The sequence below is a fragment of the Adiantum capillus-veneris genome, chromosome 26, assembly GCF_014529385.1.
Source record: "Adiantum capillus-veneris isolate H3 chromosome 26, ASM1452938v2, whole genome shotgun sequence".
NCBI classification, from domain to species: Eukaryota; Viridiplantae; Streptophyta; class Polypodiopsida; order Polypodiales; family Pteridaceae; genus Adiantum; species Adiantum capillus-veneris.
This window is the reverse complement of record NC_140956.1, coordinates 66,133,204-66,277,382: the sequence shown is the minus strand read 5'-3', so window position 1 is coordinate 66,277,382 and position 144,179 is coordinate 66,133,204. Positions and strand designations below refer to the sequence as shown.

The 144,179-nt window shown below is 42.3% G+C and overlaps 2 protein-coding genes across 9 annotated transcripts; both read right to left on the bottom strand.

Annotated features, from left to right (window-relative positions):
* Positions 1–29,096: 29,096 nt before the first annotated feature.
* LOC147423591 (uncharacterized) lies at positions 29,097–30,898 on the bottom strand. The gene has a single exon (XM_086501580.1). The coding sequence runs from the start codon at positions 30,814–30,816 to the stop codon at positions 29,200–29,202; it is 1,617 nt and encodes a 538-aa protein (XP_086357706.1). The 5' UTR covers positions 30,817–30,898; the 3' UTR covers positions 29,097–29,199.
* Positions 30,899–62,058: 31,160 nt separating this feature from the next.
* Positions 62,059–127,058, bottom strand: LOC147423590 (uncharacterized). 8 transcript variants are annotated; one of them, XM_086502326.1, is made up of 6 exons: positions 126,655–127,058; positions 104,968–105,104; positions 104,735–104,823; positions 102,633–103,371; positions 101,540–102,527; positions 62,059–62,346 (listed from the first exon to the last, which is right to left on the bottom strand). In XM_086502326.1, the coding sequence occupies exons 2-5, from the start codon at positions 105,045–105,047 to the stop codon at positions 101,618–101,620; spliced, it is 1,818 nt and encodes a 605-aa protein (XP_086358452.1). In that variant the 5' UTR covers positions 105,048–105,104; positions 126,655–127,058; the 3' UTR covers positions 62,059–62,346; positions 101,540–101,617. The 8 variants fall into 8 exon arrangements, with proteins under 8 accessions (XP_086358452.1, XP_086358448.1, XP_086358447.1 ...); XM_086502322.1 differs by having other exon boundaries at positions 101,540–103,371; positions 126,641–127,057; XM_086502321.1 differs by having other exon boundaries at positions 101,540–103,371; positions 126,655–127,056.
* Positions 127,059–144,179: the final 17,121 nt, after the last annotated feature.

Genomic DNA, 144,179 nt, shown 5'->3' with positions numbered 1-144,179 from the left:
CTCACCTTTAAATAGAGCAGGGAGGGAGGTCGCCGTAACTCGGAATCGCTCTGAACCCCAGGCGCTTGGGAAGATCTCCAATAGAGCAAGTGAAGCCGCCTGCGCGGTGTCATGAGGAGGTAGCCAAAGTAATCACGGCAGGGTTTTACCCAAGGTAGAAAATACTCAAGTGTTGTGACGGGCTAAAACCCGATCATATTACCCATAGGAGGTGGTTTAGCAAAACCTAGGAGGTAAGTGAGCTCGGGCACTCCCTCAAGTGAGGTGGAGTATGTGTATTACTTTCTAGCCATTTCCTTTTCATGCTCCAAAAAAATTCCCATAGAGGAGACTTAAAGAATATTCTAAAGCTCTCTTTTAATAAGAGACAAAAATATCAAGAATTAGTAAATCTTCGTCGTGTGTGTATGTGTGTATTTATCAAAGAGATCAATCCCAACAGGTCCCGATCCAAGGGCTAGGTTTATGTGTGGTCCCCCCCTCTTTTTTAAAAAAGCAAAGAGTAGTAGCAAAATGTGTGTGTGTGTGTGTGTGTGTGTGTGTGTGTGTGTGTGTGTGTGTGTGTGTGTGTCCACCCTTACCCAGGCACCATAACTGATGAGTTTAGTAGGCTCATTAGATATGGGCCTACTTCCTCATAAAAGAATAAGTAATGCAACATCAAACTTGACACGATGCCATTCCTTTTTACTCAGAGCCGCCGTTATGGTGGAAATCAAAACTCTTCATGGAAGCCTTTAGCTTGAAACTTCCTAATAAGGACCCCTGTTTCTTCCAGAGCTGAAAATACGTTAGAGGAAGAGTAGAATTAAATGAAGAATACTTAGAAAGGTATGTAGAGCCATTTTGAACGATCTGTTGCTCTTTTTCATTACAAACTCAGCAGCAGTAAGCTCGATCCCGTTTCCAAAAAAATCTAGTTAAAAAAATCTAGTAGGAAAGTTACCAGCTGAGTAAGTGTCAATATTCAATTCAATGGACAGATAGTTAGTACGTTTAGTGAATCCAACACTATTGATAGTTTCTTGTTCTAAAAAGGTCGGTTCAATTGCTAGGCAAGCAGGATCGATCCAACACCTACTTGGCAAAGTTGGGATTATTGATACTTAATATGTCATCCATAAATCTAAAAGTGTGATTACACTTTATAAGCATAGAGATCCCCTCTGCTTGGGAAGTTTGTCTAATAATCCATTTATATTCAAAATAAAGTAAATAAAGTTTACACATAGCAGGGGAACAAGAGAATCCCATAGGAATTCCACTCGTTTGAGGAAAGCAGTTATTACCAAGTACAATATAGGGGTTCAAAACCCAATAAATGATTATTTGAAACTGAATACTATTCACGTGAAGAGGTGAAGCCTTGCTCACTTTCTTCACCCACCTGGATGACTTAACAAAGGAGATGCCAGAGAACCCTTCTTTGGCTTTATTTGAGAAGGCCAAGTCTACGAGACAATTCAATACATTTATGAGACCATATTCATCTATTAAAGGGATATTTTTGTAGCATTGGGTAATATCAGCTGTATATACTAAATAAATGGCAGATGGAAGGATTAAGAGGACATCAGATGAGTTACCAACTATCCAAAAAGGTTGGATGTCCACTCTTGAGAAGCACCTTACATCTTTTATCTTAATAGCACATATGTTTTCGAGCTCGTCACATATCAAATTGAGTCCTTCGGTGACATGATTCATAATATTGGAAAAAAGGCAATTGGAAGCATCAAGATCCATCAGGAAATTGGAAGCATCAGAGATCCATCAAAATTTACTTTTATGACTTTTAAAAGTTAGAAACAGGATGGGAAGTTTGGTAGTTTCCTCTTGAAATCCTAACTCAGTCATACTTTTGCATGTACTATGGATAATAATATCCAAGTCTTCTTCCATGTAACAGAACTCACTACCTTTTAGTAGATTTTCAATAGCTTCAAAGGAAAGCTTTTTGCAGATGATAGATGTCGTGTTAGATGCTTTATCTAAACCCACAATAAACCATTTTGACTTAAGCTTACGAAACACTAAGGAAAGATCAGTGGTGAGCCAAGTAGATTCAGGATGTATCCACTCATGTCACGGGAGTTGTGAAACCAGACTGGCAAAGATAGCCACCAACGTTTTGTTCAATTCATGTTGAATTGACAACTCCAATTGGAGTTTACTGACCAAGTCAGTCAGACATTTCGTAAGTGCTTTTAAAGCAATATGAGGATTAAATGGTTGAGGAGGTATATGATTGAGGACTTTGGAGTGGAGGCATCTTATAGAGCTATTTGCAATAATAGAAAGATCCATGGTACAAACATGCCTTCCAAGAATTCCAAATTCCATTGTAAACCCATTCCATAAATGACAATCACATGACAAGGGTTTTCCGTTTCCTAAGAAACTCATTAGAGTATACCAGATGTAGTACAGATTTAGTAAATCTCCACCCTATCCCAACTTGGCTTAGTAGATCCAAATTACCAAATGTAGAGAGAAAGAATTTGTTAAATATAAAACAAGGTGAAAAGAATTCTAAAATTTTGTTGGCAAAGACGCAATGAACAAAAATTATGTACCCACTTTCCTCATGAGATATAAGATGCATTATGCCAACCCCATTACACAGTACCTGCATTTACTATTCCAGCAAGTGTTTGAAAGGATACCTTGTGCCTCTCCCTCTAATCATGCTTCTCACTTTCCCTCTCCCACCATAAGACTCGGCACGAGAAGAGGCTGGAGTCAAAAAGGATGTGTACGAAGAAGTGGGGGATATAAGGAGTTGGGTCTTTTAAGAGTAGGGGAATCCTCACCATCCATATTAGGTTTTGGCAAACCTAGGAGATTTTTAATACCAAGATAGTTACCATAAGTAGTCAAAAGAAGCCCGAGTTTTTTTGTAGCCAGTTCTTTGAGAAGAGAGAGCATAAGGGAGCGAAACTAAATAAAAGCGACCTGAGCTAACACAAGTTCCTTGGTCTGGCCTCCAAGCCAAGAGAAAAAAAAGGGAGAGGTAGTGACTCCTGAAGGAGTATCAAGAAACATGAGATCTAAGTTGTTGATGGCATACCATATAGCATGATCAAACCAGATAATGTTTGATTCACAAGAATCCTTAGGGTCAAGAAACCGACAAGCGCATTTGACATAAGGCATGTAAATGTTCCAAATAGACTCAATGTAGTACTCAGAGTTACTTTTGGAGAACTCCATCAAGCCCTTGGTACGCACATACAAGCCAGTATTTGAGCCACATTTCTTTGTATCAAGAAACCGCATAGTGAAAGGAGCTTTAATAAGGTCACCTTTATCAAGAGACTGGACACCTCTTAATACTTTGAGTCGTGCTTCTTTAATTGAAGATGCCAAAAAATTGGCTAGAAAAACCCAAGTCTCAATAGAGATAGGAGCTAAAAAGTCTTTTTGTTGGGCAGGGCCCAAAGGTGATAGTCCACACCAAGTGATTGGATTTCAACTTGTTTGGATGGCAAGAAGGGAAAAGCCCGAGAAACTTTTACCTCTTAATACTTTGAGTCGTGCTTCTTCAATTGAAGATGCCAAAAAATTGGCTAGAAAAACCCAAGTCTCAATAGAGATAGGAGCTAAAAAGTCTTTGTGTTGGGCAGGGCCCAAAGGTGATAGTCCACACCAAGTGATTCGATTTCAACTTGTTTGGATGGCAAGAAGGGAAAAACCCGAGAAACTTTAGGTAATATTCCATTAGCGAGGTCTTGCTAAGAGAACACATTTCTTTCTGAAAGGTTTTGACAGCATCTAGGGCCAAGGGGTCCCTGCAAAATAGACTATTCGATACTGTTTGTATGGAAATGGAAGGAGCTGAAACAAACTCAGGGGTAAGACCACGTAATTTGCATAAGTAATTGGTCAGTTTAGCACCTTCAAAAGAGAATTTGGCTAACTCTCCTTTGTGAGCAAGCGTCAGAGAAGGAATGTTCTCTATGAATTTGGAGAGATCTCATACCACTTCCTTAGAGGTTGACAAGTTGGGCGAGGGTATGGACGCACTTATCAAACGAGATGGTTTGAACCAAGGAGTTGGCTAGATCAATAGAAGCTCCTGCTATTAATTCAGATACTCTTAATTATATTCGGCCATAACCTTGTTTCATAACCAACCATTTAACCATGTACGGCCAAGTTGAGCAGTTTTACAAGGGATCACAACACTAAAACGTCATAGACCATATTTGAGCAAGAATAGCAAGCTTGGTACCAAACCCAGAAGCTCATCACCAATAGGATAACAATTGCGGCTGATTGAAAAACAAACACCAAAGGCCATTGTTTTCCACCCACAAGTAGGTCATCCCTACCATATAGGGTCCATCACCAAGTGTTAAGAAGGACTTTAATCATAAAAAACAATTTACTTAAAAAAGGGGTTTCCAAGGCAACATCCATTCAGTATTGCAAGACAATACCTCCATTCAATGATTACAAAAAACCATGCCTATGAGACAGGACCGTATATATGCTAGGCCGTTTTTTTTTACCCCACAAGTAGGTCAACCCTACCATATAGGGTCCTTCATCGAGCGTTAGGAAGAACCTCAATCATTATTTTTAGCTTTTTAAGGCAACATTCATCCAATATTGCAAGAGGATACAATCTTTCAATGATTAAACAAACCATGCCTATGCAGGACCATATATATGCATCGACCAAAAACTCTACATTTGAAAGGGAATCACAAAACCAAAGCCATAGACACCAAATGGGTGCACTTATTCAAGCTTTTGATTCATCAATAAATTGAAAGAATTTCCTAAAGGTGAGTAAACCATCAGTGTTGTAGACACAACTGGCTCAGTAGAAGTTGCCATTCATGTAACAGTACAGTATATGCATGAAGAATAATACCATAACATCAAGTGAATCACGCCACACAATACAAATAATCATCTATAACTCTTCCATAAATCACTTGAGCTTGAGTTGGAGCAGCCAACTCCACAATAGCCTGCTTCTCCTTGCCTTTTGCTATATAGTCGACTACTTAACATTACACCCTTGTGGACAAAACCCTCACAACCCCAATGTACACAAGTACATGAACGCACACAATACCAATGCTAAGTGACCATGGAACCTCACCTTTATAGTCCATATTCCTTTACAGCAGTGAGGTGGTCCCAGCATCAAGATGAAGATGATACAGTAGCACCGCCCTATTCACAATGGCTGCATTCTTTCATAGCAGTGAGGCGGGTCCAGCTTCAATGGGTAGAAGATACAGCATTTCCATCATGTACAGAGAGAGGGGAAGAGAGAGAGAGAGAGAGAGAGAGAGAGAGAGAGAGAGAGAGAGAGAGAGAGAGAGAGAGAGAGGGGGGGGGGGGGGGGCACGAGAGAGAAGGGGGGAGAAAGAGGGCATTTAGATATCACAGTAGCGCAAACCCGCCAGGGGGGCACAGTGAAATTACGTAAAAGAGGACAAAAGGGACAGAGCAAGGCATCCCACCGCTCCTCCCCATTACCCTAGTTTAGCTACTAAGGGTTAGGTGCCATTTAAGGTACCTCCTAAAAAAGTCACCTATTGAATTTAATACAGGTATTCACCCAAGGTTCCCAAGCCAATTAGTCCCTTGTTAATAATACCACGGGGATAGCAACACTCTATTTCAAGTTGTGTGTGTGTGTGTGTGTGTGTGTGTGTGTGTGTGTGTGTGTGTGTGTGTGTGTGTGTGTGTGTGTGTGTGTGTGTGTGTGTGTGTGTGTGTGTGTGTGTGTGTGAGAGAGAGAGAGAGAGAGAGAGAGAGAGAATGTTTTGGGGCGAAAGGAGAGAGTGAGAGAATTCTTTGGAGAGAGAGAGACAAATTGAATGAGAGAGAAATAAATGGACAACTCAAGTCCTACAAATGATCACCCTACATCGACTAAGCTAACCACATGCCTCATTCCGGATAGTGCTTAAATTGGGTTTTGATACCTCTAACCTAGCGTAAATTGGGTTCTCATAACTAGCTCCTCTACACTAGGTTTCATTGCAAATAGATAGGACCCTGTGCAAGTTGCAAAGAAGGAATGCATCTTTTAGCCCAAACCCTCCCATCCTTGGCATGGATTTCACTACTCAACCATCATTTTCTTGGCCCCCCACCCTCATTCTTGAGGACTCCCCTAAAGTATTCCATCCCCCATCACTAAATCACCAAATACTTTGGATAGAAGCCCCTTTAAATTGTTGTCGTTGGTTTTTTCTTGTACTTTCTAAGCTACAAGTTTTCGATGGCATTGATCAGTTTTTTGCAAGGTAGTCGTCTATGGCCGCGTACGTAGAGATACTATTGGTAGTAGTTCCTCAAATATGTCAAGTTCAACTCCTCATGCCTTCACCAATGAACATGCCCTTAGAGATGCTCAATATGACTAGCCACCAACTTGGCCTAGTAAACCTATTTACTTGCTTCCAACGACACAAACCAAACAACAAGAACAAGACCTAGAAGCATGAGCACTCATGTGTTTATTGAGTGGTCATTTCCTTAGATAGTGAATGTGGGCTCAGCAGTTTCCTTGTGGTTTGTTGCTCTTTGAGCCGCCCTTCATAAGATTAGGAGTCTTCAAAGGTGGGTGTATCCTCTTGTTAAGGAGATGGTTATGAGGTAGAATCACTCAACCTAGAGAAATAGGTCAATAAATTAGATGAAGTAGGCATGCATGAGAATAATCTTGAAAGAACCCCCTTTGTTACCATCACCAGGAGAAAGGCTCCAATGGATCTTCATAAAGATAACAAAAGAGATGGTTTTTTTTCTATACAATTTCCCATGAAAGGTAGCACTGGAGTCCCTTTAAAGCTTGTAATTTGACGAACCGACTCAAAATCGTACCAGTTTGTATCATTGTGTTTGAAGACATTAAAACTATTCGGGATGACTCAATACACACACCCAATGCTATATCTGAGAATCATCACTAGCTTTGGTCCTCCCACCCTAAAGGTATGTGTGGCAGTGTTACCATGTGCTCACACACACTCATTGTTGAACCCTTTGAGCATCCCAACTTCTATTACTAGAATCGTTGGGATCTTTGGAGCATTAATAGAAATATGATTGTATCTATGGAGACAAACTTTGTGTGCCATCTGTGAGAACTATAAAGTTTATGATTTAGGGTTGATATTCAATTCCCACACTATAACAGTCTAAGGGTTACCTTAACTATCTATTAGAATATTTTTTCATTCTTTTTCAGTCTGTGATATTGATAGTGTTTTGATGGAGGTGGTGACCCCCCACAATAGCCAGCATCCCCTCAACAATCGGCTCCCCCACAATAGCCACAACCACCAGAGGAGCCAGCACCATCTGTTCCTACACGCTCTCTAGATAGAAGTTGTTTTGATGTGCAAAGAGCCTTTGTATTCTTTCACCCTTCCTAGAGTGTAGGTTAATGGCAAAGGCCTTAGAGGCTACGGCATCGAGTTTGGTGTGCCTGCTTGTCGTGGTGTCAGGTGGAGGCCCTTCCTTTGATACTCTCTATCACTTTGCAATAGTTTTTTCCCAAGCTAAGAGACATAGTTCCATGAGCACCCTTTTGCATAGAGGAATGTCTACACCCTCGCATGAGAGAGCACACCCTTCTATGGTAGGTGATGTACTACGATGCCATGCTCCACCATTTGGAGGTGCCTACCTACCTTGCCTACTAGCTTTGCATAGAGTTTTTTCTTGGGCTCGGCATGGACTACTACAATAGACGTCTAGGAGGGGATCACAATTTTGGAAGGCTGGGCCAAGAGTAGAGGCTCCTAGGGACAACCAAGTTCATAGGCCATCCAGCTCACCGATGTTGAGTAGAGTCGATGGTTCCTTGAGATTGGATAGGAGGTATGATCCATGGGTGACACACTCACCCACCTCATTGACTGGTTTGCACAACCAAGGGCCCTTATCAGGTACATTCAAGTATCTTTACTTATGAATATTTAGTTGGTAGTGTTGTAGGTAATGTTAAGAAATAAGACGTAGCTAGATAGATAATTGAGTAGATTACTTAATGGAGAGAGACAGATTTATTTACATGAGATTATAGACTAGAGATAGAGAGAGAGAGAGAGAGAGAGAGTACACACGATATACGTGGTTCACCCAATGTGGGCTACGTCCACGGGAAAGCAGCCACTCAATGGCTTTAGTACTTCAAAACAAGAAGTAGTTTACAAAGGGATTATACCCTTAATGGAGCTCCCGCCTTGCTTCACCCTCACCACCTCACACTCACCTTGTTGCATCAACTTCACACTATGAAATGTGTGTAGAAATGGCCTCCTTTTATAGGCCAAAAGGGCTGCCCTCTCTAATGAGAGACAGCCATGTGTAGCCGCCCTTGTGCGAATAAGTCCAAATCGGACCCTGCAATCCGCCCATGTGTGGCCGCCCTTGAGAAGACAAGTCCGCTTTTGAATTCGGCCACCGGCCGTTGACTTCCGACCACCGGCCAACCGACCGGTTGTTTTCCGACCACTTTCCGGCCGCCGTCCAGCCATAATATTCCGGCGAAAAGGAATATTCCAACGAAAAAAGTCTCGGGGGCCTCCGCCCCCGAGGCCTTTAAAGTTGCCCCCGATTCTTGTCCATGAAAATTTTGGTTTCCGGTGAGTGATTTTCCTTCACACACGATGGCTTCTCCTCATAATGGGGGCCTTACAAATGTGCGCTTTTACCACAGGAAATTACAAGGGTAAATCAGGCTCCATACTTAACAATCTCCCACTTGGAGACTGATCTCCAAACCAAACCTGTGACTGCTTTCCATTCTGGCTTCTTATCCTTGAATGCCGATTGAAGATGAGAAAAAGCTCAACTTCTCCTTGTTGACCACCTTTGTAAACATGTCTGCAGGATTTTCACTTGTATGCGCCTTTCCTAGCTTTAGTTGTCCCTCTTCCAAAAGAGTGCGTATGAAGTGATATCTCACCTCAATGTGCTTTGTCCTTAAATGAAAGGCTGAGTTCTTTGCAAGATGGATAGCGCTTTGGCTATCACTGTACAAGACACAATTGTCTTGTTTGAATCCAAGCTCTTCTAAGAATCTGTGAAGCCACAGAATTTCTTTGCTTACCTCCGTCATTGCTACATACTCTGCTTCCGTGGTAGAAAGTGAAACCACTTTCTGCAGCTTTGAAGCCCAGCTTACTGCTGTGCCTCCAACCGTGAATACATAGCCAGTAGTGCTCCTTCGAGTATCTTTGTCACCTGCCATATCTGCATCAGCATACCCTTCTAGAAAAATATCAGTTCCTCCAAAATACAAAGCATTTGTTGTTGTCCCTTTTAGATACCTAAGTATCCACTTCACAGCTTGCCAATGCTCTTTACCTGGGTTGTCCATGAACCTACTCACAACTCCCACTGCATGTGCAATGTCTGGCCTTGTCTAGACCATAGCATACATTAGAGAACCTACCGCTGCAGCATATGGAACTTTAGACATATAGGCTATCTCCGCTTGTGTCTTTGGACACATATCCTTCGTTAGTTTAAAATGACCAGCCAAAGGTGTAGAAACTGGTTTTGCATTTGCATTGCAAACCTTTCTAGTACCTTCTTGATGTAATCTTCTTGAGATAGCTTTATTGTCTTCTTCGTCCTATCCCTTGATATTTTCATACCAAGTATCATCTTTGCAGCACCTAAATCTTTCATTGAAAAAGATTTAGACAGCTCCTCTTTTAGGTCTTTGATGTCTTGCATGTTAGCACTTGCAATCAACATGTCATCAACATACAACATTAGGATGATGAATTTCCCATCTCCCAAATTCTTCGTGTAGACGCAGTGATCGGAGTTGCATCTTGTGAATCCATGATCCAACATCCATCGATCAAACTTCAAGTACCATTGTCTTGATGCTTGCTTTAAACCATACAAGCTCTTCTTTCATCTGCAAACCATTTTCTCCTTACCTTTTACTTCATACCCCTTTGGTTGAAGCATGTAGATTTCCTCCTCTAAGTCGCCGTGAGGGAATGCCGTATTTACATCCATTTGCTCGAGATTTAGATCATGAGCAGCCACAAGGCTTAAGACAAGCCTAATTGAGTTCATTTTTACAACAGGAGAAAATATTTCATTGAAGTCAATACCTTTGTTTTGAGAAAAACCTTTTACCACAAGCCTAGACTTGTACCTTTTCTTCCCACCTTCTTCTTCCTTTAGCTTGTACACCCATTTGTTTTGAAGTGCCCGCTTACCTTTAGGCAACTCAACCAACTCCCATGTTTGGTTGCGATGTAGTGAGTCCATCTCCACTTGCATGCTCTTCGTCCATTCTTCTTTGGATTCATGTTGCATAGCTTCTTCATATGATTCCGGCTCTCCAGAATCTGAGATCAAGAGATGGTTGAAGGAAGGAACAAACCTTTCTGGAGGTCTACTTTCTCTTGTAGATCTTCGGGGAATAGGTTGAGGCTCCTCATTTGGTTGACGTTGTTGCACATTGTCACCGTTTGCAGTCCTTGAGTCTTCACCGTCCTCAAGCTCCATGTACTCATCACCTGTTTCTTTTGTTTGTTTTCTTTCCAAGTAATCTTTGTACATATTTTGTTCGTTAAAAATTACATCCCTACTCCTTAAGATTTTACCATCTTCAGAATTCCATAGGCGATACCCAAAGTCTCCTTCTCCATAGCCAATGAAGAAACACTTTTTGGACTTTGCATCTAACTTTGATCTTAGGCTTCTATCTATGTGCATGAAAGCCTCACACCCAAACACTTTGAGAAATGCATAATTCACCGGTTTACCTGTCCATGCCTCTTCTGGAACTCCCGCATCCAATGCCGTTGAGGGTGACCGATTGATTAAGTACACAGACGTACTTACAGCTTCCGCCCAAAGCTCAAGCAGTAGGCCTGCATGTAGCCACATGCTTCGTGCTCGTTCCATGATTGTCCTATTCATCCTTTCCGAAATCCCATTTTGTTGAGGTGTCCTTGGGGTTGTCCTTTGCCTCCGAATTCCATTGCTAGCACAAAATCTTTCAAAAGCTTGGCTGCAATATTCGCCTCCATTGTCGGATCTGAGGCATTTAACCTTGGTACCTGTTTCATTCTCCACAAAGGCTTTCCACCTTTGAAATATGGAAAATACATCGGATTTATTCTTCATGACATAAACCCATGTTTTTCTAGTCGCATCGTCTATGAATGTTACATAGTACAATGAGCCACCAAGTGATGGTGTACTTGCAGGACCCCAAACTTCAGAATGAACCAACTCAAGTTTTTTATTTTTTCTTTCATTTCCTGATTTTTGAAATTTTACCCTCTTTTGTTTACCATAAACACAATCTTCACAGAACTCTAAGTCCACTTCTTTCAAACCTGGTAGAAGCTTCTTTGTTTGAAGGATTTGCATTCCTTTGGCACTCATATGCCCAAGTCGGTAGTGCCACACCGCACTGTCAACTTCTATAGTTGCTACACAAGCTAAAGGTTGCGTGCTAACAGTACACAAGTAAAGTGTAACGACTTTTTCACCCTTGGCAACCACCAAAGATCCCTTTGAGATCTTCCACCGTTTGTTTCCGAATGCAATGTTGTGACCTTCATCGTCCAATTGTCCTGTAGAGATCAAATTTTTGCGAAGAGAAGGAACATGCCTAACATCTTTAAGCTTCCATTCATTTCCGTTAGCAGTTTTGACAGAAACTGTACCTTTGCCGACAATCTCACAAGCTTCATCATCTCCCAAGTATACATACCCAAAATTACCTTTGGTGTAGTCTTGGAAATGTTGCTTGTGTGGTGTTCGCATGGAATGAAGCCCCGGAATCTACTATCCAAGAATTAGACACATTGTCTAATGAGAGAATTAGAGCATCTTGCTCTACTTTACCTGCCACATTGGCCTCCGATGTTGGCTTGTTGTCTTGAGACTCTGTCTCCTTCTTCTTCTTGGACCAGCAATCCTTCTTGACGTGGCCCTTCTTGCCGCAGTTCCAACATTCAAGAACTGACTTTGTGCGTGACTTGCTCCGCCTTGAGCGATCACGACCCTTTTGGTTTTTGAACCTCTCCTTAAGCCTTCCTCTTGTTTCCACTGATAGTGCAGCACTTGATGATTCTCCTGTGCTTCTCCTTCGCATTTCCTCGCTTAGGAGAACACCCACAACATCATCAAACTTAAGAGTATTTGTGCCAGAGATATAATTACTTACAGCCATCACAAGGCTATCCCAACTATCCGGTAGAGATGATAGTATAAGGAGAGCTCGCACTTCGTCATCGAAATTGATTTTCACTGATCGAAGTTGACTTATGTTTGTGTTAAATTCATTTAGGTGTTCTGCAACTGAACCATTCTCTGCCATCTTTAGATTGAACAAGCGCTTCATAAGAAAAACCTTATTGGATGCCGATGGTTTCTCGTAGAAGTCGTCAAGTGACTTCATCAAGTCCTCCGTGGTCTTCATCTCCGAAACATTGAAGGCCACCGTTGATGCCAAGCTTAACCGGATTGTTCCCAGTGCCTTTCGATCAAGGACAATCCATGCTTCATCTGCCATTGTTGCGGGCTTCTTCGCAAGACCGCCTAGTGGCAAATAGAGGTCCTTCTGGTAGAGATAGTCTTCAATCTGCATCTTCCAATGTTGGTAGTTTTTGCCATTGAACTTCTCAATCTTGAGCTTCCCTTCCTCCGCCATAACTCCCACTCAATTCAAGGAATCCTTTCCTTGAGATAATTTAGCTACGAGCAAACCTTGCTCTGATACCAGTTGTTAGGAAATAAGACGTAGCTAAATAGATAATTGAGTAGATTACTTAATGGAGAGAGACAGATTTATTTACACGAGATTATAGACTAGAAAGAGAGAGAGAGAGAGAGAGAGTACACACGATATACGTGGTTCACCCAATGTGGGCTACGTCCACGGGAAAGCAGCCACTCAATGGCTTTAGTACTTCAAAACAAGAAGTAGTTTACAAAGGGATTATACCCTTAATGGAGCTCCCGCCTTGCTTCACCCTCACCACCTCACACTCACCTTGTTGCATCAACTTCACACTATGAAATGTGTGTAGAAATGGCCTCCTTTTATAGGCCAAAAGGGCTACCCTCTCTAATGAGAGACAGCCATGTGTGGCCGCCCTTGTGCGAATAAGTCCAAATCGGACCCTGCAATCTGCCCATGTGTGGCCGCCCTTGAGAAGACAAGTCCGCTTTTGAATTCGGCCACCGGCCATTGACTTCCGACCACCGGCCAACCGACCGGTTGTTTTCCGACCACTTTTCGGCCGCCGTCCGGCCATAATATTCCGGCGATAAGGAATATTCCAGCGAAAAAAGTCTCGGGGGCCTCCGCACCCGAGGCCTTTAAAGTTGCCCCCGATTCTTGTCCATGAAAATTTTGGTTTCCGGTGAGTGATTTTCCTTCACGCACGATGGCTTCTCCTCATAATGGGGGCCTTACAAATGTGCGCTTTTACCACAGAAAATTACAAGGGTAAATCAGGCTCCGTACTTAACAGGTAACTCCCTTTTTTATGTTTTACTTTTTTAGGCACCGTTACATACTACACCACTTATGCTTACTACAGTTTTCTTTTTGTTTTTTCCCAATCAGGTCACTTTCTCTACACCATCAGTGGAGCCACCTCCATTGACCAAACCATTGACGTTGTTCATCTATGGTTTTAATAATACCAAAATCCTTTTAAGAAAGTTAATCACTATTTATTTTTTTGTGTTTGATGTAGGTTGGCCCCTCTTGGAGCTCCACAGCCGCATAGAGGAGCTCACATGAGAGCTAGACACATTGCAATAGAGGGTTCAAGAGCTAGAGCATGCAGTCAGAGACACTCGAGCGGCCTATGGGGACTCCACCATTGAGTGGAACTTTGGTGCAGCCAAAGTTGGTTGGAGCTAGGAAGTGGGCTATGCAAGGCTATGGGTGTATATAGGTGTAGGGAAAAGTGTTTAAGCATGTGTGGAAGACCTCGGCAAGCAGGTGATAGCAAAGATGTATGCTTGATGCGGTTTTTTAGGCCAAAAGGGCTCCAAAGTGGGACAAGTTGGATGTCAATGCTAGGTGTTTGAAGGGCGAGGTTTTTGCTTTGAAATGTGGTCGTTGAGAAGCTCTAGAGGCCGGTCCGGATGTCTCCTCAAACGAAGTTGCAGTGTGATAGATAGTGAAGTTCAAAGTTGGAGTGCTTTGCAAATCTCCTTTGGATGAGGAAAGTGTCTAAAGTTGATGTGAGTGGATAGGGTTGAAGTGCTCAAGTTGTGGAGCATGCCGGTCCTTTTGGATCATCAATTGGATCTTGGATGGGCAAGATATGGCCAATTGAAAATTTTAGGGAGGCTAATTACGTGGGAGATGGACCGCATTGGTAGACGTCCATCTAGTGGTTTTTTGGCCTTACCAGGGATTCAACAGATGGAGTGCATTATGCAAAGTTGATAGGATTTAATAGCTCGTCAAATAGAGGCACGGTGGCCAAAATATGCTAGGTAGAAGCTGGCGGCAATTGTAAGACAAGAGGGTGCTAGATCTTTTTTTCATGTTTTGTGGCCTCATTTTGTGGACCTCGGAGATTTTAAATGTGGCAAAGGCCAAGCGGATTGAATTCAACAACACAAACCTTGATGGGGGCTTTACAGAGTGTGGATCCAACGTAGGAGCAGCAAATAACCATATCTTAAAGTGGTGGAGAAAAAAGAAATTTTTTTAAAAAATTGGGCATTTTTGGGGCCTTGAGGGGAAAGTGCTCCAAGTGTGCCACGTGGGAGAGACGGTAACCCCATATGCGTAGGCGTGAGGCAGAAGGGTGGGATATAAAGCCTCAAGCGGCACCCTCTTTTCATGTAAGAAGTTGGAGAGAGAGGGGAGCTCTCCTCTCCCATTGGCCATGGCGTTCATTGTGTGGCGCTCTTGGTTGCATGCTGGCAGCCCAAAGCGAGCATGCACGGTGGTTTTTGGAGATCGTTGGGGGCATGAGCAGCCTCACGATGGTGCAGTATATGGTGCTGATTTGGCAAGGGGCCTGATAGGTGTTGTTCACACAGGCCAAAGGCCCCAAAAAAATATTTTGAAGGCAAAGGGGGACCCCTACTAGCACGAGCGCTAGTGCTCAAGGGGGGCCTTCCCGCGGTGAGAGAGAGGAGGGGGGGGGGGGGGGGGGGGGGGGGGGGGTTGGCCACACTACCATTCAAAGGTGAGTTCCCATGCAAAGTTTCCAAGTTGATCGGACAAGTGCTCAAAGTTCCATGACTTGGTAAAAATGGAGAGACAAAGGCTCTATAACAACAACTTTTTTACCATTGGGGTCTTCAAAAGGATGCACCATCAAGAGTGTGGGTAATCTTTTTTGTGTTGAATGAAGCTTGGATTGCCTAATAGTTTGTCTATCCCCCTTTGTCTATCCCCCTACCCCCCTTTCTTTTCTATTGCGTCTCTTTGTATGTGTTGTCGGTGTTGGTGATATGTGTGTCCGCGAATTGTTTTGTGGTGCACAAAACCGACACAAGAGACGGGGGGGGTTTGTTTGTGTGCATCGTCGGTCTATGTGATAGGTCTTGGTGAGTGCGTTGACATGTTGGGTTGTGTGCAAATGGTGGTTTGTTAGTGCATGTGTATCACTCGAAGGTGTTTTACGAGAGGATAGGGGTGTTGTGAATACCTTGGGTTGTAGAGAGGCATTTGTGTGTGTACTGATGGGTGCATTCTCCATTCCCTCTCTGATGAATTTTTTTTTCAAATAAACAAATATAAAATCCTTCTCTGCTCAGCAATAGCAGAATTACGCCGGTGAAGAAGGGAGAGATAAATGCCGTTGTGATGCTACAAACCGACCTCACCCCTTAAACTAAATTTGCTTCTTGCTCCCTTGCACTCCCAACGAGCCCGGCTATAGTGATTTTCATGTAGGTGGATCTCGCCACCGTCATGTGTGCAAGCGGTTGTTCTTGCGGCCCTCTCCTCTCGGCTTTGCAAGGAAAGCTGCCCACAACCATGCCTCGAAGCGCTCCATACCCGAGAGAGAGAGATTAAGATAGAGAGAAAAGAGATAGAAAAACCATGCATAGCTATGCAAAAGCTCATGCAAGGCTACATCCTATCGACTTTTTCCCTCCTCCATAGCTCCTCTTTCCCCTGATCTCGGATACCAGCGTGAGAACCCAGTGAACTGCCATGAGGATTCTCGGCCCTACCACCCTTTATATAGGCCCTTGGTCGTCAGATTTAGAATCCCCTGTCCACACCTAGCAGTTGGCCATTGGCCTGGTCCTCATGACCCCCCTAGGTTTTCCCTTGGCATTGCAAAATAGGGCCTATTCTAATCAATATATGTTGCACAAAGAAAATTCATAAGGGCATCCATATAAAAGTGACATTTGGCTAAGTTCAAATGAGGGGGATGTAGAGAAAGAAAAATGCTCGCATTTTGATTGGTTAGCACTTGATAGATTTGCGAGAGACATTTTTCTTATAGTAGGTCCACTAGATCCCTCCCCCCATCCATTCGAAGAGCAAAGAATTCGTCTCAAACTAGGGGCCCTCCAAAGAGCAAAGCTTCCCTCTCAAACTACAAAGCGATATGGGGCTCCTTTGCCCCTAAGGGATGGGGGGGTCATTATATGTAAAACCTATATATCATATGCAATTCATGACTATTTATAAAACCCCTTATGAAGTTTTCACCAATAAACATGCCCTTTTCCTATTCAATATATTTTAAACAAATTAAAATCATTTTGTTAACACTCTTTTGTATGTGAAAATGTCAAAAATATAGAATAAAATAATCTCTATTGTTGAACCCACATGATAGGCACTCTTTTATTGTAATTATCCCTCCTGTTTTTGAGCCCTTTGCTAAGCAAATTGAGGAAGATAATTTTTTGCCTTTGCCACTCTATGTGAACATCTAGATCATATTGTTTACCTTGATTCTCTAAGATCGATTTGGAGAAATGAGCAAGGAGAGCAGTGCCACTTGCAAGCTACCCTTGATTGGAGAGAGACACCGGGAAAATTGTTGGTGTACACAAAAAGTGGAAAAAACAATGGTTAAAAAAAGTGCATGAAAGTACCATGAGAGCATCGGCCTAAATCTAATGCAACAAAGCATATAACGTAGCCCGTCCCCGTTGACTACGCACACACACACACACACACACACACACACACACACACACACACACACACACACACACACACACACACACAGAGAGAGAGAGAAGAAGAAGAAGAAGAAGAAGAAGGAATTGGCGCACACACGGCTCCACAGACAAGAAAGAGAATGAGTCTCTTTTTGTGAGCTCACTTAAAGACTGTGCTAAGGAGAAGGTTTTGTACCAAGGCTGTAGGATTCATGTTGATAGTGGGTAACTTGAAAAGAATGCATACTTGGAAAAATGATGGTCAGTATGTATGTCGTGTGATGCACCTGCTGGTGTGCAGCAAGTCGAGCTTATTGTGCGAGATGTCATCTTGTGGAACGCACTGACTGCAGGATATGCCCAGCAGAGAAATGTGGTGCACTTGAGAAAGCACAAATAGTGCTTGAGGAGCTTTTTGTTCGAAACAGCGTCTCTTGGAATGAACTGATATTTCAAAAAAAAAATGTGATTTACTATGCCTTGGTTGATATGTATGCCAAATGTGGTACATTTCAGAAAGCACAAAAAGTGCTTGATGAGCTCTTTATCTGGAATGTTTTCTCTTGGAGTGCATTGATTGCGGGATGCGTGCAACAGGAGCAGGCTAAAAAGCTCAAGGCTAATTTCAGTGGATGCAAAGCAAGGGACTCTCTATAGATGCAATCACATACGCATGAATCTTGACTTCTGTACCAAGTCTCTATGATTCATTCTTATATTCATGATAGTGGGTTACTTGAAAAGAATGCATACTTGGAGAAAATGTTGGTCAGTAAGTATGTCAATTGCGGTGTACTTATCAAGTCTTTGACAAAGTTACTGTGCGGAATGTCATCTTGTGGAATGCATTGATTGCAGGATATGCCCAGACAGGGCTAGGAAGCTGTGGAATGTTTCCAGCTAGTGCGTAGCAAGGGCCTATCTCCATACGCAATCACCTATGCGTGCATCTCGAAGGCATGCGCATTGTGGCTCTATGCAAGATGTTGATATAAACACAAAAATTCATGATGATATTGTTAGTCTAAGGCTATTGAAAAGAGATGTTGTGCCAATTTATTTTTAGCCGATGCAAAGCAAGGGCCTCTCTCCAGATGCAATCACCTACGTATGAATTCATATGGCTCTACGCAAGATGATGATGCGGAGCGAGGGCCTCTGTCCATATGCATCTTGAAGGCATGTGACTCTATGCAAGATGTTGATGTGGGCTTAAAAATTTACTTTGATATTATTAGTGAGAGTTGTTGCCAAATATTGTTGTGCTTGGCAATGCCTTGGTCGATATGTATGCCAAATGTGGTGCGCTTTGTAAAGCACAAAAATTTCTTGAAGACCTTCTGTCCAAAATGTCATCTCTTGGAGTGCGTTAGTTGCGGGATATGCACAACAAAAGTAGGGAGCTCCAAGCTGATTTCAGTGGAAGATTCAAAGCGAGGACTTCTCTCTAGGTGCAATCATATACGCATGCATCTTGAAGGCATATGGCTATATGCAAGATACTGATATGGGCATAAAAATTTGTGCTGATATTGTTAGTCAGGGGCTATTGAAGAAGGGTATCATGCTTCAAAATTCCTTGGCTGACATGTTCGCTAAATGTGGTGCACTTAAGAGAGCACAAAAAGTGCTCGAGGAGCTTTCTGTCCAGAGTGTGGACTCTTCGAATGCACTAATTGCCGGATTTTCCACACAAGGGTAGGGCCAAAAAGCTCCAGTCTGTTTTTAGCATATGCAAAGTGAGGGCATCTCTCTAGATGCAATCACCTATGTATGCATCTTGAAAGCATGTGACTCTACGCAAGATGCTAATGTGGGCACAAAAATTCACAATTGTATTGTTAGTTAAAGAGTATTGAATAGATGTCATACTTTGCTCTGCCTCGATCGATATGTATGCCAAACACTCATTGCGAGCCACGCACAACAAGAGTAGGGCCACAAAGCTCTAGGCTGCCTTCAACGAATGCAAAGTGAGAGCCTCTGTCCAGATGAAATCAACTGTGCATGCATCTTGAAGGCATGTGGCTGTGTGCAAGATGTTAATATGGGCTTCAAAATTCACTCTGATATGGTTAGTCTCGGGTTGTTGCAAAAAAATATTGTGGTTTGCAATGCCTTGGTCAATATGTATGCTAAATTTGATGTACTTTAGGGAGCACAAAAAGTGCTTCAGGACTTTGTAATGTCGTCTCTTGGAGTGCATTGATTACGAGATATGCGCAACATGAGGAGGACCAAAAATCTCTAGGCTGTTTTTAGCGGATGCAAAGTGATGGCCTCTCTCTTGATGCAATCACATGCGCGTGCATCTTGAAGGCATGTGGCTCTACGCAAGATGCTGATATGTGCAACAAAATTCACACTGATATTGTGTCAAGAAATGTTGAAAAAGACATCATGCTTGGGAATGCCTTGGTTGACATGTTTGCTAAATGTGGTGCACTTTCAAAATTCTCTTCTCATATTGTTAGTCCGAGGGTTCTTACAAAAAATGTCGTGCTTGGCAATGCCTTGGTCAATATGTATGCCAAATGTTGTGCACTTTAGAAAGCATAGAAAGTGCTTGAGGAGCTTCATGTCCGGAATGTCGTCTCTTGGAGTATATCGATTGCGAGGTATGCACGAGAGGAGCAGGGCAAAAATCTTTAGGTTATTTTCAGCCGATGCAGATTGAGGGCCTCTCTCCTGATGCAATCATGTATGTGTGCATCTTGAAAGCATGTGGCTCTAGGCAAGATGTTGGTATGGGCATAAAAATTCACGCTGATATTGTTACTTAGGGGTTGTTGAAAAATATGTGCTTGGAAATGCCTTAACTGACATGTTTGCTAAATGTGGTGCAATTTAGAGAGCACCTGAACTTCTCAAAAAGCTTCATGTCTAGAGCTAGAATGCACTGATTGCAGGATTTGCCCCAAAGGAGCAGTTTTCGGCAAATGCGAAACGATGGCCTCTTTCTTAATTAGAGGATTTTCTCCACAAGGACAACGCCAAAAACCTCTAGGCTATTTTTAGCAAATGTGAATCGAGGGCTCTTGGAGAAAGATATCGTGCTTGATCGTGATATGTATGCCAGATGGGGCAGCTTGTGTATGTGTATGTGTGTGAGCTTACGGAAGGACAATCCGACATATTCAACCTACCAATGCAAGTAATAGTAGGCATGATAGAAAAAGTAAATGTGGCAGTCGACATGTTGGAAAAAGTCACGGAAGGGATGACGATGACACAACACATACTGGTGGGAAGGTGATGCAACAATGCAAGGGAGGTCTAGCAGTCAATCCATTGCTTCAATGCAAACGACCATAGAAAAGGTACACTTATATTTCGTGTTTTGATTAAAGAATGAATCTATATCATTTTTATTGAAAAGATTTCAGATGAAGGTGACAAGGACTTGTTATGCCCAACAAAGGGACACAGGGAAAATACACAAAGGCATGGCAACGTGGAATGATACATGTCCGTATAAAACATCAGTAATGAGTTCTTCCTTGTACAATTATAGTATTTTTACAATAAAAACTCCCTCCAACACTGGAAGAGAAGCATAAGTCCCCCTCCAACACTGGAGGGGATAAAAGTGGTGGGGGAAGGACACGTTTCCTACGGTATCTTTATAAATGTGGAGAACGGTACCAACTCCATACCATACATATATATGTATGGGTTTTTTTTTTTAAATGGACACAAGTATCGTAAATGTACAAAATGCATCTCGTTTTGTTTTTATTATAATGTGGAAATGTTTACATTCATACATCTTTTCATGCAAAATCTCATTTGTGATACGATGTCATAGAGCTTTTGGCGAAAGCTTCAAAGAGAGATGCCATGGAACCATCATCACGAGCTATGTCATGCGGTAAGATCCACACCACTATTAATATTTTACTTCTTACCATATACATAGTGAAGCAATCAAGGCAAACTAGTTGAAATCTAAGGTGACAACAAGTGAGGGAACGGATGATCTACCTCCCCCAAGGAATCCACTCTTTATAGAAAAGGACATGCTATTTGTGAGGAGAGACGCTTTGAAAACTCCCTATTATAAGATAGTTGTAACCCCCTTCATATATTTATAAGAGCTATAGTGAAAGAAATTATTCTACCCCTTTTTATATATAAAGTTTTGTATAGTTCTTTGAAAACACACCATAGCCAAAAAAAAATTATGTAGGTGTAGTAAAAGTCTCTATTATGTTTTTCCACATTAGTGGGTGTTAATATACCTTGTGGGAGTGTCCTCAAATAAGCCTCAAATAACCCTAACACCATAAGAGAAACAAAAATACTGATGAGGTGAGACTAAATGAATATCGATAAACATGAGATGATTTATATGTAACACCATAAGAGAAACGAAAATACTCATGAGGTGAGACTAAATGAATATCGATAAACATGAGATGATTTATATGAAAAAGGTTTAGGTTTTGTAATGTCGAAAGCTAGCTTTCAAGCCAACTTTAGAGGAAAAAAAAATTGTGCTAACAATGTTGACCTTTGATGAATTTATCGAACTATCCATTTATATATATCAATGGTGATGTGTGCTTTTGATAGAATTCAAAAAAAAAGTTAAATCCATCTCTATCTCTATCTCTATCTCTATCTTTATCTCTTCTCCTGTCCCTTTTCCCCTTCACCCCTTATAAAGTTTAAAATGGAATTTATTTGGGGTATATTTTTAACTTATATGCTTATTTAGTTTTTTTTACGAAACCTCCCTCCCTTGCACTTACACGATACGATAAGTTTTTCATGTGGTAGATCCCCAAGGCTACCTCCCCATCATATGAACCAAGTCTTTGTCTTACTTTTCATACTTCCAAGAAAAACTTGAGACAACTAGACATCCTTCCAATATGTGGTTCTAATTTTGCAAGCAGGTGACATTAGCCAGAATCTACGAAGATGCTCCCAGAGGTCCAAGGCAAAAACAGAATGAGCCGGCACGTGGAGCAAAGACGCAGAGAGTGGAGATGTCAGGCGTCGGCCTGGGTAGAAAGAGAGAGGGAGAGAGAGAGAGAGAGGGCGGGGGGGGGGGGGGGGGGGGGGGGGTCGTTTGATCGTGCAATCCCTGGCTGACAAAAGCATCTGGGGCCGCTTTGTGGGGAGTGTGGTCTGTGGCAGCGCCATCATTGGGTCTCCCAATAGAGGTGCGTGAGTAGGTGATAGGGGCATGCATTGTGTGTATGCAAGCAGCAGCGGAAATAGCCTTTCATATTGTGTGCTTCTCAAAGGCAAGTTCCATATCGTGCTTTTGTACTTTGCTCTGACAGCTCAAAGGAGGAGAGAGAAGGCCATTATGACGCATGGAAGGAAGAGAGAGAGAGAGAGAGAGAGTTGACGTGCGCCGCTGTGAGGAAGCAGTACGAGGTGATGGCGAGGATCAAGGCATGGACTTTCTGCATCGCTGCAAGAATGATGTTGCCGATCGCAAGACCACAGGGTAGGGCGAGGTGGAGCAAGGAGCATGTGCATCGGCTCCAGTCGATAAAAGCTAAGGACTCCTCGTAGCAAATTAATTAATGCATACAAGATAGACCCAGTAGCTGACCAAAACGTCTTTTTTTGGGCTCATTAAGTGGCATCTGCGGAGATGCTCTAGTAACTCTAAGGAGAAAAAAAGGGCGAAGGGGCACGTGGAGAGAGAGAGAGAGAGAGAGAGAGAGAGAGAGAGATTTTAGAGGAGGCGGCAAGGCAAGATGGATTATTTTGTTGAGGAGCATCAGATAGGACGCGATGGTTGGAAGAGCACTACACAGAGACTAGGCAGGCAATGTGCTCTCTCTTGCGTGCTGCTCTGCAAGGGATCTGCAAGTGGACACTCTTTGTCCCTCACGACGATCTGCAACGTGGGGCCCACATGTAGCATGGAGTGCGAGAGTGTATGTAGACTGAATAATACTTTTAGTTCTCTCATGATTGATTGAGAGAACTCTCATCCAACAACACAATAAATTTAACATGACACAATTTTTTAGACTTGAAGACCATGCTTAGATTTGGTCTTCTCAAAGAAAATCAAAAGCAACCTTCCATTTTGGGGTATGCATTAAGCCATAAGAAATCAAAGTCCAAAAAGCAACCCCCCCCTCTCTCTCTCTCTCTCTCTCTCTCTCATCACCACAAAGGTGCACACCTTGCAAGTCCTCCTTTGATCACCATCGTGAGCATATGTTAGCATCAATGCTCCAAAAAAACCTACGTTTAGTTTAATCCCACTACAATATTTAAAATTTACCTCCAATTTACAAAGCAAGCATGAGCTTCAAGCTTCATGCTTGAGGTTGGTTTGTACATTTCTTGGTTGCATTCTAATACAATCACTCACAATTGTGAGTTTTTTTTTCTAATTACCTCCAATTTGTAAATTTGAGTGTGAGAAAGCCTACAAACCCTAGAAATAATTGGTTTAAAGACCTTCAAGTATAGTCAATTTTCCTTCAAAATCCTCCACGTGCAAGTTTTTGAGGAAAAAAATTATTTTGAGCACATGTTAGCAAACCTTTGCACCAAGTGACCTATGTATGAGCCTTACGCATCACCTACCTAACCACAATGATGGCCACATGTCTCACCGTAATAAGTTCCTTTTCCTCACAATATGTTTCACCTCACAAATCTCTTGAGTCATGAGTATCATCGTGAAACGGTCCATAACTTGGCCTTCGGTGGCCTCTCTCTCTCTCTCTCTCTCTCTCTCTCTCTCTCTCTCGCTCTCGTGCACAGAGAAGCTTCTTCTTCTTCTCGTTTTGGACTTTAGCCTTCATTTCTCAATTTTTGACACGTGTAAAGGACACTCTCTCTTCTCTTATAGAATACATATAGATGTGCACAAACATGTTGTATACAATGGTATAGTTGTTCAAGTTAAGGCATCTCAAGTGACTTGCCCAATGTGATCCCAATATTTATTTTGACTTTTAAGTATTTATTTTACTTGTTTGTCAAAGTCTAGGTTGGGCAATTTACTTAAGTGGGTATATATGCAACCCATTACCCCCATTGTATCAAGCATCATCTACTCATTACCAAGGTTGGTTGGTTCGATAGACTCTCGCTCTCTTTCTCTCTCTCTCTCTCTCTCACTCTCATGCATTCTCTCCTTGGTCTCTTCGCGTCTGCATCACCGACTTTGACATGGTAACAGAACCTTGGTAGCACCCATTAAGAGAAGGCACAGAGAACCTCCCTTTGTCAGTGGCATTCATCTTCCTTTACTCTACTCCCTCGTTGTGTTTTGAAATGTCCGCAGAGCGTTGGTATTTTCTTTCCTCATCGCTCTTTCCTTTATCGAAACCTATCATGCTATAGGTAGATTTCAATACGCCATTACCTACAAGGGCCAGTGATGGAGTCTCCCTATGAGACAGGTTGGCCACTCTGCTCGTGGGTGTTTTAAAAGGTTATCGCCATTTGCACTTGACACCCCCCACCACAACCCAAATTGCTACATTTTGGAACGTTGCCTACAGTGGTCTTGATGATGAGGTTCCCCACAGTTGCCCTCCCTTTCCCCTGCGTTCTAGAACGGTCACCGTTTAACGGTGCATCCAGTGAGAGCACCTTGGCGACAATTACCCCACAGTGCACACTAGCCCTTGGTCGACCCTCAACTTTAAGTGCCATGGGGTCCTAACCATGGGATCAATGGCTCTTGTGCAAAATCAATGGCTCTTGCAGATCTTGGCCATCATTGCGTAAAAACTAAACTCGGGATCCCGAGTTTAGTTTTCCGAGTTTAGTTTTTATGTCGAAATCTATTGTTTTGAGTTTAAGTTTATGGAAAAACACGTCTAATTCAAAAAAACACACGTGGGCGTGATGGTTAAGACCTCGAACTCGCAAGCTAGTGGTGAGGGTTCAAATCCCGGCTGGGGAAGCGCGGGCATCCCGAGATTAGGCCCCCCATGGTGGCCGGTAAAAACTAAACTCGGGATCCCGAGATTAGTTTTGAAAAATCTAAACTCGGGATCCTGAGTTTAGTTTTATCATATGGATGGTCCGGATTGATCTTTCACTTGGGACCATTGATCCCATGGTTGGGACCCGTGGCACTTAAAGGGGAGGTTGGTCGACCCAACGTTTTAAAAATTATGAGCCACCTAGAGTCGGCATTATAAGGGCACCAAGGGGGAGAATTGTCAACCACCTTGGTGGCTTGGAAGGGGTAGGGAAAGGTTGTTGACTGACCTTTCCCTGTAATCCATGCGACTCATGGCGATCGGAGGAGGCTAGGAGCCACGGGGAGCATGGATTGCGGGGAAAGGTCAGTCAACAGCCTTTCCCGGACGTCGTTAGGTGACAGTCCTCTACATGAAGGGGCGGCAGTCCTGTGCATGACTCTGTGTTACAGATGGCAGTTACATCGTCAGGTGACAGTCCTCTATATGAAGGGACGGCAATCCTATGCAAGACTCCGTGTTACAGTGGTTGGAGGTCTACAGGTCCAATGCAAGAGCTCCATGGCCTCTGCACATTCCGGAAGTTGAGTTGTCGAACTGTTTGCACATTTCGGCTGCTTGCATGGCTGCCTATGGTTGCTCGATAGAGCTCCAAGATTCTGGGTGCTAATGTGTCAGCCGCTTGTGTCTTTCCTGCTGCTGACAGGTCGGTTTGGTACGACGTTATAATTTTCTTGTTGCATGCTGAGTTGGTGAAGATCTAAAGGCCAAGCCCCAGATTAAGGATGATAATGGAGCCAGGATGGACGGTTGCGATCTGCTGCCCCTCGACCAATGACCTTAACAGAGGGATTTTGGAGCCCTTCCCATAGCACTGTTTGGAGAGCTTTGGTGAAAATCTTGGAAGTTGTGTCTGCCCTTCTGGGAGCATGAAGTTGCGAAGCTATCCTCTCCCTTGCAGAGTTTGTGGAGCAACTTGGAAGTTGTTGCGGACGCCCCTTGCATTGCGAGAAGGAATCTCTAATTTACAAATCTTGCAAGTTTAGTATGGCTCCCCCTTGCTCGAGCACCAGCAACAAATTGAACGGCGATAACTTCGCCCATTGGAACCTGATTATGTGACTCTTGGTTCACGCAGAAAGGCTTATGCGACATAGTCGACGGCTCAAAGCTCCGTCCTACGAGTGATCCCAACAACAAGTACACCTGCCTTCAAGATTACTAGTATCAAAAATCGTGTGTCGATTGGGCTGTGAGTAATACGAAGGCAATGTCGGCGATTGCCAAGTCTCTTACAAATAAAATTTCTCCATCCATTCAGACTTTGAAGGCTGCCAACAATATGTGATTCGCTTGTTAAAATGTTTGATCGGGATTCTACGATGTGTGCAGTCACCCTTCTTGGACAGTTATTTGCCATCAAGTTTTCGTGGGGAAGTTTCATGCAATCATTTCTTATGAAGGCTAAAGTTATTCATGATCAACTATCAGCTATGAAAAGTGCACTAACCATTACTCAATTAGTTGTTTTGGTACTGACAAAATTACCTTAAGGCATCCAAAATGGTGTCAAGGACACTTCGCCTATAAATCATGAAGGAAAAGCTAGAAGTTGATGATCTCGACCCTTTTCTCACTGAGGAGGAAGCCGTGTTAATAACTCAAGACAAATTTCAGATATCTAACAAAGGTGTGGAAGCACTTACTGCTTCGGATTCCAGAAAGAAGACCAATAGGCATTGTTACAATTGTGCAAAGCGTGGTCATTTGTCTAGAGATTGCAGATCCAAAGGCAAAGACAAAGGTTCTACAAAGGAAAAAGGCAAAGGAAAGCATCATGAGGAAAGCAGTGATAATGACTCAAGGAAGGACATTAACAAATCTGCTGGTGTGGTGGAGACTACGTTGACAAGGACTCCTGCCTTCTAGTCAAGTGGAGATTGTTGTCGCCACCAGCTTCACCAAGAGAGAGGCTTGTGAGTGGCAGAGAGGAGCAAGCAGTTCTCCTTATAAATAATTTGGACCCCTGTGTTGGAGTTCAAGTTATCGGTGTTTGAACCCGTGGGTCAAAGTTCAAGGCACATGCATCTAACCAATCAGATGTATCTAAAACACTGTGTATGAGTGCACCAATCCGTTGTTGTTGGTAGGATGTGTTCCAAAATTCATTGTCTATTTTGGACTTGATGTGTTCACAGTTCACGAATGGGGATTCTTGGATGTAATGTGGTCTACAGTTCAATTTTCTAAAAGGCAACCAAGGCTCAAGATGGCATTCTTCTAAGATACAAAGTTGAGTGTAGCTAATCCAAGGTGTATCCAACAAGGAGATGTTGTTGGGTGTCCATGATAGCTTCTTCATCGACTTGGTCTTACCATTATATGTCCACTATGAGCTACAAAGATGGTGTTAAAGTTATGGCAGCTCAATTGAACTACCCAATGTGGTCCCAATATTTATTTTGGCTTTTAGGTGTTTATTTTACTTGTTTGTCAAAGTCTAGGTAGAGCAATTTACTTAGGTGGGGTATACATGCAACCCCTTGCCCCCATTATATCATGCAACAGTTATTCATTGCCCAAGGTGGTTGATTTAGGACTCTCTCTCTCTCTCTCTCTCTCTCTCTCTCTCTCCCCTTGGTCTCTTCGCTTCCATATCATCGACTTTGACAATAGCTTGCCCTTTGCTCAAGTATTGAAGCAATGTTGGCTCCTCTAGTTGTACATAGTACAAGTGAATCTTTAAAAACTACTTTACTATAGCATGTATGCAAACATGTCCTCATTGTTGTGTCCAACTCGATGCACACCTCGTTTGAAGACAACGAACAAACCCTCAATACCTAAAATGCCTATGATTAAACCTATCATGATTTGTGTGGAGGACTATATATAAATATATGGATGATGATACGGAGAAAGAGGGGCTATGGGGAAGGACTTAGGAATATACAAAGGTCGCCCAAAGGAGCTAGCTTGGTTGGTTTAGTCTTTGACCTCCATGATCTGGGTCATGAGTTCAAAGGCGGCCAGGTAACCCTGTTCGCTCATAAGGACGTTTGTATAGCCTCGCACAGGCCAAATCCCACCAACCATACAAAATAACCTATGGAGAGATACTTTTTTCACAAATAAAGTGGAGGGGATAGTTGATATTGAACCATCCATTAAGTTCTAGTTACGTCTAGAACTGAAGACACATTTAAGCAAATACTAGGGTCATCAAGTCAATTTGTATGTTAAGTTGTGCATCATATTCACATTTTATAATATACCAATAATAAAAACAAGGTGATGGCATCCTAAAACAATAAAAATGAGTGTGAAATCAAAGTCATGTAAGGCTCTGAAATGAAGGGACCCATTGACAAGCTAAGAACAAATGAAGATTTCAATTTTTTACATGAAAAGGTAGGTCCAATTAGTATAGGAAACAATAAAATATGATGTATACCTAACTCTCTTCTTCTACAAGGCTTGTGCAATATTTACAAACTATTACAACCAAGCCAACCTAGCATAATCAGTTGTAAGCTTTTTGTGCCCAAATTGCAAGTTTTTATGTACAATGGTTTTGTGCCATGAGTAGTTGAATTTGTTCTTGTTTTTCTACAGAATATCTGAAACGCAACTTCATACACTTGTAGCGACCGTTTCGAACCTTATGCCAAACCGCTTACAGACAATTGCCTCGAAAAGATTAAATACAAATTTTAAGGTTCAAATCTCATGTTTAATATAAAACCAAAACTCACAGACAAAGGTTGCAACTTGCCTTAGAAGATCAAACACAAATTTCAAGAGGTGGATCCACTTTTTGCCTTTGATAATGTTTGAGTAGTCCAAACAAAGTACAGAACTGACATGCTATTAAGCCAAAACTGACAAAAAGTATCTTAAGGCATCATGCACATACCGATCGATGCTTAGGAGCCAAAGATCGATGAGCTGCATATCAATTGGGTTTGTGCCTAGTCCCTAAATTTCTTTGCAACATGGACGTCGAGTAATGTAAGACCTTCTGACAAACCAAAAACAAAAGAAACCAACTCCATCACATTTGTACAGGTTGGGATACAAGTTGTCTTAGTTAACCCCATCAAAACAGCCTTTACAAGAGATCCTCACACAATGCAATGTTTTAGCAGTCTTCAAGACTTGAAGAATACAGCCTTTCTGAAGGACCCTCCATCCACTTATGCCATACCCTGCGCACCTGAACTTTGCCAGGATACAAGAGCGAGACCGCTGGATAAGCTATGTGATTACGGAACGGTATATTTTTCCATGCCATACCTGCTGCCTTACCATTGATGGAAAAAGAGCAACTGCCTTTTTTTTGTGGTTTAAGTTGCACTTGCACAACCACCTCACCTTCCAAAGGATTGACATATTCTGCAACACCTTTTGTACCTGCAAAATCCATACTGTATAACTTCCCGTCGTTCCCCAAAGCCCAGCTTCCACATTCTTCTCCCAAAACCTGCCAACTTGTTTGAAAAAAGTCCAGAGGCATATCTGGTCTATGGATGTAAAACCCGATGCGAAATTTGCTGCAAGGCGTCAATACTGCAATCTCCCATTTGGAAAACGTGTCCTTTGCAACACTGATATATGTGCCGCACCTTGCAAAGCCTGTGAAATGCTTCCTACCATCTGAAGAGATCACAGAATTGTCATCACTATCAATACAATAATTGCTTGCATGGCCGAGAGGATCCCAGCTTAAGTCCGCACGACTCAAAGCCTGCATTCTGTATGTGCTGAAAAGAGTCACCTCTGGAATTATATGGAGGGGCTCAATAAACCGACACAAGATATCTGTGCTTATCATTGCGAAGTTCAATGGAAAAGTTGGTAGTGTTTGTGAAAGCCATCTTGATAGCAAACCCAACACCCATCTTACCCGCTCATCATCAATATCAACAATGGTAGAAGATGATAGCAAGTCCAAGGACCGAGGGATGCACCTATTAAGGATGTCCTCAAGCTCATCTTCTTGTATGGCAGCATCACTGAGTACATATCGTAACGCCGTCCACCGCACCACATGCAAGAAGGTGAAATACTCAGTCAAGGGATGCTCCAAAGAATGCTCAATCACATGCAAAAATGCCGCCTCTGACAAATTTCTGTGTATAAAACGCTCGCGCCTACATTTGGAGAAAAGGTTTTCGGTACTACAACCCAAACGATTCTGCACATACACACGAAACTTGTCCAACAAGTTGCTCATGTTTCTGAGGCCCTTGTACTTCTTTGACAAATGAGCAGGAAAAAGATGGACCCCCAAATTATACGCAGCTACAATGTTTGACACCCACTCCTCATCTTCCGTTTGGCTTCGAAAGGATGTCGTGTGCATGTATGTGATGGCGAGACGTTCCAAGCGTACCAACAAGAAAAACATAGCTGCTTCCACTACCTTCATAGCAGAGAGTATGCCTTGCCAGCTGGTACCTTGCACTACATCTGTGTAGAGGAACTCGACGCAGATGCGCATGGCCTGTGGATCAATTGCGGGCAGATGAATGCGTGCAAGGCGGCTTTCTTCCATGCCTGAATGTATAAGCATGCTCTCTAGCACGGGAGATCTGGCTGCCATTATCATCCTGCAGGCTCCTACTTCAACCTGTTGATCTCCACACACGAACACCATGTCGTGAAAATCTGCATTGTGTAGCATGCGTTCAACGTAGTGCAACACAGAGGACTCATTTGGTTTATTCTCCTTGTACTGATCCCGCCGTCGCGCCATAGCGGAGAGCTCTCGTCTCTTCTCCTCCTCCTCCCTCTCTCTCTCTCTCTCTCTCTCTCTCTCAGGTCATGAACATAAATAATTGTTCGTTTTTATACTTAGAAAGTAGAAATGAAAAGCAGCGCTACCTTTCAAAAACATAAAACAAGGGGTTCCTATTTGTCAAAAGGTAGAGGACAGACCCACCATGACAAGGGGCGGCGGGCCGAGGCCTTCCCCCCTCAGACGAGTGAGTAGTCCGTGCAAAGGCTCTCTGATTATAGTCTCGCTTTTACTTTTGGGACATGCGACTATGGGTGGGTTCAGACTAGGCGGCAGAAGAAAAATGCAGAGGGACGTCGATCCTCCATAGCAAAATTTGATTGGCTGGAGTTGAGGCACTCTTCCGCCGGGCCCTCCATTTTTCTTCCGACCCCCCCCCCCCCCTCTCGGAAGAATTGATGGCCTTTCACAGCCCCCCTTCACTTTTTCACTTTTTCTCCTCCACACTGTTCACACTAGGCGGCGGCACATTTAAGAAGGCTTGTTTCTTCCGCCGGTTCAGTCTGAACCCACCCTATGTCAAGCTTTTGACTATTTTTAGGTATCGAGGGGGTGCGCCATGTAGTGATTAATTCCTTGGCATGTCATTTTTTATGCGCTTTGTTTATCTTGAATTTACAAAGGGTGCAATGCGCATTGTGGATGACAGTTTGCGTAGTTCCAGGTATGAACAACAAAAGAAGAATATGAGTAATGTCGGTGTAGGCGCTTGTGTGTGTGTGTGTGTGTGAGAGAGAGAGAGAGAGAGAGAGAGATTACTCAATCAAAGGCAGTGTCTTCGTCTATTGTAGCCGAGCTTGTTATGCGTTTTTTTTTGTTTATGGCCTACAGATTGAAAGGAGAGATGCCATTACACAAAAGCTGAAGACGTTCAAGTGGGGGGGAAGCCAGTTTGGGAGTTCAAAACTCCTAGATGATGGCTTTCCTACCCCGATAGTCTATCCAATTCCCTTGTTTACGAGCCTCGTGTATCTTCTTGAGCTCGCTTGCTTTAATCTTGAGTTTTTTCGTGGTCAGTTTCTAGGCAATCTAGAGCTTTGAGAAGGTGAGATTGTCTTAGTGACTTTCTCCGCTATTCTTTATCCTTGAATTTGAGGATATAATGCTCAGGTGGCACGTGCCTATGTGTGTCATTGATCCAAGAGACAATCTCGAGCTTGATGTCGATTGGTTGAAGAATGTCATTTGAGTTTGGCAATTGCGTCTTCAAGGGGGTGCACCATGGTGAGTGGAGCCCCCAATCGTGACCTTTAAGCCAAGAGATTCTTGTAGCCGATATTCTTGTAGGGCCTCTTGTACCTCAATGTCAATCTTCTTGTGTGTTGCCTTGTGAGCTTCTTTCTAGACCACGATGACTGTTGCGATGAGGGAGGCTTCAAAATCGTGTGTTTTGACAAGTAGAGCTTGGTTCTCTGCTTCCTTCGTATCCTCTAGCTGGCACAAGTGTTGTTTGAGTTTCTCATTCTCCTCGATGAGTTCTTGAATCTAAGCCTCTAGAGTTGTAATCCTCGCTTCTTAGTGGGCGAAGAGGCTCCTTTGGTGCAGCCACCATAAGGAAGCTCTTGTGTGTGCCAGAGATTAGTGCAGGTCTATCCAAAGAAACCCCTCCCAAATCTTAAAGTGGGTTTCAAAACCCTTGAGAATCAAGTGCTTGATCTGTTCAATCGCGGGCTACCCATTACCTCTTCGAATTGCACCAAGCTTCTTATTGTTTCCTCTTTGAACTGCATGCAAGCTTCTCTGGTGGGTCTATATACCGAGTTTCACGAACTATCAAAGTGTGCCAAGGTATGTCTATTGATTGCACCAAGCATGGTTGTCATGGGGCAAGGTGTCGAAGTCGAAGTTATATGTGGGCTTGATTGCACTAACATGGTTGTGGTGGCACAAGGTGTCGAAGTGGAGGTTGTGTGTGGGCTTGTGCAGGCATGGGCTGAGGCTTAATGCCCCCCCCCCCCCCCCCCCCCAAACCACCAAGGGTAGCCTCTCACCCAAGGGAGACTTGGGAGAGGAAGAGAAAGAGCGCTTGTTGCGCTAGGGTTACATAAATTTTCCACACACACACACACACACACACACACACACACACACACACACACACACACACACACACACACAGAGAGAGAGAGAGAGAGAGATGTAAAACAAGGGAGATTTAGCAATGAGATTAAGGGTTGAAAAATCAATATTGTAGAGTGTTAACGATTGATACCATTTTCAAGTGGTGAAGGAGAGGTATCAATCATTAACAAGAGCTTCCAAGAAGGTGAGAAGATGCTATGTTTCGTGATTATTTTTGAGCTTCCAAGAAGGTGAGAAGATGCTATGTTTCGTGATGATTTTTGATGGGGCCACTCCACTATTAGCATTGAACACCATACTAGAGAGTTTGAGACTTTAGAGCCAATTTGGGAATCACCAATGTCTTAAAAATTTGGCCATATTGCTTCCAAGAAGGTGAGAAGATGCTATGTTTTGTGATGATTTTTTATGGGGTCAATCCGCTATTAGCAAATTTGGGTTTTTCTATCAAGATTGGAGAGCAATTGGGGCATCCAACAAAGTAGACCCAAATCCTCTATGACATATGCTACAATCATGATGGCTTCTTTCTTTGCGAAAGAGCTCTTTTGTGGAATGGGTGCATCACTAAAGAGACAAGTGTTGCCTGAGTACATCTTTGGAGAGGTGTCCCCTACATGTGTAAGAAACTAGGCAACTAGGCTCTACTGGATCCTCCTCCCAACCTCCCTTTATAGGTGGGCTCCTAGCCCCTTGCCCTAGACGGATCCCCTATCCACACTACCTAGCCCGGCCCTTGGCCGTAGTCCTTGCCTAGCCTAGTTCTTAGGGTACAGGACCCGTGTCCTGACATTACTCCCCCCTTAAAGAAGAGTTTTCGTCCTCGAAAACAAAAGTGGGAAACTTCTTCTTAAGAGCACTAATGTTTTCCCAAGTGGCACCTTCTTCAGGTCGGTCTTTCCACTTGATTAAGGCTTGTTGTCGTACATGATGGCATGTACGCAACTCATGATAATCCATAACACGTTCAGGTTCATGCGGTAACGTAGGAGGTTCAATGTAATCGACCAAAACCTGGTGGTCAATGACGTTGTCGTCCCCATGTAACCGCTTTCGTAAACGGCTAACATGAAACACCGGATGAATGCGAGAGTGTGATGGTAGTAGTAGCTTGTAGGCACGATCACCAACTCGCTTGAGTATTTTGAAAGTGCGTTACATGTTCATCCCTAATGAAGGTTATGTGCCAACGTACTCTGTCAGGACACCTGGTAAGTCCTTGACGTATGAAAGTATTGACACAATCTCCAACCCCACCACAAGAGGTGTTCAAAGTCGAAAATTGTACTTAAGCAAATTCTAGAATAGGGAGAAAATCATATATCTAGAAATGCGTTGTGCTAACGTATGCTCTTAGCAGATCCTTTAGCACAAGATTACTCTTTGTAATCTTTGTAATCTGCCTATCCCCTTGGATAACTGACAGTACTGAGGTGTGTTTTCCTCACGGTTTACAGACAGTCGTCCCAGATGACTGGTAAACGGGAAATCACATTAGTGTTTAACATTGGTGAAGAATCAACAATGTCCGAAATAACCATCGTGGTTAACTTGAAAAAATCCACAAACGCCCAAACCGAGTCATGACCTCTATTGGTGATTAGTGGATCCAAAAGTAATCTCATAGAGATAGTGCACATAGAGTACAAAATGCTTCATAAGCAACAATCTGTGGAATATGCATGCCGTTCCAAATCAGCCCTTGCTAAACACTAGGGCCCATAACACCTAGTGGCATGCATTTAGCAAAAACTAACCGAACCTCTATATCCATAATGATGCTTGCCAATACTTATGGCAAATGTGATGCGCCTAGCACGCAATGACAGGAATGTAAATAGTTCGGAAAAGAAACTAAATACTTTAGTTGCAATCTTTTACAATCCTTACTGAAACGTCTGAATCACAATAAGAGGTGAAACATTGATCACTTCTAGATACAGACAATGAAACTTTTTCATTAACAACTTATAGCCTTGCTATATGTAGAAACAACCATCTGTAATGGTGTTTAGCAGTACTTGTACCTTAACAAATCATTATAAGTATCCGACAATTTCTGGCCACGAAATTGCTCCTGATACGTCGTGCTGAAAATGGTCTAGAAAACAGATGTGACCAGCACCTAGGGACTTTGTCGTGACACATAATTGAAATAATGGCACCAGTGTCAGTCCAGAGACTCGTATTCTCCACATGTGGAATATGTCTCATGTAAGGTTGTGTAAAAAAGAACATCCTTTGAGTACAAGATGTACTTGGGTGTGGAGGAACTGCAAAACACTCCGCGACAAGAGAGAGAGAGGGACCCTCATTATCTTGCTCCACACTGGCTAAACCGAACTCCTGGAGTTCCATGTTGTATCCCATGTGACAACATGTGCCAAATTGAACCCTACAAGTAGGTTCGTAACAGCATAAGGAAAAAAAAAGAGATTGGACACTTGGCCCAAAATACTTTGTGCCGACATGCCCTTAGCATGGCTCTGTAACATTCAACCGTACTTATACGTCTTGAAAAACCAAGCAAAGCATACTAAAAATGGAATAATACCAATCAATAGATGCGTGCCTGGAGATTTGAACATAATGTTCACTTACCCGTATTCAAACGGAGAGGAGCACGTCTCCTTCCTGAAAAAACAAACAGCATTGCAGTGGGAACCATGGGTGGCACCCTCGCAATCCAACCCCTTTGGTTAAAATCTACATAGTCAAACCCTTTGGTAAGACCCTTTGTAGAAACTACTCAACTAGTAGGTAACAATAACCAACATAGTTAACCGTGTACATAATGATTGAAATCAACTTGAAAAGTTGAATTTGTCCGCTACTGCGTGGTAGATTGTAGAATTCTTTTCTTGAAAGTCTAGCTAGGAGAGATCAAACTATGATCCTTAATGGAGATCAAACTGTGATCCTTAATGCCTATGGGGTGATGTAACACCCGCCGGGTCTGACCCCAAAAAGTATATCCATAGACACGCCGTAGTGCTATAGTGAGAATGCCAATAGTTGGGTCTTACCCATATCCTGACGTCGGCTCTTAGCCTGTTTGGCTCATAGCCCTTATGCAAAATAGTGTTCAATCAACGAACCGATGAAGACTGATTTGAGTAGCATCTTAGCCACGTGCTAGCTGTGAGTTAGAGCACCTTGGATCAAGCTGACTCACGAGCAGCATATGTATCAAAATCTTCGTAGAAGAGTTTCATTATTCTTGAAAGAAATAAGAAAAAGAGAGAAAATAAGAGCATGTTGGGCCTGAGGAACTTTCCTTAAATTTGTAGAGTGTGTGCCCAGAATGTGTGCTCTTAGACATCTTATGCTTGAATTGCAGCTTATCCTATAAGCACTCCACAATCTGTCTGTATGACCCGCTCATTGAGAGAGGTATCACATCTTGACCTACCTTCCTTGTAGGGGTCGTGATTGTATGAAAATGACTTAGCATTGGCACCTTGCCTGTGAAATAAGTGTTGTTGTATGTTGCCAGCAACCCAAACTAGTAGGGATTGTGTGAGCGAAGATTCCCTAATTTGCTACTTTCCCAAACTTGTGTGCCAATGCCCTTGAATCCAAGTCATTGGGCAGTACCTTGGCACAAGGGAGAAGCCTTGCTTCATGTAAAATTGCCAAAGAACTTTGCTTTGCACAATGACAGTCTCATTGCCAAGCAAAGTGTAAACATGGAAAAAATAAGAAAAACTTAAACTTGGCTAACTTGGTAGTTGTTGCTGCAACCAGGTGTCATGAGATTCCAAAGGAAAAGCTCGTGTAAAGATGGCTCATAGCCAAATCTGCCGTGCGAGAGAAACTTGTCGCATATGGATATACGCCCTCTTGTATCATATACATCCGTCGTATACAAAATGAAATAATCTGTAAACAGTTTGCTAAAGCCTTCCCAAGTTTGTATGCTCATAGCATATTCCAAACGTGGTGAGGCACTATGCAAGATGCATAAATAGAAGCCTTGCTTCACCTAAATCGGGTAGTGCTAATAGCCAACTGATGTGTCTGCCAATAGCATGATAAAAATAATGGACCTTGTTGAGCAATTTCAAGTGAAATTAACCAGTATTGTGTGGCAAGCATCCTATGTCGGCTTGTAGAAACAGTGACAACGAGTCGGCCATGCCGAGAAACTTGCTGCCCTCAACAAATCCAGTAATAGGCCATGCGTGTCACCTTGAGATACTGAAAAACCGGCCCATGACCCTGCCTTTGAAGCAAAAAGTAACTTGTGACGAGCGTGCTCCATTAAGGTACTATGGAGAATCCATGCTTCATATAAGTATGTCTGGCCTCATTGCCAATAAATTTTATTAGCAATGTATGACATAGCAAAAAGAGTCGACCTTGTCGAGCATGCATAAAAAATTGACCGTGTCAAATTATAAACATAATGGAAAAGCAGTAAAACACGTGCAGGTGATGCATCTCGTACCTGCTTGGCATTATGAATGATATCCATGATCATTCATTCCATTGCATCCGAGAGTTACGAAGCACATGTGCAATAAGTACTCCACTTCATGCTGTCAAGGGCCTTGCCCATTTCACAACCAATGTGGTATCATGTGAGAACTGCAATGCTCTTACTTGCCCGTTTTGATTGCCATTGTTCATAACAATCACCACCACTAGCATAAGTGTCTGCATCACCACATAGTGTGGTTAAATGTTGTATAGGTAGAGAAGCCTTGCTTCTCTGCAAGCCCAAACTCAGGGCTCTTGCCAATCGCCTTGAAATCGGCCATGCCGATCAGCGATCCAACCATGCAAAACAACTTTGCACGCATGAGCCGAATTAGCCACCGGCCTTGCCGTTGCATCAAAGATGAAGCTTGGAAATTCGATATGTATAAGTCTGCAAAATAGCATCATATAGGGATTAAGAAAATCCTTGGAAGTATGAAAAGACCAACCTGATGAGCATGGCGTTTGTCCGTGTACGCGACAAACATATCCACCACTCGATCAACAATATCGTCTTTGCCTGGGATCTTTGCCCCTTCGCCAAGCCGAACAACAAGCCTTGCCTAACGAGCATGTTCCGTCAAGTTACTCTATCGGATGCCCCTCATAGGGAGAAGCCATGTAGATTGTCGTGTCCAAGCCGTTAACGTTATGGCCCTGCCAAAACCGTGCATGAGCATGCATACCTTGGAAAAGCCATCTTTGCCTCCCTTCGAGGCTTGCATGCATCCTGGCAAACTGGGCAGGCCTTGGATTCACCGTATAGTCCTCGCCTGGAGATATTTCGAGAGCTCGAATCTCCTCATCAACTTGTAATTTTCTGTACATGATAAAAAATATGGTTTGCCGCTACTCATCCCGGACCTCCAAGGTCGTGGAGCTGCACCCAGAACATGATGTCATAGTTCCATCCTCGGGTTCCATCCTTGGGCTCCTTGTGGGACGGATAGCCTGCTTGTGGGCGGCCCCTTGGGCGTCCCCAATCGGAAATGAAAAGAAAAAAAAAATAATGCAACCCTGGTTATGGCAGCACGCTGCAGGCTGCGCAGGGATTATGGACGGGAGAAACCGACGTGTGATGCTCGGCGGGCTACGGCCCAGTGTCACCAATCGATTGGCGCGATGGCGCGCACCTGTCAAGCCAGCCCTCGTTGCAAACGATGCAGGGTGGAATTCCTTCCCCCCTCGCTGCAAGCAGTCTTGCACACGGGCCGTAACCCTCGACCTCTTTGTCGTTTGCTAAGCGGCCATGCCTGCACAGTTTTGTTGTGGCGTCTTCTTCTCCTCATGCAAGACATGCAAAAGCTCCCCAATCTTGAGGACCACGCCCTCCATATTCGTGAGAGAGAGAGAGAGAGAGAGAGAGAGAGAGAGAGAGAGAGAGAGAGAGAGAGAGAGTGAAGAGAGAGATGCACTCCACCATGCAAGGCCATCTTCCCCCTTCCTCCATATATAGCTCCCCCCTCCACCCCGGGGAGGTCACCTAATAAAAATGTAACCTATCACGTGAGTTCAACAGAAGGGTATTTAAAGTTCTTGAAACTTACAGAAATATATATACAGAAGGGCATTATTTTTTCAAATTTGAAAAAAACTTACAGATTTAAAAAGAAAAGGGTACATTATATTCTTAACAAAATTCCCAGATAAGGGGTTTTACAAACATGTCTTGAACGCACGTGATATGGTAGTTTTACACATAGTGAACCCCCTGAGCCCTCCATCGAGCTCTGATACTAGTGTAAGAAACTAGGCAACTAGGCTCTACTGGATCCTCCTCCCAACCTCCCTTTATAGGTGGGATCCTAGCCCCTTGCCCTAGACGGATCCCCTGTCCACACTGCCTAGCCCGGCCCTTGGCCGTAGTCCTTGCCTAGCCTAGTTCTTAGGGTACAAGACCCGTGTCCTGACCACATGGCTTGTAGGCTTGAACCTTTCCCTCTAAAGATATCTGAATTGATCTTGACTCCACTTTCTTCTTCATTGACTAGGTGAGGATTGGCTTCCACCATATTTATGTTTGCAGGTGATTAGTCTTGCATCTATGGGTAATGTTGGATGCTTTTTTGCATGTATGCACTCTAACTAGGCATGCAAAGGTAGGGTGCAAGCTAAGCCTTCAGCTATGTTAGCAAAAGGAGCAGACTGACAAAGATTAATGAATGGAGCACACACCTAAGGGCTGGCTAAGTGAGTACAAGTCCAAGTAAGTGATCTCTAAGATTTGTGCATTTTTGTGCATAAGTCGGCTAATCCTCCCTCTAATCAAGCAGTAGAGGGTTTCCTTCCATCATGTTTATGTGCAGTTTATGCATCTCAAGTGAACACCCACGGTGGTGGTCCCATTATTTACTATGTCTTTTAGGTATTAATTTTACTTATTTGATACGATTCTGGGTAAGGCAATTTACTAGGGTGGGATGCTTAATGTCCCCAAATTGCTATAGAAGAGGCACCTCTTCCCCCATTGTATAATCATCTAATTCATTTAAGTCGGTTGGTTCAGTAAACTCTTTCTCTCTCTTGCGCATTCTCTCCCTAACTTTGTGCTTTTGCATCATCGACTTTGACATGTTATTAGAGCTTATGCTCTTTGATTGTGAAGGGTGAAGTGTGCACAAAGGAGGAGTCGTCAAAAAAGCCTAGTGTTTGGCAAGTATAGCTATTGGAAACTCGGACACACATTTCAAAGCCACATTTTTAATAACTTGTATCTCATTTTTTTCGGGAACGATGTACATGAGCTATGTAAATTTTGATCCAAGTGCTACACATTTTTGAGATGTAATGTCATATTATGTACAAAGGCCCAGAGTAGCTAGACAATTGCCATTTTTTAAAGCACTGGGTATATAATCCAATAGCTCTAGTCTGAAAAAGATAGAATTCTTTGAAAAAGAAAGGAGCTATGTTGTACGTACTGTCAAGCGTCTTCTAAACTTAACATTTCTCATGTTTGGATAATCTAATTCAAATTCCAAAACATGCATTGTGTTCCTCTTCTCTTGAATTTTCATTCAAGTGTAAGCATTTCAAGTTATGTCATGGTTTGTGACCTCGTGTATGCAAGCTTTATCTTTAGTTTTGAGTGCTTAAATCATTGTTTTATGACATTTTAACTATAGGAGAGTGTTATTGGACCTTAGGACGACATGTTTGAATGATTTTGTTACAATTTTTATGACCTGGTAAATGATAAATCGTGCTTTTTATACCTTGTTGAAAAAGGTACTAGACTTTGCAGACTTGTCCCTTTAGACCTAGTATAGCTTCTCTTAGAGTCTTGTGGCTATCCAAATTCATTTAGTAATTGAAATATTGTGATGATCGAGAGCATTGAGAAAGGACATAGAGAAATTTTTTGATCTTTGAGTGGGTGATTTGCTTAGTGAGCTTGATCTCCTTGTTTGATAGGTTCACTTCTTGAGGTTGACACCCTCAAAGAGTCTCCTTGCCCCATCCAAGTCACTTCTTGTTGGAAATACGATTGCAGGGAAATGCATACAGCATGGAGAAGATGAAGGAAGATCAAGGCACACAACAGAGAATAGTATTTCTTCGTGCATAATGAAAGATAAGTTATCCCTATAGTGATGGGCGTATATACAATACACGGGGGGGGGGGGGGATCTCCTAGTGAGGAAAAAATGCCTCGACAGTCCTAAGTGTGTTTACACACATCACTACCACATGAATATGGTAACAAATACCCCTTGTGAGTGATGTGATGAATGAGAGCTGGCACATAGCATGTAGGGAAGTGACATGCCCTAAAGACATGATCAGACCACAAAGGGGAGTAAGCCCAAAGCTTTGCGGAAATCTTCCAACTTCTGACGAGACAATGCCTTTGTGAAAAGTTCTGCAAGGTTGTCATGTGTTGGCACATAAGCCAAAGTGATCTCTGATGATGAGAGTCTCTCCCTGACATAGTGGTAATACATTTCAATGTGCTTTGTGCGAGCATGAAAACATGGGTTCCTCGCAACTGCCAATGCGCTCTTAAAGTCGGTGTAGATGATGTTGGCAGTGTCTTGTCCAATACCCAAATAATCCATAAGGAGTTTGAGCCATACACACACAAGTGTAGCTGTGAAGACTACCATGTACTCAGCCTCACAACTAGAACTGGCCACAGTAGGTTGCTTCTTGCGCAACCATGATATGTATGAACTATCGAGCATGAAACAAAAACCACTCGTGGACACTTGTGTTTCATAACAAACAGCCCAATCTACGTCCAAAAAAGTATGTAAATCTGGTGACAATGATCCCCCCCTTGGGATAAAACAACCCAAGGGATCCGCTTGACTACCTGCCAATCATTAGACCCTAGGCTATGCATAAATCTGCTAACCTGTTAGACTGCAAAGTGAATATCCGACCTCGTATTGCATACATAAATAAGGCATCCAGCAACAGTTTGGTAAAGAGTGACATCGATAGGATCACCCACGTCCAGTCATGAAGACTCAACTTCAAACCTATTTCCATGGAAGTGGCAATAGGCTTTCAATTCTCAAGTCCAAACTTGCATAGCAATGTCTCTGTGTAATGTGTCTGACACAAGGCGATACCACCATCACACTGCTTAAACTATATGCCGAAGTAATGATGCAACATCCCAATCTTTCATCTTGAAAGTAACATTCAAATCAGCCTTAAATTCAGCAATATGTGTGTCATTCAGTCTGGTGATCAGAAAAACATCCGCATATAGAACAACAATGAGAAGTACATCACCCTCATGCTTCACATACAAAATTCTTTCTGTTGGACTACTATGAAAGCCTCGTTTGACCAAATGAGTGTCAGCTTTCTCATACAAAGCTTTCTTACATTTGCATACTTTATCCTCTTGTCCTTTCTTGACAAAACTGCAAGGCTACATTACATCAAGAAAGTAGTAACAATGTCTAATTGATGTACATCCCAACCAAAATGAGCTGCCAATGCACATAGAAAATGCACAATAGTTAAATGAAAAGTGGGAGCAAAAATATGTGCCTTTCTATTGTGCGTGACCCTTTGCAACAAGTCCAGCCTTATAGCGATCAATCTCACATTAACTACATGTGTCATTTTTTGTAAGTGCATCATATTCTTATTGCATGGCAGCCATCCAATTTTTTGAATTTTGTGCTTCATCAAAAGACAGAGGTTTCTCTATATCACATAAGCTAGAAACAGCCAAAGCGTAACAATATAATGCATAAAATGCATGGGGAGAACCTGAACAAATACAAGTAGAAAAAGGTGTATCCAATTTACTGTCACGCAAAGTATGGACTGGCCATTTTGGCATACCTCTGGCCTGCTCATTCTCAACCCTTTCTACATCAAGTACATCATGGACATCTGCATTAAAAATAGGCTGACCCATAGCAACTTTTGAAACCCCCATAGGCTGTACATTTAACTCATTTGAATTCACATTTAAGTTTCCACCACCAAAAAGAGACAACAAACTGTCATAAACGTCATGTGAGCTTACATTACTATCTCTAGTACATGACAGCAAAGGCCGAATAGAATCTTCCACACTCACATCACATGAAACCAAGATACACTTCATTTGTGGATGGTATAACCTGTAACCTTTGCTCTCAGTACTGTAACCAACAAAAATGCATTTGATATCCTTATCATCCAATTTTATGTGTTGCATTTGTGGCACCAAAGCATAATCCAAACAACCAAAAATGTGCATGTGATCAATAGAAGGCTTTCTATCTTCCCTAGCTTCATATGGAGTCACACAGTACAAAGCTTTTGTAGGACACTTGTTAACTACATAAGTAGCACACATGATGGGCTCAAGGAAAAAAGAATATGGAAAGCTTGACTCTTGACCATACATTATGCCATCTCCGTAAGTGACCTAGTTTTTCTTTCAGCAACACCATTTTGTTGAGGTGTATACGGCACTGTACATTGGTGTTTTATCCCACGACTAGCCAAAAATGCATTAAACTCGTGAGATATATACTCCCCCCCTCAATCTAAACGGGGGGTGCCCATAGTACATTTAGAGACATTTTTAGCCATAGCGAAAATTTTCTTGAAGTGCATGAATAGCAAGGAAAGTGTCCATTTCACCTTCCTCATGCATAATCTTCAACTAAAGCTCTTTACATAACAATGCAATTTTAGCCTCATTGAACTTGCATAAAGACCATCCAGAATATCCCAAGCCTGTTTTGCAAATTTAGCTGAACGAATGTGAAGAGTAATAGTGCACTTCATAGATAACTCAATCAATGCATGAGCCTACGTATCTCTTACATCCCAACAAGCTTGCTTAGTCGTAGGCAAAATAGCTATGGACAGCAGTAACCCTATCACCAAAACCTACAACATCCTCAACATCGTCTGTATCCACAGAACCAGGGCGTACATCAATGCCTTGCACAACATTCCAAATTCCCTTTGACGTAAGGAAATTTTGCATCATGTAAGCCCACATAGGGTAATTGTCCCCATCCAATTTATCCTCATCAGCAAACATCTTGAACACATCTGTGTTGTTGTCATGCATGGTGAATGCCTGCACCTGATGTGAAAACTGCCCGAAATGAGGAGAAACAAAGCAAGACCAACAAGTGCTATACAGTTAAACCCGTAGAAGAGTGTAAGGGACTTGTTTATGCAGAAAATGGCACTGACAAAAACTGTACACAAAAGGACAAAATTGCATGCACAGTACCAACTACATTAGAAATAGAGGTGAAATTAGCCCGAATGGAAAAACTTAGCAGACTGAGCTCTATGAGAAATCCCAAAGTATATGTCAACTTGTTGACGCTCACCAAAGCTGACGAAAATCTGAGAAAGTGAGCATGCATATACTGGCAATTCTGGCGACTAAGCCTGACAAGATGCAACTTGCTCTGATACCAATTGTTCGAAATAGGGTTGCATGGAAACACACACAGCTTGGAGAAGAGGAAGGAAGCTCAAGAGACACAACAAAGAGTAGCATTGGTTAGTGCACAATGAAAGATAAGTTTGTACGGAGCTTCGGCTATGGAGGGTGCCAGTGACAAGAATCCATGAGAGATAAGGTGGCGTCGAGGATGGCGTGCTTGAGCATGTAGAGAAAGAAGTGAGAGATAAAGAGAGAGAGAGAGAAGATCAAATCGACACCTTATAAAATAACGCTATGATTGGATTTGTAAAAAAGCCTTTTACATATATATATAGCTTTAGCCATGCACTTTGCCATGCAAGACTCCATTAAACTGGAGGTATCTCTGCATGCTTTAAAGCATGTTCCCATGGGTAGAGGGCTTGAAAATCCAACAATCACCCCCTTAAGCTCAAACTAGACTCACCACTCTCATGATACTTTGAGTTTTTGGTGTACTCATCAACCGTGAGTTTTAGGTTCTCTCACAACTAGGGGTTGTAGTACACCCATAACCTGGTGCTATGAAAATGAACCCCCCCTCAAACACAGATAGAGTGTAGGTCAAAAAATAGATACCGACAAGTGGAGTTTTTGGTTTACTTCTAAACCTTGGGTTTTGGTTTACTCAATAACCTCATGAGAAGTGGGACAATAGGCTGAGAAAAGATGTTTTTGGGAGGTCTTACCACTTAGGTGTGGTAGTGTCTAACCCATACAATTTGTGTGACATGGCAATTACTGACAATTGATAGGCTAAAACAAAAGCTTTAATGAAACATAAATGATAGTGTTGACCATAAAATCATAAGTCTATGACACTGAAAACGGCAAACCTCACCCACATCCTTGAGGCAAGTCTTCCGTGCATGACAGCCAGTGCTTCATGGATCCAAAATCTCCTCTCCTTTATGTGCCTTGGACACAACTCATATCTAACCTGAGAAATTTTTGAAACAACCTTCAACACATAAAAGGCATGTTGTTTTGGCCAATCTTTGAAGTCTTTTTGTATATTTAGCATAATTTTGAGATGTTTTAGATAATTGGCAGCACTTCTAGGGTGGTACACATAAGCGTCTTGAGATGCTGTGAAAATTGCCAAAGAACTGGTCCTCTACTTATCTTTGCCTTTTCAGATGCTTTGAAAATACTTACTTGCTACACCACCAAGAGGGAGTTTTGATATGCCTTCGTTGACAAATCATTTTGGCTTGAACACCATGAGCTTTTTGAGATGCTCACCGATTGTATTTGTTGTTCTACAAGGCGTTTTGACATGCTAGTAGTCCAACCGCTTTGCACCACTATAACAGGCAGCGTTTCAATATGTTATTTTAGTAAACATTGCAGTTAACTCAGCCAACATGATAGCATGTGAAGATGCCTATCGGAAAGCAGTTCGCTGGCAAGGTTCCCACTACAATCGTTGTTGACGTTTTCAAATGCCTATCAAAATAGTACATGGTGGAAATAGTACATGGTGAAAAACCACAAAGTCAGACCTAGGGTTTTATTTTCATCTGGCCTAAACCCCAAGAGCAAGATGCGAATAAAGTTTCATCACATTTAGCCATTGAGGTACATGGTTCATGATCCATGTTCCTTTGCAATATTGAACCCAGAGTGATACCACCGAAAGGTATAATCATCAAGAGTACAAAGGTCTTTTCAAATTTGAATTTGTACATGAGTAGAGGATTCTACAAGCCAAGATAAGTTCTGTGCAAAAAGTACAATTGCTTGACCAATTCAAGATTTTGGACCAACAAAGTGGCTATAAGCTTATAAACAAGGTGAGTCTTAAGGAGGGACCATCCGAGCAAACACCCAAAATAAAATTGTTGCACTTAAAGTATAAGTTCAAAAACAACCAAAGTGCAAAGGTCTACAAAGATGGTATGGATTGATAATGCATCAAACTATAGGAAAGACCTAGTGTGTTCAAGGACCTAGTGCTTGTTGACTATGGTGGTGATCGATGCTTTGATGATGAGGGAACGATGTATTTATTGGTGAAAAATCCCTATATTGTGGACAAATATGGAATGACAAGCACGAAAGAGAAAGTTGACAGAGAGCCGAAAGATGAAGTACTTAAGTTGGTCAAGCCAAATACCAACCTAAGTTTGCATGTAAACAACGCAAAACGAGTCAACATGGAGAATATCCATGTAATGCTATATGAATATGATAATGGTGAAAAAATGTGATGAACAGTGCGTAGGAGAGTTGTCAAAGCACAAACGGTTGTATTCTTGTTTTTTGCATACATCAAAGGGAGAGACACTCACATTATCATGCTTGACAAGTATGGCCATAGGTACTCAATGATAGACCAAAGAGAAATTAAGAGATATACATATTTTGGAGGCCCACTCCATCAATATTATATCACTCCTAGTATTTTCAGATCTAGTGTCTTGGATAGCATACCATAGACAGGAAGATTGAGTTCAAAAAGATCAAGGCTTGTTGATTCAATGACCCAACATCAGTTTTTAGTGCTAAGACCGATGGGATTCTTGGGTTCTAAGGTTCAATGCATAGGGACAGTGTTCAATGCATGGGGCCAGTAAAGTTCCTAGCACAATATATATATGACAAGAGTTTGAGATACCTTGATGGAAGCAAGTGATGTGTGCTCTCATGAGAAAACTAGAGAAAGAAATTCAACTAGAGTTCCTAGAGGGGTTATGAGGCTAGAGACATCGTCTAGCAAGAGAGCCATGAGTAGAGAGAATGGTTGCAAAAAGATGATGTATGTGACCATCTCACGTAGCTAAATGTGTTTTCAAAAGGTATAATAGATCACAAAGTCCATATGCTCATGTCTCACTCTTCAAATAAGTCTTGAGGATTGAACAGATTGCGGATTTCCAGACTCGGGATGAGGGAATTGGGCTTACATTCAAAGTAATAGCCTTGACGTGGTTCCAATGTGATTTCCCAAACATAGAGCAACTTTTGTATGGCTTCATTGAGGAATCTTTTAAAAGGGGAATCTAACACAATACAGTGTCCCAAATGTACACTTTTAAGAAACAAAAGAATGAGAAATTGAAGGAAGCTTTGCTTTGCTTCAAACAGTATATAGAGAGGTGTCCAACAAGAGAGCTACCACAAGATGAGAGGCTATTAGTTCTCTTCATAGAGGACTTGAGGAATGAAACTCTCAAGAAGGACCTGTACTTGAAAGCATGCACAACATTTGAGCAAGTCACAAGAGAAGCTTTATATCTAGCCGACAACTGTAAGGCCTACAAAGAGGTTACGAAAGACGCAAAGAATGTAACTAGTTGCACCTCTTCTACGATGAATGAATCTATGAAAAAATGGAATGTTCAAACTCCTACCATGCCAAACATTGACCAATTTGTTGATGAAGTGGTAAGGAGAATGAACCATTGCTATAGACAGAACCCAAATGTACGACAACAACCAATGAGGAGGTGTGACATGTGTGGAGGGGATCATCCCACCCCATGGTGCAACACTCAGTCAAGACCAACGATTTTAAATGCACAACATATTTTTAAGTGGTGTGCTATTGAGCAAAAATGGACAAACCACGAGACGAATGAGTGTTTTTATAACAAGAATAATATGAGGAAAAGGCCTTATGGACCTAAGAGAATGCAATCACCATCAAGATACTAGATAGGCCCAAACAACATATCCCAAGGGGGAAACAAACCTCAATCAATGTTGGGATATGAACCTCATTACCTCAAGAGAATCAAGCAATCGTAAGGTACACACAATCGTTAGAAACACTTACAAGTCAGAGAATGCTACCACCAACCTCATACTATGAAGAGCCGATTGTATCTTTTGAGAAAATACGTGAGAGTAACGTGTATGTTGACGAAGGTCATCCTTCTTGGTTAGTACAAATGATGTTGCACAACCATCATATGTTACACAACCAATGAAAAATTATTATATGATGAACGAGAAACACGCTTATATTTGTAGCTAACCAGAATTATAAACCTAGGGGTTATCCTTCTAGAACAGGACAGCGAATGGCGACTCCACAAGCAACCCAATACGCAAGTCAATGCTATGAATGTGGTGGTCATCATTGGGTAAGAAAATGTCCACACAAGGGTGAACATATAAAGATTTTTGGATACTGTGATAAATGTACAATCAATCATGTTTTGCAGGAATGTCCAAAAAATCCGGATAATAAGGGAAAATCAACAATGAATATTATTGGCATTTTTCCATGCTTGAGTGGATCCAAAACTGAGTCCTAGAGAAGGTACCAAAAACAAACCTTTCAAGGAGAAACATAAACTATCGGTTCAAACGGAAATTAAGAGCATATTAGTGAGGACTCAAAGGACATCATGGAAAGCTAAACGAGACAAAATAAAAGCAAAAAGGCTAAAAGAACAAACTACCCTAAAAGATAAGCTACAATAAACTAGAGAGTAGCTAAAACAAGAAAAGAAAAACGGGGAAAAAAACAGAAGGAGCGATGTCATCCAAGACATCATCAAGGGGTTCAGTCGTGGTTGATAAAGCTATAGAACCTTTAGAGGCTCTATTGCAAGATTATGAGGCTAGATTGAAAACCAATCAGACATTGGAATAGCCTATCTGCATCCAAAAATTGAGAAACATAGACTTGAAATGTGAAAAGGATCATAGAGACAACTCAAACTCTAATGGAGTTAGAGAAACAAAATATCCTAAGACAAGAAGTATTAATCTACAAAAGAGACGAGGAAATTGAGCACAAGGAAAGTGAAACAAATGATGAAGCAAAAGTTGGAACAAAAACACCATTGGAAAACAAGATAGTGGCTAATACCACAGATGACTCAAAGTCACAAGTGATGATATTGATCCCTAAAGTGAAATAGCCATGGCCACAAGCCTTATGGGAAATGATAAGGAATGAGAAGGATGGTAGTATGACTTTTAAGTCTGCACCTATCACTGAGATCAGCATGGACCACAAATTTCACCCATGAGATATATAATCTCTATATAGTGATGCAAGGACAGAAGCTTCAGAGGAGCATAAACCTAAAACGTTGAAAACTTTACCATCTTTTAATTGAGAACACACAACAAAATTGGAGCTTAGGATAGTGCCCTTGCAATGGAAGTCAATTCCAAAGATGATGGATACTAATATCCTACATGAACTAATGTCTACTCCTATGCAATGTATGATAACTCTATCTGAGTTGTTACAGATTAGAGAAGTGGGTAAAAATTTAGAAAAGATGGGATTAGAAATTCCTCTTCAAGATATCCCCTTAGGTGATCAAATGGGTAAAATCACACAAGATAAATCAAAGGCAAACTAGTATATGTAAACAAGGTGGGTGGTTATTGTGAAGGAGAAGAAGGGAATACCACCTTGACCGTGGAACATAAAGGGATAAAAATGATTGCAATACTTGATAATGGGGTTAGAGTGGCCATTTCCACCAAAGAAATGTGGGAGAAATGGGGAAGACCTGCTCTCAAGAAAACAAGAATAAAATTACAATCTGCAGATGGTTATGTTGAGAGGCAGTCTCCTTCCTCGTTTATCTTTACACATCATTCTTGTATTGATTACCTATTAGGGTTGTGAGCCCCTAACACTTTGGCAATCCTGTTGTGCGTGTCCTAATGGACATGGGAGCGAATTCCAGTAATCTCAAAGACAATAGTGAGTCGGTTATGCTGCAAAGTTTCTCTTAACCATCGTCATCTCAATCCTGTTGGCTTTGGCCATGCTGAAGAGCAACGAAGTGGGAAAAGGAGAGACTTTGGGATCATCTGCAAGTTCTTGACTATTGACTTCTTGTTTAGATTCTTGGTCGTTTTTGTTGTGGGGCCAAAAAAGGCACAACCTAGAAGAAAAATGTGTTCAGGGTTCTTTTCATTTTCAAGTTTCTGTTAATTTTCATATCCCTGACAGCATGCAAATTGCAGTTTGGAATCTTCAGTTTGTTGTTTGCAGTCTGCAGTTTCAGGCAATGTACAGTCTGCAGTTTGCATTTTGCACTTTGCAGTTCAACTGTTTACATGTTGCAGATTACAATACTTCAATTTGCAGAATGCAGTTTCAGATATTTCAGTTTGCAATACAGTTTAAGAAGTTTCAGGGTTTAAAGAGGTACAAATGCTCTCTATTTTTTTTATGTGTGATTAATGGCAAAGAAGAAGAAGACAAAGTGTGCAATATGTCAAAAGTATGAGAACTACACAAAGGAATGTCCTTACATGTGTAAGCACTGTCAAAAGGAAGATGTATGCGTCAAATACTGTATGCATAAACTCTGCAAGAAATTGTATCGGATTGTCAGATCTTTTCAAGATGCATCAAATCATTAGGAACTATGTGATGCACAAGAGGATTTGGATGATTTTTCTAATCTTCTTGACAAGGCAGAAGACTGGCATGAAGGTCGTGAAGGACAAAGAAGAAAGTCTCGCTCTAGTATGCGTAGGATACAAATGTTACAAGAAGCAATTGAAGGCTTGACAGAGAAGTATGAAGATCAGTTTCAAGAGGAAAGAGAAAGTGATGATGACTAGGGTGTTACAACACCAATGTTCCCCTTGACTGGGAAAAATCGGGTACAATCATGTTTAACTTCTCCAAATGCACTTGTTGTAAGTCCCAAATTAATGAAAGAAGTTCAAGCACAAAGCCAACCTCACGTCAAAGAGACTTGTATCTTTGCAAGAAGAAAACAAGAACTACCCGAAAGAAGAGTTGGGAATTGAGAAGAAGGAAATGCGAGTGGGAGTGAGCCAAAGAAGCCATCAATACCACATACCAACCCATATACCAATCGTGGACATCAATCTTCAAGAGGTTGGAATTCAAGAAGAGATTAGATTACAGTGTACTGAACGGGAAGAGACATATATAGTTGAATACATAATGTGTGTTGATGATGAGGATGATGTGTTGAATCAATTTTTGATGTATCTTGATGAGGATTATCCTGCAAGTGATGGAAGGTATTTGTGTTGATGGAGAAGTGTTTTTTGGAGTTTTGAAGACAGAAAACCAATCTCCAGAAGTGGATATGAGTTATTCAAGTTGTGAAGACAAGGATCTTGAATTTAAGTCCCTAAATTGCCAGTTTTAATACCGAAGGTCCCTAATTTATTGAGTTCCACCATACAGGTCCATGAGCCTGAGATTACTGATTTTCAAAGAAGTTATGTACCTAAATTTTTTGAACTACAAAGTCTTGTTATTTCTGAAGCGGAGATGATCCATAATATTTCTTTGCAGTTGGAGAATGAGAGGTATTCAAATATGGTTGCGGCTAATGAAGCGGTTTCTAAAATCAGTCAACTTCAAGAAGAGAAGGCATCGTTGATGGTGGAGATTTTTCACGTTCGAGCTGAATTTGACTTGCATATTTCTTATTGTTATGCACTTCATGATGCTCTTAAGCAAGTTATTTTGGATAAGGATAATCAAATTGAGTATCTGAATCTTCAACTTACTCAAATCAACTATATGGAGTCTTCTTCAAACCTTGATGTTATGGAAGGTGTCTTGACTGGTGATGTTGTCATCAGTGATCTTTATGATGTTGGTGCTTTTACAAATTCAATCAAGGATATTGAAAGTGCATCCTTTTCCAAGGAAGTTTAGTTTACTGATGGTATTCTTGATGATTTATACCAAGCTTTTGATGTCAATGGTTTTGTTGATGCCGAGGAGATGGTTTTGACTAATGATATGCAAGCCTTTTGCAAGTTCTTGATGATGTTGAAGTGGGTTTTCGTGAAGATGGTTCTATATTTCTATGTGATGTTGTTGATGGAGGAGATGATGTTGATATTCTTATATCTCATTGGTTTTATTTCTTCATGCTTGATGACATAAGAGAAGTTTTTCAGGGAGCAGAAGTCAAAAGTTTTCAGTTTCAGGGAGATATCACTGATTGGAGAGATTTGCAGCTACAAAGAGGATTTCTTTATGTTTCTGAGAAGGGATGTGAGCAAGCCATCTTGGTGGTGTTTTTTATGTGTGAAGAAGTGTTCAACTTCTTAGTTTTAAGCCTTGAATCAGATCAGTTTGATGAAGAACCGGATCAGTTTTAGTGTTTCTTGAATCTGAATTTTCAGGATAATCAATTATTCTTGCATATGGAGTCTAAATCAAGTCTCCCAGTGTTGCATCTACATGCAGAGATATTGGATATGTTCAAGAGGCAGTGTCTAATGGTTGCAAATTTTTCATCCTACCTTGAATCTTTCTTCAATATTTTTGAAGAGAAACCTGAACCTTACCCTAAACTTGAACTTGAACAAAAACCTGAACCTGCTAATGTGTTTAGTACACCATACTAGGCCTTTGATGAAGAAGAGGCTAACAAAGAAAATTTATTGTTGCATAAGAAGTTCACTGAACTAAAAGATTATTTTATACAGCTGAAGTAAAAGGGGGAACAACAGGTCCATGACCAACCTAAAGTAGAGGGTATTGAATGTGAAGTGATACTAATGGATAATGCAGATCAAGAAGTTCAAGAGTAGTTAATTGAAGATACAGTTCCAGTCACACAGGATAGGAGAATGAGGCAGAGCATCAGCATGTTGGGGAGGCATTATTGAACACATCGAGGAAGTGTTGGGTAAGAACATTGAAGAACATACAATGGATGAGGTTGCAGCTGAGATGGAAGTCTTAGGTAAGAACATTAAAGAACATACAATGGATGAGGTTGCAGCTGAGATGGAAGTAAGTATTGGCGCAGGGGAAGAAGTAAAGGAGGAGAATTTGTTTGTGCAAAAACTGAATAATGAACTAAAGTAGCAGTATGATGAACTAAAACAACAGTATGAGGAATTGCAGAAGTAGTTGGAGTAGCAAAAAAAATCATCAACCTAAACAATTGCATACTCAGAGTGATACTGTAATGTTGGATAAAGCTGAAATTGAAGTTCAAGAACAGTTAACAACAGGTGCAATAATAGTTCCAATTGTAGTTGCATATGAAGAAGCAGGTGTTGCAGGTGGACAACAATAGTTTAGAGATTCAATATTGTCTATTGTGGATGAGATACTCAGTGGAGAATATGCTGAGGTTCTAATGAAAGCACCTGAAGATGAGGTGGATGCAGGAACTATTGGAGAGAACAACACAATTACTGACCAGGATGAAGATGCAAAGGAACAGCAAGCTGAACCTGAAGATCAAGTTGATTTTAATCAAGGAATTGTGGGTCCTCAAAACATTGCCCACCGGGTGTGCCAGGTGTTAGTGCCTAATGTGTCAGGGTACTTATCTTTTTGGACTTTAACTAAGGTCGTAGCTTTAAGCCTTAGAGGCATGTTTACACAAGTGCCTAATGCCTAGGTCGTTTTGAATATTCGAATGGTCATATGGCGTGTAGCAATTTTTGAATGTAACCGACATGCATTTTTGGCAGTTCCTTGTAGTCGTACTGGTGTTTTTGCTCTGTAGTTCAATGGTGATGATGAATATACAATGAATTGAGTACTTTCTTATCTTCATTATGGTGTTTCTTCTTCATCTACTCTGCAGTTCTGTGATTAAATGTGCAATCCCTTGCCTCGTTTATCTTTACACTGCATCATTCTTGTATTGATTACATGTTAGGGTTGTGAGCCCCTAACACTAGAGAGACCATTAGAGGATAAGGATTATATCCTAAAACATTTCCCAAGTAATTGTTTGAAACTTTTGGTTGGAATCAGACACTGGCTACTAGGGAATATTTTTTGGTGAGTATTTTGCAGCAACCACTTTTTGTGAATTCAACAACCATATTCCAAAAATATTATTTCCCTCTCTCAACCCTTGATAGTTGAGAATCCGCTCTTTTTTCTTTCTCCCCTCTCTCTCTCATGGATTTCTTTCCTTAGCGAGCACACATACACCAAGGACCAAAACACACCCAAATCATTGAAGGATAACATGTGTAGGATAGAAGACGTCTTGTCGATTGCTAAGGCAGAGTCATAAATAAGTTCTAAAGCATCCACATTGCTAATACATCGAAGAACAAGGGAGCTAGCAACAGAAATAGGTAATGAAGCTAACTCAAGCCCTTCGGAGAGGGATAAGGCATGTAACAAAATATTGAGAGATTAGATTGTATTGACTTAGGGTAAGTGATTTTTTTTCTTTTTGCTTTTCTATTAAGAAAAGGTCTAGTTCTAGGAGGCGGGGCTTTATGTAAAGGGTGGTCCTTTAAGTGTTTCAAAATGCTTTCCTATCTTTTCATGTTTCAGAGGGTCATGGATGACCCTCATACAAGCAGTCAGCTTGTCTTTAATGTGAACCTGAAAAATCAGTTAGAACTAGGGTAAGTAAGCATGGATTAACGTGCAACCCCAAAAATTGGAATAGTCAAAAAACCATAATAGCCATGAGCACGAATCCGACCTATAGTCTAAGATAGACCACCTAACACCAGTCAGCCTAAATAGGAATTATACGTAGTGGGTCCATCAACGCCTTATAGATCAACAAATTTATGAAGCCAGTGTCCTAGTTTTCTAGCTTTTTGGGAGAACCTTGTGTTTCAGACGTGTGTGTTGTTGTTTTTAAACTTATACTTATACACAAAAGAACTTAACATTTCAAAAGAGAGTTTGCTTTAGACAGGGCAAAGATTAGCACAAAAATGACTCAGTCTTTGATTCCTTTTTTACATCATAGAGAGAATGAAGTATCATTCTACTGTTTTGTACATAAGATAGCCAAGAAAAACTGATTCTAAGGTGAATGAGGATAGGTTCATCAGTGACGAAACAATAGCTAAGCCAAAAAGATCCTAAGTAAAGATAAAGTCCTCACATGTATGCATATAAACAAAACAACAGGTTCATAATCCTTGAATACATTTCACAGGTGTCAATGAACCCTATCAGTTGTTATCCATGTCATAACACCTTTTTTTGACTATACATTCCATCCATATAGTGTTAAAAAGAGGCAAGTAACCATTCTTAGCAGAAATGGTATGAAGCTACCATAGTTTTGAGATTAGAAGACCATTACCTCTCCAAATCCTTAGCGAGTACACATACACCAAGGACAAAAACACACCAAAATCATTGAAGGATAGCATGTGTAGGAAAGAAGACTTCTTGTCGATTGCTAGGGCAGAGTCATAAATAAGTTATGAAGCATCCACATTGCTAATACATCAAAGAACAAGGGAGCTAGCAACAGAAATAGGTTATGAAGCTAACTCAGACCCTTCGAAGAGGGATAAGGCATGTAACAAAAGATTGAGAGATTAGATTGTATTTACTTAGGGGGTAAGTGATCTTTTTTCTTTTTGCTTTTCTTTCAAGAAAAGGTCTAGTTCTAGGAGGCGGGGCTTTATGTAAAGGGAGGTCCTTTGAGTGTTGCAAAATGCTTTCCATTATCTTTTCATGTTTCAGAGGGTCATGGATGACCCTCATACAAGCAATCAGCTTGTCTTTAATGTGAACCTGAAAAATCAGTTAGAACCAAGGTAAGCGAGCATGGATGAACCCGCAACCCCAAAAATCGGAATAGTCAAAAGACCATAATCGCCGTGAGCATGAATCCGACCTATAGTCTAAGATGAACCACCTAATACTAGTCAATCTAAATAGGAATTACACACAGTGGGTCCATCGAAGCCCTATAAATCAACAAATTTCTAAAGCCAGTGTCTTGGTTTTCTAGCTTCCTGGGAGAACCTTGTGTTTAAGATGTGTGTGTTGCTATTTTTAAACTTATACTTAAACACAAAAGAACTTAACATTTCAAAAGACAGTTGGCTTTAGACAAAGGGCAAAGATAAGCACAAAAATGACTCAATCTTTGATTCATTTTTTACATCATAGAGAGAATGAACTATCATTCTACTGTTTTGTACATGCGATAGCCAAGAAAAACTGATTCTAAGATGAAAGAGGATAGGTTCATCAGTGATGAAATGATAGCTAAGCCAAAAAGATCCTAAGTAAAGATAAAGTCCTCACCAGTATCCATATAAACAAAACAAAGGGTTCATAAGCCTTGAATACATTTCACAGGTGTCAATGAACTCATACTTAACACCTTTTTAACTATACCTACCATCCATATAGTGTTAAAAATAGGCAAGTAACCATCCTTAAGAGAAATGGTATGAAGCTACCATAGTTTTGCGATTAGAAGACCATTACCCTTCCAGATCAGCTGTAAAGTATTTAAAGTGTGTTCTTTTATATATTTTAACACTAGGTTGGTAATGGGACACTTTTATGTCCTGTTAAGTGACCATTTTACTTGAATTATGTCAAGAGTTTCAAAATGGATTTTGAGGTGCTATCTATCTAGAAAGTTGTCTCATGAGCTAAAAAAAACTTGACATTTTTTTGGAATATCAATTCCATCTTTAACCTTGTCCTTGCACAGCATTTCACAACCTAAACTGTGTGAAAAAACGGGTCCTGTTTTTGGCTTTTTTCAACTTTTTTGCAACTATACCACTCTAGAATTCATCTTTGTGAGGTCTATAATGATAGAGAACTATCTTTAGTAGTCCTCAACATGTCCTGATGCTTCTAGGGAGAAATAAATATTAAAGTTATAAGTTATGACCAAATTACAAAAATTGTCAAATCCTGTTTTTTAGCCAATTTTAGCTCTTTTATGATTTTTTTGGTGGCTTTCATGATATCCAAATGTAGTTTTGATTTTCTATGTCCCATATTGTAACATAAAGCTAATATTCCTTGAGTTTTTGGGCACCTAATACCCTATTTTTCATAGTACACAACGATGGTTGGTTTTTTCTATTATAGAAGAAAACAAAACATTCTAGTATATCAAGTATAGCTTTTTCAATATTGCTAGTTTCTTGTGACAACTATATGCATTTTGTAGGTAGTAACCATATCTAGTCATAAGGATCAAATTTGGCTAGATATTCAATAGTTTCTATGGGATTCTACAACTCATAATGTTGAACCCAGTTTTTTCATGTTTGCTGTATTTAGCACTTCATCTTTGTCCCCAAGATTCCCCTTGGTAAGAGATGTATTATTCTTTTGACATGCTCCATGGCTCCTTATGAACCTAAAGGACAATAGGGAACTAAGAAAACATGCATATATTATTTGTATTCAGTGTGGCTATAGAAACTTTGATGATAGGTTTGCAGAATGGTAAAAATTCAACTTTTTTGTACCTATTTCTTTTGGCAAAACAAAAAATAGTGAGTGAGAAGCAATCATATGTTCTGATCACCAACCCATTGAAGTTAACAAGGGAATTTATCCCAAGTCCTACAAAAATCCCTAATCTTATTTTTATACAAAAAAACGTAAGAAATGACTATTTTGATGAAAATGTACTGATCCATCAACTTTGGAGGCTTGGTGTGACCAAAAGATGAGAAATTTTACAAGTCTCTTATTTTCTCTATGTGTAGTAGGCCTTGAACTATAACCTCATGAAAGGATTTTACAAAATGAGTGGATCTACTATGGTTTTGGAGGTTTTTTTCAAAACCCTGAAAGGACACTTTTATGTCCTGTTAGGTTACCAACCTAGTGTTAAAAAAAATTAAGTTGTGATCAAAACGCCACACCCCTTCTGATCCAAGTGAGATCCTTTAATATTAGGTATTGAAGGTATTAAGGTTAGCAATCACCCATATTTTTTAACGTAATTATATATATTAATTAATTTAAGTAATGAACAAAACACCATCACCCCTTCTGATCCAAGTGTTTTACCCATTTTTCTTTCAAAGAACTGAGGAAATGAAGCCTTTTTGTCAAAACACTTACGATTTACAGTTGGTTTTGTAAAAAAGAATTAAATCTAAGATTTTACACGTATCATTAGCAGGATTCTCAACCAACTAGTATCCACAAGATGATTTGTAAACTAGTCGTGTCTGAGTAATCAGTATATACCCAAGTCAAAACCTTACCTGACAATCTCAACTAATCAATACCGTATCATTACTGAATCACAATATTTATAAACCAATACATTTAACAAATGCGGGGGTTCCCCAATCAGTACAAAAAGCATCCAGTAGCCCTTAGTAATAGAAACCATCAAAATTTCTTATTGTGCTTAGTCTAGAGAAACCAGTAGTCCAAAAAAATCCAATAGTACAAAAACTCCAAAAGACAAAAGCAATCGATCTCATTTCCTTGATTTTGTATCCTATCCATCCTAGGTTTGATCAATGCAAACCTTAGAGTGCAATATAACTCAATAGTTGAAATTTATAAACTATCAATGTTTAGAGTTCAATCCATCCTAGTCAAAAATACGCAACACTAGCCAGGTTTAATAGTATGCATAACATGAGAAAATGTTTGTCAGTAAACAGGTAAAACATCATTAATAACACCCTAAGGCAGTAAATGATCCAAGAAAACCCAAATTAAATCTATCATAGGGTAGAGTATGTCAAAGCTCAAAGGTAGCATAAATTTAGTTTCAAAAAGTGACAATTTTTACCCAAATACTTTCACTATAGAAAGCTTCCTAACCGCCTATATGCGAGGCCTATTAGATCAAAAATTGACCAAAATAACTCAAAATTTTACAAAAAGCAACCCAATATATCTACATCCTTGTCTAATGTAAAGTTTTTTATGAAAGATAAGCTAAAGCCGAGGAGTAGTATACATTTGCTAAAATTTCAACGAAAAAGTGCCCACTGGGACGGAGTACACATTTGCTCAATCAATCCCAATGGTTTCTTCTACCATGAAAATGAAAAAACAAGCAAACTTGGTTTCTGCAGACACATGAGATTACTAATAAAACATCATTAGAGCAGTTTTGAAACACTCATCAGAGAAATTGTAATTCCACATTTCTCAAACCCATAAGGCATCATCAAAAAACAAAAAAGAGAGAAATTAAGGGGAAATTTTTAATCATTAACAGTGTGGCACCAACCTGAGAAGTATTGTTTTATTTGACTAGCTCCATAGTGAAAAGCTTTACGAAGGGAGACCCAGCCACCCCACCCAAAATAGCTTGCAGTGAACCAATGTAATCGACAGACCACACACTCAACTCTCTTTCTGAGACACACCACGCATATCAAGGCTAAGTGAGGGGAAGATCTTCCCTCACCTTTGTTTAAATAATTGAAGGTGGATAACAGTCAAGCTAGAGACGCACAAGGATTCCCTCAAGATCCGCTTACAAGATCGACCTGAAGTCCAAGTATGCAGCTATACTATCAGGATTTAATGGCGAAGGGCATAGGGAGGAAAAACAACGAAGAAACAGAAAAAACAATAATAAGCAATAGGCAAGGTAAGAGTCTACAGAAGAGGCCATCACGCTCAATAGGGGCGAAACGCATTAATCGCTTTGTGCCTGAATACGCCACGGCTCATTAGCCCTTTGAAAAGAGGTTTAAGGGTATGTTTCTACTAGAAGAACACAATTTCCCGACCAAAGTGAGTGTAGGGGTAGGTTCCCACATGTGCACACTAACTCCCATCAATATAATCAAGATCTAGCTCAGTTTTCTTCAACAAGATCCTAATGGTGTAAGATCACCTTGGGGGTTCTTCCAAGGGATAGGAGAGGGGTAACTCCTCAATCATCTAAAGAAATTGGTGTGGGGGGGGGGGGGGGGGGGGGGGGGGGGGGGCGGGAAGAAATTTGACCAAAGAGCATTATTTGAGCAGGTGTAGTGCAAGGGGATCAGCCCAATAGGAGAGCTATAGATTGAACATATCAAGCGGAGTGCCCTTTAATGGATCAGGTCAAGTCATATTTAGTAATGGGGTTTCCAAGTATATGGTATGTCATTATTAAGCCACAAATACCAGTGACATGTGTGTTCGTGCGCACGCTCGCGTGAATGTGTGTGTGCGCAAAAAGACGTTCAAGGACAATCATCTCCTAACTTTCAATAAGAGAATGAGAGAAACTCTCAATGTTGATTTGTTAGTGAGATGCTAAAAGAACGTCAACCAACATGCAAGAAGATGAAGTGGAGATTAAAGGAGAGAGGAGACAAAGCATCAGCAAAGCATAAATACCTCGTGAATGACCCAACACAATTTTGTTAAGGTGAACGTAAATAGCATGAATACAAAGTCAATTTACATTAATTTGGTGCTAATCATGGTAATTTCGTAATATGGTTGGAAATGAGGGTACCTCTTCTAGTGGAATTTTGGGCACACGTGTCTATGTAGGCCATGTGTCATTGGGAGATTAGCATCGGATATGTGCAATGTGAGTGCATTAGCACTTGGTTTTGGTTGTCATTAATTGACACCGTTTTTTTTGGAAATGCCATTTTCATGCTTTTCTTATGCCAAAATCTTTCAAATTTCTATCTAGGGGGCCTCATCCACAAAAATGTTACTATAACCTATGAGTTCAAAATAAGGGGTTTTACGATGGTCTAAATTTTCAAAATTACATTTACAGAAGAATGTTTAATTGCATTTTCTTTCCCCTTCTGCATGCAAACTCTATGCAGTGAGCGTTACATGCTAGTACATAAATTTGTGAAGTCTAATCATTTAGGGCACTAACATCAATGTGCATGCTGATTTTCATGTGTAAACACTCTAATTATAGTGCGTGTATGCACAAGCAATAGTGTGTCTATGCAAAATGTTTTTGTGCAATTTTGTGCTTGCAATTGGGGGTGCATGTGAACACATTATTGTGCAAATGCAATGGATCAATTAACTCATGTATGATTAAGGTGATGACATGCATAGATTTAATTTTATGATTAATAATACTGATCTTGAGTATTTGTTAAGACAAAAAAGGGTGTAATTTTGGGTAGAAGTTGAGCATTTATTTTAGAGCCATTTACGCTGGTCAGTTTCCAGAAATTTTGACTACCTGTGTTAAATAATTTTTTTTGTAGACAATTTGAACAAAGTTCGTGAAATTTTGTGCAACCTTGAGTGAGCAGTTACATACATGAATTTACCAAAAAAAAAATGGCTGATTCAAGTAAGTTTTTGCCGATCATGGGCAAAAAAAAAGAGACTTCTAGGCTTTTCGGGGTTTTTTAAGACACAAAACAAAAAGAAATGGACCCACGTTCCCACAATTTTTGTCTTTTTCTCCTTCCTTTTTGGGTTTTAATTCTATTCTTTTAATTGTTTGTCCTTCCTTATTTTTTGTGTTTTTTTCAATTTCTTGATTTATATTATCTTGAAAAACACTTTTTCCCTCTCTCTCTCTCTCTCTCTCTCTCTCTCTCTCTCTCTCCTTCCTTTGTCTCCTCTTTCATTTTATTTTCCTTTTTTCTATGATTCTTTTTTGTCTTTTTTATTTTCAAAAAAAGAAAGAAAAGGTCTCCTTTGTTTTATGGTTCCTATTCATTTTCATTTTTTTCAAACTTTGGCTCTTATAATGATCTAGATGGGAAGAGCTTTGCCGTGTTACCTATATTGTCAACCGTTATTGATTTTCTGAAGCTCCAAATGAGCCATAAAAACCAAAGAAAAGTTTGCCCCGGATCGAAAAATGCCATAAATTTGCCAAAATTAGCCCAAAAAAATCTGAAAATTCCGGCAGAAAACCAGTAGCAACATGATTTAAGACACAACTGCATTGCCTGATTCAAGAAAGTGAAGGTAACATTAACTCTGTTCATCTTAATTTCCCAAGAAGAAGTCTACCACAGCCTTGCCCACTTCCACCATTCACAGACAAAATTAGAATAACAAAACAAATGTCTAGCTGTAGGAAAATCCAAGAAGAATTTGAACTTAAAAGAGCACTGGGCACACCAAATTGAGCTAAATACATTAGACCACCAAGAGACGTCGCCTTTCTGTGATTTTCAAAATTAATTACATCTGTGACTCTGTCTTGAATAAATGTCTGCTACAAACAATTGGTAAAAGTACATAGCTCTATAAGTCCACCAATTGAGTGTCGAGTTGGGGAAAGCCCAATCTCTGAACCTGTCTTGTTCATTAGTGCCAGGAGAGGGCTCCAAGCTGTATACGTGTGTGCAGAGCTGATTCCAGGCAATTCTGAATCCTTACTGCAATTTGAACTATCTTTAAGCTGTCAAAAAAGTTTTTAAAGATCTGTAAAACCTGGCACCCTTTAACTTTAAAACTCCAGACTTATCCTCTTTAAACAAAGTACAGACGTTTCCTCCATTCCAAACAAGTGGCTGCCTCGCTACTTCCTCTACGTAAGGTGGGTGTTGAATCAAAACAAGGCACAAATCCCTCCAAATCTGCCACAAGCAGCACATAAAGGGTGACAAATGAGATGTATCCAGAGGAGGATGAATCAGATGGTCGGGCGCCAAGCTCCCGCACTATCCCTGGACGCACACAAAGGAGAGGCACATGAAAAGCTTTGTGGCTCAGCCCCACGAAACAATCCACGTACGATGAGATCGGCCATGAATGGCTTCAAACGCATAATAGTCAGGCGAGCAAAGATCTTATACACAAAAGACTTGAGAGTGATCAAACTCCACTGTCGGAGGGATGATACATCTCCACCTTTCCGAACACACAGTGTGGCAGGCATCTCCCTTGTGTCAAAAATGTGTTGTAAGCCAGAAAGCATAAGGGAACTAATACATCACAAAACTGCAAGAAAAAAACGCTGAGTCAACCCATCCTCTCCGAGACAAGATGCACCATCAAGACCAACCACTACATTACGCATCTCCCACGAAGTGAAAGGGGCCAGCAAGTATGACACAACCTCTATAACCACATGCTGAACATGTGACCAAACCTCCTCTCTGCCATGCAAAATATCATCAGTCAGCTATCTGCAGTAAACAAATGCTCAAAATAATATAAAGCCGTAACAAACTGCTAACGTGTCGACCTACTGAAGAACGGAGCTACCGACCGAGGGGCCTAAACCCTAGAAGAAGCAGAAGCAGAAGCAACAGATTTCCGAAAATTGCGAAGCTGGCTGATGACGTGGCAGATTTCCAAAAATCACACTGGCCGATGACGTGGCATGCTATACGGATTTCCGCGTTTTGCGTTGACTGCTGACGTGGCAGGCTGTACGGATTTCTGTGATTTACCCTGGCAGCTTTTTGGCTTTGCTTTTGGACCAGATGCTTTTGAGTTTGAAGGTTTTTTACTGTAATTGCTTTTTAGGCCAAGGGCCTTTACATATGAGGTTAGGGCTCAATTCTCTGGGATGCTTCCTGGAGAAGGTGCAAAGTCTGGAGTACCGGCTTGTACTGTGTTGAAGCAATATAAAGATATATCGAAAGGGGCGCCAAAATTTGGGGCCAATACTCTCTGGGGTAGAATTCTGCCACTCTGTGTCGCATGCCGTCTCTAGTGTCGTCTCTCTCTTTTTCAGTTCAGTTATTATTGAAGTGCTAAAAGTTTGTCAGTTTGTTCTTTTCTATTGGCACGTGGTGCCCGTCTTGTGACAGAAGCTATGTCACGGACCTCATCAAGATCTGTGTGTAGCTTGTTTGCAAAATCTCGGAAGGCCCTAATATAAGTCCCCTTGGGATGCTCCCTGAAATGTACAAATAAATCCTTATTCATCCTATTTTTGCCTTGGATATTCATGTCGATACCGAAGCATGATAGGCAAATTGGGATTAAGGATGTGACTAACAGTCTCTCTGGTGTCAAACCTCATCTCCTACAAACTCCTGGAGTTACCAGCAGGTGCATCCCAAATGATCATGTAACTCTCGCTCTTTGTGGAACAGAGCTCGTCGCCTCTCTGCAGATGTCTGTCGACAAGCCTGAGCAGACGTAGTGATGCATGTTTGTAACAATGTCAGACTTTGTAAATAATTAATTTATTTACGAGAAAATAGTTATCTATTTAGTTGTGTGCACATCGGAATAGAACTAGTAGTTCTAGGGCTTCAAGTGCGCCCAAACTTGGGCCAGAGCACCTCAGGGAGACCCTAGCAAAAAATACCTTGAAGCCCTAGTGATTAGGAAATTAGGTTTCAATAAAGGGATAAATAGTAGCCTCAGATTTCAGGCTCAAAAAAATACGCGCATCAGTGCGAGCACAGGAATGAGATGGGGTCCTTAGAACAGTAACCCTAAGGCCTGAATTAATTTTACGACCTTAAGATAAGTCAATTAAATTATTTTAAATGCTTTGTGCTGGACCAAATGGCTGGACAAGTGCGAACAGGTAATGCCAGAGCATTGTTGGTACGACATTGTGCCGGGGAGCAGCTAACATTTCACTAGTAGCATCTGTGTGTGCAGTTGTCACTTAATTTGCACATTTTATTAATAGCTTAGGGACTTTTAAAATGTGAAAGTTGAATGTTTTTTAAGTTTTTAAGTGTGTGTGCCACTTGGCACACTTACCAATGCAAACTGACTCTCTCAGTCTCATTCTCACCCTCCCTCATTCTCTAGCGCCCCCTCTTCTTGCTGGCTATTTAGGAGCAACCCCTCCCCCTCTTCACTGGTTGGCATTGCACCTACTCACCAAAAGTGAGCGTGCTCTACGCACCGGAGCTCTCCATTGAAGCTAGAGAATCAGCCCTTGTGGTGTATGTGGAGTCTTCGAGCTCCCATCACCTAGAACAAGGTCTCTCTTGATCATAGGCTGCTGTGGGGGAAGATTCATCGCGAAAAAGTAAGAAGGAAACTCTCTTTCTTTCACGCCTGGGTGAATTTCAGCAAAGCACTCATAGAATCTAGTTCTTCTCTACCTACACTACGCATACACAAAGTTTAGTGCGATTCCATCGCGAAAAAGATCTCTATTTCGGCATTAGAATGTGCTCAGGTAACATTTTCAGGTTATGTGCAAAAAATTACAGCAAGCATGCGTGAGTGCATTTTGCGTGTTTCTCCCTTGTTTTTATTTTGCAGGAATGATTATGCATAAAGGGACACAGTTAGCGGAAGGTAGTCTCTCATTTTCAAGAGCTTCTGTTGAGTTTTGTGGAAGATAAGACTCTCGCTTCTGAGAGCTTCCCAAAATCTCATAGCAGAGGGAAAATTCTCTCAGAACTCAGAGAGTAGTTTTCTCGCTCTCTCAGTCATAAGCAGAAAAGAAAGAATAGAGGGCGGGCTTTTGCCCCGTTCCTGTGCTTGTAAAGATTCTCCCTTAGTAATAAAGAAAAGATATTCTCTTTATGTGGGGGGACCAGCCCATCTTCTAGTCCCCAATGAAGTGTCAAGCTCTCTCTCTCTCTCTCTCTCTCTCTCTCTCTCTCTCTCTCTCTCTCTCTCAAATTCTCTTGAGTATTTGAAGTGCAATTAAAAAGTCGGTTTACGCTTCCGTATTTTTGTGACAATGTTCCAAATGGGTCGTTGGATCCAAAGTGACCAAACATCCCGACAACAGAACATCCTGTAACACCAAGTCAAGAATGCGTGATCCTTGTCTAGGCATAGAGAAAGTCTCAAATCTTAAATTGCAAAGAAATTGAAGCATGATCAAAGAGCACTGTAGCAAACCAAACCGTAATTGTCCCACCATGAGATAATAACCATGTGCCACTATAAAATCTATTTAGTCCCTCCAGTAAGGGACACGGCTAAACTGCAATGATTGCGGAGTGGGAGTCGAGGATAGGATATGCTAGACATCTATAGCAGAAACCACAAAAAGAAATCTGTCCCAAGCATCTCTTACATGGTGCAACAAATAGCAGAGAAGGCCGCTGAACTACGCACCAATCCTCAGAGGAAATACAATAGTTGAAAACACCTCCAACAATCCACATTCAAGTAGGCAATATATTCACCTACTGCCAAAACGAAGCTCTCTCCTAAACGAAAGCGGAGGCATAGATGGACATCACACCTACCAAGGAGTCATCAATCTCTAGAGTAATCCACATCACTCTTACCATGTACCAATGTACCATGGTCACAATCACAATGCAACCAACGGGGTCCCACAGAAATGCATGAAATGCATGCACCACTTCTAGAATATTGTTGGCCTATCGTAGTTTCCCAAAATGTATGAAAATTCCCATGTAAAAACTTGCCATATCTAATGTAGTTGTCCATACATAGCTTGTGCTCCTACACAAGAAGTATATCACCATCTCAATCTACACGAGAGCGCAAATCTTTGCAAAGCAAATTCTATGTTGGACTACCAATGCTAGAATGATGCAATCCCTTGACATTCCAAGTAGCAATATGCAAATCCATGTGATAAACAATGAGGAACGTGAAACCTCGCAGACATACATCAATTGTGTCAATGTTGAGGCCTTGATTCCTAGCCGAAGATGTGGAACAAGAGCTAATGGAAGAGCATCCTCATCACGTGGTAGAGGTCAGACACGCTGTTCTGGAGCAAAGGAGCAAGAAGCTTTAAACTAAGAGCCATAGTTTGAAGAGCATCGTAGTGTGCTAACTACTACCGACTCGGACCATACTCGCTTAGTGCGAGGGACCGGGGTGGTATGTCCCACAAATAGAACCAGCCGTAAGCATCAATTGTCCTCTGTATGTAGACAATGTATGGCCCCTCATACTCTGTGCAAGGCTGTCAATAAGAATGCATAATGGAATGCAACATGCCCAAGTCTGGATACCGTGCAGAATATAGCAACGAGCAAAATCCATGATGGAAGCCTCTGTTCAAGTCTTCGTGCAAGCAAAAGATAGGGAGGAGGAGACCATGGGACTCTGCCTGTTACCTAGTAGAGAGTGCGCCTTTTGCACACGTCACAAAATTTACACCCAACCAATCAAGGACCTGTGACATCAGATTATGCTCGGCTCGAGAGAGCTACCAAGCTCCTAAAGCACTAGCTATGAAGGATCGAGGATCATGAGGAGGTGGTGGGGGACACAAAAGCATAGTTACAAGGAATGGCCATTTTCAGGTCCCCGTTCCCATCCCAATTTCCCGTTCCGTGTTTCAAACGTGAGTATCCGAAACAAGAAATGGCATTTCATGCATTTGTCGTTCCCTGTTCCGATTTCCTGTTCCGGGTAACTATGCACAACAGAGGTGAAGTGGATGAGGAGGCGGTTGGATTGGGGTAGATGGCAGATGCTGGTGGTGTTGGAGCATCACTGGGTAAAGGTTGAAGGGGAAGAGACGCTGTTGAGGATGGCAAAGATGGAAAGTCAGTCTCCATAGCTAAATGTGAGGCAACAATTGTGGTGGTGTAATAGACTTGGACATCCCAAGCCCAAGATCTATTGCAACACACACGAGAGAAACTAAAACAACTGACAAAACTGAGAGAGAGAGAGAGAGAGAGAGAGAGAGAGAGAGAGAGAGAGAGAGAGAGAGAGAGAGACGGCACGGCATGGCAGAGTTCTGCGTCCAGAAGAACTGGCCCCAAAGACTGGCGCCCCTTCTTGGTATTTCTTTATCTATTATTATGCTTCAACGAGTACAATGTCCGAGGGTCCGCTCTCTCCGTAGTGCTCCCAAGCAAATCTGCTAGACAAGCGGCCCTGGCAACTCTTATAAAGGCCCAAAAGTCTAAAATCATCTGGTAACCAAAAGCTAGCGCCTTCTTGGGCTGTCCGTACAGGATGCCACGTCAACATGTCGGCTCGATTTGCGGCGCAAATCATGATCGTCTGTACAACTTGCCACACCATCAGTTCGTTGTGCAAAGTTTAGATTCTACTTTATTTTTAAGGTTTTAGGCCCTTCAATTGAGAGTACAATAAGTTGGGACGCCTTTTGGGTTAGGTTTTTAAACATAACCCCTTCTGGGCCACTCGACAGAACTCTGTAAGTTGGTTAAACATCTTTTGCATATTTGCTAGGACTTTGGCCTCTCCTTCCGTCCTTTAGGCCCTGCCACGTCATCCCTTCATGACATACCCCCCGCTTCAAAAAAATGTAATCACCCTTGATCACACATGCAAAACAAATATAGGACAAAAACTAGTTCGACAAACACTAACTCTAAGTACCGACGTACTAGACCACATATCCCCGTTGAGATCTTAGATGAGAATCGTAATCATTGTAACTTATTTAGCAATCACACCGATATTGCGTTGATCTCTGACAGATGTGTTGATTGTATAAATCTCGTTACTATCAATATCCACATCACCACGTGAACAAGACAGAAATGCTATAGTCGTTTCATCTTTCAAACATGCACTCAAGACATACACATGAGAGAGCACATGTAACAGATTCATTTTAGGAATTCTCATTTTAAAGTACTGCTTTACATAGCGTCATTCAATAGAATTTTGTCAACTCCTCAATATCTTGAAATCTCAAAAAGATATCGGTGACTTTATTCCATCCAGGTAACTTGTGACAAAGGAACGTAGTAACTCCCCTCTTGTGCAATCCGCACTGCACCAGATTCAATCGGCTCATTCGTCGGTAACTCTTGAAATAGTCGGTGCTAAACCAAAAGCTCCAAGGTAAATCTGCAAAATCTAAGGAGTATCTGCCAGGTCCTCCTCCTCCATCCACTCGCCATCCAAAGCCGGATATTTCCTGAACTTGACTAAATACCAACGTGTCAACTTACCTCTCCCTTTCCTTTCCTTGTGAGCCCGGACCTGTTCGGGATCTCTGTTGTCTCTTCCACTTCGGGTTCTGTGTCAACGCGCACTTCACCTTTGAAAGGTCTCAATAGACTCACATGAAATGCATTGTGAATCTTTCAAGTATCTAGTAACTTCAATTGAATGATACATCATTGGCCTTATCTTGAATCTAGAAAGGGCCGCCATAGTATCGCATACTCGGGTTTGAAAAAAGCCGCTCCTTACCTTCCGTTTTTGTGTGTGCCTTCTCAAACCATAAGGTGGTACACTTTTTGTGGTTAAAACCAGAGTAGGAATGCTTGTGCTTTTTAGCACTTGCAAACCTTAGAAATTTTAAATGTGGGGAATATTGAGGGGTTTGAGGGACAATAATGAAGATGAGAGGGAACGTGGCCCGACTATCATGCCACCAGTGCCACGAGAGAGAGAGAGAGAGAGAGAGAGAGAGAGAGAGAGAGAGAGAGAGAGAGAGAGAGAGAGAGAGACTTTGTACAAGCTCGAAGAAGAAGGCGATTCCTATGTACGAAAGCATCATGGCTGTTGAGAAGCATGCTACCTGATATAGTAGGCGCTGAGGTGCACAGAACAGTCATTACACAAAGCCATTACACAAAGTTGCATGTGTATTTGATGAAGAGCAAGATTTTGACTCTGTCTATTTGGTGAACAACAAGACCTTGAGGTCTATTCGGTGAGCAGCACAGAAGACAAGGTTTAGGGCTGAGTACATTCCACTGTCATGGGAAAGAAGAGCATTACGCCGGCAAGTACGTGGCTCATTCTCTTGAGCTCATTCTGTGACTTTGCGGTGAAGCAAGTCGTTGGCATGCCCCCAAAATTAAATACCCACGCCAAGCAAAGTTTTGTTGCAATGGAGTTCCATCACGAACATGGCCTTAGCCTCGTTGGTGAGAGTCCACAACAACTGAGCGACAACGTGCATGAAGGCATGTGGCTCGCCATGTTCGAAGAGCCCCACAGAGGAAGTCCAAAGGTACATAATTAAACATTCAAGCCAGAGCATTATGAGGCATCCATGCTGTAGCACCATAAGCTATACCTCGTTGAGGGTGTTTCTTGTTCATCCTCTTCTGATAGTTCCGACAATTCTTCATCCTCTGATTCTAGTAAGAAGGACAGAAAGAGCAGAAAAGTTAAACGAAGAAAGAGTCAAAGACCGGCAAGAACAAGAAGAAGGCTAAGAAGAGCAGATCCCACCAAAGATCTCGGCAATCTTCAGACAATTCTAAGGACTCATCTTCTTCTGAGAGCTCGGACTCCAATGAGCAGATGTTTTACTCTAAGAGGAAGCACTTCTACATAGCCAATCAATATGACTTCCTCGAGCACAAGAGCAAGAAGGCCAAAGATTTCAAGGAGGATGGACAAGCATTAAAGTTCGATACTTTTCACGCTTTCGAGACACTCATAAGGCCCTCGCCTTTATTCAACATTTCAACATAGCTTATTCTAGAGAGCGCTATTCAAAGCACTCCACGGTCTCGTGCGAGGGTAGCAACTTATTTGAAGGGGAATGCGCAAACATGGTGATCCACTCTTCTGCTACGAAAGGAAGCACCGACAAAGTGGCTGCAATTCAAGCGGCTCTTCACTTCCTTTTGGCTCACTCGGGAGTATGAACGTGATGTGATTACTGCTTGGAATCATCTTCGGATGACCAAGGAAGACATATACCTAGATGAATCCAAGAGAAGCCCAGATTCACCCTTGAAGGAAAGTGCAAGGTACCCATGGTAGTCACCCACAAGACAATATAACCATCAGCTCCATCATGCATAGTATTGACTAAATACCACACTAACGTCGTCAGTGCCCAATAGTGGGTGTAGAACTAGGTACTAACATATGACAGCACACACCACACGCACACGCACATGAGCATACATCAATACAAAGTTCAGCGTACTGAGTTTCTGTCATGACTCCGGAGATCAAGGGCAGACTCAGCCATAATGAAGCCTAGCACTAAGCATTAAATTGAAAAAATTAGCACAAAAATGAGGTAGTTGATAGGGCATACGCATCACAAAAGATAAAAAGAATTAGCACAATATCAACCGGTCGTAACTCGGAGGAAAACACTTTCGATATCTACTGCCAAAGATTATGGGATACATTTCTACCGGCCTCTTGATCACCTTTACGCAGCAAATCGAGCGATTTTGTTGTGGTCTACCCAAAGAGATATGCGACTACTGCTTATTGCACAAGTCTGACTCCATACAACAACTGATGAGACATGCTAAGCAAGGGTTTGCTATGCAAGGGTACTCTTACGTATCCCATTGATCAACTTTTGACTACAAGGACCGGACAAAATTCGAATAATGGTAACAGAAGAAGAGAGAAGCTTCAGAAAAAGAAAGATACACATCCCCAATTGACAGAGGAACAACGATTTGAGTATCAAATAATGTTTTGAATGTGGAGAACATGGACATGTGTCAGCAGGGTGCCCACATAAGACACCGAGGGGGCAACCAGAAGAAAAACTAGAGAGTTCCAGAGCAACCGAAGAGCGCGGAAGAAAAGGAAAGACGAAAGCACGACTGGTACCAGACTGTGTGGGAACCGACCCTGATCAAATGGATGAAAGTACAGAACTTTGCAAAGCATGGGGCAAACTGCGAGACCAAGAAGCCCTATTCTTCTTTGATGGAGGAGCCAAGGCAAACTTTATTTCTCCAAAATTGGCGGCTCTACTTGGAATTACGCCCGAGGAAATGAGGCCACAAGCCGAGGCTGTTCTAGCGGCACCCGGGCGCGATGTTGCCATTACACTTGTCATTGGCAAACTTCGTTTGCATTGTCAGGGGTATATAGGGTATGAGGACTTTTACATCATACCTTTGGAAGGGTGTGGCGTCCTTGTAGGAAACCCTTGGTTCCATAAGAACAGCGTCGTGGTTTATTATAAGGCAAGGAAAGACATCTTGAAGAATGAGAAGGGCCCAAAGATTGTACTCAATGTAAAATTGAAGTGCGAGTCCGTCCCACTTGTATCGGCTTCGACCGTTTTTAAATTTATGAAATCCAGTCTTTTTGTTTACTTGATCTTCTTGAAAGAACTGAATGATGAACAAAGGTCAAATATGTTTGATCTTGAAAAGGAACGACAAGAATTTCTATATGCGTAGACTGACAGTTTCTCTGAAGGCCTACCAGGTGAGTTAGCTCCTTCAACTCCTGAAGATCACACGATTGATTTGATTCCCGATAGTACACCATTGAACCGGCAACCTTACCGAGTTAGTCAAGACCAAAATGAAGAAATAATGAACCAGGTAAAAGAACTTTTTAAAAAGAGTCTCTTCCAACCTAGCACTTCACCTTTTTGTTCGTCGGTATCGTTGGTACTAAAGAAAGATGGATCTTGGAGAATGTGCATTGACTATAGAGCTCACAATAAAATCACCATCACGAATGGATTTCCTACTCGACGGACTTCAAGGGTCCACTTGTTTCAACAGAATTGATATGAAGAGTAAATATCATTAGATTCGAATGGCTCCTGGAGACATCTGCAAGACAGCTTTCAGGACGACTTTTGATTTGTACAAACATTTGGTGATGCCATTTGGCCTTATGAATGCTCTGGCTACATTCAACCGCATGATGGATAGGATTTTCAGAGAGTACAGAGCATTTGTGAGCACTTTCTTTGACGACCATCATCTTCTCCAAGAGTAAGGCAGAGCACAGACACCACCTGTTAAAGGTTTTCCAGGCATTGCAAAAACATAAATTGGTTGTAAACGCGAAAAAGAGCGAGTTCTTCTTGCCAGAGATACACTTTTTGGGACACATCGTCGGACCCCGCCACCATTCGTGATTGGCCCGATATGAAGGAGTACCACATGACAGACAGTACGGATTTTTGGTTTTTGTGCTAACAAGGATTTTTGGTTTTTGTGCTAACAATGCTGACGTGGTAGAATGTACGGACTTCCGCGTTTTACTGCTGATGTGGCCTCGCTATACGAATTTCCGCAATTGGCACTGGTGCTTTTGACAGCTTTTGGAAGACCAGTTGCTTTTGGGATTGAATTGCTTTTGAGTTTCATGCTTTTGGGGCTCTACTTTTAGCATCCCTTGTAATCTTCATAAGTGACCCAAAGGGGCTCACTTCTCAGGGCATCTCGAAGCAGAGTCTGAGAGCGAGAACACGCGGGAAGTTGTACTTTGCTCACAGATTAATATAAAAGAAATATCGAAAGGGGCGCTAGTCTTTGGGGCCAATCTCTATTGTGTCGCGACACAATCTAGACTTGGGGTGTCCAAGTTTGTTACAGTGGTATCAGAGGGAGGCCAATTTCTCTTCTATTGGGAAATCCGATTCCTTTTCTCGTGACGCCTATGGATTTCGAAAAGAAGTAAGTGACCTCTTCTCCAACCGCTGAGACGGAAGGAGGCAACACAGGCGACTTAGCAGAAGATGAGTACGGGCCACCTCGGCCTACACAGTATGAACTCATGGAGATACAACGTCGATAGCAAGTTGACAAGTGCACAAAGCCGATGCTTCAGTTTGCCAAAGATCCCCAATTTGCAAAATTTTGACCCAACAGTCGATGGCTGAAGTGCATACCCACTGGCAGAAAGCCACCGAACCACCAATCAAACCGTCAATCAAGAAACCTCCTTTTCCAACAATGTTCACTGAACAAGAACTCCATGATGTGGTCCAGACCCAAATTAGTCAGCTTCTCGACACGAAGAAGCCATCGAAGGAGCAATTGAAGAAGCGCAAGAAGGGACTGACTACCTCGGTTACTTGGGCCGTCAATCTTCTTTTGCATCCGCAAGAAAGCAGAACAAGCTCTTTCTCTTCCGACTCGAGTGAGGAGGACAAAAAGGGCAAGAAGCGAAGCAAAGCTTTAGAAAGAACAAGAAAAAGGCAAAGAAGATCAGATTTCGACCAGTTTTGATAGTTCTACAGAGGAGCCATCCTCTGAGAGTTCGTTGGACTCCGACGATCACATGTTTTATGCGAAGAAGAAGCAGTTTTACAGAGTCGGCCAATACGATTTCCTCGAAGATAAGAGCACGAAGAAAAAAGAATTTAAAGAGGGTAGACAATCAATAAAATTTGAATTCTTTTCTAGATTTCGAGATGCTCCAAGGGATTTGGCCTTCATTCAACAGTTTGACATAGCCTTCTCTGGAGGGCATTACTAAAAGCACTCCAAGATCAGGAGAGCTAAGGGTGATGCTTTGGACGCATATTGCGAGAGGTTTTGGGATTCTTTTCTACCGACCTCTTCGTTAAGAAGGTCACCTTTAAAGAACAGATTGAGCGGTTTTGCAACACACTCCCTACAGAGATTAGAGATTACTGCCTTGAACAAAAGTCTGAGTCTATTCAACAACTAATGGGTCATGCGAAACATGGATTCTTGATACATTCGGAGAATTTGACCTACCCCACTGATGGAGTTTTGACTCAGAAGACCAGACAGACCTCGCACAATGAAAATAGAAAGAAATCGAAGCCCCAGGAAAAGAAAGATACACGACCCCGATTGACTCTTAGAGAGAGGGGTAACTATCTCAAAGAGGGGAAGTGTTTTGGTTGCGAAGAACAAGGGCACATCTCCACAAAGTGCCCAAAAAATGCACAACGAGGACAAACTAAAGACAAGCCAAAGAGTTCTAGAGCAACGTAGGAACGTGGAAGAAAAGGCAAGATGAAAGCAAGGACTTGTACCGAATTGCATAGGAACCGACCCAAGCCAGATACATGAAAGTACAGAACTTTGCCGAGCATGGGACAAAGTGAAAGATTAGGAAGCCCTTATCTTTTTCGATGGAGAAGTCAAGACCAACTTCATTTCACCTGAATTGGCGGCACGGCTTGAGATTACATCCAACGGGATGGGGCCACTGGCAAATGTAGTTCTAGCCGCGTCTGGACGGGATGTAGCCATTACGTCTATCACTGGCAAACTTCGTTTGCATTGTCAAGGTATTTAGGGCACGAGGACTTTTACATCATGTCTTTGGAAGAGTGTGACGTCCTCCTAGGAGATGAAGCACAATAAGGGAAAGCCGAAGGAGAACAAGACTTCTCAAAGTATGTTGCTAAATTGGCTTTATCTGACAAAAAAATAATTCTAAATGAATTATTGGAATTTTAAGTGAGAGGGTTTTTGTAACTGGAGACATCCGAGTACAGAGTATTCCTAGTGCGTCATTCAGAGTAATGACGGGAGCACTGTGAATGGGAATATCTGAAAGGCCACCAAGAACGGGTACTTCTGATGCGTCACATCGGATGGGTGACAGGGAGCATCGGGAAGAAGTATCCGACCATCCGGGAACGGACATCTCTGATGCGTCATAGGATGGGTGACATAGAGCATCGTGAAGGAGATTGTACCGTAAGTTCGGTAGGAAAGGACTAGGTGATGGGTATTCCTGATGCGTCACAAGGTGGGTGACGGGTGCATCGGAAAGGGGATATCCATAGTTGAGAGGAAATCCGAACTGGAAAGAGGAATACGCGTAAAGACGCAAGCACAAGAATAAAGATGGGTTCAAAGAGCTTTGGTAAAAAGCAAGACGAGAAGCGGATGTTTTTCCGCGAGAGAATGCTTGGGAATATGTCCGGGGACGCCTGGAAGGAATAAGTGCAAGCATTGGAATAAGTTTATAAGGTTTAAACTGAGTTTAAACAGATTCACACCGGCCAGTCAATTTTAAGTGAACAGACTAACTTTTAATAAGTTTATTAAGTGACCGGCCGCCCACTTAATAAGTGGGCAGCCAAGTACTAAAATTGCTGCAGGACGTTCTCTTAAAAGCAAAAAAGGCCAGCGCCTCCTAAATCTGCAAGAAAGGCCAGCACCCACTATTCTGGTAAAAAAGCAGTCGACCCTCCCTATTCTGGCCGACCTGCAGGGCTTATAAAACAGCCAGCGCTCTCATCTCTGGGGAGGTAGAACTTGCAGGAGAAGAGCAGAAACCAGCCAGCCAGCGCTCATACTTTCTGCAGGCCAGAACCCGCAAAAGAAGAATCCCACGCTGCCCTCTCTCATGCAGAGCACTCTTGACGCCGGCACTCGGCTGCCGAAGGAATTCTCACACTTGTACCCTGCTGTCCTGAAAATTCAGCAAGCTTTTATTGCGAAGAAAGTGTCCCAGAAGAGATCTATCGCGACAGAAAAACCTTCTCCACCTCCAAGAGGTGACAGGTAATGAATTTCAGCATTGTCTGCGATGAAGTCCTTGTGTTTTAATGATGCAGGACTGATGCTCGAGTTCCCGGTAAGGGAAGTGTATCACCGAGTTCCCAGCAAAGGGAAGTGATAGACTCCTGGCAAGGGAAGTAAATTGGTGATAAGGAGTTATCACCTGAGTTCCCGGTAAGGGAAGTGAATGATTGAATTCCCGGCAAGGGAAGTGATCTCCCCGAAAGGGAAGTGATCTGATGACATAGTTCCCAGCAAGGGAAGTGAACGGATGAATGAGTTTGAAAGGTAATGATTTTCAGCTTTGATTATGATAAGAATCTTGTGTTTTAGTGCTGCAAGAATCATAAGTAAGGAGCTTGTCTCCTAAGTTCCCGAAGGGGAAAGACATGAGTTCCCGTAAGGGAAAGACAAAAGTTCCCATAAGGGAAAGATATGAGTTTCCCGCAAGGGAAGGTAACGAGTTCCCGCGAGGGAAAGTGATGAGTTCCCGGTAAGGGAAGTGATAAGATGAGAAGGAGTTCTCTCCTAAGTTCCCGGAAAGGGGAAGTGATTAGTTCCCGGTAAGGGAAGGAATGACCATCGAGTCAGAGATTTAGAACGAAGGGGTTTTCTCCAGTTCTTGTGCTTGTAAAAAGATTCTCCCTACTAAAGAATTCTCTTTAAGGGGGGGGGGGGGGGGGGGGGGGACCAGCCCATCTTTTGGTCCCCAGTACTGTGTCGATCTTCTCACTCTCTTATCTCTCTATTTATTTCTCTCTATATATCCTTTGGCTTCAGTATTAAGTGATAAATCCTATTTATCCGAATGTATTCTATATTGTTATGCACTCCCGTTTGTGACAAAGTACCTCTCAAACTCCTCAGAACCCGCAGAACGGAAAGAACGGTAAGAATGGTAACTCTTCTAACCAATCTTCCTCTAGTCTCTCAGAAAAGAACTCACACAATGAATCTAAGGGCTAAACCTAAGCTCACTCCAAATGAAAAAACAACACAAGGAATTTTAGGAGGATAAATCACGTCAGAAGAACAAAGCATTATTCTAAGGAAGGTCGATGTTATCATTGTCACATCAAGGGTCACATAAAAAGAACATGTCCTAAGATTGAATCTAACAAATCTAAAGAACCCACAGAACCCACATCCTCTGTTAATGCCATAAATGAGAACACGAGTGTCACCCAAGTTTCTCATGATCCTCTCATTGATGAGTCTCTCATTAAGTGTTATGGTCATGTGAAGGGTCGGCGTATTGTCATATTGTTTGATCGAAGCAGTATGCATGATGTGATTAATGACTCTCTTGTCGAAAGAGCCCGCTTGGAGATTAGCAAGCATCTCCTTTCGAGGTGTCGGGCTTCGCTCCCAGTATGGACTCTCTCATTACACGAAAGTGCCTTGATGTGTTATTCATGGTTCAACAAGTGTCCTTCCGCAGAAAATTTGTAGTATCACCTCTTTCAAGATGTGATATGCTTTTAGGCATTCGATCATTTCGTGAGCATAACCCTCTCACTGATTGGGCAGCCAATATTCACTTTCAACGCCAAAAGTGACTCTCCCATTGTCATTCATGGGCAGGAAGTTTTTCATTCTTCATCTCTCATTTCTAATGTGCAGGCGAAGATTGAAAAGAATCAGGAGAAGGAGACTCTCTCCGTTTTTTCTTCTTCCAAGCACGACACATATGTTTTGCATGATAAAGATGTGATTCTTCACAATGATGATGATTTGCAGGATAAAGATGTGATTGTTCACAAGGATGATGGTTTGGTTGATGCTTTTTCTAATGAAGCTAACCTCATTGCAGATTCGATCTATTACGAAGAACCGATCTTGGCTCTCGAGTCAAGTATGTGTATGCGCATGATTAGTCAGTATGCATTGTTCGAGTGTTTCATTCCTGACGGTTTCCTGTATTTTAGTCACCGTCTTTATGTGTTTCCTTTTCATAGGCATGTCATATTGTACGATGAACACGATTCACTCCTGAATGAGCACAGATGTATGCGGATTACTCATGAAAAGATGAAATATTTGCATTCAAGGAATTCACATTCCATGTCTCTTCCTTGGCATGACACAGTATCCGAAAGACCACAAGAAGGATTGACCATCAAGCATTCGTATTTCCATTGTGATTTGCCACAATTGATAGATTTAGATCTGAAAGCCAAGTTTCAATTCCAATTTTTGCGTGTGTTTGATGAACGGTTTGGCACTCCGTGTCTTTGTCCATCTCCATTGCATGCACGGTCTTTAAAGAAGACTAGTATTTTTCCAGTCACTCTACATTGGAATGGGTATGTTCATGTTTTTGTGTTGGAAATGGTTTCAGGACGTTTCCTCCTGGGAGATTCTTGAAGAAGGTGGATCCACGACTATAGCCGAAGTTGGAGCTTTGACGCAGCCACAGATAACTTTGTGCCGCTATCGGCACAGCCCAAAGAAGCAAGCATTGCGGACCTTTATCAAGTTCAAGTATCGCACGACCCACACATCAGAGTGGGCCGGCGAAGAGTCCTTCCTAGGATTCCAGACGCTGTTGGCGATCTCCCTCGACGCCATACAGTTCAGTACCATACCTCACTTGTAAAAAGTGCCCCTGGAACTAGGTGAGAGCCAAGAGGAGCATGGAGCTGCACCAGCCTTTGAAAGATACGCACCTTAGCACTGTCGAAGATGGAGTCCTCGAGTGGATGGTGAGGGGATAGCGAGATGTAAGGTGAAGCGGAAGTGAATGTTGAACTTTGCTCAAGATGAGTGCTCCGAACTGTTGCTCAAGGGTTCCTTTTACTTATGGAAGGGAGAGCCTTCCGTTTCTTTAGTGAAAAGAGTGCAAATGGTCTCAAACAAAGTGAATGACACTGTGAATGAAGGTACTGAGACTGAGAGAGAGAGAGAGAGAGAAGAGAATACCACACTAGAATGTTGTCAAACCCTCCTCCAAGGGCCCCACTCTCTATGGCGAGAGAAGTCTATGCTATTGATTGCACAAATCTGGTACAATGGTCTAGATGCAATGGACTTGCCGACGATGTCGAAGACATTGATGACGACGACGAGACGGGCTGAATTCTGAAAACGCTAGGGGGCTGAATTCTGAAAATCTACTAACTGCTGAATTCTGACACGAGGACGGCGATGGCGACGACGATGCGCTGAAAACGCAGATGCTGAAATCTGCGAATAGCGGACTGAAACTAAAACGCTGGCTGATCTGATCATGCGGTAAGGATCTGTTGCAGGGAGATGAGATCTGCGAGGTTTAGGGCTGCTATTGCGGAGTCTAAGTGCTGAAAATAGAAAACGCTGATGCTAGGGCTGATTCTGTCGCCGGGAATTTGCAAACCGCTAGAATGATCTGCAACTTGCAAAAACGCCAGGCTGGTTCTGTGATCTTCTAACGGCAGGGCTGATCTGCTGGTGAAAAACGCCAAGGTCTTTATGGCTAGAAATCGCTAGGTGATCCTGTCGGTCTTGTTGAGAAGGTGCATTGTAAGTTGGTGGACTTCTGCTGCCTCTTCTGCCAGAAACTAGCGCTAGGTTTCTTTTATAGAGCTTAGCAAATTTGCCCTACCCAATTTCCCAACAAAGTCACTTATTAATAATAAGTGAAAAATGGCTAAAATAGGGAAAATGGGTTCTTTGCACCATAAAATGCTCATGATGGCTACTGACTGTAATGTTGATAATCATGTTGTCTACAACCAGAGGATATGCAACTACTCTAAGTGCCTGGACATGCACGGCCTGCACACACGCTCACAAAGGTGCCAGAACACTTCCTAAGCTGACCTGAACCTTGGACCTGAAGTAGCTTGTTCACATGCACGTAGGCTTAGATGTCACAAACTGGTGACGTGGCTGCCCTGTACACACACACACCTGGGAAAGCAGAAAAATTATGCATTGCTGACGTGGCAGGCAACCTACGGACTGGCCCGAAAAATGCGGCGCAATTTGCAAGGCTGATGACGTGGCAGGCAACTTACGGATTTCCCCTGCTTTATTCTACACAAAGGCTGAAGATTTCCTACGTTGGCAGCTTTTTGGAGGTTGTTTTAATTCCCCAAGAGAGCTTGTGAGAGAGCCTTGCTTTATTTTTGAAAGCTTTGATTTACAGCTTTTGGGGCTCTGCTTTTGGCATCCCTTGTGATCTCTTTTCAAGTGTAGTTGGGTTCCCACTTCTCAGAGCATCTGGACGCAGAGTCTGAGAGTGAGACCCAACCACTCAGTGTACTTTGTGCAACAGATTAATACAAAAAGAAATACCGAAAGGGATGCCAATCTATGGGGCCAATATCTCTAGGCACGGAACTCCGTCAGGCCGTGTCGAATCAATTGTGAACTGTGAACTATTTTGAAGTGAATTCCAGTCGTGTCGCGGTAGAATATTAACTTAGAGTTTCCAAGTCTGTTACATTAGATGTGCACGTGACATCCCCTTCTTTTCAAAGTGAGGTACTGGTATGGAATTGTATGGCGTCGAGGGAGAGCGCCAACAGCGTCTAGAATCCTGGGATGGACTCTTTGCCAGCCCACTCTGATGCGTGGGTCATGCGATACTTGAACTTCATACAGGTCTGAAATGCTTGCTTCTTTGGGCCGGGCCGAAAGCGACACAAAGGGATCTGTGGCTGCTTCAATAGTCCAATTGTGTCTATGGATGTAGGTCCACCTTCAAGAATCTCCGAGGAGGAAAATTCTTGAAACCGATTCCAACACAAAAACATGAACGTACCCATTCCACGTAGAGTGATTGGAAAAAGACTGGTCTTCCGAAAGGACTGTGCATGCAATGTAGATGAACAAAGTGACTAAGTGCCAAGCCATTCACCAAACACACGCAAAAAAATGGGGTCGAAACTTGACTTTCTGATCTAAATCAATCAACTGTGGCAAATCACAACAGAAACGCCGATGCTTGATTGACAATCTTTCTTGTGCTCTTTCTAAGACTATGTCATGCCAAGGAAGAGACATCGAATGTGAATTCCTTGAATGCACACTTTTGTTCATTTTCAGAGAATTCCGCATACATTCGTGCTCATTCATGAGTGAATCATGTGCATCGTACAATACGGCATGCCGGTGGAAGTGAACACATAAAGACAATGACGAAAATACAAGAAACCGTCACGAATGAAATACTCGAACAATGCTTGCTAACTAATCATGCGAACACAATAGTTCCTGATGGGGTTCTTTGAACCTCGGCTCGAGAGCCAAGATCGGTTCTTCGTGATTAAATCGTATCTGCAATGAGGTTAGCTTCACTAGAAAAAGCATCATCTAAACCATCATCCTTGTGAACAATCACATCTTTATCATGCAAAACATCATCCTTGTGAATAATCACATATGTATCATGCAAAACATGTGTGTCGTGCTTTGGAGAACAAAAGATTGAGAGAGTCTCCTCCTCCTTTTCCTTTTCAAGCTTCGCCTGCACATTAGAAATGAGAGGTGAAGAATGAACAACTTCCTCCCCACAAATGATAATGGGAGTCACTTTTGGCATTGAAAGTGAGAGTATTAGCTGTCCAATCAATAAGAGGGTTATGCTCAGGAAACCATCGAATGCCTAGAATCATATCACATCCTGAAAGAGGAGACTACAAATTTTCTGCGGAAGGACGCTTGTCGAACAGTGAATAACACATCAAGGCATTCTCGTGTAATGAGAGAGTCCATACCGTGAGCGAAGCCCAACACCAATCACATCATGCATACTACCAGAATCAAACAAAACCACCATGTGTTGACCATTCACATGACCATAACACTTCATTTGAGACTCATCAACGAGAGGATCATGAGAAACTTGGGACACACTAGTGTTCTCATTTATGGCATTAACAAAGGATGTGAGTTCTTTAGATTCATTAGATTCATTCTTAGGACATGTCTTCTTAATGTGACCCTTGATGTGATAACATCTACCTTCATTAGCATAAATCACTTGTTCTACTGCCGTTATGTATCCTCCTATGATTTGTAATGTGCAACGGAAGTGAATGTTGAACTTTGCTCAAGATGAGTGCTCCGAACTGTGCTAAAGGTTTCCTTTTACTTACGGAAGGAAGAGCCTTCCATTCCTTTAGTGAGAGAGTGTAGATGATCACAAACAAAGTGGTAAACACTGTGAATGAAGGTACTAAGACTGAGAGATAGGGAGAGAAGAGTACGACACAGGAATGTTCTCAAACTCTCCTCCGAAAGCCCCACTCTCTATGGCGAGAGCGGTCTACTTTTGATTACACAAAACTCTACAATGCAATGGACTTGCCGATGATGTCGACGACGATGAGGACGACGACGAGACGGGCTGAAATCTAAAAACGCTAATGGCTGAAATCTGCAAATCTTGTAACTGTTGAATTTTGACTCTATGCCGATGACAATGTCGATGGCGACAATGAGGAGCTGAAAACGCAGATGCTGAAATCTACGGACTGAAACTGCAAACTTCGATGGATCTGACCGTGCAACGAGGATCTGCTGCGGGAAGGTGAGATCTGAGTGGTTCGGGACTTCTACTTCGGTGTGCCTATGCTGAAAACTGAAAACGCCGATGCTTCTGATGATCTTGTCGCGATGAATCCGCAAAACGCTAGGGGCTGATCTGCAAATCAAAAACGCTAGGGCTGAATTGGGGTCTGCCCCAACAAAAGTCACTTAAAAATAATAAATGAAAAATGGCTAAAATAGGGAAAATAGGTCTATGCACTGTAAAAATGCTCCTGATGGGTTCTAATAGAAATCTAATGATCATGCTGTGTGCAACCGGAGGATATGCAAGTGTCTCGACATGCACGATCTGCGAGAACAGACTTACAAAAGTGCCAAACACTTCCTAAGCTAACTGAACTGAACCCATGTCATGAAGTAGCTTGTCTACGTACACATAGGGTTAGATGTGTACGTGACATGATTCCTTGTGCGGCTTTTTCATCTGGGGTGAGCTTAGGTTTAGCAGGTGTATTAGCTTTACCCTTAGATTCATTCTGAGTGTTCTTTTCCAAAAGACTAGAGGAAGATTGGTTAGAAGAGTTACCGTTCTTACCGTTCTGAGGGTTCTGAGAAGTCTGAGAGGTACTTTGAGACGATTGATTCTCCTTAGGCTTTCCCTTATTGTGCTTCATCTCCTGTGCGAGAGCAATCGCTACCGCCTTGTTGAGATCGATTGAATCGAGTACCTCGACATCATACTTGATATACTCGTCCAATCCATAAACGAATGCCTCCTTGCGCTCATCATTTGATTTGCGTAATTGGGTGCCAAGCTGCAAAACACGATTAGAGAAAGACATAACGGGCATACCATTTTGCTTGAGAATGTGCCAATCGTCCTTCAATCGTGCTAGGTGTTGTGGTGGCATAAACCGCGCCTTGAGCTTGTCTTGGAAGTCGGCCAGCGCACCTTCTTCGGCTTCCTCTAGGTGCGTGGTCAACTGTGCCTCTTGCCAAGTGTGGCACCAATTAATGGCATCACCGGCAAGGTAGATGGCTGCCGTCAAAACCTTGCTATTTCCTATCTTCTTAGTTATCGCAAAATAAGCATTAAATTGATGCAACCAAGAATGAATAATAGTAGCATCCATCTTACCGTCATACTTACTGAACGTCAACTTCTCAGTGACAAGCTTGTTGGAGTCCGAATCTCTGCTTGTGCTACTTGATGAACTACCAACATCTTTGACCGGCTCGGGCTTCGAGGTGAGTACTTGTAGGACCAACTCTTGCATACGTTGGTCTCTCGGCGCCTCACGCTCTAACTCCAAGGCCGCTCATCTGTCTTCGGCCGCCAAGCGCGCTTGCTCACGCTCCAAGGCTACCCTTCTGTCTTCAGCCGCCAAGCGCGCTTGCTCGCGCTCACGCTCCAAGGCTAACCGTCTCTCTTCGCACTCGCGATCCAATTTTGCCTTTCTTTCTATGCGCTTGCGATCCAATTCTGCCTTTCTTTCCTCGCGCTCGCGATCCAAGATTGCCTTTCTTTCCTCGGCCGCCAAGCGCGCTTGCTCACGCTCACGATCCAAGGCTTCTTTTGTTTCTTAGAGCATGCGCTCCAAGGCGGCACGTTGCGCTTCTTGTTGTAACATCATGTCCATCATCGTCTTGACCAAAGCCTCCATAGGATTTGATGCAACCCTTGGCGTAGATGGGGAGGGGGGAGGGTCGGAAAAACCCGATGGTGGGAAAAATTCTTCTTCGCCACCTCCAGGCTCATCATCTTCAGACAAAGTATCCATTGCGCTTCAGGTGAGTTCTTGGTACTTAAGTCCACGAGCAACTTGGGTTCTTGAAGTTCTTGGGTCCTTGAGTTCTTGAGGTTCTTGAGGTCTTTCTTTAGCTTGCAATCTGTGTTAGAGAAGGATCTTCTCTTACTCGAGCTCTACTCTTCCCTGCGGGTGCACCCCTTTGCGGCCTTGCGCTCACACCAAGGTTGCTTTTTCCGACCTCACGTCGATAGGCTGGCCACTAAGTGCACGGTCCGCTCTCAATGAGTGAAAAGAGGAACAAGGGGAGGCCGGATAAGCCCTTCTTTCTTGGGTTACCTGTCACTCTTCAAAAACACGATCAGAATTCGACACGCCCAAGTGGACTTGGGCTAAGTGTGACCGCAACAAGCAAAAAAATATATATGTGGTTCTTTCTTTGAGTGATACAAAAACACTGACAAAACTCTGATACCAATGTAAGGTGCAGTGGAAGTGAATGTTGAACTTTGCTCAAGATGAGTGCTTCGAACTGTGCTCAAGGGTTCCTTTTACTTACGGAAGGGAGAGCCTTCCGTTTCTTTAGTGAGAGAGTGCAAATGGTCACAAACAAAGTGAATGACACTGTGAATGAAGGTATTGAGACTGAGAGAGAGAGAAGAATACGACACCAGAATGTTGTCAAACCCTCCTCTAAGGGCCCCACTCTCTATGGCGAGAGAGGTCTATGCTATTGATTGCACAAATCTGGCACAATGGTCTAGATGCAATGGCTTGCCGACGATGTCGATGACATTGATGATGTCATAAAAACTAATATCTAACCAACCCAAATGATTTTCTCATATTAAACTGATCACTTAATGTGGGAGAATAAACGGGAACAAGGGTTAAGATATAGACATGTGCTTTTAGATCTATCTCAACACGGGGCCATTGGTAAAGGGGCCCAAATGAGAGATTGTCACCAGGAGGTGTATTTTTCCTGTTGCCTTCCGTAAATAAGTACTAGATATTTCTATTTATTTTATTTTTACTTGTTTTTCCCGGAACCCTTGAAAAGGTGCAAGTGGCCATTGCATGGCCAGTGTGAAACGGCTGCGGCCGAATAGGTTTCTCACAGCGGGAGTCTGGGTCGGTCAATCTGGGACTAGTCGGGCCAGTTAGCACTGAATTTTGATGAGTATGGAAGCTTGTGTGCGCCAAATGAAATCTGGGCCACTCGGAAAGTCACTTACAACTTTATAAGTCAGTGGGAACTAGAGAATTAACTCAATAGGGGCAAACTGGACACATGGCGCCTCCTGGTGCAGTTTTCCACTTCCATCAGCAAGAGGGGGCGCCCAATTTGAGAGAGGAGGCTGATTTTTTATCATAAGTGAGCTACAGTGTGTGTGTGAGTAGTGGGTGCAGGTCTACAGCTTTAATGGAAAGCTTGCCTTCTTCTTTGTCTCATGTAGCACGATGACTTGCTCTCGTACATCTCTCTCTCCCCTTTGGCACATATGGTAATGCCCCACTAGATGGGCTATTCAAATGAACATGTATAGTCTGGGGGTTTATGCGCGTTTGCCAAGGCAAGAGCCTTCTGAACAGGAACCGGATTAGCTAATTGCTAATCCCCCACAGGTACGCACAGTTCCATCACGAAAGATTGCGAGTTTAGAGAGTTTTCTCGAGTGAAAACTCGTCCAATTCACAGGGGAACTGTCCCATTGCGTGCGGGAGCCCTTGGGACACGTGTAGTTGTGTTCGCTCCGCTAAAAACGATCCGAAACAGCGAATTACAGCCTGCTGTGTTTTTCTGCAGGTTTAGGGTTTCGCACCTAAACTACAAGGGAACACCGGGGGAGCCTCGTGAGAGCCTTGGGATGCGTGTACAGGCTTTTGGGCACCCGGCAGTGAAAAACAGGGAATTATAGCCCACTGAAATTCTATGACAGCTCACCAAAAAGTGAAACCGGCCCGTGGGGCGGTAGGCGTTGGCTTTCACCCGATATTCTTTACTTTAGACACACACACAGAGCACTTTGCAAAGGAGACCTGTAATGGGAATTAACACTTAATCACACACACGGCTCGGAAGCTAGAATGCTCCGAGCAGACACCGACAACCTGTAGGCCCCAAAATTAGCGCCCCTTTCGGTATTTCTTTATTCTTTATCAAAGGGAATAAACCCTGTGATCTCCCACAAGCTGCCCCGCACAATCTAGGCTAAGAAACACCTATTCTGGCCCGATTTCGGTAGCATAACTGTACTAGGACGCTTCACAGTCAGTATCCCCATGCAATAGGTGACTTTCCCGACGCGTACGGACACTTTGCAAAACCTGGCGAGAATCTGCAGCACGCTGAATTCTCTGTTTTCTGCCCCGAAAATGCGCCAGTTCACCTGTACAGCCACCTGTACAGCGGTCCCCTTGCGTCCCCGAACCTCCTGGGGGTATTAGGGTCCGTTTAGGGCCGAAACCCTAAACCTGCAAAAATACACAGCAGGCTGTAATTCCCTGTTTTGGGCTCCGTTTCGCGTGCCGGTCGCATCAGTAGCAAGACCTCGAGCTCCCGCACCTGTAGGGCTACTTGCCCTTTGAATCGGACGAGATTTCTGGCGTGAAACCTCTCCGAATTCACCTGTACCTGCGAGGGATTAGCCACTAGCTAATCGAGTACCTGTGCAAGAGGCTCTTGCCTCGGCAATCGCGCATGAACCCACATAACTGTACATTGGTCAAATGAAAAGCCCACTAGTGGGGCATAACATATTGCTCGTAGGGGAGAGAGAGGGCAGTGCGTAGCGTGCAGGGCATCACTCCTGGCACCGCACTGTACATAAGAGGGAAAGGAAGCACTCCATAGCTCTTAACCTGATAGGCTCTCAATGAAGCATCCCCCCAGCATAAATCGAGCGCCCTCTCTTCTGCGCTTGACCTATAATGCATCTGTGAACAAATAGATGCAAAAAGGAGAAGATTTCCATGGCTGCCAAAACCTGCATATTGCTGAAAACGCAGCAAAACAGCCCTGTAAACACGCATCTGATGCCTTCCAATGCTGAAAATGAGCTCCTTGGACCTAGGCAAAGTCATGGGAAGCTCAAAAATGGAGAGAAATGGCTGAAAATCAAATTTAACAGCCTCCAAAACTGCTCCCAAAAGTCAGTTACGGGTTCTGTTCTCCCAGACTTGGTAAATTGACCAAAAAGTGCCACTTGACACTCATACATGCAATTTCCCCGCATTGGGCTTCCTGCTTAAAAATCTCTCAACTGGTGCATCAGTTGACTTTGCAGCAAAGTAATAAAATGTTCCCTTGGTCATACCGAAGGTAATGACGCGAACACATTTCACGGCCCAAAATAGCAGTTCCCTAATTTTTAGGAGATGCTTCCGTCGGGCTCCCGCTAGTCTTCTGACCATCTATCCTCATTGGGACCGCATCCAAACATGCAATATGGCCCAACTGTCGGATACTTTCTGTTGGTGATCCCACCTTGACTTTATGCCTTTATTGAGTTCACTTCCTAGTATCCACCAACTTGCTAAGTGCGACGGGGGGACCTGTATGATCTTGCTCTGAGCCTAGACATCTTACTGTACGAATTATAGTGCCGACCACTTCCCATCTGCGGGTGAAACTACAGTTCACATTGGCCATACAATGTCCGACCGTTTGCTACTTCAAAAAGAGGGTCTCAAAACAAATAAAATAAACCCCATTGGAAAGAAACCAACAACCAAGGTTAGCAGTTGCCACATCTTTGTGACATGGTTAATAACTGCCACGTCCTCGTGACAGAAAGCTTCCAGATAGCGAGGGAATCCGTCCTAGACAGGTGCTTTTGACCTACACGGGTTTTAGCGCCGTTATGCTGCCAAAATCAGGTCGAAAACCTACGTTTTCAGCCCTCGCCAGGTTTGGACAGCTTTGTGAAAGCTTGTGCGAAGTGGTCGGATCGTCTACCTTAATTTGAATAAAGAAATACCGAAAGGAGCGCCAGTCTTTGGGGCCTATAGGGTGTCGGTCTCGTGTGCGCATTGGCATTCTAGTCGCTGGACGCAACTGTGTTCTCTTCCCTTCTCAGTGCTCTCTGTAAAGTTAACAGGTAATTGAAATAGTACCGCCCTCTACGTTGTACAGGCCGGTTATATGGTTCCATCGACGGGATAGTGCAGCATGGATTGTTGTGGGTGAAAGCAACACAGAGCTTGTCGTTATGGCAGAGAAGAGAGACCAAGTACCTGAAGAGGGATCTTCCTCACATGGCACGGAGAAAGTTCCTTCAACTCTTCAAGAAGAGGACAGGTTGTTTAGAACTCAACTGCGTTGCTGCATGGACATGTTTCAGCAGTTGGCTAACAACCCAAGGATGCAGGAGTTCTTATAGGCTCTGACACAGGCTTTTCAGCCTCCTACACAGGGCACGACTGAGCCGTTGCACGAAAAGGAGATTTCCAATGCACAGAGGACTCATGATGCTCGAGGGAAAGCCCATGTGGTTGAGCAACTAGCGGTGTCCAATGATCCAAAGCAACTTGCTTTAGCTGGACAAGAACCGTTTGTGAATGGTCAAGGGAGTAATGAACACGCTATGCATCAGACCATTCCATTACCTAATACTTATCCTGGTTATTTTGGAGGTGGTTCAATGTTTCAAGCTATGGCTGGACCTTCCACAAGTTATATGCCAGGGAATGTGTTCGGGACAATGCAAACAGGCATGGGTAACCCTATGTACGTGAACATGGGTGTCCAACCAGGTTTTCAGGGTGCCTGCGGCCAGTTTCGAGTGCCTGGAACACAATTTGGTATGGCTGGTTTTTCGCAGCCATACGTACAAAATGCAGATATGACAGGTAAAACAGTTGATGTGAGTGTTGGAATGAACGATCATGGAGCACCACTGTTACAGGCACCTGTTTATGATAATGTGGCTCCTTTGAGTCAACTTAAGGATTAAAGGAAGGTGGACAGGGAGTGAAGTTTGAAACTTTTAGAGGAACTAAGGACCAATTGAAGGCTTTGACCTTCATACAACAGCTCGATGCAGCTTATGCTGGAGGAAACTTCACGGAATCTTCAAAGATACGCAAGGCTGCCACTTTCTTGAAAGGGAATGCGCTTCAATGGTGGACCGCATTGTTGAACCAGGGTCAAGCCCCAACAACGTGGGTCCAATTCAAACAGCTTTTTGCGCCTGCATGGTTGACAAACACTTTTGAAGTGGATGTGATGACAGAATGGCACGAGTTGAAAGCTAAACAGTGTGCGAACTTGGAAGAGTACAATAAAAAGTTTTGGGCCGCGCTGTTGCCAATCACCTCTTACATTTTTGTGCCATTGTCATAACAAATTGAGAAGTACTGTTGCGGATTGCCCAAGAAAATCAGGGACTATTGCACAAAGACTACAGTCATGAATATGTTTCAGTTGATAGAGAATGCAAGAGTGGCCAGCAATTTGTCAAAGGGAGATTCCGATGGATTTGATAGCCACAAGAAAGGGTCCCAGGGCAAACAGTTTTCAGCCAAGGGCAATGTTGCAGCAAAGCCTTCTGAGCCTCCCACAAAGAAGCCCTCCACTGAAGAAGGTGATACGTCCAAGAAGCAGTCTAAGTCTTCTTCGGGACGAGGACAAGGACAAAAGAGGCATTTTTCTGGCAAAACTTTTGAAGAACGGAAAGCTCTTAGGGAGGCCAAGAAATGCTACATTTGAGAACACGAAGGACATTTTGCAAATGAATGCCCACAGAAGAAGTCACAGGATAAGGATGACAAGTCAGACCATAAAGGGAAGAATCCAAAGCCAAGTGCAGGACTTGTTCCAGATTTGGTTGGAGACCAGCCAAACACAGATGCCACGGAGCTGTGCAGAGCTTGGGGCAAAGTTAGAGACCAGACAGTGCTGGTTTCTTTGATCTAGGAGCCCGTGCAAATTTCATATCACCAGAATTGGCATCAAAGTTGGGCATTCGTGCAGAGGAGATGGGTATGACAGGGGAAGCAGCTTTGGCATGCCCAGGTCATTCAGAGCCCGTTACTCCCATTTTGGGAAAGCTTCGTCTGCACATTCAGAGCTATGTGGATGCGGAAGAATTTCATATTATGCCACTTGAGGGCTGTGATGTGTTACTGGGCATCCCATGGTGTTACAGGTTGCATGCTACCGTGGATACTTACAACAAAAAGATTACCCTTGTACATAGAGGAAAGACTCATGTCCTTGATGTAAAGCTTAAAGGCGAGTCTGTTCCAGTTGTTTTTGCTTCTGCTATTTCATCTGTAATAAAGAATCATCTTTCTGCGTACTTGATCTTTGCAAAAGAAGTATCTCAAGTTGTATCTAATTTGTCTACCTTAGATAAAGACAGGTCAACTTTTTGGAGTGGTTTCAGTGATTGTTTTTCGGACTCTTGGCCAGGGGAGTTACCTCCTGAGAGACCTGAGGATCATACTATAGATCTTGTGCCAGGTTCTAGTCCACCGAATAGACCACCATACAGGGTTAGTGCAGCCCAACAGAAAGAGATTATGAGTCAGGTCAACGACCTTTTAGAGAAGAGGCTGATTCAGCCCAGTTCATCCCCTTTTTGTTCGCTTGTACTCTTAGTGCAGAAGAAGGATGGTTCATGGCGCATGTGCATTGACTATCGCGCCTTGAATAAGAATACTATCAAGAACAGGTTCCCCATACCGAGGATAGATGACATTCTTGATCGGCTTGAGGGAGCGTCATTGTTTACAAGAATAGACCTAAAGAGTGGGTACCATCAGATACGCATTAGGCCAGAAGATGTCCATAAGACTGCGTGCAGGACAACATTTGGTCTCTATGAGTTTCTTGTTATGCCGTTTGGTCTCACAAATGCTCCGGCCACGTTTAATAGAATGATAGACAGAATTTTTAGACCACATAGAAACTTCGTGGGTACCTTCTTTGATGACATGATTGTCTATTCGAAGTCTGAAGAGGAGCATAGGGATCACTTGACTGCAGTTTTCAATGAGTTACGTAAGAACAGGCTACTCATTAATGCGAAGAAGAGTGAATTCTTTTTGCAAGAGATTCACTTCCTTGGGCACATTGTTTCAAAGGATGGGGTACGCATGGATCCCGCTAAAGTGGAAGCAATTAGGTCATGGCCAGACTTGAAGTCCGTACATGACATTCGAAGCTTTCTAGGCTTATGTTCCTACTACAGGAGGTTCATCCGAAATTTTACTGAGATTGCTTCTCCACTCCATGCACTACAAGGAAAAGGAGTTACTTTCAAGTGGACAGCCAAGGAAATTTTAGCGTTCAAACACTTTAAAGAGAAGCTGACTTCAGATCCGGTAATCATTTTGCCAGATCTTTCAAAACCTTTTGTGGTTCAGTGTGATGCGTGTGGCTATAGTCTTGGTGCAGTTCTAATGCAGAATGGCCAAGTAGTCGCATATGAGAGCAGAATTCTTTTGAAGACTGAAAGGAACTTGCAAGTCTATGAGAAAGAATTGTTGGCAATAATTCATGCTCTCACTAGTTGGAAACACTATCTGCTAGGGGCTGATTTTGTTGTCCAAACGGATCATCAAACCTTGCGATATTTTCTCACACAGACGAAGTTGTCTGAGAAGCACATGCGATGGGCAAACATCTTGTCAATGTTCCATTTTCAGATTGTGCATGTGCAAAGGAAAAAGAACGTGGTGGCTGATGCGTTGTCACGAAAGCCCCAAATTTCAATAATGTCAATTCCGTACCATTGTGAACTAGATGAAATGAAGACACAATATGCTGAAGATTCAGATTTTGCAAGGATCTATGACCAACTTGTTGATGGGCAACATCATGAGCACTATATGCTTAAGAATGACTTTCTCATGATGCATGAAAAGTTATGCGTTACTAAACAGTTACGGCCAAAGATTTTGATGGAAAGTCATGCTCCACCTTATGCTGGGCATCGTGGAATTGATGCGACAGTGAAAGGGGTTGAGGCATTCTTCTATTGGCCAACTTTACGTCAAGATGTTGACACATTTGTGAGATCATGCTTAGTATGCCAAAAAGTCAAATTTGACAGACAAAAGCAACCGGGATTGTTGCAGCCATTGCTGATCCCAGATAGGCCATGGGAAAGCATAGCAATGGACTTTATCTTTGATCTTCCAAGGACGCAAACAGGCAATGATGGGATTTGGACTATTATTTGTAGGTTCAGTAAGCAGGCCCATTTCATTCCTGTGAGGAAGAAGATAAAGCCAGAACACATGGTCAAGATATTCATGAGCAATATCTTTAAATATCACGGGATGCCTCAGTCAATTGTCAGTGACAGGGATCCACGTATGACGAGTCTTTTCTGGAAGGCATTGTTTGAGAACATGGGCACTACGCTAAAGTTCTCTTCTTCGTTTCATCCGCAAACTGATGGACAGTCAGAAGAGGCAAATTCTGCTGTTCTGGACCTGTTCAAATGTTATGTGTCAGAGCACAAGGCAACTTGGGAACACGATCTTCCATTGGTTGAATATGCTTACAATAACACTGTGCATACGTCAACAGGTAAGGCACCATTTGAGATAGTGGAAGGAGGAAAGAAAGTCCCGCCCATTTTGCAGACTAAGGACAAGATTTTTGAGGCAGACAAGTATGTGCAAGATATGGATGAAACATACATGAAGATAAAGATTGCTCTTGAGAAGACTCAGGCTAAGCAAAAGAAAGTTGTTGATCGTCACCGTCGTGAACTTGTATTTTCACTTGGTGATTGGGTGCTTTTGCGCTTTGAAAAGGCCAGGTTAAGGAAAAGGAAAGGCAAGGAACGCTTGTTTCCTAAGCTCAGTATGCGATATTATGGTCCTTTTCAGATTTCAGAAAAGATCAGCGATGTAGCTTACAGGTTAAAGCTACAAGAAGGCTGGAAAATACATAATGCTTTTCATGTCAGCCTTCTAAGACCCTTTGTTGGTGATGTGCCAGAGAATATGCTTGATGAGGAACAACCCAAAGTGGAAGAATTGGATGAAATCCTTGTTCCTGAACAGATATTGGCACATAAAGAAAGAAAGGTTAGAGGAAAGGTTGCAAGACGCTATTTGGTGAAGTTCAAGAACTATCCATCGTTGGATGCCAAATGGATGGAAGAGTCTGAATTGGTTGATTCACCTCAGCTATTGCAATTGTATCTTGAAGCCTTTCAGATGGAACCCACAGTGACTTGATGTAGACTTTTTGGAGCAAGGCAAGAGCATGGTTCATGATGCTCAAGAGAGTGGTTAAGCAATTGTATCTACTCTTTCCATACAAAATTTAGCTAGAGAAGTTTGTGCTTGAGAGTACACTAGAAGACTTCTATGCTTGATATATGTGTCGTAGCCAGGTTGGTGAGATTGTTTAATCGTCCAACGCTACATTTCCGAAAGCATGTATATCTTGGATTCCCATTGTAAGGTCTCTACTTTCGAATTTCACAGAAGTTCTATTACGCAGTTGAATTTTCTTTAACCTTCACTCATTATTTAAGATATTCGAGTTCATATTATGAATCGTAGGTTGAGAAAACCTAAAATTTAAAATTTACGCTACAAAATTCTGACATGTTTAGCTATATGAATCAATAACTAACTTATTGCAAGACGTAGTTACTGATTGTAGAATTTTCTTTTACTACTGTAAAGTTAATATAACACTGTAAAGTTTAACTTAAAAATGTAAAGTAAATTATCATTAAGGAAATAAATAAAATAATTATAAAGACAAAAGAATACACAGGAATGACAAATGAAGGCACATGGACTCACCTGGACTCACATAGGAGGGGACAAAGTGGAACACACTGTCACATGAAAAGGAGAGGCTAGTCTTGACTAATCATAATGAGGAGGCCTGTGTGACCTTATCTTTTGATGATAATGACAAAGTGGTCAAGCTGATGGGTACCAAAAACGCGGGTACGATTTTTGGAAAAAAAAAATTATTATTTAAAAAAAAAGTTTAAAAAAATGTTGGACGTTTTCTTTTCTGCTATAAATAGAGCATCCATGCTCACACTTTAGACATAGAGATTGCCTCTATAGTGCTTACGAAGTGCTGTCACTTCTCTTAGAGAGAAGACGTCCACAAACCACTAAGAGAGCTAAAACCCTAGTGGACTAATAAGGTGCGTATTAATCAAGCATTCAATTAACTTTAGGAATGATGTATGTGTGCTATCTCTTACTCTAATCTCTCTAATAGATTAGTAAGATTCAATTATCTATGTGTGTGTGTGTCCTATCTCTTACTCTAATCTCTCTAATAGATTAGTAAGATTCAATTAGCTATGTGTGTGTATGTGCTATCTCTTACTTTAATCTCTCTAATAGATTAGTAAGAATCAATTAGCTATGTGTGTGTGCGCTATCTCTTACTCTAATCTCTCTAATAGATTAGTAAGATTCAATTAGCTATGTGTGTGTGTGCTATCTCTTACTCTAATCTCTCTAATAGATTAGTAAGATTCAATTAGCTATGTGTGTATGCTATCTCTTACTCTAATCTCTCTAATAGATTAGTAAGATTCAATTAGTTATGTGTGTGTGTTTATCTCTTACTCTAATCTCTCTACTAGATTAGTAAGATTCAATTAGTTTTAAAAAGGATATGTGTGTATGTATGCTATCTCTTACTCTAATCTCTCTAATAGATTGGTGAGATTCAATTAGCTTTAGAAAAGGATGTGTGTGTGTGTGCTCTTTTACTCTAATCTTTCTAATGGATTAGTAAGATTCAATTAACTTTAGAAAAGATGTGTGTATGTTTTCTCTTAGAAAAGGATGTGTGTGTGTTCTCTTTTCTAATGGATTAGTAAAATTCAATTAACTTTAGAAAAGATGTGTGTATATCTTTTCTCTTACTTTAATCTCTCTAAGTATACTTACTCTCTCTAGTTAGCACATCTTCACTATTAACTTATGCATCGTTAATTGAAAGTTAATACATAAGAGAACTCATCATATTCTTATTATACATGACGAAATTCTCATTCAACAATTTTATTGTCAATTAAATTAAGTAAAATTTTGAATAATACTAAAAATTCATTTAGTTGAAGTATAGAAATTGAAGTTAGAATTGGATTAAAAATGTGAAGCATAAAAGTAATGCATTCCTAAACTTTCACTCATAGTTTACACACTTAATTTTTTATTAACTACGATTAGCAAATATTTGATGTATAGAAATTAGATGTAGAACAACAACAATAAGTGTGAATCCGAGTTGGCGAGGGTTCAAATTACAGACTCTCTTTGGAAACAAGGAGATTATTAGGGAAATTGACCAATTTAAAGTTCTAAGTGTATAATATAAGTGCAGTACAAAAAAATGGCTCCAAAGCGTGCTCGAACCCAAGGCGCTAATGATCATGAAGCTGGTACAAGTAACCGTGGAACCCCTGCGGAACATGCTATGTCTCCACCAATCGGACCAATCGGAGCTATGGTACAGGTTAGTATTGCAGTTTCAAGTTATGCATCATTGCATATGCGAGACCATAGGAATATATTATTTACCTTATAAAAAGAAAACACGGACCGAAACCACGAGACTTAACCCCAAGAAACTCAACATATGTTTGACAAGTAGGAAAGATTGTCTGGTTAAACTGGTTGCTATCGGAAAGAATGTTTGTCCAAAACCTTCGGTATGGTTTCTCTCAAGCCTCTCTACTTATTAGCGCTGGTATTATGTGGCAGTTGCCGAGGCGTGAGATGACGCCCAGGATGGCACCGCTAATGCTGTAGTGGGAGTACACCCAGATTAGCCCAGCTGGATACTGCAGTTTTGTTTTGCCGTGGCGTGAGGATGACGCTCAAATTGGCACCGTTGTTGCTGTGGCGGGAGTACGTCCAGATTAGCACAACGAGTACTTGTCGAGCGGTATGGGACGCTCATGAGGACAAGGGTTTTTATAAATAATGTATATACCGATCGGACATAATAGCGCCAGTAGAGATTCTTGAGTAAACCTAATCCAAGGGTTGTTGGTTTAAAATTGGACGACTTTTTGTTTAACTATTGTTTGTAATACTGTTTGAAGGGCTGTTTTAACGAACCAGTATCATAAATAAAGAAAAGGAACATGTATGTTTAAACAGTGTGGTAGTAATTAGATAACAAAAGAAGGGTGAGTGTGGTGTGGAAAGTGGGAGAATGATACCCCGACGGTATCATTCTATGGACAGGTGGACCCGATGAGTCGAGTAACTTTCCAACGCTAGAAATTGTTTTTCTTCAAGTCAAAAATCTTAAAAGAGACAAACCTTGGCGGCTGTGCTTCTGAAACATGGGGAAAAAAGCGCACAGGTTGGTCACTCTAAGATTTATACTTTTAGGTATAATTGATTATAGATAGTTTTTAGATAGGGTTATGGTGGTCACGCTCCGCCATAGCGAGATAGGACCAATCCTTCACTAACGGTTCATGCCCGTGGCTACGTAGTAGCTAAGGCAATGTCCGTTGGTTTTTCTTTTTCAGGATTGGAGACCTATCAAAGGTACTCCGCTCCTCTCAAAAAGGGGCAGGGACCTCACACCCATCATAGAACATATGTGATATCAGGAGATACCGCATGTATTATTGGCATGCAAGCGAGGTCGCTTGCAGTATTTCAAGGGTGGGGTGTGTCACAAGGAGGTGTATTTTTCCTGTTGCCTTCCGTAAATAAGTACTAGATATTTCTATTTATTTTATTTTTACTTGTTTTCCCCGAAACCCTTGAAAAGGTGCAAGTAGACATTGCATGGCCAGTGTGAAACGGCTGCGGCCGAATAGGTTTCTCACAGCGGGAGTCTGGGTCGGTCGGTCTGGGACTGGTCGGGCCAGTTAGCACTGAATTCTAATGAGTATGGAAGCTTGTGTGCGCCAAATGAAATCTGGCGCCACTAGGAAAGTCACTTACAACTTTATAAGTCAGTGGGAACTAGAGAATTAACTCAATAGGGGCAAACTGGACACATGGCGCCTCCTGGTGCAGTTTTCCACTTCCATCAACAAGAGGGGGTGCCCAATTTGAGAGAGGAGGCTGATTATTTATCATAAGTGAGCTACAGTGTGTGTGTGAGTAGTGGGTGCAGGTCTACAGCTTTAATGGAAAGCTTGCCTTCTTCTTTGTCTCATGTAGCGCGATGACTTGCTCTCGTACATCTCTCTCTCCCCTTTGGCACATATGGTAATGCCCCACTAGATGGGCTATTCAGATGAACATGTACAGTTCTGGGGGTTTATGCGCGTTTGCCAAGGCAAGAGCCTTCTGAACAGGAATCAGATTAGCTAATTGCTAATCCCCCACAGGTACGCACAGTTCCATCGCGAAAGATTGCGAGTTTGGAGAGTTTTCTCGCGTGAAAACTCGTCCAATTCACAGGGGAACTGTCCCATTGCGTGCGGGAGCCCTTGGGACATGCGTAGTTGTGTTCGCTCCACTAACAACGATCCGAAACAGCCAATTACAGCCTGCTGTGTTTTTCTGCAGGTTTAGGGTTTCGCACCTAAACTGCAAGGGAACACCGGGGGAGCCTCATGAGAGCCTTGGGATGCGTGTACAGGCTTTTGGGCACCCGGCAGTGAAAAACAGGGAATTACAACCCGTTGAAATTCTGTGGCAGCTCACCAGAAAGCTTCCAGATAGCGAGGGAATCCGTCCTAGACAGGTGCTTTTGACCTACAGGGGTTTTAGCGCCGTTATGCTGCCAAAATCAGGTCGAAAACCTGCGTTTTCAGCCCTCGCCAGGTTTGGACAGCTTTGTGAAAGGTTGTGCGAAGTGGTCGGATCGTCTACCTTAATTTGAATAAAGAAATACCGAAAGGGGCGCCAGTCTTTGGGGCCTATAGGGTGTCGGTCTCGTGTGCACAGTGGCATTCTAGTCGTTGGACGCAACTGTGTTCTCTTCCCTTCTTAGTGCTCTGTCTAAAGTTAACAGGTAATTGAAATAGTACCGCCCTCTACGTTGTACAGGCCGGTTATAGAGATGGTCTGTCAAAGAGCAAGGCTAACCAATGGAGCATAAGACCTTAGGGTTAGCTTCATTGAAGACCTCCAATAATATGTGTAAAAGTCCTTTGACCTTAGGTAAGCTAGGGCTGAGCTTGAGGCGCGGGGACCCGACCCAGCTCGAGGTGCTTGTCCTGCTTGTCATGCTTGATGACTAAGGTGCTTGAGGTGCTTGATGATTGAGGTGCTTGAGATGCTTGAGGTGTTTAATGAGTGAGATGCTTGAGGTGCTTGACATGCTTGAGATGTTAGGGTTGCACTTGAGGTGAGAACCCAGCCCAAGATTAAAGTGCTTAAGGGCCAAGCTTGTGGTGGGAACTGGGCCTATGCATGAGGGGTTGAGGTGTCAAAAAGTCAAAGATTCAATCCCTACAAGGAGGGGGCGAACCCTACATGAGGGGGGATGAGAGAGAACACCCACACACTCACACAAGGCATGCATGGTACAAAGAAAGCAAAAGAGACACTTGTCAAGTTCCTCCTCATGTTGCCCTCATTGTGTGCCTGAAGCCTATTGGTTGGCCACCCAAGGGGTCCAATGATTATTTAGGAGATTTAATTAATTGATTTTGCATTTATCTAGCCCTCTCTCTCAAAGGGGAAAGGAGGGACACTTGTCTCAAGGCTACCCTTGCTGTTTGTAATGCCTCCTGCTTATGATTGGCTAGGCCTGGAGGGGTCCAATGAGCTTCAAGCATGAGCTACAAGGGGGGGTCGACCCAAGCAAGCTAGGGGGTTGCTTAGGGGGTATACTCACCCACACACACTCACAAACACTCTCATTGTGTGCTAGGCAAGGTGTAAGAGCTCCATCTCCTTCTCCAAGCTCCTTGAGAAGTTGAGAGCCTACACCAACACTCTTGGCTATGGAATGCAAATCCAACCAAGAGCTATGCTTCAATGCTTAAGCTTTCCATCTTCTCCATCTTCATTACTATCCTATCATGTATGCTAAGCAAGAAGAGTGATGATAAGTGAGGAATTATGTCTTTCTCCTATGGAATACTTCTTCTTCCTCTTCCCTACCCTCATTCCCTCCTAGCTCTCTCCACCTTCGAAGGTGTTTGAGGTCTTGGGACTGAGGCTTGGGATAGTTAATGCTTTCTACAAAGTGCATGTTATGCTTATTGCAAGAAGGCTAATGGTTTATTGCAAGTAGATTAGTTACTTAATGCAAGTAGATTAATTGTATTGCAAGGTAGATTAATTGCTGCTTTAAGCACAAGTTGATGCATAAAAGTATACATATTCATGCACTCAAATGATTTAGGGCACACAAAGACTGATGATGTTCACGAGTTCTTGATTGTTTTCAAGCTAAGATTGATTGTTGATATTATGCAAAAGCTTGGTATATGAAGCTTCCATCTCCATAATGCCAAAGAGGTCTCAAGGAAGACAAAGATTGTATTGTACCAAGTCTCTCTTACTGAGAGAATCTATAATACAAATGCCTTTTGGAGGGGGGACCGGCTCCACATAAATCCGGTCCTCAATTGTTGTCATATTCTCTAAAATCTCTCTCTCTCTCTCTCTCTCTCTCTCTCTCTCTCTCTCTCTCTCTCTTGCAAAGGTATTGCTCATGCCTAGTTAATTAAGTGTTATGATTAAGTTGCTACTACCAATTAAGTCCACCATCTATGCTCTCAAAGTTGCTCACTCTAATTCTCTTAATTCCGCTATTCTCTAAGTTCATAGGCCATTTCCATTACAGATGACGACGACGAGACGGGCTGAAATCTAAAAACGCTAGGGGCTGAATTCTGCAAATCTGCTAACTACTAAATTCTGACACTGTGTCGACGAGGATGGCGATGGCGACAACGCAACGACGATGCGCTGAAAATGCAGATGCTGAAATCTGCGAATAGCGGGCTGAAACTGAAACGCTCGCTGATTTGACCGTGTGGCGAGGATATACTGTAGGGAGGTGAGATCTGCGAGGTTTAGGGCTGCTATTGCTGAGTCTAAGTGCTGAAAATAGAAAACACTGATGCTAGGGCTGATTCTGTCGCCGAGAATTTGCAAAACGCTAGAATGATCTGCAACTTGCAAAAATGCCATGCTGGTTCTATGATCTACTGACGCCAGGGCTGATCTACTAGTGAAAAATGCCAGAGGTCTTGATGGCTGGAAAATGCTAGGTGATCCTGTCGGTCTTGCTGAGAAGGTCCACTGTACAATGTAAGTTAATAATAAGTGAAAAATGGGTTTTGTGCGCTGTAAAATGCTCATGATGGCTACTGACTGTAATGTTGATGATCATGCTGTGTGCAACCAGAGGATATGCAACTACTCTAAGTGCCTGGACATGCACGGCCTGCGCACAGGCTCACAAAGCTGCCAGAACACTTCCTAAGCTGACATGAATCCTGGACCTGAAGTAGCTTCTTCACATGCACATAGGGTTAGATGTGCACGTTACACGAGAGCTATCCAAAACCGCAGAGCACTAAGAAGAATCGAGCCCAGCAATGAAGAGGATGGGCGAGAAGAAGCTGATAAAGCACCAGAGAGAGCCTATGCAAACCAAAAGAAAGGCCAGCCAAAGCAGACCAGAAGAGTTGCTTGACACGACGAAGCCTGTTGTAACTTCCACAAATCCGGTTGGAGGAACAGGCAACAGTACCAAGTGGGCCAAATCCGAAAAGTGCAATGTCAAACAAGTCGAAAGTGGGAGAGGAGCAATGTGGTCAATGCCACGGACGATCCACAGTGGCCCCACCATGCTGAGCTTGTTCTTGAAGAGAAAGCAATGAAGAGTACATGCCGAGAGCACAGTCACAGACACCAGCCATGATCTCTCTCTCTCTCTCTCTCTCTCTCTCTCTCTCTCTCTCTCTCTCTCTCTCTCTCTCTCGTCGTCCAGAGTGCAGATGAAGATGGATCTCTACTATCAGATACACCGCATTGTAACTTTCTGGTCTCATAGGTCACTTTGGCCTTTTGAAGACGTTAATATAACATTTCATTTCATTTCTCTCTCTCTCTCTCTCTCTCTCTCTCTCTCTCTCTCTCTCTCTCTCTCTCTCTCTCTCTCTCTCTCTCTCTCTCAAACACACACACACACACACACAACAAGCATCCCATTGCATATTAAATTTCCAAACACGGAAGGTATAATGTCACTCATTCTCATCAAGGAGACAACTAAGCTTTTTCCGTCTATAAACTAAAAGCCTCTTGAGTATTTAAACTGACCAGATGACACAGACTGAAAAAGTACTATGGTCCCACCAATAGCACAACAAAGACAGATAGTTGAAAAGTAGAGGACTCAGCATCGGACATAATCACAATTTAAGGAACAATCACTTACATGAAAAGTATTCGGTACTCTGATCTTTGTGATGTTCCTCCCTGTCTTTTCATGGTTCGGTATGGGACCAGTATCTTTTCAAGGGCATTCCTTGCGAGCAAGAAGCTGCATTTCGTCCACCTTCTCAGCATCCTCCCCAAAACCTTCTTTTCTTAAGCCATCGTTTACACTTTTGTAAGTCCATGTATCTGGATCAAAACCTAACTCCAACATTCTTTGCAGGTATTGAAAAGCTTCCTGTGCACGGTTTACACCTGCAAGATGTTTCAGCATGACCTTAAAAGTCTCTGCATGTAAGTGTTGGCCATCTTGCAGGACCTGCTCAAAAAGTTGACACGCTTGTGCTGTTCGACCTGACACTGCATAACCAGCAAGCAAACATTTGTAGGTTAACCAATCTGGCTCAAAACCCCTTGCATCCATTTCCAGCATCAAAGACTTTGCAAGTTGTGCATTTCCAGCCCTGCCGCATCCATAGATTAATGTGCTGTACACAATGGCATTTGGAGAGCATCCAGTCCTATCCATTTCTTTATACAGCCACCACGCATCTCCAAATCTGCCTGCCTTTTGGAGCCCATTGATCAAAGAATTATAAGTCCTCACATCAGGTAGCAGGCCCATCCTTTTCATCTCCTCAAAGTAACAGAGGGCCTCATTTACATCACCATACTTGCTGAATGCCGTGATTACTGCTGTGTAAGTGGCAGTTGTAATCAGAGCAGGCAACTTTTTGACCTTACCAAAAAGAAATTTTACAGAGTCCAATCTCTTAGCCTTTCCAAGACCATCTAGAAGTACGACAAAGGTATAAACATTGGGACAAAGCCCATCTGCAAACATTTGATCTGTAATTGCAAAGATCCTATCTATGCAGTTTAATCTGTGTAAGACATTTAAAATGGTATTGTACGTGATAACCAAAGGTTGTATGCCTTGCACCCTCATTTCCATCCACAGTTCATTAGCTTCATCTGCTCGGTTTGCCCTGCCCAAGTATTTAATCAGAAGATTGTAAGTTACAACATTGGGAGTTGGACCGTGTCTCTTTAATTCCTTATACACCTCCAAAGCTTTGGTAAGGTCTCCACACCTGCCAGCAGCCTCCAAGAGATAATTGTAACTTCTAATACACGGCCGAACTCCTGTAATAACAGGCATCTCCTCAAAAACTTTGACAGCTTCTGCCAACCTTCCTTCGTTGGCAAAACCTTTGATAACAAAATTGAAAAGATTTGGGATCCTTACACAAGCAACTGTAGTGAGTTCTTGAAGAAGTTGGTATGCTTCATCAACTTCACCATTGAGAGCCAATGGAGCAATAAGAAGATCAAGTACTGCTGCATCAGGCGTTCTGCCACTGTTTTTGTAATCCATGTAGAGAATATAAGCCTCCATGTGATCCCCAATCTTCACAAGGCCTTCTATGAGAGCCGTAAAAACAGTCTTCGTGAGAAGCAAGCCTCTCTCTGTTGCTTCATTCCAAAATTTCCTGGCCTCCACACTGTGACCTGCCTTGCTAAGGCCTATAATCAGAGTTCCATACATCATTTTTGTATACATGCCACACATGCCTTTCAGTGCCGTAAAGATCTTACAGGCAATTTCTATTTGACCTAACCTTGCAAGACCACTCACAAGTGCTTCATGTGCCTCAACAGAAGCCAAGATCTCCTTATACCTCATTTGATTGTAAAGCGTTAAGGCTTCCTCCAGTTTGCCTTTCTTGCAAAGTAAGACAATTAATGTGCTTTGTTTTACAGCAACATCATCACCATGAGCACAGGGCACCTGTGTTCCCTTCAAATGACTGTTGTTTTCCAAAGGTACACCTGTGAACCATAAAAACACTTATTTGGTCACTATACGAATCTAGTTCATAGACGAACAAAGATGTCTAAGCTCTCATCCACTGAGCCACCAAATGCCGGACATAAAGACAAAGCATAATTTTAGTAAATAATTATATGTGCATGGAGTTTGCTACAAAAGAATATTACGAAACCAAAAATGCATAATTTTTTATGTTGATAAGGAAGGTTGATTTCACAAACTTTAGGTAAGCATGATAAGATACCAGTTTCATACGTAAGAAACATTTCGATATGTTTCGTAAGTTTCAAATGCGTATGAAACGGGTTTCAAAATAACACTACTGGACAACCACTAGCCATACAAGAATGCCAAAAATAGTGGAGCAGCAGGGGATAATACTCTAACAGAATGCTTACTCTCACTAATCCATCCTAACCCAACATGTGCATCTGCAGGTAATTCTTATGTTATTCACCAAATACAAGAGCTGACAATCATTGAAACAGCAGGTTCTAAGCCTCAGCCACAGCAATAAAGTGCTACCTCCTCACATGTGCACACACAAGCACTTGACATGTGACCTCTGGCCCTGATTTACTATGTCCCCAATGGGGCGCCTAGATAAGAAAGCAATGAACAGCAGATAGCAGCAATTTCTTTCAGAATTGCACCTAGAGAGAAGAAAATCAGCCATCGCCGTTTTAGAGAATACGAGAGAGAAAATCAGCAGATGGAATCAGTAAGAGAGGAATCAGCAGGTCCTGATTTCTTGACCAAGAACATGTACATGTGCTGATTTCAAGATTAATAATAGAGGTGCAAAAGCTTGGAGGCCTGCAATGAGAGGATGACTCTTACTCTCAGATCTATCAGAGCTTGAGAAATGATATGTACAAAAAGAGCGCACAGACGAGGAGGAGGAGGAGGAGGAGGAGGACATAGACAAGCAAGGAGACCACCACAGTACCCATATTGAGTCCCCTAAAAGACATTGTAGGCAATGTTGCTTTCATTGAGAAAAATGCCATGTATAATGCAGACCTACTGATCGAACAACGATCCAAAGCTGCCAGGATTTGGCAGCAGGAGGATATCAGCAAACATCTTTCACGTGCCAACCCCAACTCATTTCTTTAAACTGGATGTTCCGGAGGCCCCTTTCTGAGGGATTGCCATGTTTCCAAAAAGGTAGCATATTGACTCTCTTCTTCACTAAAATAAAGAAAGTCCATACAGTAAGTGCTAAAGAATTATTATTGACCCTGTTGTACAACCTCTTGGAAGTGACACCTAATAAGCTTTCTTAACAGCTAAGGCAGGGTCCACTAACCTTGAAAAGACCACGTTAATTATGCTCAAATAAGAGTAAGGGAATCTAACCTTGCAATGAAGGAGTGGGGTCGTGGGAGTTTAAACTTCGATTTGTGGTGAAAATAGATCGTACAACTGGAACCAAGACAGTTTTTAAACTGCAAAAAGCATGACACTCAGCGCCCAATTAAGTGCCAGAATAAAGCATCCCTACATTCACAAAAAAAGAACTGGAAAAGTTCACAAAGATATTGCAAAGCAGACAGTTAATATACCATACATGTTATTTTTGTAAAACTTACGTAAGCCTTCCTAACGCCGTTCTTGCACCCACTGTCCAAACTCCACATCCACTGAGTAGGCCATTGCTAAACAAGCACATTCTAGCTCATCATCGCCAAACATGATGTGAATGATGCATGCACAGGCGTATTCCTCCCTGCAACCAACTTTACACAATTTAGAACATATACACATAACTGATGTAAGAAAACTAGCAGACATGGTCACTTCATTATCAATATATAGACAACCAGACAAATCTGCTGATGCGAATCAATGACTTAATCCTATTCATATGTGCTTATCTTTCCCAAAGCATTCTCAACCATTGTTCTCTCTCTCTCTCTCTCTCTCTCTCTCTCTCTCTCTCTCTCTCTCTCTCTCTCTCAAATTAGGCTCTCAGCACCGCCTTGTTATTTATAACAGGATGGCACAATCGCCTACTTCAGGAGGACTGACATGCATACCACATGGAGTTGTGGCCGGGGAGGGGAGGAGGGGGGAGGGGGGGGGTAGGGTACCGTGGATTACATCATGGGACCCAGAGAGGCCACCCAACTAGTTAGCTCCTTCACCATCCCACCCATACCGACTGGAGCCGACCACACCTAGCTTGCACTCTCCTTCACAAACAACGCTACACCTCACACACCCATGACACGCACCCCAGACCCCACGATCCATTTCACACATGAGCTAGCCCCCTTATACTCGGTAGAAGTCGAGAAGGGACGACTCCTGCTCCACCCCTCTACACCACTACCTATGCTTGCCTCCCACATCACAACTGTTATTCAGACATCAGCCACCAGCTCTTTCCCGCACACCACCCATACAGGCCACACACCCCCCCTAGGGACCATGCCACAGAATCGCTGGTATGATGATGAGTGTAGAGACCTCTACCGCCGGCTGCGAGCACAGCGGACTCTTGGAGAGACCACCGATCGAGAGGCCAAACGCCAGATGAAGACACTCACATGCTGAAAGCGGCGAGCTTCCGAGGAGGCACAAGAGCTAGAACTATACCACCTGTTCATGAGAATGGACAATGCCACAGTATGGCGCACCCTCCAGGAGCCACGACCGGCTACCCCCATTGAGGATCCACAGGTATGGCACGACTACGCAGAGAAACTCTATGAGTGACCGACGAGCTCCTCCTCCTTCACAACGGAGATGGTCAAGAAGGCACCGCCGATCATCAAACCATACAGGATTACAAAGTGAGTACCTCATTTATGCAGCTGCCACGATAACCCCGTTGATCGCACATGCATTCAACCAGGCTATAGGGGAGGGCTTCCCAGAGGAGTGGACCAGGCACACCATTGTGCCGATCCACAAGTCTGGAGACACTTTGGACCCAAGAAATTACAGGACTATCATGATCGGCCATAAAATGGCCAAACTATATGGGGCAGTCAGTTCTTGAGGTTGAGCTTAGTTCTTACGGGGAGGCTGAGGGCCTACGGGCTCCTGACCAGGCAGGGTTCAGGGGGACGGGTTCAAGCGGACCTTCTCTACTATCGACCACATCTTCGTTCTACGTTGCCTCATTGATGGGGCAAACGTGCGGAAGAAGAGGCTCTACTACTGTTTTAAAGATTTCCGCAAAGCGTTTAACACCGTCCCACGAGAGAGGCTCTTTCGACGACTCCAGAGTTTGGGGATACCCTCAGAGATGATATGGGCCATCTATGCTCTCTACAAGAGAGTGACGGGGAGAGTTCGCTGCCCAGGCGGTATGTCAGAGTCTATTGCTAGCACCATCGGTAAGCAAGGATGCCCCCTCTCCCCAACCCTCTTCGGACTCTACATTGACAAGATCGCCGGTGGATGACATTGTACTGATTTCAGAGTCACCAGAGGGTGTCACGATTGTGACTATGTTAACAGCAATACATCTACTCCTGCTTGCAGATACGCGAAGTGCCATGCCAAGGAGGACCCCTGCGGTTGGACGGTCACACCCCTTCGCCCAAAGGACGTGTCTCTTCACCAAAAGCCACACTCCTTCGACGATTGGTCACACCCCTTTGCTCTACGGGTGCGACTCTTCGCCCAATGGTTGCAGCTCTTCGCCAAAAGGATGTGTCTTTTCGCCTAAAGTCATGTCTCTTCACAAAGAGACATGCCTCTTCACTGATGACTATTTAATTCCTATAAAAGGAACCCTTGTATCACACATTTCAATCAATCAAACACAGAGTCTTCTTAAGTCTTTCTTTGAGTTCAGTTCAGTTTCTTAAGTCTTAATCATGAGTTTAAGTACTTAATAGAGGATTAGTACCTAGAATCCTCACAGTGGTATCAGAGCAAAAAAAATTCCCGGGCCTTTGGACTTGGCGTCTACCTAGCCTCGCCGTTGCCGACCCTACCCGCGACACTCACCTCGTGTGTTGTATGGCCGCAAAGGAAAGATGGTGTACTTCTACTACGCGTATGAGGTAACTTAACTTTGTTTCTGTTCCAATTACATAAATAAAGACAGAACACAAATGTGTGTACGTGGCGTACCCGGAGAACCCTGCGTACCCCTTCATCGGATTGCACTCCTTCGCACCCGTGTGTTAGCCCCTCTTCATGTGAAAGGATAACCCCTCTTCGCGAGAGGGCACCAAGGAAGGCACCCCTTCACTGAGGCAGCACCCCTTCCCCCAAATCGCGCCCCTTCATGGTACCATCCTCACAAAACCCCTGGCGCTAGCAATTCCCATGGCTGGCTGCTGTTACGTGATCTGCTGCAAGAAATAAATCCCACGCTGGACTGCAAAATCTGAAACGCTGGGCTATATTTGCGCTAGCTGCCGTTTCACTTAACGCTTTGCTGAAATTCTGAAACGCTGCTCACTGGGCTGCCCCTTCGTCAAAACAATTCTACGATGGAGTTTTTACGCTACTACTCACAGCGCCAGACTTTATTAAAATCAGCCAAAGGGTTTTGTTTTAATGGCCGGTCACACTTGGCTGGACTGCCCCAATTCTTTTAAAAGCCCATGTGAACTCACTCACTTGATCAAAAAAAAAACCCAAATTTTTTAAAACCCCATGTGAAAACACCCATATTTAAAAAAAACTCCCATGTGAAAGCCTCTTCACGTAAACTTACCTTTATAAAAATAAACAAAAAAAAATTACGCTGCCTCTCCCTTGCTCTGCTCTGTGTGCACCTACTGCGCAAGATATTTCGCACACATGGCCGACGCGAACCACTACGCAGATTTTTCCCGATGAAATTTTGCGGGTGAATTTCCCTACTTAGAACCGGAAGTGATAATTATTCCCGATTCCCCGACTCCCAAGCACGAACTTATTTCATAGAGATTTTCCACTCACGGAGCACCCGTTCCAGAACCTGTTCCCGACCCAGAACTTACACCTGTTTGAGAATTCCCTCATGCCGAATTCTCAAGATGGAGGTGGTCAATCTGACAATGCCCTTACTCTTATCAAGGAGCAGATGACCACACTTTCCATAAGCCTCGCATCACTTCACACTCGCTTGGATGAGATGCACACGGAAAACGCTTCTCGAAGTCGACCTACTGTTTCTCGAACTACTAATGCAGCATCTTCAACACCTTCTTCCGAAGCTTCAGTGGATGAACCGAACGAACCAGATCCAACTGAAGAGGTAGACAATCGCGAACTTCAATTACTTTATAAAATGTTTAATGCTGCACAGAAGAAGAAGCTTGATGTTAAATTGCCGGAACCATACACTGGTCGCCGCAACAAGTGCGTGCTGGACCAATGGCTTTTCAAAATGGAGATTTACTTATCGAACACAGACTTGGTCGAGAGTAAAAAAGCTGCACTTGCTAGTTCTCTACTCAAGGACACAACATTTCTTTGGTGGCAACGACGGGTTGCAAATGGTAAAAACACACCTTCTTGGGATAAATTCCCGCGTGCTATTCGCAAGGGGTTCGAACCTGCCAATGCGGATTTTCATGCCCGGTCCTCTCTTCGCCGCCTGAGCCAGACAAGTTCCTTGGCCGCGTACATCACAGAGTTCCAAAGGCTAACTCTGGAGATAGAGACCCTTAGTCCCTCTGATAAACTTCACAGCTTTATCGACAGACTTGAACCCAACCTGAAGGATGATGTGCATAAATACAACCCTACCACTTTGGATGCGGCAATTTCCTATGTGGAGCGTCTTGGCGATAATCGACGCCCTACACGAAATTTTCTCCCTGGTAACAGATCTTCAAATAGCGCTCGCTTTTCACAGCGCGATCGCAGAGACAACTATAGCCAAAGTCAGCAACATCAGTCTCAGTTCAGAAAGCAAGCAACACAACCTTATTCAACTTCAAGGTTCTATTCTCAAGATTGACAATCTGAAAGCAGATCTTCTTCACATGTTCCTCCACTTGATCGTGGTAATGGACGTGATTTTTCTCAAGATCAGCATTCCAATACTCAGCAAGGCTCTTCGTCAAATGCATATTCAACTTCAAAGAAGGAAGGATTACGTACAATTTGCAGTGGTGACCATAGATTGTATCAATGTCTAAAGAGACCAAATCCGTCTAATTCGAAAAGAAATTCCAACGCGGAAACATCATCGAATCTTGAACAACCAGAATCTGCTAAGAATAAAGGAAAATCTGTGGTCAATACGATTCGTGTCTCAGAGGATACGAGTATTCTTATGAAGCATGCTCAGTGCAATTCTTCAGTTTTGGAGCCTCTTTCAAAGCAAGTTTTGAGCCTTCTTGGACTACTCAATGGTCGCTCCATCAATATTTTGGTGGACAACGGATGCTCGAATAATTTCGTCAGCACTCAGATATTTCAACAGCTTGGCTTACCAACTCAGAAGACATCTCACTTATATGATGTGGAATTAGCAGATGGATCAATTTTAACTTGTGATCAGACAGTTCGACAGTTGCAGTTCGAGATTCAAACTTATGCAGATCAACTGGATTTTGAAGTCATGCCTTTATCTTATTACGACATGATTCTTGGTCAGCATTGGTTATTCCAATATGATCCAGCAATTAGCTTTCGAGAACATACTATCAATTTGTTCAAAGATGGACGTGAATTGACTTTACACGGGCTTTCTCATGCGGAAAGAGTGATTCAAGCCTCACGTGTACTAGTCAATTGCAAACAGCATGATACAGTGGATTATGAAGAGAATATGATTTCCGATGCAGATGCAGATATTATTATTGATGAATTTTTCAATTCATTAACTTCTCATGAATCAATTGATGAAGACAAAGATAAAGATATAGTTGCAGATTCCGAGTCTGAAGACGACTATGCTTTCTTTGATTCTTTACTGGATGATGATATGCCAATTACAAGTCATGAAGTTACAGTTCCTGAAGATGATTCTGAAGAATTTTGGGATTCATTATTGGAAGATGATTACAGTCTCAAGACAAAATCCTCTCCAAAGATTACTAAAGTTGAAGTTATCCCATCTGAAGAATACCTTGAGAAGATTTCCTCTTCCCCAAATATTTCGCAGTTAATGGAAGATTTTGAACCAGAAATCTTACATCACACGAAGGATTTTGAAGATAAACCTCTTGTTGCAGTCAACCCGATTATGCCAAATGCCTCTAAAAAGTCTTTGAATAATGTAATGACATGGGATTTAGCAGTCAAAGCAAAAAGGTTTCGAAAGAAACAAAGGTTCAAGACAAAGGTTTCTGATAACTCAAAGACTGAAGATTTTCGAAGATTCAATGCTTTTCCAAAGTTCTATCAACATCAAAAGTCATTTCTTTGACACGGGCTCTCATTTTAAATGGGAGAGAATGTCACGATTGTGACTATGTTAACAGCAATACATCTACTCCTAGTTGCAGATACGCGAAGTGCCATGCCAAGGAGGACCCCTGCGCTTGGATGGTCACACCCCTTCGCCCAAAGGACGTGTCTCTTCGCCAAAAGCCACACTCCTTCGACGACTGGTCACACCCCTTTGCTCTACGGGTGCGACTCTTCGCCCAATGGTTGCAACTCTTCGCCGAAAGGATATGTCTTTTCGCCTAAAGTCATGTCTCTTCACAAAGAAACATGCCTCTTCATTGATGACTATTCAATTCCTCTAAAAGGAACCCTTGTATCACACATTTCAATCAATCAAACACAGAGTCTTCTTAAGTCTTTCTTTGAGTTCAGTTCAGTTTCTTAAGTCTTAATCATGAGTTTAAGTACTTAATAGAGGATTAGTACCTAGAATCCTCACAGAGGGTCTACAGAGCCATCTGAGAGCTTTGGATGAGTTTTGTACAAACAGGAGACTCACAGTGAATCTTGGGAAAACAGAGATCATGATCTTCCACAGCTCGACGAGCAGCCACATTTACAGCAGCAAGAGGACAAGTCGAGGTGGTCATCTCCTACATCTACCTGGGAGTCACATTCACCAGCAAACAAGGGCCCTTCTCCATGGCTTAGGCCGCCACTGACAGACTCACCAGAGGATATGCAGAGGATATGCAGCATTGGCCATGCTAGAGTGGAGATGCCATCAGGCACACTTTCAGGAGCCCCGCACGAAGGGGTGGCTATTCGACACATTAGTCACTCTAGCCCTGATGTATGCAGTAGCATTGTAGGCACCCGGATTAACAGATAGCCAGTGGGCACGGATTGAGAGACCACGTATCTATATGATTTCTCACCTGTTTCGAGGTACGCACACAGTGCCATCGGACATCACAGGGCAGAGCTTGCCACCCCCCATGGTAGTGGAGGCACTCTTCTAGACGGTCTGCTTTATCCGGAGAGAGAGAGAGCTCCCAAACGACGGACTCACATGACAAGCATTTGAGTCAGCTATACAAATATCAGAGGCTAGATAAGACAAAGCATGGTTCGGAGCACAAGGCCTTGACCTGGAAAACTTGCCACCTTCCCAGTGCGGCCGCGACTCTCCCCAGCTTCATCTCTCACGAGTGAGAGAAACATAGTGATCCGACAGAACCTCTGGTAGCTCTATATCAGACAGACTTGGATCACATTTCCCCTCCAACGGAAGATGACACACTACAGAGACCAGTTTCTTACCATACTAGAGGACCGGTTCTTACAGCGACAACGCTATATGGACAACCACATGCCACGCAGCTCACGGGGGGCAATTGGTCAGCTCAGAGTGTCATCACACAGACTAGAGATCGAGGTGGGGCGAGCTCATGACATTCCCATGGAGGAGAGTGTGTGTAAAGTATGCAAAGAGGAAGTGGAGAGTGAGGAGCATTTTGTTTGCGCATGCAGAGCTTATGCGGATATCAGAGGCCAATACGAGCCCCTATTCATAGAGCAGCCTACCCTCTGAGCTATCATGCACTCTCGAGATCAGAGACAGCTGGGGCGCTACTTGCTAGAGATACAGAGGCACAAAGACACACTTCTGCAACCACCTACAAAGACCACCCCCGGAGGGGGGAGGCAATTACAGTTTTCAGAGAGCTACACCCCTTCCACTCCCAGACCCACCAAGGGGACTGACCCTTCAGTAGGCTGAGGCAACTCGGGCTCGAGGACGCCCATGGGCTACCAGAGGCCAGGCCCCACGACTCCACCGCAAACACATCGAGGAGATCCGACCTCAACCACATCGAGCTGCTGAGGAGAGACGAGCCCAAATGATGGCTCACCCAGAGGCGTTCATCAGGGCAGCCCTTGCTCCCGACTCCCCCATGTACTACATTTTACACCCTCCCATTAGCATAGGATGGAGCTAGCTCGATTCATGCATTTGGATGGATGTACTACCCTCAGCATATAGACATGTGCATACCCCTAGTACTAGAGCTCCACCCATCCCCATAGATCTCATCACCCACCAAACGTCCTTCTCTCTTTTATTTTGTACCAGTCTAAACTATTTTGTCTTTTCTGACAAACAAAGGGCATACACAACTTAGAAGACTTTGTGTTGATTGATCGAATGATTGTTAGAACCTGAGTACAATAGGCTCCTTATGTAGGAGACTGTTGCTAAATTGGCTTTATCTGACATAAAAATAATTCTAAATGAATTATTGGATTTATAAGTGAGAGGGTTTTCTCACTTGGAACATTAGGAAAAATAATTCTAAATGAATTATTGGAATTTTAAGTGAGAGGGTTTTTCTCACTGGAGACATCCGAGTACAGAGTATTCCTAGTGCGTCATTCAAAGTAATGACGGGAGCACTGAGAACGGGAATATCTGTAAGGCCACCAGGAACGGGTACTTCTGATGCGTCACATCGGATGGGTGAAAGGGAGTATCGGAAAGAAGTATCCGACCATCCGGGAACGGACATCTCTGATGCATCATAGGATGGGTGACATAGAGCATCGCGAAGGAGATTGTACCGTAGGTTCGGTAGGAAAGGACTAGGTGATGGGTATTCCTGATGCGTCACAAGGTGGGTGGCGGGTGCATTGGAAAGGGGATATCCATAGTCAAGAGGAAATTCCGAACTGTGTTAGAATTGTGCACAAGGAAAGAGCAAACACTTGAATGAAAATGGGTTCATAGGAAACTTTGAGGAAAAACGGATGCTTTTTGAGAAAGCGGAATTGCTTTTCGGGAAAGCAAATGCTTTCCCGCGAGGAAGTCTATGTCTGCATTGCAACTGTGCGTTGTTTTTAACTTATAAGGTTTTCTTGAGTTTTTGGACAGATTCAGGCCATTTTTAAACGTGACCGGCCGCCCACTTAATAAGTGGGCAGCCATCCGATAAATAAGGCAACAGATCAGCCAGCGTTTTCTCTCTCTCTTTTTCTCGCAGAACGGCGAAAAAAAAAAATGGAAAAAAAATTTTGGAAAAAAAAAAAACGGCCGCTATCTCTACGCGAGCAGCTATTCGTGCCCGTGGCTAGGAACTATAAAAGCATCACATGCCCTCACTCAGAGAGAGGATCAGTTTTTTACAAGAAGGAGTTGCTGCTGCAGAGTTCACCCGCAAAGAAGACGTTTGCCGGTGATGCCCATGACTGTCCCAAGTGTACCCAATGTCGCCAAGACCCAATGCGCGAGTTCCCTCGTGAAGAAGTGCCTACAGAGCGTGTTTCCATCGCGGAAAGCTGCTGTTTTTCTCTGTTTTCAGCCCCATAAACGTCGTAGACGGGGCTGATTTACGAGAAGGAACCCGAGAACACACCTCTTTTGTGTGTAGGATTGGAAGAGAGGATTTTCTATGTAGAGATCTCTTCCGGGGAATTGTTTTTCGAGAACCGAGTTGCGTTTCGAGCGTTGAGACTTTGAAGGTAACGAGATCTCTGAGTATTTGATTGCAGGTGTACTTCCTCTTCGTGAGGGAGTAGGAGCAGAGGAAGGCATGAGCCTCTACAGCAGAAAAGCGCTCTAAGGAACTAGAGCCAGATTAGCCCAAGGGTTTCGTACCCGAGTTTGGGAAGTAGATCCACGGATCGGAGAGAGGTAGTCTCTCAAGTTGTGATCCGGAAGTTGGGATTCTTAAGTAAGGACTTCGTGTCCGGGAACGCAGAGTTGTTCTGCGGGAAGAGGACTCTGGAAATGGAGTTGGAAAAGAGAGTTGCAGGGATGTCATGCCCTGAGTCTGGAAGGTGTGATCCAGAGGCGAGAACCTTGGTTCTCAAGGATTTGGAATAAGGAACGGAAGTTCCTTGGAATAGGGTTTTGCCCTAGGAATCGGAAGCTGAGGCTTCCGGGAACCATCAAGTCTTATTCTAGAACGAACGTGGTAATACGTTCGGTTCAAGTGCTTGTATAGACTTCTCCTCAGTAATAAAGATACTATTACGGGGGGCGACCAACCCATCTTCTGGTCGCCAGTACTGTGTCGATCTTCTCACTCTCTATCTCTCTCTCTCTATTTATTTCTCTCTATATCCTCTGGCTTCAGTAATAAGTGATAAATCCTATTTATGCGGATGTATTTTATATTGTTATGCGCTCCCGTTTGTGACAGTGGTATCAGAGCATGGTCTCCTCTCTTTCTCTGTAAAGGAGGACGACTCTGGGAAGATACGGGAAGAAGCCATGACAAGCCAAGAGAGAAGTAAGCAGGCGGAAACCTAAGTCATGCAGGAAAAGCTCGCAGAGTTGGAAAAAAAATTTCTCTCTGCAAGAAGTCGACACAAGACTTGGGATTCTCTGAGAAGGCGACAAGAGCATGATGCTCAAGAACCTAGAGAATCCACGGAGCGGAATGCTCGAGATCCTTTAGAATCCAGAAAATATCCATGAACGTCAATCCAGAACTATAGCCATGAAATCCCGTCATTTCGGGAAGGATATGAAGAAGGTCTCTAGACCTAGGAACACTCCAGTGACCAGTCAAGTTTGATACTTTTGACAGAAGGGAAGATGTCCTGAAAGCTACGAATGATTCGACAGTTTGAAGTTGCCTTTGCAAACGGCAATTTCTGAGAAGCGTCGAAGGTGAGGCATGTGACCAAACACCTCAAGGGGATTGCAAGTACTTGGTGGTATACCAAAGCTCTGCAAGGAACTTACAACAAGACTTGGATTTAATTCAAGGCTGAATTTTCCGACAAATTTTTTTTTTTTTTTTTTTTTTCCTCTATGCTGTGAGGAAGGCATCCCAGAAGATTGGGATCGGTTTGCCCAATAGGAACACAAGCAAGTAGTGGTTTACTCCTGCCAAGGTAGCTCCACTCTTGATCCTCTATGAGGAAGGAAAGATGAAGAATTCAACGAAGGACTTTTGACCGAATTTGTAAACGCATCTGCAAGATACTTTGCAGTAGATGGTGGAGACAGCAATACAAGTTGAAAGTGTACACCTCAGTGTACATAGAATCTAATCCCCACACTGGGACGGGAACCATTGAACACAAAAACAATGAATTTTTGTTACCTCTCCTCGAAGGATACGTTGCTATCCGGAGAAAGTTTGGAGTAAGGGAATTCAATCTAACTCCTAAGTTTTTGAATAGAAGACCCTCAAATTTTAAGTGAGAGGGCAGGTCTTTGATCAAAGTTAAGGAACTCATAAACTGCGTATTGCTTTTATGCACGAGATATGCATATGTCTAACCAGGACAATCACTCTCGAGTGTTTATGAGAGTAGAATTGAGTTGAAACATTGCTTTATGCGATGGATTGGTTTGCTCAAATATCCAGAAGGTCAACTATTGATCTCGTATCCGGTAGTTCACCAACAAAATTACCTGCTATTGCGGGTAGGACGGCAGAAAGGAAGGAACCATTCCGAGATTTCAACCAAGAACAGCTTTCACTAAGCTTGAGTACCTTATGAACCAACACCCTCTACCCGGTAAGGGAAGATATGGTAGTGCTTTTTGTACAAGTGAATGAACACTCTCTTTAGGAGGGAAGGAACAAGCGACGACTACGGCCTGTGCTTGAGGAATCCAAGGATTAAAATCCTAGATTATTTGATGAGCGGGTTTTGCTCTAAGATCAAGCCAAGTGATCATCAAGTTGAGCGTCTTCGCTCTAAGGATCTTACGAAGGGAAGGTAATTTCCCAGGTTCACCGAAACTTTAACACAGCTTAAGAATTATGTACACTTTTGAGTACATGGATAACACACGAAGATGCAGACCTATGCCAAGGAACTGGACGAGAGTTTGTTATACTCTCTTGAGCGCCTTTTTGCGCGCAAGAATATTCCGACACGAGCATCTCTATTTGAGATGTGTTTGGTAGAAGGAATTTGAGTTTCTCTACAAAGAAGAGGTTTTCCGATGGTCGTTGATCATTGAGTACGCTATGTGCCTTTACCATTACAGTAGCAACTTTTGGTTGCGGTATATGTTTCTCCATGAGCAGGTCAAGTAGCATTTACACGCTGCTGGAATAAATTCGAACGATTATGTTCGTAAGAATATAGTTCGCCAACCGTTTCAAAATGGTAAGAATTACATATGGGAGAACATCCCTGAGATTCAAAGAGGGTTCGCTCTATTGTGAACCGGGTTTGAACGTACGTTCAGAAAATGCTATGGCTAGAATCGTATCTGCCTGAGATTTTGCAAGTTGTCATTGATGCTTGCAAGGTGAATCATTTTTTATGATTTTGTAAGAAAGAGACGCTAATGGGCGTCGGGAAAACACTGCTAGTGGTAATAACTCGCAGGAGAACAAGATTGGAAGGAAGTGCCGCCGTGCACAAGGAATCTTCGGATTGGAACGGTCCACCTACGTTGAGCGACGGCCCGGAACAAGAACCTTCTTTAAGGTGATCGTAAATTGTAAAAGAAAGACATCGAGCTTAATGCTCTATGACTTGGGCATTCCCTATGTGGGAGGACACAAGAGGTTTAATATCCTCAGGACTAATAGCGCAAGGTTATGTGCAAGGACAAAGACCTAGATTGATTTCTAGCAGGATTATTCTTCTCGGGATTGAGAACGTGGAATTGAGTTAAAAGATTCTCGAAAGACGCGAATGACGAGTTCTTACATGGCTCGTAAGTTTGATGATTGGTGAAGAATATCCTCGAGGTACTAGAGGAAGGACATGAACCGGTAAGGTAAGTATTGAATTATGATTTTTTTTTTCTTTAATTTACTTTTAAGTTCTCTATTGAGAAAGGACCAACTCAAACTCACCATTGAGCAAGATTTGGATTTTTTTCCGGTTTCTCCCCGGCAGTTCAGTTGGACCTCTACAGTTGAGGTGAACTGTTTATAAGTGAGAGGGATGTTGCTAAATTGGCTTTATCTGACATAAAAATATTTCTAAATGAATTATTGGATTTACAAGTGAGAGGGTTTTCTCGCTTGGAACATTAGGAAAAATAATTCTAAATGAATTATTGGAATTTTAAGTGAGAGGGTTTTTCTCACTGGAGACATCCGAGTACAGAGTATTCCTAGTGCGTCATTCAAAGTAATGACGGGAGCACTGAGAACGGGAATATCTGTAAGGCCACCAGGAACGGGTACTTCTGATGCGTCACATCGGATGGGTGACAGGGAGTATCGGAAAGAAGTATCCGACCATCCGGGAACGGACATCTCTGATGCATCATAGGATGGGTGACATAGAGCATCGCGAAGGAGATTGTACCGTAGGTTCGGTAGGAAAGGACTAGGTGATGGGTATTCCTGATGCGTCACAAGGTGGGTGGCGGGTGCATTGGAAAGGGGATATCCATAGTCAAGAGGAAATTCCGAACTGTGTTAGAATTGTGCACAAGGAAAGAGCAAACACTTGAATGAAGATGGGTTCATAGGAAACTTTGAGGAAAAACGGATGCTTTTTGAGAAAGCGGAATTGCTTTTCGGGAAAGCAAATGCTTTCCTGCAAGGAAGTCTATGTCTGCATTGCAACTGTGCGTGTGATTGCATCCAGGGACGCCTGGCAAGTGCTGTTAAAGCATTGTTTTTAACTTATAAGGTTTTCTTGAGTTTTTGGACAGATTCAGGCCATTTTTAAAGGTGACCGGCCGCCCACTTAATAAGTGGGCAGCCATCCGATAAATAAGGCAACAGATCAGCCAGCGTTTTCTCTCTCTCTTTTTCTGGCAGAACAGCGAAAAAAAAATGGAAAAAAAATTGGAAAAAAAAAAAAAGGCCGCGATCTCTACGCGAGCAGCTATTCGTGCGCGTGGCTAGGAACTATAAAAGCATCACATGCCCTCACTCAGAGAGAGGATCGGTTTTTTACAAGAAGGAGATGCTGCTGCAGAGTTCACCCGTAAAGAAGACGTTTGCCGGTGATGCCCATGACTATCCCAAGTGTACCCAATGTCGCCAAGACCCAATGCGCGAGTTCCCTCGTGAAGAAGTGCCTACGGAGTGTGTTTCCATCGCGGCAAGCTACTGTTTTTCTCTGTTTTCAGCCCATAAATGTCGTAGACGGGGCTGATTTACGAGAAGGAACCCGAGAACACACCTCTTTTGTGTGTAGGATTGGAAGAGAGGATTTTCTATGTAGAGATCTCTTCCGGGGAATTGTTTTTCGAGAACCGAGTTGCGTTTCGAGCGTTGAGACTTTGAAGGTAACGAGATCTCTGAGTATTTGATTGCAAGTGTACTTCCTCTTCGTGAGGGAGTAAGAGCAGAGGAAGGCATGAGCCTCTACAGGAGAAAAGCGCTCTAAGGAACTAAAGCCAGATTAGCCCAAGGGTTTCGTACCCGAGTTTGGGAAGTAGATCCACAGATCGGAGAGAGGTAGTCTCTCAAGTTGTGATCCGGAAGTTGGGATTCTTAAGTAAGGACTTCGTGTCCGGGAACGCAGAGTTGTTCTGCGGGAAGAGGACTCTGGAAACGGAGTTGGAAAAGAGAGTTGCAGGGATGTCATGCCTTGAGTCTAGAAGGTGTGATCCAGAGGCGAGAACCTTGGTTCTCAAGGATTTGGAATAAGGAACGGAAGTTCCTTGGAATAGGGTTTTGCCCTAGGAATCGGAAGCTGAGGCTTCCGGGAACCATCAAGTCTTATTCTAGAACGAACGTGGTAATACGTTCAGTTCAAGTGCTTGTATAGACTTCTCCTCAGTAATAAAGATACTATCACGGGGGGGGACCAGCCCATCTTCTAGTCCCCAGTACTGTGTCGATCTTCTCAGTCTCTATCTCTCTCTCTATTTATTTCTCTCTATATCCTCTGGCTTCAGTAATAAGTGATAAATCCTATTTATCCGGATGTATTTTATATTGTTATGCGCTCCCGTTTGTGACAGAGACGAAGAGACACAAATGAAAAGATATGTCTCTTGGTGAAGAGACATGACTTTAGACGTAAAGACACATCCTTTCGGCGAAGAGCTGCAACCATTGGGCGAAGAGTCGCACCCGTAGAGTGAAGGGGTGTGACCAGTCGTCGAAGGAGTGTGGCGTTTGGCGAAGAGGCACGTCTCTTGGGCGAAGGGGTGTGACCATCCAAGCGCAAGGGTCCTCCATGGCATGGCACTTCGCGTATCTGCAACTAGGAGTAGATGTAATGCTGTTAACATAGTCACAATCGTGAGATTCCGTCCCTCTTTAAATAAAACCCAGGGTAGTTGAAGAAACTCAGGGAGAAGGAAATGTAGTGTTGTAGTGCTTGTGCATCCAAAGCTCTTTCTATTAGGTCCCATGTCATGGCACTGTTCCTGACCATGACTATTTTTCCAAACTGTAAAATGATCATATCTGCAACTTGATAAGTGCCTTTGTCCAAGTCGTTTGTAACTTCGAGCTTTGTCCAAGAAAAGATTGAATCTTTATCTGCTTCAAGTGAAACTATTCGTAGATTGACTTGAGTTTTCTGTTGAGTGATGACCACTGGTTGGAAATCTGTAAAGAATTCCATTGGTTTGTCTGGAACAGTAAGATCCTCCTGAAGGGATGTCGTAGATGAAACAGAGTAGTTTTTGAAGGTATATCCATCTGTAAGGTTTATCAATAGAACAAGTTGTGTCCAAAGATTCATTTGCAGCGACTGAAGTCATGCTGCAAGATTCTGTATCTGCTTTATCCTTTGCACCGCTGAAGGTAAGGACTGGAATCTTCATTTTTAAAAAGTTATCATTCACCACAACATTTGGTATCTGTTTAGAGACAAAGACTGTATTCTTCAAGGGCGGTGACAAGGCGAATTTTCCTGCCTAGATCACGGCCAAAGAAGGGGTTATGTGCTTGTTGGTTGTCACATAAGAACTAGAATCTTCTGAATCTTCAGCTTTCTCAGCGGGTATTAAGGCTTCCAATTGAGAATGGGGAGGTTGAGGGAGTTGTTGCTTCTTAGACCTCTGAAGGATCCTCTTGCAAAGCAAAGGATCAATAAATCTTCAACTTTACCACCATCAGATAAGAAAGACTTAAAAGTAGGGCATGGCTCGCGAGGGGGAACTTGTCCAGCGTCGCAGCGTTCACGACCGAGTGCTTGACTAGGGTCAGATATATGTGCCACTAAGTAAGCCCATCTTGATATCGCTGATAATCCGTTGGAAGCTTCATATCGCTGCTTCTATTGCTGATGATTCTGATAAGAAGTTGGTTGCTTAGAACTGTAGCATTTCCAAGAATATTCATGCTGAGACTTTTGTTGCTCGCACGAAGGTTCTTTGCGTCTAGTTGTCTCTGAGAAACCATGCTTTGGGTGAGAAAATTTCGATTCCGAAGGCTTATGTTCGAGTGGTTCTTCCTGGTCGACCATTGAAGCGTCGGAAGAAGATGGCGGATAGGCAGCATTAATCGTCCGAGAAGTTGTTGGGTGACTCCGAGAAGAGGTTTGTATTTGCATCTGATCCAAGCGAGTGTGAATCGATGCGAGGCTTGATGAAATTGCTGCCATTTGGTTTTTGAGAACTGCTATCGGATCCTCGGGTAAAATATTGTAGTCACCATCTTGTGATTCGGCCATGTCGACTATTCAGCGAAAGTAACTTTTTTGCCGAATAAGCTTAAGAACTGATACTTCGAGAGCGAAAATTGCGTCTGGAACGGGTTTCGGCTTAGGAGTATCGGGAATGACGATTATTTTGGGTGCCAGGAGAGGGTACGCCGCCAAGATTGCTTCGATAATCTCATCTATGTACGAGATGTACGGGAAAGCGGTCCACTGGTGTTTGTCGGCCATAGAAGTGCGTGCACACTGCGTGAGAATGAAGGTGCAAGGGGCCAGGACTGCCAGCGTTGGCTCTGTGTGAGATATCGACGTCCAGAAAGTTGAAACGTTGGAGTATACGCATCGTTACTTGTTCTCCCTTTTTTTCTCTTTTTTTTTTACTTTCACCAAGGGGGTGCCCATTAAGGTTAATAAGTTGGGCGGCCAAACCAACTTGTAGGTTGGCCATTAAAAAAAAATATCGTTGGTTGATTATGCAGCGCTGAAAATTGCCTCACGTAAGAATTTCCCTCGAAAGGGGTGCTGTGCAACATGAAAAGGCAGCCAACGTTTCCAAAAGGGCACGCGAGGTGACGATTTTGCAAGCAAGAGATGCAAGCGAAGGGGTGCTCACAGGCGAAGAGTCATGGCTACTCGCAAGAGAGAGAAGCATGAATTATTTTTGTTGCACTTCATGTTTATTTTATCGCTAGCTAGTATAACATTCAAATGTCCCTTTTATTAATGGGAGTGGCCGGCCAACTTGGGCGCCCCCAGTGGGGTTAATAAATATTGCGTTGGCTTATGAGTTGGCTTTAATAAAAACCCATGCACTGGGACTCTGGCTGTCTGGTAGCGTTAAAAAAAAACTCATGAAAGCTTGCAGCCAACGTGGAGTGTATACAACCAGTGCTTCAGCATGAAAGAGGATACGCCAAGGGGTCTGTACTGTCAATTTCGGCCTTGAAAACAATCGGCTCTCATAGCAATGACATTGGCCTTCTTGCATTTAGACCGCATCCAGACTACGACCATAAGTATCACAATATACTTCAAACAACTTCTGCAAGTCCGGCAAAGTCAAAACTGGTCCCGTAGTCAATTTCTCTTTCAAAGTCTGAAACGCAGTCACCTCTATGGGTCCCCACGAGAAAGGGACTCCTTTCTGTGTCAAGATATGCAAAGGGGAAGCAACCTCTGCAAACTTTCGAATGAACCGCCTGTAGTACGAACACAATCCCAAGAAGCTTCGAACTTCATGGACATTCTTCAAATCGGGCCAATCACAGATAGTCTCTATCTTGGCCGGATTCATTTGCACTCCTACTGCTGACACAATGTGTCCCAAAAAAGTGTATCTCTGGTAGGAAAAAATCACTTTTCTTCGCATTAATCACTAACTTGTGATATCGTAATGCCTGAAAGACTTGTATGCAGATAATCTCTATGTTTTGCCTCATCCTTGGAGAAAACAATGATATCGTCAAAGAAAGAGCCAACAAATAGTCTATACTCTCGAAAAATCCTGTCCATCATCCGGTTAGATGTCGCAGGAGCATTGATTAAGCTAAAAGGCATCACCAAAAACTCAAAAATTCATCCGAAAGGCTGTCTTGTAAACGTCTTCCGGCACGATTCGAATCTGATGATAATCACTCTTCAAATCAATCCTGTTAAAACACGAGGATGTATATCATCGATCCTAAGAATCGGAAATCTGTTCTTGATGGTGATTTTGTTGAGAGCTCTATAATCGATGCACATTCTCCAAGATCCGTCTTTCTTCACTGGACAACAATGCGGTGAAGTACTAGGCTGGATAAGACCCTTTTTCAAGAGGTCTTTCACTTGGTTCATAATCTCTTCGTTATGTGCTTGGCTCACACGGTAAGGTGGCCGGTTTGGTGGTGTGCTTCTTGGTATCAGATCAATAGTATGATCTTCAGGACGAGCGGGTGGTAACTCGCCTGACAGGCCCTCTGAAAAGCAATCGGCATGAGTGTATAGAAAATCTTTGCGTTCTTTTGTTCAGGTCAAAACATATTCGACCTTCATCCATCGTTCAGTTCTCTCCCAAAAAAAGTGAGTATACAAACCGAAGTTCATCAAGTACAATCTCTGAGCCCTTCATTTATCAAAGTTGCATTCTTGGCCCGGTAGTCAACCACGGCGTTGTTCTTGTGGTACCAAGGGATTTCGAGTAGAACGTCACAACCTTCCAAGGCAATTACGTAAAACTCCGCGTGCCCTAAACACCTCTGTCATTGCAAACGAAGTTTGCCAATGCTCAGTGTAATGGCAACATCTCGTCCCGGTGCCACTCGAACTACTTCCGCCTGTGGCCTCAGCCTGTCGGGCATAATTCCAAATCGAGCCGCCAATCCAAGAAGTTGGCCTTGGCTCCTTTAAAAGAGCTTCCTGATCTTTCCTTTTGCCCTAAAAACGGCAAAGTTTGTACTTTCATTCATTAAATTCGGTTCAGGCCCCACGCAATGTGGTACAGTTCTGCTTTTTATCTGCCTTTTCTGCCACGTATCAGCTGCTTTAGAACTTTCTGGCCTTTCGTTATCCTGTTCATTCGGTGCCTTGTTAGGGCACTTCGCGGAGATATGCCCAGTTTCCCCACATTCAAAGCACTTCCCCTCCTTTATGTAGAGAGCCTTCTCTTGAGAAGTAAGCTTGGGTCGTGCATCCTTTTCTTTCTGTTCTGGGTTACTCTTTCTCTTTCTACTTTCATTTTTCAAAGTCTGTTCGACTCTTTGCGTCATGATCTCATCAGTGGGGTAGGTCAAACTGCCAGATTGAATGGCAAAACCCCGTTTCGCACGACTCATTAACTCATGAATGGAAGTTGACTTTTATTCCAAGCAGTGATCTCGGATCTCTGTAGGTAGACCCAAGGTAAACTGCTCAATCCGTTCCTTGAACGAGGTCTTCTTAAATGAAGAGGCGTGTAGAAAAGAGCTACAGAATCTCTCGCAATAAGCATCCACTGTATCCTTCTTGGTCATCTGAAGATGGTTCCAAGCAGTTCGTATGTCGCATTCATACTCTCGAGTCAACCAAGAAGAAATAAAAAGCCTCTTGAATTTCAGCCATTTAACTGGCGCAATCTTGCTTAATAGAAGCATGGACCACCAAGTTCGAGCATTCCCCTTAAAGTAAGAGGCAATCTCCGAATCTTAGAGTGCTCTGAGTAACGCCCTCCCGCGAAAGCGATGTCAAACTGCGTTCAAAGTACAAGAGTGCGGGCAGGCGCTCACACTCAAACTCTGCGTCCAGATGCTCTAAGTTGTGAGAGGCCTGCTCACATATTTAAAGTTAAAAGAGATGCCAAAAGCAGAGCCCAAAAGCTGAAATCAAAAGCCTAAAAGCTTTCTGCTTTTCACAATCTCTCTCTCTCTCTCTCTCTCTCTCTCTCTCTCTCTCTCTCTCTCTCTCTCTCTCTCTCTCTCTCTCTCTCTCGGGAATAAAGCAAACAAAAAGCTCTCTTTAATTGCGTAGCATAAAGCAATGCCCAAAAGCTTTCAAAAATTTGCCGCAATCAGCGCCGCTTTTTCTGGGCGTTCGTACAACTGCCACGTGGCAAGGCCTCCGCAAATCGCGGCGTCCGTACTGCAGCCCGTACAGCCAGCCACGTCATCATTTGAAAATTCCCCGGGGATTCCCACAGGGCAGAGAGTGTGTGTAATGGGCAACCACGTTACCAGTTTGTGACACTTCCGATGTGAGAAGAATGATGGGCGGAAAACGTAGATCTCGACGAGGCCGATGATGGACAGCAATGGAGCACTCAATGCCGGCTAGGCAATGGCCGAGGGGAGGCTCGATTGGCTGTCGAAGTACCGGACCGCAACGTGAACACGCGTAGGAAGTTTCCCAAGGGATTTCCGTTGCGAAGGACGGGCTGAAAACTGAAAACGTTGGCCTAATCTGCTGGCTTTTCCTGGCGCAAGGGCTGAAAACAGCAAACGCTGGCTGATATGCTGCCTTCCCAAAACGCTAGGGCTGGTTGCTGAAAACGCTGTTGTGCGGGGCTAAAAACGCCAAGGGTTGAATCCTGCAGTCCTCTGAGAATGAGAATAAGCGCTAGCTCTTGGGTTCCCTTTATAGGTGAGGAATAGGCCTTAAGTAGTTATTAAGGCCTAGATAGGGCAACTGTCTACCAGTTTTCCCAACAAATAAATCATAAAATGATTTATTAAAAATTGGTCCAGATTTGGTGAAACTGTCGCACCTCCGTCCAACCAAGAATCCGATCGACGAGCGGCTTGGCACGTCGGATTCCTCTCACATAGAACTACATGCTCGTCATGCCAGATGCCCACCGTAGTGTAATAACATCTGTCAAAACACGTATACAAACCATTTATGCAAGAGGGTTCCAAGCTGGAAAACCTAATCTAATGGACTTGTCCGGACATTAATCTAATGGACTTGTCCGGACATTAATCTAATGGACTTGTCCGGACATGGAGGTCCTGCAAACAAGCTCACAAAATTGCAGGTATTAATCCTCCTAGGATTCTAGCCATCCCTATCTAGGAAGAAGGGGAAAACTGGCTCTGGAAGTCGATGAAGTATGTCCACGTGGCACACAGAGCCATGTGCACGTGACAGCGATTGTGCACACACGAGTGTTTGCAAAACACCAGTGTCTAGATATCTATTGGTTAGAATTGCAAAATTCTATCTAAATTTTAAGCTTGCCTTTAAGAAAACCGATGAAAGTTTACAAGTTTTGCCGACAAATGCGTCAAATTTAATATAAAATTTGGAAAGTTTTTAAGTGTGCCCTTTTTCTTTAGATTTAAACATATAAAAAAAGTGCGCCCTCACACCATGCTCTAGAAGCTGACAACAGAACGATTCCTTGTCAGTCTCTCCCTCTCTAGAGAAACACAAAACACTTCTTGGAGGAGCATCTATGTGAAAAGTTTTACACTCAAAATATAAGAAGAGGAAAAGGAAATAACTTAACATGTCAATGTGGATGGAGAGAGGTAACTACAGTAGCATCAAACTCTCATTGCCTTAAATGCAAACTTGCTCAACCTACTTGTCGACCACTCACGATGAGCCATCTATCAAGCAGCCAATGCACCCCACCATCAGACCTTGCCTTTCACACTGTGTACCAGTATTGGAAACCTTCGCAGGGTTGGAGGCCTAGGCTTGTTGCAGAGAGAGTCTAGGTCGTTAATCACTATTGAGAAAAGACTTCGTTCTCTGCAATGCTTCACTCGACATATGTGCCAAATGTAGAGTAGTTGTGAAGACAAGAAATATCCTTGATGAGCTACTTGTCCACATATTGATGTCTTTTGGACTGTGTACAGTGATCAAGAAAGCGTCATGCACGCACACACATATTGGCACATACACCCCACAATTGAATTCACAAGGGACACAATAAGACAGACTGCCTACTCGAAAAGAGAAACCTGCGTTAATTCTGTCCGTGATGAACTGCGATTCCTCATGCAGGTGCAGCAAGCTTAATAGAACGGCGCATCCAGATGCGGATAAGGCCCAGGCTGGACCCACGCTATGTGTTTTTTTTCCTCTCTCTGCAGGTGTGGCTCAAACTGCCTCTGATCGCTTGTGGGGCTGCTCGAGCCGTAGCATCTGACTCTCTCGCCCTGGCTTGTCTGCAGTGGGGGCCCGGGCTGGAGCCATGCGATGGTCTGGTCCCCATCCTCGTCAAGCCATTCCCCTGCAAGATTCGACGCAGGAGGTTTCCCTGATCGTGACCTTCAACGAGCGCTACTGCTGAAGTTTAGTGCCACAAGCACATCACCTTAAGGAAATCACAGACTCTACCTTTAGTGAAGGGACCACTCTACCGGTAACATACCCTGTCGGCGGGTTGATTTAGGTAAATGACTTTCGAGGGTGGTTTGGATCGGCATCTACATAATGCGTGAGTTGCAACATGTTGAGTTCGAATTTGCAAGTGCTGATGTATACAAAAGCAATTTGTAAAGGAATCCGACAAAATTTTTCCTAATCGAGCAGAAATCGAGCCAAATAAGAGTGCTTAACTTTGAAATTGAGATTAGGGTGGTGATTAGTGTTGAAGTTTTTGTCTAAAGTGAAGGAGAGTGAAGGGGCATTAATCCCACGTGCAATGTAATGGTGAAAGGCCAAGTATAAAAGGAGGCCTATAGTTCAATGCAAATCATCCACGTTTGTTCCTTGAGTACAGTGCTCTATTTTATGAACTTGTGATCACCTTGTCCATACTCAAGATCATGTTTATGAGCCCAAGCTTCCATCTTGGGACCTAATTTGCTTGAGTAACATCGTTTATGCACAGGCACTCACACACACATCATGCCAAGCACTATATTGCACCCACCTTAGCTCTAGGAGATCTTTGTGTTTTTAACATGGTATCAAAGCCATGGTGCAATAGCTAGGGTTTGTTTTTGGTGCTCATTAGACTAAGATAAGGGTTTGCTCTTTTTCAGTCACTCTAGAGGTGGACATACTTCTCTCATTAGCTCTTAGGACAATTCATTCACCGATTAGAAGAGGATTGGAAGTTCTTGATCTTCATACTTGGTGTTATTTCCATCCTATCAAGTATTCGTGTCATATATGTGCTTATCTAACATTAAGTGTGTAAGACAATCCCTCTAAGAACAATCATTTAAAGAAAAGAAATGCATTGCTTAGAACCTTTGGTATCTAGTTGTGTGTGTGTGTGTGTGTGTGTGTGTGTGTGTGTGTGTGTGTGTGTGAGAGAGAGAGAGAGAGAGAGAGAGAGAGAGGTGGCAGTTTTGCAGCTAAGTCATCTCCAAACAAGGCGTCTTAGGTTGACGAAGCTGCGCAGTGGTGTAGGTAAAGCAATGCAAGGTTGGATCCTTTGAGTGCTTGGGTTGTCGCAGATGGATGCAATAAGAAGAAAGACCTTGTTGGCTTGCATTGCAATAGCACATATTTTTTTTCTTTGTCTCGATCGGCATTCTGCTATGACACTTTGCTATGAGCCACACAAAGACGAGCAGCTCACAACATCAGTGGAGACTTGCGACACCGCCTTTGAACTTTGGGCTAGAGCCCCCCCCCCCCCCCCCCCCCCCCCCCCCCCCCCCCCCCGCGGCTATACTATGATTGAAGAGTGTGGCTTCAGTAGCACACGCTACAACAAAATGGCTCACCAACATGCGCTATCCTTCTCGCCTTTAGGAGTAGCTCCAGTGGCCACTTGGAAGGTGAGCCTCACTGAGCGCAAAAGGCAAAGGCATTTTTCGGGTTGGATTGCAGAAATTGGCTCGTCTTGCAAGGGCAAAGCTGACGGCCTCACTGGAAGATTCTACCTCAATGTTAGCCACTCCACTTTCCAAGGCCATACTCTACATCGCCCTCGACCTCGAAGCAGCCCACCTCCTCGTGTTTCTCTTTTAAGCAACATTAATAAAATCATATATGCTAACCTTGAAAAAGAAGGGGTTATTCTGAAAATTTGCCTCAGCATCGGTTCCCACATAGAGCACTGACTCTAAAAAGGGTTGGTTTGATACTTTATCTTGGTGAGGCACAAAAGCCTAAGAGGGTAGAGTTCTACCACTGATTAGTGAACTAATTAATGAGGCTAAAGTAAAGCTATAAAACTCAAAGGGAATAGTTAAAGTCCACTAACTTTCACTATGACATCCTTCAAGTACAAGATGTATTTGTGTGTGGAGATAATTGTGAGCACTCAGCGGCATGAGTGAGACGGACCCTTACAAACTTTTCTCCACACTTGCTAAACCGAACTTCATGAGTTCCTAGACCATGTTGCACCCTTTGTGACAACTTGTGCTAAACAAAACCTACATTTAGGTCTATAACTATAGGATGCAGAAATGTACCGAGGACACTACTCCCAAAATTCTTCCTCCTACATGACCTTGTCATGTGCCTTAAGAGCCAAATGAATAAAATCATTCTAGCATACTTATCCCACTTTGAAAACTTAATCAAATCACATGCATGAATGAAATGAAACCAAACTATAGACTTACCTGGAAAGGGTTCCACCGCTATTTTTTGTATGCCAAATTCAGCTTAAAAAGGCTCTCGTATGTGCAATTAGACATTGCTCTCATGACCAAAAGCACATAAAGTAAGACCATTGCGATGCGTGCTATACAAGTGATTGCTGCAAAGCACAAGACCGAGCCAGACGATGCAGGTCTAGTAGGAAGAGATCGGGAATTTTTCAACAAAGGAAGGATGACAAGAGGAAGAGGTAGAGGCCAAGATAGAGGAAGCGGACAGTTCACATGGCACAGATGTGGACATGCAAGACATTTCGATCGGGGTTGCCCTCAAGTAGAGGCAAATTTCATTGGGAGGGAAGAAGAAGAAGAAGAAGAGGCACCAGCAAGGGCAGAAGCCTCCGAGATTGAAAATTTGTTTTAAAAGTGTTTTGTAAACCCCCCATGTATATGTAGGCACATGTCAAGACTTGGGCTAATCTAAAGGGATAGAAGATCCGGGCTAGGTTATAGAAGTCTCAGCACCTTTTCTGGGCTACTCAGTGTGGAGTAAAGGGATTAGGAAGTGTAAAAATGTAGGGCATTTGTTGAGATTTGGGCTAGCCATTGTAGGGCTAAAGGAATCTGGGGCACAATGATCGGGCTACGCTACTAGGAAAGTAGGCATAAAGGACATGGAAATGCAAAGATTGTATCTTTGGGGGGGGGGGGGGGGGGGGGGGGGGGTGAAGTTTTTGTCTAGTTGGTAGAAAGTGAAGGATAGTGAAGGGGCAATAACCCCACATGCAATGTAATGGTGAAAGGCCAACTATAAAAGGAGGCCTATAGTTCAATGCAAATCATCCAAGTTTGTTCCTTGAGTACATTGCTCTATTTTATGAACTTGTGATCACCTTGTCCATACTCAAGTTCATTTTTATGAGCCCAAGCTTCCATCTTAGGATCTAATTTGCTTGAGTAACATCTTTTATGCATAGGCACTCACACACGCATCATGCCAAGCACTAGATTGTACCCACCCTAGCTCTAGGAGATCTTTGCGTTTTTAACAATTAGCGCGGTCTAGCAAGCAGACGCTCATCATGAGCTTAATCAATGTAATTAACTCGGCAATAGCTTGAGGTGCAGCTAAAGATGATAGAGCAACCTCTTCAATATGCACTCATAGAGAGTCACATGAGCACACCGAAAGTTCAACCGCTGAACGCCCACTTTTTTCTCCAACCTGACAGTATGTTGATGTAAAAACTAAAGTTATATACTATATTTCCGCTTGATTTTTTTTCCTTTAGTAGCATTAGAAGTGTATATGGTCGAACATTTCATGCGAGCAAATTGGGAGGGAGAGCGGCATTGTTTACCTAGAGGGAGGTAGCGCCAAATGCTTGGTTTTAGTTGTATTTAAATACCCATTTCCTTCTAGAAAGTGATTCGGAGGGGAGCAGTGGCAAAGCCATACAAAAATTGTATCTTGAGTATACACTTTTATTTAGAAAGTGAACATACACTTACATTTAGAAAATGAATGTGCAAGCATGTTTACCTTTAAGTAGAATACCCGTAGAATAGTACTTGACTTTTGGAAGTTAACTTTTTTTTAAGTTTTAGTTATTCTTGTTGGCGTGCTCATTTTCGCTCTCTCCAACACACGTTGACACATAACTAATGTTTTTTCTGTTTCATTTGAAGGTATTTTGAGCACTGCTATTGAGCTCAAACACACAAAGTTCAACGTTGCAAGTGTTGCTCTTCATTGTTACCACTCTTTCTCTCTCTCTCTCTCTCTCTCTCTCTCTCTCTCTCTCACACACACACACACACACACACACACACACACACACACACACACATTGGAGTAATCATATTCGACAGTAGCTTGAGGTGTAGCTAAAGATGATAGCAACCTCTTCAATATGCACTCATACAGTCACACGAGCAAACCCAAAGTTCATGCAGAGTAGTACAAAATGCATTTGTACGTATGGAAGAAAACTTGTGCAATATCTCTTTGATATCTCAACCACACACGTGCACACTACAAGGTTCTTGGTTATGGTAGCAAACTCTCTCTCTCTCTCTCTCTCTCTCTCTCTCTCTCTCTCTCTCTCTCTCTCTCTCTCTCTCTCTCTCTCTCTGTATCCATCAAACCTATATAATTGATATATTTGTTAGCTTACCTATCTCATATTTCATACAAGTATCTACTCACACATGGGCTTCAAGTTTACAAGTTTTAATACAGGTTTTCATAATCTTTTTTCTTTCTTTCTTTGTTACGAGGTGAAAGACAAATTTTAGTGTTGTTTCTAATGATTCGTTAACAAATTCGGTTGCATGAGATAATTATTTATGCCTACTTTAGTGAAGTGTTGCTTTAAATATGCTAGTTTAATATAATTTTAGTGGTAAATGTTATATTCATGCTCCAAATGTTGAATGAAGATCTAAGGTGAGTAGCATTGTCTCATTTCATTGATAGAGATTATATTTTGTTACATGTTTTATGCAAATGTATTTGAACATGAGCCTTTGCATTATGATTTGTATTTATTCTCCTCTCTTCTTCCCCCTCTCTATTTACCTCTTTTCCTTTCCAAAAACTAAAGTTAATTTTTTTTTTACAGTTATGACAACTTTTTTTTTGGTTAGTATTTGATTTAGTAAAGGTAAGAAGATAAAGAGACAATGGAAACTTTAACCTCTATGCAAATAAACATTGTTTTATAGCTTTAGTTATAAACAATGTTTTACAAAAGCTATACTGTTTAACTGTTAAACAGCCATTTTATTTATATTTCAATACTTTCAATTTGTATTCACCTAGTGATTAATCAAGTAATATTTTACTTGCTACATTATAGAGTCAATCCACTCAACTAAAAACTATAAAAATTGAAAGACAATTCTACACAAAAATTGTCATCGGAGAACTTTTACAAATGGAGGATGATAAAGTCATGCAATTATTTGCTCGTGATAGGCAACAAAATATCATTGATTTTCTCAACAAAATTTCTAAAGTTGTACTTTCAACACTTGCTTTGCATTGGGACACATATAGAGGACGAGAAAACTTAATTGCACCTAATCAAGGATCTTTATATAATGAATTGTTGGGAAATTTTGAGAAAGTTCAAAAGCGTTGTATTTTGAACAATTCACGCCCAAATTTGCTCATCAAAAAATAATGTTATTGGAAGCATTTTACTTTGTTCATAAAGGGAAAAGGAAGCTTCAAAACCAAGAGGAAACAAACAACGTTGTTCACATGACAAAATGTGAATAGAGAAAAGAAGCACCAATGATCAAATTGTTTTATCCATCACAAGTAAAATTTATACAAACTCAATGTATTAGAATAGGGCAACATACATGTGTTTTCAAAGTTACTATAGAAGATGCTCATTTCCATGACAAAGTTCATAGTATGAAACTTTTTAATAAAACATATGATTAAAATTTTATCACAACAACATTTCAAGCCTGGTCCTTCCTTATACGACATCCAGGCATTGTTTCACCCTTGGGAATTATGCCAAACCTTGAAGCACAAGGTATATTATACAGAAATTGGAATGGTGGTTCTTAAAACAGATGGTTCCATTTGATTAAAATATATGGCTCTCATCGAGTACCAAGTTTGTGACCATAAAAAAGTGGGAACACTGCAAAGACTCAGAAGACATGTACTAGCATTGGTGTGTAGCTTATTAACATAACAACATACACTCCAAAAATATTGTACTCCATTTTTCTCAAGAGAAAGAAGATGTCTATTTGGGGATTGTTGGACTTAGTACAACTATCATTTTCTAACAAAACTAAATACAACTAAGAAGTTTATAATGTTGCCATTCTCATCAAAAGCATCATCAACATAACTGATCTAAAGAATATAGCAGAAGGCTACATTATATGTAAATTGAAGCAAGTTTGTGACAAAACAATAAACAGTAGCCCTTTTCATTGCCCTAGGCTTTGGCTAAGTTTTTGGAGGCATTTCAGCCTTATGACTTTGATTATGCTATTGTATACAATTCTACTGGGCTCCATCCTTTTTGATAAGTTACTTTGCAAAAAAAGACATTAATAGTATGTTGTTTTCTCCTATAATGTGTTTTTTTTTTCTATCATTGTTTGTTATTTATTAAAGTAGATTTTATGTGTAATTTAAAACTTTTACTAAAACATCCTCAATTTTTTACTATATATGTGTCCACACATTGTTTCAATGTTAAAGACCACTTTTAAATTTATAGATTCAAATGATAACTTCTTTGGTAAATTCCATGATGATAGTGATTTCTTCGATGGAATGAAGCATGGAGAAGCATTTGAAGGATATATCTTGAATAGATATGGTCAACACGATTGATACCCAAATGCAAACTGAACATATATACGTACAGATTTAGTTGATGAAAAGGGATTTACAATGATCATCGTCTTCATTGATAAGGATTTTATTCTTGTTTTTGATAGTTTTATTAAGAAAAGAAGTTGGTTAAGAATTGAAAATCTTACCATTCAAATGATTAGTCAAGTATGCGACAAAGGAGACACACCAGTGATTATTGTTGTCAATGGGGACACAAAAATATGTTTACAATTTCTCCAAAAATGATAGAAATGTATTTCCTCTTAAACACTGGTTTATCTGGTAAACTCAAAGACAAGGATCGACTCCCCGTGAAGATACAATTTTTGTTATTGCTCTCAAAGATAAGGGAGATAAAAGTACATCAAATGCAATAACAATTTACAATATAGTATTTGTTGATGGATTTCAGCAAGAAGATAGACAAATTGTAAGTTAGTATTCCACACTTTCTTTCTTAAAAAAACCAAAATTTGTACCCCTTATCTTGAACTGTTTTCCTTTACTGATTTTATATATCTACATGGAAAAAATAGATTATTTTTACAAGTTTTTTGGCGCATGATCGATAGTATATTATTGGAGAGTTTTAAACAAAGCCCTACACAAAATTTGTATTGAAGAATGTATATTTATACGTTTTTCAAGCTATTATTGTACCTGTAAATGACAAAAAATAAATTGCACATTTGCAAAAAGTTGCAAATTTTTGGAAGAAAAAGGATAAAATCCTCACAAAGGTAAAACAATAAGAAAAAGAAAATCTATAGTTTTGCCAATCTATTTAAAAATATAAGGTATTCCTAATGGCTTCAAAAACTATATATTTACTACCTATTGGAAATAGGGTTGTAAGGAAACACACACAACTTGGAGAAGACAAAGAAGCTCAAGGCACACAATAGACAATAGTACTGCTTAGTGCACAATGGAAAGATAAGTTAGCCCTAGAGTGATGGGCGTATATAAAATGCACGGGGGGAAAACCCTCCTAGTGAGGGAAAAACTGCCCCAACGGTCCTAAGTGTGTTCACACACATCACTAACACATCTGTATGGTAACAAATCCCCCTTGGGAGCGATGGACAAGAGCTAGCACATAGTGCATAGGGAAGTGCCATTCTTTGAGGACATGATTGATCCACAAAGGGGAGTAAGCCCAAACATTTGCAGAAAGCTTTGAACTTCTCATGAGGCAATGCCTTCGTGAAAAGATCTGCAAGGTTCTCCTGTGTTGGCACATAAGCCAAACCGATCTCTCTTGCTAAGAGTCTCTCTCTAACATAGTGATAATGCATCTCAATGTGCTTTGCGAGAGCATGAAAAGATGGGTTCCTTGCAGCTACCAATGCGCTCTGATTGTGAGTGTCGATGATGTTGGCAGTGTCCTGTCCAACACCCAAATCAGCTGTAAGGCATCTGAGCCATACACACTCACCCGTAGCTGTGAAGATTGCCCTGTACTACTCGGCCTCACAACTAGAAGTGTCCATAGTAGGTTGCTTCTTGCTCAACCAAGATATGCATGAACTACCAATCATGAAACAAAAACCACTCATGGACACTTGCGTGTCATAAAAACCAACCCAATCTTAGCCCAAAAAAGCATGTACAGTTGGTGGCAATGATCCCCCCTTAAGTAGCAAAAAATCCTCTTGATAGACTGCCAATGCTTAGACCCTAGTTTAAGCATAAATTTGTTGACCTGTGAGACTGCAAACTGAATACTCGGCCTAATATTGCATACATAACTAAGGCATCTAGCAGCAATTTGGCAAAAAGTGACATCAACAGGATCACCATCATCATGAAGACTCAATTTCAAGACTGTTTCCATGGGAGTAGCAATAGGTTAACATTCCTCAAGTCCAAACTTACATAGCAAGGTGTGTAGCTTGTTTGGTACAAGGCAATACCACCATCACAGTGCTTAATATGTATGCCCAACTAATGATGCAATAGCCCCAAATCTTTCAATTTGAAAGTAGCATTTAGATCAATCTTAAATTCAACAATATGTGTCTCATTTGGACCAGTGAGAACAAAGAAAATGCGATAGATCAATTATCTCCTACATTGATCAAATTTAGCTTATGTGGGAAAGCAGGACACAAAGTTACATGTTTAGCTATAACAAATCTTAGTGCTACAAAGAATTCAGTGTCTTATGGCACTTGGATAATCATGGGAAAGCCACCAATCGAAGACCTAAAAGAAATAGCATACAAAAGTTCCAAAACACCAATTCTTAGCTTTGGCATGGCAGAAGCCATACTCAAATTGAGTTCAGGGGCCACATTCTACATAACAAAATCCCATCACATCAAAGAGAGTTTTGTCTTAACAAAAGCTAGATGAACATCTCCTTTGGGCAACAACAAAAAGTGTGCCCATGTGTAATTGCCCATGTGTAGAAGAGTCCTCCCAAAAAACAGCTACCGGCCATGTGTCTCTCTATCGGCCCATTTTTTTGCCACTTTTTGACCATCATCCAACCATAATATTTTGACAAAAAGGAATATGTACTAGTAGGTCACCTCTCCATTAGGTCAAAACTTGTAGGTTGTCTAACCAATAGATTGCAAAACATTCACATATAGCTGAGGATGGGGCTGATATAATGATGATGCACCCATTTGAGGGGAGGACAGGGAATCATCAGCACGGGTGTCAGTTTTTTATGATTGATGAGGATCTAGTACACCTTGGTATATACTGGCTTCATTGCATGTCCCATCTGTTGAATTGCTTGAAAAAACCTTGAGTGCACCATAGCTAAAGATGGAGTCTCAGAAGCATCTCAATCCCATGCAAATAAGACACAACCATCCATGGATAAAAAAGGTAAAGCTAAATCAAATACTAGAGCAAATCAACCTTGCAAGTCACGTTTACCTTCAACAAATCTCTATCAAACCTCATATGAATCCTCTACATCAAAAGCCAAATCATCAATAATGCATTGGAGACTTAAGCAAAAAGTTTATCACCATATTTTCCATCGTAACAAAGCTTCCAAAGAAATCCAAAAAGAGTCAACCTGAAGTTGTTATCCAAAGAGGACACTAAAGTCAAAGATCTAGTTTGGAAACAATCACACGAACAACCTCAACAATCAAAATTAATAGGTGGGTAGCATCTAACAAGTGAATCATTGCTCATTTCTACTTTCATGGAAACACTAATGTGTGGGCCAAATAAACCAAGGCAATAGCTTAGAAATAGTCATCCCTAGATAAACATTCAGCAAAGAAAAAGCAGAGACCACCTCAGATTGGAGAAAGAATAACCATAGAAAGGAGGAGAAAAGACCTTTGAAGAAACAAGAAACACGACAAATATGGGCACAAAAGTCAAAACTCTATCAGACTACCCAAGAAAGTCAAGTGAAGGTACGAATGGTTCTAGTCAAGCTACTTGAAGCACAAGGTTTCTATCAAGGTAACACATGGAAATGGGTTCCAAAATTCTCTCATGAGCTAAGCCAAAATATAAAGAGAGGACATGAAGCAATACCTACACTATCGTTAAAGACTCCTATACAACATCTTACTTGGGGTGTAAAGCAAACAATGAAGTCTTCAAAATTCAACAAGGACAAGACAACAATGCATGTTAAAGATTCAAAAACAGTCACTTATGGCAAAGGAAACCTCTATTGCCAATTTGGTCCTTGAACAACCTCTTGAGGATCCAAGCTTACAAGTTCCAGATGACATGTTTGTGGTAAGCTTGAGGATTTGAATGAAATTTCCACGATGCAAAAAAAAATCCTTTGGCATTAGCCAAAGTTGAGTAGCTAAGTTGATAAATGAACAAGGCATCAATCCCAAAGCTTCAGGTAATATTCTCTCTGGTTTAAGAGTCTTAACTAATTTAGTTACTACTCAAACTAAAAGGGTCGAGTATAATTAAGTGTGTCTCTCATACTGAGATAGGTGAGCATAAGCGTCAAAGTCTATGTATTTTAAGTTTGATGAATTGAAGGAGAAAAATCCAAAAGTCACTCATGCATTGAGCTTCATGAGATATGAGTGGAGAATATTCTACATTGGAAACCCTCTTGGAAGAGTGGAAGCTATTGAAACATCTTTTTATGTAACATGTACTACATTTGTTCCTTGAAGTACCCATCAACTCCATTTTTTGCACTTCATGCTTTTCTTGGCAATTTCCTTATATGCATATAGAGTGTCCCACAATTTGCATGTATCTCCAAGGCACTCACCTTGCATGAATAGGTACTTAAATACTAAGTTCTCATCTCAAACAAGAGCATATACCAAAGGTACTTTTTTTGCATTGAGTTATTTCCCTTTGGTCACTCAAGTTTTAGACCTTAGTATAGAAGCACTCATCACTATCCTCTTGTACATATTCCTTCTACATCGTGCGTTAACAATACAAAACTTGCTATCAGTGCTTAAAGGTATAAGAATCAGATTTGGGGCATACATATTCTAGCTATGGTTTGCATGAGTAAATTGAGCTTATATAACCTTTGAAACAAGCTACCAAATGCCACAATGGTATCATCAAAATCAAGATCATGCACAATACTTTTATCATTCACAAACTTGACTACAAGACCAAGTTCTATAATTGTAGAATCAGGATCTTTCAAATTCTTTAAGCTGGATAAGAGGCATTGTTTGGCACATGTGACAACATTCCCATGGGAGACAGTCTCACAAAAAGCAAACAAATCACGACGAGATGTAATGTGCTTAGTTGCACCATTATCAAAGTACCATAGGATCCAAAAGTTCTACAATACATACATCATGAACGGACGAGTCACATTGACATTGTGCACTAACAACCCATTTTGCAAACCTACACAACATTTGCTAAATTTTTCATTTGAAGAAACATCTATTGGCTGCATTTGCCTCTTTCTTATGAGCCTCTTTAGCCTTAATCTTGTGAAATGTCTTGATGAGATGACCATTTTCCTTTCAATAATGACATTTCATCTTCTTCTTGCCTTTATCACCAGACTTCTTATACCTATTTCTATTTGAAGGAGTAGTTGTTGGGATAGGTCTGCGACCTACAGAAGCACTTGAGGTGGCAATAGTGGTATGATTCTTTTTTTGTGCATTCACAAATGCTTATTCAATTGTAGGCTACTTAGTTTAGGTTTTTCTAGAGTGAGCCTCTTGCAACAATACAGAGACTAGACCATCAAACTTTACATTATCAAGTCTATTCTTTGTCACAAGCCTAATGTCAAGTGATAAGTATGATAAGAATTTGGAAAGGAATAAAAAAGAATCTACACAAGGGTACTATCAAGAATGCCCTCATCAATGGCAATTAACTACTCATTGGAGATCTTTAATCACCACAAGAAATACATCTACATGCTAGCTATTATTCTTGCACTTTCTCTTTGTTTCTTCCTCTCTTTTTCTCTTTCTTCATTGTTCACACATGGGGGGCTATGGTCAAAGAGGCATGGAGGAAATTTTTAGCATCTTTGTCACCCACACAAAGGAGATGGTATGAGGACATTCACTCTGCCCCACCTCAGGGTGTTGGCCCATCATAGATACCATCCCCAACACCATCACATGACATTCGCACTTCACATTGATCATCCCTTTCAGCTTACCACCATAGTGTTGGCACTTTACATTGACCATCCCCTTCACATTGTACATCTTCAGAGCAATCACAACGCTTTGAGTCATTTGTCTCTAGTAGGCATTCATCTGAGACATCGCGGGCTTGACACAAGGAGATGGATGTTGTGGTTGTGGCACCACTGATGCTTTCACACCAGATTGCAATCATTGAGCACCCATTCTTGCCCCCTTTTTTGGTGCTTCCACTACTGAGTCTTTAGCTTGATAGTCGGCCACTCCTACCTTCACACCATAGGACACACCTCACCTCACACTGCTTGCCACTTCTTGCCTCACCCCTAGCAAGACCCCTACCGAGACTCCCAATGTGACTCTTTGATACCAACAGGGTATGCAGGTGGACCTCATTTACACCATAGACCCTAACATCAATAATATTTGATCAAATGAGAATGGTAGAAAGGTGACTATTACCATGCACAATTTTTACTTATAGGTATTCTCTCACTACCTCATGAAGAATTGGAAAGAAATACTAGTTGAGTTCAAAAAAGTGCTTCATAGTTCTTTTTAATTATGTGGAGAGTGTTGAAGCATCGTTTCTCCACCAAATGGATGCACGCACAGATGCACAACTATACTTGAAGCACAAGCGCTTGGAGGCATACAAAGTGCTGAAGAATGACTTGCCCAAGCCATCCTAGCTCAACAAGGAATATTGGAAGAAAGCAAAGAAAGAAGTACGCAAAAATCCCAAAAAGTACAAGCACCAGAAAGAGACAACAAAGATGCAAGTGGAGAGGTTTCTAAGGCCCATAGCAATGTCTTTACTTTGTTGGGTTTGGTGGAGTTTGGAGAGATTTGCTCAAAAGGGTAAATAAATTGTGGACTGCCATGTCTATAAGGGAATAACTTACATGTGGGTGCATGGTGAAGTAAGTTACTATTGGAATAGGAGGGGGGCACCCCTCATTAGCATCATAAGGGGGGCATCCATCCCCCTCAACAACTTGGAGTGTGTTGTCTATGGCAGGTGTCGTCCTTGGTTGCTACAAGAGTGGGGTGTGGTGGTGCCACCCATTGTGGGTGCTACTATCAGCGTCCCTATCGACGACGAGGCTATGTAGGTTGTTGATTTTAAGGGGGGTTCCCACTCTGGGGCCTCTCGCCAAGGGGCTTTATCTTTTGTGTAGATCCCCACTAGCGAGCTTGCTAGCCTAGAGGGGGTTCATACAATGAAGAGGGGCCACAACATGGGTGGCCTGAAATGAAACAAGACCTCATGCATGTGGTTGGTGGCAAAATCGAATGGAGAAAATTTGCATGTAAAATGGGTTGAGGGAAAAAGTAAGGAAGGCCCACCTTCTTTTTCTAATTTTTTATGGAGACAAGCCAGACAGAGAAAGAGGGGGGAGGGTAATTTGCAAGCCTGGGGAGAGGTTTCTTTACACAAGAAAGGGAAGAGGATTCAACACTCTCTCTTTTTTCCTCAACTAAGAGGAGCAATAAACAAGCTCTCATGTTCTCTCTTTCTCTCTAGGATACTAAGGGGGAAGGGAATTTGGCTCTGTCTCTCTTTATTCCTGCACTAAATGGAGCAATAGATAGGCTCTCACGTTCTCTCTTTCTCTCTAGGATACTTGAGTAATGAAGGAAGGGCTCAAAGGTGAAGACAAACAGGAAGAAGAAGGAGTTTTGGAAGAGCAATAGGAAGAGGATTGGGAGGAGGGAGATGTTTTCTAACCATTGAAAGCAAGCAAGAGAAGAAGATTGGAAATTATATGAAGGGTGTTACAGAATGGGATTTGTGCTTGGAAGGTAGCTGATTTTATCAAAGGAACGGGTCTTTAAGTATTTGGTTTGCAAATTGAGGCGTATACCAAGGATGCCATATCTGGTCGGATTATAATTTGGAGTTTCAAAGTTTGTAATTGAATCTTTTGTCGACTCCAAGACATTATTTATGTATTGTTTCTCTTTATCTACTTCTACTATTCACCAAACCTCTATCATCTTTTGTGACTATCTACTAATTACAGTTACACTCTTGAGTTAGCTCTCAATTATGTCTAATCCAAGCCTAAATTATGTATCTCCTCTCATTTATTTTTTATTATTAAGCATAATTGATTTTGTAAACTTATGATATCTCTTGCAATTAGTTTCTAAACACATTTAAACGATTTTAATAACTCTCCATTTCCTACTTCACCCTATACACTTGGTTTTATTATTAAGCTATTTTTTGTTCATAGAGCCAAAGGCTCAACGCCTACCCGGTCTCTTCTAGAAAGTAATGCACTCTGACATTTTTAATTCATGAAAAAAGGGGGGTCAATTTATTCATGTGAATATTTTAACAAAGGGGTTTTTTAAGTACCCTGTGAAATGCATTATTATATGTGGGGGTTCTTAATACTGGACACCTCAAGCTATCACATTCCTTATACCAATGCGCTACTAGACGATCACGTAGATGATGTAGTAGGCCACAAGATGTATTCATTCCTTGGTGGGTATTATTAATAGAACCAAATCAACATGGCTCCAAAACATTGAGAAAAGGCCAAATTTACAACTTCATGGGTGCTTCTATATCTAAGGTGATGACTTTTAAACTGAAGAGTATTGAGGCAACATTTCATAGAGTGGTATCAACCATTTTTTGACTTCGTGAGGATTTTTTTGATGACTTCACTATCTTTGGCACCAACACAGAGAAACATATGGAGCATCTCAAGTAGTTTTTATAGAGTGTTGAGAGTCACAAAACAGAGTTTAATCCCTTTAAAGTGCACTTTGTATGTCAAGAGTGGGATGCTCTTGGGTCACATCGCCTCTGTTGAGGGCATCACAATTGATCCCAACAAAGTGGAGGTTATCCAACTATAAAAAACACCAAAGTCAATGAAGGATCTACTCAGGTTCTTATACCAAGTTTGGTGCCAGGACGAGCTCTCAAATTTCTAGTAAATATAGATGCACCTTTGAATTAGCAAACCAAGTCGAAGAATCTACAAAGAGAGCTAAATCTACTTATCTCAAGATAGAGGAATCCACACTGAAACCTAGAGGTCCGTCTTAGTTGATAAGTTGTTTGACCTAATCAATGCTACTTTGGAAGCATAAGAAGTAGGATTGCAAGCTGGGTAGAATTTAGAGAACAAATGGAAATAATACCCAGACCCTAGGCTAGAAATAACAAAATTGGAAGCATACTAGAATGTCATGATAAGGTTAAGACTCGGGAGAGGAAGGGCATGGCCCTAAAGATGAGTCGGTTTGGGGGTTCCTTAAAGATAGGTGGCATGACCTAAAATCATATGTAAGGAGATGATTGGGTGGAGAAGCTAAGCTCAGACCCCTCTTGCCCTTTCAATGGTATTAGAGCTTAGGATCAAAGGGAGAAGAGAGGGAGGCGTGGAGGTTTGCAAGTTTTACATGCATGAAACATACTTTCCCTTCCATATTCTCTCTCTCTCTCTCTCTCTCTCTCTCTCTCACACACACACACACACACACACACACACACACACACACACACACACACACACACACACACACACAGATCTCGTGGCAAGGTGTACTCACGGGGAAGGAGTGGGGATGTGGGATTGTATGCACATCATAGGCAAGTTGAGGGCAAGTCAACCTACAGTTTCTATGACGAAACTTCCTCCAAAACTCTGCACATAGGCATGTAGATGGCTTTTCTCTTCTGTAGTGCGCTCTGTGATGCTCTCTATTGTACGTGGTGAGGCCATCTTCCTCCTTGCATTTTTTGCACAATCGACAACCTCCATACCCTTTGGATTCACATTATTTGGCCTTAGAAGGGCAATTTCAAAGGCCTTACACATTTTTGGGTTTTCTCGTAGGGGCTTCTCTTTGGCGAAGGGCATTTTCTTTTTATAAGATACAATATTTAAAAGGGATTTTGACTAAGGCTTACTGGAAAATCAATGATTTGATTTCAAATATGCACTTCTTGGGGGTACGGAGGAAGCTATGGAAGATGTACGAGCTTCAAAGCAGAATGACTTGAATGAAGAACATGGGTTTGTTGACATGCACAAATGCAATGCCTTGCTTCGTCGCAGAAATCAGATGGAACATAATTTGGCGGCCATTAATGCAAATTTGACTATGCTAATGGAGCTCGTCAATAACTTTATGATGCAAATGGTTCAAGAGAGGTCGCAAAGCCATCATATGACAAATCAGGGCACTGATGGTAGACTCCCACCTTCAGGGTCAACTTTGTTAGGGCTTGAAAGCTTGAAGAACTCTTCTTGGATAAATGGATATTTGGAAATTTTTGCGTTTCCCTTCAGGTTGACAAATCATTTATAGCACTTATGGACACGGTCATATGGTCTCACTTGGGTAGATTTGTAATGGTGTTCTTCGACAACATCCTTGTGCACATTCATTCTAAGGTTTATGCAAAAATATCTTGGTCATATTATCTCTATTGAAGGTCTTAAGATGGATCCTAGCAATGTGAAAGCTATTTTGAAATGGGGTTCTCCAAGAACTTCAATTTTTTTTGGGCATGCAGGCAATTACCGCAAATTCATCCAATTATGCTAAGACAGTTGTGCATATGACAAACCACTTAAAGGGTCAAGGTCACCAATTTACTTGGCAAGCAACACAATAAAGTAGTTTTGAATCGCGCTGTAGCTATTCTCCTATTTTACACATTGTTGATGCCACAATACCTTTTGTTTTGGAGATGGATACCATGGCAACGAAAATGTAGGTGTTGTGCTCCTTTAAGACGTTAGACCACTTGCCTTTGAAACTAAGAAATTGGATGGGGCTCATGAGAATTAGTCTACATATGAGCAAGAATTGTATGCCATTATTCATGCCCTTCATCAATGGCAGTATTACTGATATGGTGCAAAGTTTGAAATAGTATTTGACCATGAGAACATCAAGTGCTTTACCAATCAAAGATACTTGAAGGGTTGCAAGACTAGATGCCTTGAGATTCTGCAAGA

Bases quoted from the DNA above. Each gene is read 5' to 3' on its own strand.
- LOC147423590 (XM_086502323.1), bottom strand. From the start codon at position 105,047: ATGTGCTTGTTTAGCAATGGCCTACTCAGTGGATGTGGAGTTTGGACA. The intron at 104,824-104,967 runs GTAAGTTTTACA...TGCTTTTTGCAG, and splicing joins ACGGCGTTAGGAAGGCTTAC to TTTAAAAACTGTCTTGGTTC. The intron at 103,372-104,734 runs GTTAGATTCCCT...TATGGTTCACAG, and splicing joins CCCCACTCCTTCATTGCAAG to GTGTACCTTTGGAAAACAAC.
- LOC147423591 (XM_086501580.1), bottom strand. From the start codon at position 30,816: ATGGCGCGACGGCGGGATCAGTACAAGGAGAATAAACCAAATGAGTCC.